This window comes from Sebastes fasciatus, chromosome 2, assembly GCF_043250625.1.
Source record: "Sebastes fasciatus isolate fSebFas1 chromosome 2, fSebFas1.pri, whole genome shotgun sequence".
NCBI classification, from domain to species: Eukaryota; Metazoa; Chordata; class Actinopteri; order Perciformes; family Sebastidae; genus Sebastes; species Sebastes fasciatus.
In genome coordinates, this window is record NC_133796.1 from 28660528 (window position 1) to 28782423 (window position 121896).

At 38.8% G+C, this 121896-nt stretch overlaps 4 protein-coding genes and 1 long non-coding RNA gene across 18 annotated transcripts; 2 read left to right on the plus strand and 3 right to left on the minus strand.

Annotated features, from left to right (window-relative positions):
- Window positions 1-19369: 19369 nt before the first annotated feature.
- On the plus strand, window positions 19370-29489 carry btbd10b (BTB (POZ) domain containing 10b). 7 transcript variants are annotated; one of them, XM_074617266.1, is made up of 9 exons: window positions 19380-19494; window positions 19884-20058; window positions 23077-23273; window positions 23780-24095; window positions 24276-24378; window positions 26482-26602; window positions 27263-27460; window positions 27557-27667; window positions 28448-29489. In XM_074617266.1, the coding sequence occupies exons 2-9, from the start codon at window positions 19931-19933 to the stop codon at window positions 28792-28794; spliced, it is 1521 nt and encodes a 506-aa protein (XP_074473367.1). In that variant the 5' UTR covers window positions 19380-19494; window positions 19884-19930; the 3' UTR covers window positions 28795-29489. The 7 variants fall into 7 exon arrangements, with proteins under 7 accessions (XP_074473409.1, XP_074473367.1, XP_074473357.1 ...); XM_074617256.1 differs by having other exon boundaries at window positions 19437-19569; XM_074617277.1 differs by having other exon boundaries at window positions 19437-19569; window positions 23080-23273.
- Window positions 29490-30815: 1326 nt separating this feature from the next.
- bmal1b (basic helix-loop-helix ARNT like 1b) lies at window positions 30816-36150 on the minus strand. Its single transcript, XM_074625297.1, is given in 10 exon segments — window positions 30816-31491; window positions 31733-31839; window positions 32030-32276; window positions 32383-32523; window positions 32777-32894; window positions 33064-33182; window positions 34549-34620; window positions 34706-34866; window positions 34947-35009; window positions 36005-36150. Coding segments are annotated over 10 exon segments (1329 nt in total). The 3' UTR covers window positions 30816-31336.
- A 20349-nt stretch (window positions 36151-56499) lies between these two features.
- rassf10b (Ras association domain family member 10b) lies at window positions 56500-59781 on the minus strand. The gene has a single exon (XM_074617332.1). It carries the CDS (start codon window positions 58093-58095, stop codon window positions 56767-56769), a length of 1329 nt encoding a protein of 442 aa, XP_074473433.1. The 5' UTR covers window positions 58096-59781; the 3' UTR covers window positions 56500-56766.
- Window positions 59782-61176: 1395 nt separating this feature from the next.
- tead1b (TEA domain family member 1b) lies at window positions 61177-119492 on the minus strand. Of its 8 annotated transcripts, XM_074617352.1 has the most exons (14): window positions 119349-119492; window positions 103713-103965; window positions 80687-80751; window positions 78423-78485; window positions 78270-78332; window positions 74944-74955; window positions 73885-74016; window positions 73548-73594; window positions 73375-73433; window positions 70825-70949; window positions 68281-68454; window positions 65705-65845; window positions 65431-65583; window positions 61177-64441 (listed from the first exon to the last, which is right to left on the minus strand). In XM_074617352.1, exons 2-14 carry the CDS (start codon window positions 103867-103869, stop codon window positions 64328-64330), a joined length of 1305 nt encoding a protein of 434 aa, XP_074473453.1. In that variant the 5' UTR covers window positions 103870-103965; window positions 119349-119492; the 3' UTR covers window positions 61177-64327. The 8 variants fall into 8 exon arrangements, with proteins under 8 accessions (XP_074473453.1, XP_074473467.1, XP_074473477.1 ...); XM_074617366.1 differs by lacking the exon at window positions 78423-78485; XM_074617376.1 differs by lacking the exon at window positions 78270-78332.
- On the plus strand, window positions 119490-121275 carry LOC141757127 (uncharacterized). Its single transcript, XR_012591596.1, has 2 exons — window positions 119490-119825; window positions 120075-121275. It is a non-coding gene; the product is annotated as an uncharacterized LOC141757127 (long non-coding RNA).
- Window positions 121276-121896: the final 621 nt, after the last annotated feature.

A 121896-nucleotide genomic window follows, 5' to 3' on the forward strand; every position in this document is an offset into this window, starting at 1 on the left:
TCAAGCATTTACAGTGCAGTAGAAGTATAAACAATACCTGAACAAGTATAAGCATCACATGGATTTACATAATTACAATACGACACGTTGATTTTCCTTTCTTTGTTTTGTACAGCGTTGCACTTTTGTGGGCAGGCTGAGTGAGCGTGGCAGTCAGTTCATAATGAAACAAACAAGGATGAAACGAGATGTATACAGACTGAAAACACTAAATGTAGCTCCTAGTTTTTAGCTTCAAGAGTAATTCACATTTGTTTTCTTTAAACTCTGAAATAAATGAGACAATAATTGCAGCCGCTTGTCTCTGGCTTAATTGATGTTAATTAAATATGTGATTCAACAGGCTCTATGCATTATGTCCTGTTTTGTTTTTCTCAATTTCATTGCTTTTGTATATTCAATCTTTTGTCCTTGAGCCTGAATTGCTTTCTCCTTTGGCTCCGATTCAGACACGGCAATCAATTGCTTGATTCGTACTTGAATTGCCTTTTTGTGTTTAATGCTTTTCAGTCTATTTTGTCCTCTCGTTACTCTCTGACACAATTTATTGACTCTGCAAAGTACTTTGCAACTTTGACACACCTTTTAAAAAGCGCTACAGAAAGAAAGCCTCTCCTTTTAAAATATAAGTAACCTATTGAGAGGTGAAAACCATTTAGTGTCACACCATTTAATGAACAGTCATTAATAGAGTGGTAGCTTCACTTTAACCTTGAACAAGATGCTTCTATCACCGTTAAATGCCATCAGTGCCTTGAAACAAATTAATGTAACAAAATTTAGGACATAGCGTACCTGTTCAATGTCTTGATCACTGATTAGATGTCAAGTGTGAAAATAAATCTGTGCTGTTCCTTTACATTTACATTCATATGTTCAATCAGGGGAAAATGCATCTGGTTTTATTACATTTCTCCCCTTGTCTCATTTTAAGGCTCATCATCTGGTGGATCAGATGGTCACCACACAGACATTATTAGGCAGGGACTCTTCAGTTCTTACGGATTAAAGTCTGTCTGGTGATAAAACAAAAAATAGATGAGCAATTATGAAATAATCCTGAGGTGCAGAAGAGTTCAGACAGCTGTGGGCATAAAGAGGGAGCACACAGTAGCAATAACCATCCACTCCTGTACATACAGGAAATGGATAAAATAACAGAAACACCTGATACAATCATATGCAGCACTGTAACTGAATTGTGTTACATTTGACAGGAGCTCCTGATGGACAAGTGAGGAGAATATTTCCCTTTCCATTAATCCAGACCCTGTTATTCCCCACCTTTCACGCCGCAAGTAGCAGTTTAAGTTATATCATCAAGTACTTTTACGTAGTTGAGTTTCCTTAGAGAATAAAGACAAGTGTGATTGGTTCTCTTCAGTTTGAAAGTTTAACCTCTCTCACTTTCTACAGGTGGCTCCACTGGGCAACTTTTGAGTCTTGAGTCGCAGTGGGGAGTGCCAGGATGTCCTTTTGGGGTCCCATTCACAATGTGGCATCCTGTCGTACCTCCAGTGAGTGTTTGAGTCTGCCTGCCGAACTGTAAGTCTGACCTTTGTCTCAGCAAAGTGCCTTTAACCTTTAACCAATCCTGTGTGTGTGAGTTCTCATCCCAATTGAGCTTTATCGGAACCTTTGAAAATAATGTGTGTTTGATGGAGCTCAACTCCCTCTCGCACACATTTTAATGCATGACAAAATAATAGGTGCTTAACTTACAGTGGCCTAATCTAGAGCAACAACATGATCTTTCAATACCGATTTTACTTCAAACTTCCCACATAAACATGCAGATGAATCTCTCCGTCTCTCTTTTTTCTCCTTGCTTTGTTATTGTCCCTTTTAGTATTCACAGGCGGATACTTTTCTTTCGCAGAAGCAACAGAAGCTCCCCTCAGACACTCTTGGTCCAACATGTCTTTGACTGGCCTGCACACTATTTTATTAAAGAAAGCTTTCTCTGCATTAAATATTCATTGGCTAGTACGGAGAAGTTCCAATTCCCATTGAAAAAGATGTGTCAGGTTTTCATTTGGCGACTTCAAGCCCCAGACTTTATACCAGTAGATTTTGCTCGGGAAGAAATTTTTATAAATTTTGCTTTTGAAAGAAGTATAAGAAGCGGAAAGAAACAGTCTGTTTCACTCTATAAGGCTGAGATAAGCAGGTGAAGTAAAAGATGGGTAATTTCTGCCTTTACCAACACAAGCTTCTGTCAGTCCGTTCTCATTTCCAGGGCGTCAAATACTGATGCTTTGTCATGGCTATCGGCGTTCGATAACGCCGCAAAAGGCACCCTTTCGGTAGGAGATGCACTGGGCTTTCCATTAACTACAATGTAAACCCATCCGTGGCAACAGTAAACGCACAGGGAAAGTGCTGTGGTAACGTGTTCGTGTCCCGTGCGTCATGTTCCAATCAGTTGTTCATTCATGTCCCGTGTTCACAACGTTCAGTCACATTTTCACTGTACAACGTAGTAGTTTTAAGCCCAACCATGTTGTTTTTTCTTAAACCTAACTAAGTGGATTTGTCACCTAATCCTAAGCAAGTGTTTTTGTTGAATTCACAACATTAAGCACGTTGTTTACTGCGACCCAAAAGTGATGCCAAGGGGTCGTTAAGCACGTATTTAGTGCGACGGAAAAAGTGATGCCGGGGGGTCTGACAAAGCATCAGTATGTGACAAGTTGGTTTTTGTATATTTCCAAAATATAAATGACCGACCGACACTGTCCACATCAACTGAACTGAAGTAGATGGTAAATGCATTATATTATGTACAGCCCTGATATCCCACCTACTAGCATAGGTTTCTTAAAGGACTAGTGTGTAACAATTAGGGGGATCTATTGGAATATATTATTAATAAGCATGTTTTCTTTAGTGTATAATCACCTGAAAATAAGAATCGTTGTGTTTTTGTTACCTTAGAATGAACCGTTTATATCTACATAGGGAGTGGGTCCTCTTCACAGAGTCCTTCATGTTACACCTCCATGTTTTTACAGAAGCCCAGAACGGACAAACCACTATGTTAACTTTTCCTGCCCGGGCCGGAGTCAATAACATTACTCGCTGCCGTCACCGCCGCTCTCTCTCTCTCTTGCTTCAACACTCACTTCCCACGTACACACATAGTCTACGCACTGGCTCTGCTCCAAATGACCTATGCTACTCTTACAACAACTGGCTCTAGATAGGGCCATTTGCATTTTTGTGTCGGCCCCCGTAGTTCTCCAACCCGTTTGGCACACAGGAGAGATACCGCCAGATCCTACACACTGTACCTTTAATATTGCTTGAGGGCTACGGACGTTTTGGATCAATATAAGACAATATGTTGACAATAAGTCAAGACAAAGCTGGGTCAAGTAGGCCTGTGTCCACAGCAGCAACTCGAGAAGATCAGTCTTTTCAATTATAAACCCATAAACATTACAGGCAAAGAACTAATATAAATCTGGGGTGGGGGTTTGGTGGTCCTCCAACCCAAAATATTTGAAGGTTTTTTAAACATTTTAAAGAGAAAACTTGCTATAGTTAAATCATTTTTTTCATTTTATAATTTACACATATCACAGCCTTCATCTGAACATTTAATTCTTCTGGAAATGTTTGCCTTGTAAAATCACATTTTCAATCAATAAAGCAGATTTAGAAAACATTAAAATAATGTTTCATTAATTATATTTATTCTAGCCTGTAGCCTAGAGTGACACAAATATTTATAAGTGAGGTGTGCTCCATGAGGCATTTGTGAAGAAGTTCAGTTTATTTAAGCTGGAAACGCACTGAGCGTATCAAATGTGTGCACTTTAGAATTCATAAATGTTCAAATGATCAAAAACTCAAATGATGAATCACACACGAGCTGCAGCTGCTCTCCGCTTTGTTCAGTGTAGGAGTGTAAACAGAGGAGATTGCCAGCCAAACATCACCAAACAACTGTATTAAATTGGAATTTAGAAATCAGATATTTTTACATGGTAGTTACTATATGAATTATCTGAATTTAAACAATGTATGCAAACTATGTACCAGCTGCATTATTTATGTTAGACAAAGTAGAGGTGTCAGGCTATCAAGGTTGTAGTGGTGATTTCTTAAAACCACTGGGAAAGTTACAGTGCTTGAGAGGATAGGAAATCAATCTCACTCTAAACGTTAAACACACCGATCGCAACTAATTATGGTCGAGAACTACCTGTATTTTTCCCAATTATTCCATTTGGACTCCCCTGAATTTCATTTTGGGCTCTGAGCAAAGCAACAATCTCTGTAAATACATTTGAGAGAAAATCAATATGTGATGCAGAACACCAGCGAAAACAGTCTGGAGGATTTTTATTTCAAACAATGCCTTACTAATCTGCTTCTGTTGTTTTTGTGTATTTCATAGTTAGACCGTGCTACTGTGATGTTGATACAGGCTTAACAACAGCACTTCAAGAAAGACTGGAGGTATGAGGATGTGTGTATTTACCACTTTGAAATATACCTCTGCATTTGAAGTCAGTAACATGCAGCCTACATAAATCCTCAAATAAACAATGCTGCCTGCTATATATTTAAACTTGAAAGTAAAAAGAAAATGCTAAGATGATCCTCTTTTACTCCACTTGTGATTCACTGTGAGACGATACTCACAACAGAGGACACACACTCAATTAGGACTTAAAGGAATAGTTTGAAATTTTGGGAAGCAAGTTTATTTACTTTCTTGCTGAGATAAGAAGATCCATACCACTCTAATGTCGCAGACACAGTTAGCGACTAGCAGCAGGTGAACATAGTATAGTAATATATTGGTTGGTTGAGACCAAAAATAGAGCTTAAAGAGAGTGAATATTGGACTTATATTCGCCAGGTGGCAAGAAACACAACTCCAGATGAATGCTAATGTTGCTATGTAACTGCTGGATGTGTAAATAAGCAACTTAAAAGGTGATGATGTGTCGATGTAGTGTTTAAGTCATTGTTTTTCAAGTCACAAGTAAGTCTTTACAGTCAAGTCCCACGTCAAGGGTGCTAGACTCCCGCATCCTAAACTTTGAGTCCTGAAAAATTCATATTGCACTCTTCACCAAATGTAATGCTATTTTAACAACAGAGTAATATTGTACTACATTTACAAAAATCGTGAATGTTTTTTTGAATTTGTATTTATTTTGTTAAAACAAGTTGTTAAAAATGTGCAACTAAACTTAATCATAAAAAAATAGTGCCGACATTGCACTTTCATAGCATCTTTGTGCTTGGGGGAAGGTAACAAGTATTTTCTAGTTAAAAAGCTCAAGACAAAGTAAAGTCACAAGTCATTGGTGTTAAAGTCCGAGAGAGTTGCAAGTCTTTTTTTATTTTGTCAAGTCGTGTCTTAAGTCATTACATTTGTGACTCGAGTCTGACTCAAGTCCAAGTCATGTGACGCGAGTCCACACCTCTGGTTCATACCTTGTTTCCGTTGCCCCCAATTGGCCAAAAAAATCGGTTAATTCAGATTTAATAATACATTTATAAATTGCAATACACAGTAAAGACTGTGTAGTGATGAGTCTTTGAAATAGCCTGGAATTCAGGAACATTTTAGTGAGTGCTAATTAGGGCTGCCTCCTAATTGGTCGTTAGTTGACGAAGATTTCTTTTGTCGATTAGTCATTTTTTATGCTTTCTCATGCTGAGTGACTTATTTCCAAGAACCTTATGTGGACATCTCTGGTACACACAAGATTTAAAGTGGTGCTTTTGTTTGACTCTTTGACGAGAAACAAATCACTTATCGATTAGTTGACAAAAATCATATGAGTGTTAGTCCACTAAGAATTTGTTTGGCTGACGACAGCCCTAGTAATAATAAAAAGAGACAAAAGTGAGAACACCAGCATAGTTGACTAATTAATTTTTATCCCGAAATATGACCTATTGATCCACTCTGCAGTTAGCAGCCGCCTCCGGTGGTTCTCCAACAGACCGGTGAGTGAGGTCGCTGCATCTCACACAGCAGGAACACTGAGTCAGTGAGCCAACTCTGGTATTGTGCTTGCACAGCAGCGGCTCAGTTTGATTCAGTATACATTATCATTAAGGTAACATTCAGACGGCACAGATCCAAACACAAATATGAAAAGCCTTTCTGGAAAAGTGGCAGCTGTCAGACCACTTTTGTCTTTATTTATTTAATCTACATGAGAAAACTAATTAGCAGGCATTTTATAATAGTAGTTGGGTGCAGTATCACTAATGAATGAAGTTTATTTATACATTACATCCATTTAATTCCAGATGAAGTGAGTCAAGAAGTTGCAAATTCCAATCCTGCAAGAAAATAAAGTAGACTTTGTAAACAGAGCATGTTTTGACAGAATACTACATCAGTTTTGTCACCTGTTACTCAATAAAGAGGCATTTTAAGTATTTCCTCATTTATACCCAGCATTTTTCTTCCAGCAATCTGGCCTTGGCAGCACAAACAGTGTTACATGTTTCTGTTATCGTCCTTTTTGTTGTTGCTCATATTTATTCCCCACAGTAGTTTGTCCTTAAGTCAGGAAAATAAACTTTAATACATTTATTTTCCATGAATGCATGCCAATGTGTGTTGAGAGTACAACAAAGCATGCCACAGTATATTACTTGAGAATCTAAAGCTTTCATCAGCACTAGAATAGTGGAGACTGCCTCAAGGTACTATATACTGTAGCATGCATCCAAAAAAGTGTAGCACACGATGTGAACAGGAAAACACTATACATTATAAAATACATGATTTGGCAATGATAGCTAAAATGCACTGTGGCTCAACGGTATCCCGATATATATATATATATATATATATATATATATATATATATATTTATACGCCTGGATACACTTCTTCTACTTTAAATTCCATTTGCTCTGAAACCTTCTTACAGCCTTTGTATTTCATTCATATCAAACCACATGGGACTTGAGGAGAGGCCCAGCAGGAGGTGTTTTTCACTTAATCTAAAAGTGGATGCCAGTACAGTACTGTGGTATTTTCTGCATTCTGTTTTTGCACTGTTTTTACCCCAGACAATACTGCTGTGACATTTTTCATTTCATCTCAAAGCAGACAATGCTTAACCCACATGACTTACTCCTACCTGCCTTATTTCACTTACCAGACCATAAAGTATAAGGGAACTGTTGAGTGAGGGTAACACTTCATTTTACAGGTCCGCAAATGTCATTGTAATTAGGTGATAATTAGCAAGTAACCTATTTGAAATTTCTTTGAATTGCTGCCAAATTATCCCAATATTCACCTCAAAATTGATCGGAAATGACTTTATTATAAACATTATTTAATAATTATATTCCACTATTTCCCAATAGCTGGTAATTTATTTAATACATTTCCAGGAAAAGAATACAAAGTTAATCTATATGCTTTATTTCCATGTCTGCTCATAAATAGATAATAATTAGCAAATAACTTATTTGAAATTTCTTAAAAAGCTCCCTGAATCATGACATTAGCTACTAGGTTACATTTGTGTTGACAATAAGTCACACAATGGTGAAATTTGTGCTGATCAGAAGTCTCTTCTATTAGTTTTGGTTTTCCACCTCCGATGAAGAGCAGCTGCTTCTCAAGCTTAAGGACCCTATTTTAACCATTATATGCTATTTCAACATATAATCATTAAATAATGTTTATAATAAAGTAATTTTCTATATATATTTTGAGGTAGATATTGGGGTAATTTGGCAGTAATCCCAAAGAAATTTCAAATAGGTTACTTGCTAATTATCACCTAATTACCATGAAATTTGCGGACCTGTAAAATGAAGTGTTACCAAAAAGAGTGTTGACTAGTTTGATTAACTCTTTTTATTTAGCATAAGTATTGGGTAAATTGTTCATTAGGTAAATACTAAGCAATCTGTCAGTTCTTCACCTCCATTGCAGAAGCTAATCACTAAATATAGTGTATGTAAATTTTCAAGCATATGTAAATCTGTCCCCATCATAATGTACGAGCCTAAACTGCCTATACTTTACCAATGGTTGCCATTGCATAAAAATCTCTTGGTAATTGGAGCATATTCTGATTCTGGTTGTGGTAACTTGTTTCTCCTTCTGATCCTTCTTGTGTTTTCTTTGAGATGAGTTGGTGCCTTCCAATGAAACTTGTGAGCTTGTGTTTACAACATGGGAAGTCGTGTACATGATGTGCTTGGCGTTCAAGTGGTTAAGTCGGGATTTGAAGGCACCAAGTATGTGCACACAAATGTTCAGAGTTCATCAGAAGACATTATATCACTGAAAGCACCAGTTAATTATCCATTCAGGCTTTCTCTTCCACGTCCGCCCTTTGCTTGGGTCTCAGTCTATGATCTTGTAGATAATTTCAGCTCTAAAATTTGAAATGTTATTGATAACAATGCCACTAAGGTAAAGGTGATCTCTGGTAAGAAAAAATTAATAAAAGAGAGTGTAGAAAAGTGAACGCAGGTAGCGAAAAACAAATCTCCCGGTTCATTATGTCATCTATTAAAGATACATTTTGCATTTTTAGGGCGGTAGTCCTTCTTTTCTGACATCATTGCCAAACCAATAATTATACGTATGCCTTATTTTCAACTGTTGACAGGCTGACAAACCCTTTTGTGTCGGTGACCCCTGCACTTGTATCTACTAAGTAATGCAATGAATTTGCCTCCTTTACTGAGAAAATTCTGAAAATTAGACAAGCTGTCTTTTCCTTCATACCAGGTATAGAGTTTGTATTGCCCTTGTGTCCAATTAAAACCAATGCCATTAGCATGGCACAAATCAGCTATAAAACATTGGAAGAAATTGTACAACATTTGAAATGCTTTGATATTCTGCCTTTTCAAAAATGTTTTTAACTGCGTAGCATCAGATCTTCTACAAATACACAACACTTGTCTACTCGCTGACTGTTTCCCACAGGCCCTGAAAACTGCAGTTATTAAGCCACTCTTAAAAAAGAATAATCTAGATACCAATTACAGGCCCATGTCAAACCTCTCTTTTTTAAGTTAAATCAAAGGGTGTTTTTTTAACAGCTTAACTCCCTCTTGGCCCTATATAATTGTTTTAATCTTTTCCAGTCAGTATTTCGAACACACCACACAGAGACTGTTGGTCTTGAAGCATTTAGGGGGATCTGTTGGCAGAAATGGAATATAATATTAATAAGTATGTTTTCTTTAGTGTATAATCACCTGAAAATAAGAGTCGTTGTGCCTTAGGATGAGCCTTTTCTATCTAGATCATGAATGTATTATTAGAATTGGATACCGGACACCAAGATGGCACCTATTCAATCCAATAAGAATTGCTTGCCTGGTGCAAACGCCAAAAAAGTTTCCTAGCTTCCAGAAATCCTGAGGTCTGCTCCAACTCTCAGTTCTTTTAAATCACAGCTTAAAACTTTTCTGTTTGCCACTGCATTTTAAGTTAAACTTGAGACTATTTATTCATATGTTTCACTACAGCCACACTGTAATTTTATCCTACTGTTTAATTTGTCTTATTCTATTTTAGCAATTTTAATATTTTTCGTTTTGTTTTTCTGTTATGTCTTTCTTTCTGTCTTATGTAAAGCACTTTGAATTGCCTTGCTGTTGAAAGGTACTATACAAATAACTTAACCTTGCCTTGCCTTCAATGTCTTTATGACTACATGCATGGCACACTAGTGAAAATCGCTGTCTATTATAAAGAACAAATTCACAAATGCATGATGACCACTGAAGGCACAACTGTTGTTGACTGGAGCTGTTTGTTCACAGTTGAAAATGGCATTAACACTAACACTTGGATTGAGAAAATAACATAATAAAGTAATTACAGCTGACTACAGTAAGATGTTTTCTCATCTCATATATTTCTTACAAACCTTCATCAAAACCTTCCAGTAGATGCCGTGATTTTAAAGACATTTTTAAAGGTCTCCACAGCTGGTGTGGGTCAAACAGCCCTTGACAGCCTGATATTAAATTCAGTGGCTGTAGATGCCCTGGTTCTCCTGGGCCAGGATGTGGAGAAAATCTCATGTCTCAACTTACAAGTTTAAATTGTCATTCTGTGTTTCTGCCCTCGGTTTGTACCGTCAGACTGTTTTCTTATTTTATCATCCCTTTCTGTGTTTTCATATTATTCTGCTTCATCACTTTTTAATCACCTGCAGATAATAAACTGTTGTTCTGTACACATTGATTAGTCTTCCCATCAAAGCAAAGAGTTTTCATAACAACCTGTTTAAAGAGGCATCACAGTGGAGTTTGGTCTTCTTAACTAAACTGTTGGATCACAGCGACCTCTTGTGGATGGAACTTAAAATGATGATGTGCAGTTGTGGGGAAATATGACAGTTGAGTTTGTTGCAGAGATAAACACACAAATGTCCGAGACAAATTCTGATGATTGTTTGACATCTCATGCTGGAGATGATTTATACTGAAGGTTAAATTACATGTACGATGCCCCAACACACTAACAATTCCCAATGTACTGCCATTGCAATGCTACTCCTCTAAAGCTGTTTCAAGAAACCAGGTCTCACTGAGCAGTTTTTCAGTAGTGAACGTCCAGCAGAGCAGAACCAGAAAAGGGCATGTGTACACGCTTAACATCACATTGATAAACGTGTTACAAAAACTATGTAGCCTACAGAGCAGAAACATTTCCTCTGATTGCTGTTTTACTCATCTCCTGTACAGATTTTCCTTTGTGTCAATATATATATACATATATATATATATATATGTATATATATATGTATATATATATATTCTATATGAATGTATTTGTTTTGCTTCTTTTTTCACAGGCTGCTATATTTTTACCAAAGGGATTGCTGTACAGTCAAGGTCAGCATTTACCCCCATGACTTACCTCACCAACTCTTGTGGTTCAGCACACAAAGCCAAACCTGCAGAACTTTATTAGAAATCCCCAAATGTCCAAAGATACCAACTATGTCAGACTGAATTTTGGGGAAATGTGTAAAAACTTTTGCACAAGACATCTAGAATATTTCTTATTCGATGAAGTGGTGCAGCATTCAGAAACTACCTAAAAAATGTTCGGTAACACTTCATTTTACAGGTCCGCAAATTTCATGGTAATTAGGTGATAATTAGCAAGTAACCTATTTGAAATTTCTTTGCAATTACTGCCAAATTACCTCAATATTTACCTCAAATATTATCAAAAAATACTTTGTTTGGCTGTCTTGATTTAGGACTTGACTCTGGACTTTTATTATTATTATTTTATATCTATTATAAACATTATTTAATAATTATGTTCTGCTATTTCCCAATAGGCAGTAATACATTGCTGGTAATTCATTTAATACATTTCCAGGAAAAGAATACAAAGTTAATTGATATGCTGATAAATAGATACTAATTAGCAAATAACTTAATTGAAATTTCTTAAAAAACTCCCTGAATCATTACATCAGCTACCAGGTTACATTTGTGTGGACAATAAGTCACACAATGGTGAGATTTGAGCCTGATCAGAAGTGTCTTCTATTAGTTTTGGTTTTCCACCTCCGATGAAGAGCAGCCACTTCTCAAGCCTGAGGGCCCTATTTTAATATTGATATGCTATTTTAGCATATCAATATTAAATCATGTTTATAATAAAGTAATATTTGAGGTAAATATTGGGGTAATTTGGCAGTAATTCCCAAAAAATTTCAAATAGGTTACTTGCTAATTATCACCTAATTACCATGAAATTTGCAGACCTGTGAAATGAAGTGTTACCAAAATATATATATATATACAGTATATATATTGCTATATAAATATTGCTATAGAACTCCGCTTCATGGAATATTCCACAGAGTTAGCATCGCACTCCTCCATCGATGCAGCAGAACCAGAGATATTGTCTTTTTATTCCATGCTGCTGCAGCTCCCTCTGGAGCCACAAAAGAAGACTTTATACAACTTTATTTACAAATGCAGTTCTACTCCCCAAGACTTGTAAACAAACTTTGACGTGTAAAATTAGTGGAGTTTCCCTTTAAAAGGAAGAAGAGAAAAAGGGGGGGTGGGGGTGGGTACATTATGTTAGAGCGTTAATTAGAGATTAATATTGTGTTGTCCTTGAGAACAATGATAGTGATGATAATGAAAAGAAACTGACCAGTTGGCTCTTTCTTTGTAGTCTGTGGACTCAATCCTTCATGTGCACAACAGTGATGAGATACTAACTACTAACTTGACACCACCACCACCTGTGCCGGGTAGTCAGATGGACATTGCAAGTGTATGTGATAGATTGATGTGAGTGTGGGTATCCACATAAGATGACACTGACAAGACTGGCACGTCCCTGCAAACCTGCTTCAAGGGAGAATAAAAGCATTTGGTTTGGCAAAGAAGCTGTTGAATAGCTCCAAGAGGACTTGGATGCACACACATCTGAAAGATTTATTGCTGCACTGGATTCTACCCCCGTCATAAGCTTGAAGCTTCATAATTATTATCCAAGCAGTGTGATTTAGATATGTATCCTATGTGTTTGTTTGGCTTCACGAGCAAAGATGGGATGATGTCGACAATCTAAATATATCCTGTTTCGTTACATGATATCTTCAAGTGAGGTGACCTCATTTCATGAAAAAAGTAAGTCCATATATAGATTTCTGGGAAAGTATTATGTGGTCCTGGTGTCCTTCAATATAAGACCTTTAAACATACAATACAGAGGCCAGAGAAATTAATCTGTCGCTCACTGGATATAAAAAAAACAAACGTGCATACATTCAGAAAACAGCTCACACACTGGATTAAAATCAATGAAACTATTCTTTATACATTTTAAAACGTATACAGAACACAATGGGTACAACCTAAATGAACAAGGTCGATATAACCATCTGAAAATCAATGAAAGAGCTGTCAAAACCCAGATACGTATATAGAGGTAGCCTATTTACAGCCAATACACTTATATATAGATCAAAGAGATGAGTCATTTTTATGTGCATTACTTTCTTTGTGACTTGGGGGTGACCCAAGTTAATGATTTGCGTGCAATTCTTCCCATCAATCCCTGTCAAGTCCTCTTGCACACCAGCTGCATACCATTGCTGAGATGGCTCACATTGTGACCGCATGAGGTAATGAGAACAACTCGCTCGAGTATACTACACATGTACGAAATATCTAGCCTAGTTGAAACCACAGGTGGTGCTGAGTGCTGTTTACGTGCACGATGGAGAGAGCTGATAAAGACACAGGTCAGCATCAGCTATATGCATCAGCTATATGCCCCTATACATGTGCTCCACCCTTTTGGGGCAGTTGTGGCTCAGAGGGTAGAGCAGGTTGTCCACTAATCGGAAGGTCGGTGGTTCGATCCCCGGCTACTCCGGGTCACATGTCGATGTGTCCTTGAGCAAAACACTTCACCCCAAATTGTTCCCGAAGGATTAGCCAACGGTGTGTGAATGAGTATTTAGATTAGATCCTGATGGGCAAAGTTGGCACCTTACCAGCCTCTGCCATCAGTGTGTGAATGGGTGAATGCTGCCATGTAGTGTAAAGTGGTCAGAAGACTAGAAAAGTGCTGTATAAATGCAAGTCCATTTTGTTTCTCCCAGAGGAGGACCTGCCTAAGCCAGGTGTACCGGCCTGTATAACAATCTTATATGGATTTGTTGTTGATATTATTTACTTAGATAGTAAGTCTGACACTAAATTAGAATATTGACAAATGGAATAATGATATATTCTAATAGATATACAGATAGATATACTTAATTGATCACAAATTGGAAAAGTATTGTGTTACAGCAGCAGGCTTTTCAGTTAATGCACCAGAACAGTAAATAAAATGTACATATCAACACCAGAGAAATATATCTGTAGAATACACAATATAAAGAATGTTAGAATACACTATGAATATACCCGACTACTACAAATAACATAAAAAATATAATGTATAAACATAGAATAACCTACCATATACATTAGCAAAGTGTGCAAGTTACAATGCTTTGATGTTACCACTTCATGCACCATAACACAGCAATCAAAGGGCCGTCAATCAATTAAAATATTTAATTGCAATTAATCACACATTTTTTAATCTGTTCAATTGTACCTTAAAGGGAGATTTGTCAAGTATTTAATACTCTTATCAACATGGGAGTGGGCCAATATGCTTTCTTTATACAAATGTATGTATATATTTATTATTGGAAATCAATTAACAACACAAAACAATGACATATATTGTCCAGAAACCCTCACAGGTACTGCATTTAGCATAAAATATATGCTCAAATCCTAACAAGGCAAACTGCAGCCCAACAGGCAACAACAGCTGTCAGTGTGTCAGTGTGCTGACTTGACTATAACTTGCCCCAAACTGCATGTGATTATCATAAAGTGGGCATGTCTGTAAAGGGGAGACTCGTGGGTACCCACAGAACCCATTTTCATTCACATATCTCGAGGTCAGAGGTCAAGGGACCCCTTTGAAAATGGCCATGACAGTTTTTCCTTGACAAAATTTAGCGTAAATTGGAGCGTTAATTAACCTCCTTTCCGACAAGCTAGTATGACCTGGTTGGTACCAATGGATTCCTTAGTTTCTGCGGTTTCATATGATACCAGTATCTTCACTCTGGTTTTAAAAGCCTGCTTCAACTTAAAAATCACAAGTTGTGTTAATGCGTTGAAGAAATTAGTGCCGTTAAAACAATTTTTTTTAAATTTGAATTCATTATTATCGCGTTAACTTTGACAGCCCTAGTAATAACACTTGAATATAAAATGAAATGGTGAACTGCTGCATTATATTAAAAAAAAAGTGTTTAATGATTTGGGAGTTAAATCATGAATTGAAATGTAAAAATAAAATGAATGCCGCTCGAAAAAAAGAGATAATATGTACTTGAAAATGTGCATAATTGCTAAAGGACACTGTAAATCCATATTGTGCAGGGGAGCTTAATGACAGAAAGATAAAGGTCCTTCTGTGGCACCTATTCCTCCAGTCATGGCATAGCCATTCCTTTGCCATATTTAGAAAATGTCTTTCATGGTTGCCTAATGCACCTTGTGACACTGTGACAAGGTTATCCACAACCCATACATCATATAGCGACAATGCTGCTTTACACATATTTTTTTCAAATGTCAAGTCAACTGTTCTTACTGATATCATGCGTGGAAATCCTCACTCATACTGAGAGTTTATACACAGTCAAACAAGTGTGCATCATACAGCTGAAGAGAAAACACGTAGAATTTCAAATTTGGTTCCAAAAATGGTTGAATGGACTTTAATTCAATGATGTTTTGTTTTAATCAAACTGTGATTAATCAGTTCTTCTTTACTTTTGCAAGAGCTAGTAATCGACAGGTTCTACTGTACAGTGGGACTTTGTCTTTGACATAAAATGTGTAAAGTGTAGGAGAACTCTGCAGAGATTCAGTCAAAGAGCAGGTGCAGTCTCCTGAACATCCTGCACTAAATAGTCAATGCTATCTCTTCTGAGATCTTCTGTGGCTGAGAGTGACTATTAATCAGCCCCGGATTGGTCTCTTTACCTCATGGCCCAGTTGCACCTCTTCACGACCTTTAGATGCTTGCATGAAGTCAACCATAAAATAAATTGCATTGCTAATAAATTAAGCTTGACAGTCACTGCCATTTCAGAGTATATGTTTTCACTGCAGTCCCACTGCATGAGACATCATCTAATTAGAGATCAATAAAGTGTGTTTCAACTGAAGCACAAAAAGTCTCATTATTTAGCACGAAGAGTGAAAATGGAACAAGTTCAAAAACAGTATGACGATGACGAGCGGGGAGCTTCGCAGAGGTGTTGAAAGATGTGTTAGTAGTGAGTGGTGGTGGAGGTGGTGTCATGCAGACGCCTGTCCCCATCGATGCATTGGCAAAGTGACATCAACATCAACAGGGAAAATGGCTCATTGATGACCAGGGGAGGGCTACGCTGTATATAAAGGAGAGAACCTTCCTCGCACTAAAGACTGATCAACAAGTTTGACTTCTTTGCTGCACTGAGAGTACAAAAAAACAACCTGCCATACTTTTCCCTGGATATAAGGACAGAAAATCTGGTAAGAACGGCATGACAGTGGATTAATAGTTGAATATATCATTGTACAATTGGATATGATAAAAAAATTTTTTTATATTGGGAGGCAATGAAATACGTTTTTTAAATAGTATTTTACTTAATTTGTTTCAGCTACCCAACATGTTTTCATTGAGGCACTTGGAAACATTAATTCTGATCCTCTTCCTCGTCAGTTTACACATAGAGGCAAAACCACTGAGGTAAATTATGTTTTTAGTTTGTCTTAAAGACATGAAATAACATTATCATCCTCATTTCTACTTTGCTGTGAAAATAACTAATTGAGAATGAATAATGATAATGAATAATTCATTGATGATGGACTTGTTCCTTGTGGTATTTTCTATCTCTACAGAAAGAGAACCATAAGTGAGGTGCAGCTTATGCACAACGTTCGGGAACACAAACAAGTGGGAGACAGGCAGGACTGGCTGCAGGAGAAGTTAAAGGACATTATCGTTGCCAGCGCCAAACCACAACAATCAGGGAATACTAAAAATATTTTCCCAAATGATGTTCTTGGCTCTAACAGGCAGAAAAGTTGAATACAACCTATTTCTTCATCTTTTATCTCACCAAAAAGAAGCCTCATGCAAAAATGTTGCTGTCATTTTTGTATGTTTGTCTTTTTTTTATTTATTTATTTATTATTTTATTAATTTTATTTGTTTTGTTATTTTCTTTTATTAATTTTTTGCTTGTTTGTAAAATATTTAAATTATATTATAAATTATGAACTATAATTTAATTAATTTGTTTACATTCTTTTACAATTATTAGAGTCAAAATGTCAGGCCATCATATGGAAGAAAAAGTCTTCATACACACATTTTTTAAGAAGTTAAATATTACTTTAAACTCTCCTATTGTGTCAAAATTACAAATTTCGAATAAATGTTGTTTACAGTGTATTATAATGTGTAAATACGGACCAACTACTGTAAACAGTCTTACATGTACTGTATGTATTGTTTCATTTGCACATTATAGGCGTCCTCTCATGTAATTATAGGAATAATTTGTTTTTATTCCAGTCTTGATTGGCACAATCTTTTTTGTTCATACTTTGCTGGAGCATGAGTCAGATTGCCGTCGTTTTCTCTGCTCCTGATATCTATTATAAGTTTCACAATATAATTTTGTACAAAATCTCCGTCTGAAGTCCCTCACCTCACTCTTTGCTGATTATCATTTTAAAAAATCTCATCGTTGTTTATCCCGAACAATGAGCTGAACTCTTTGTTTTCATGTGTCCCTTTATGAGCTGTAACCTACAAAACTCAACAGAGATGTTTATTGAGTCTAAAAATGCTGTGGTATTTCCATTACCTTGCCTTACATTACATACAAATAACTCTATAGTTTTAGCATATTACAACATTTCATGTTTGAATTAATAAATTGAAATGGCAATAATTTCCACTGTGTGTCCTTATCTGAAGTTCTCCTTCCTTCAGCTTTAGTTTAGTTATCTGTAACATTTATTACAATTTACAACACTTTTTTTCCATAATGCTAAAACAGCCAAGGTCTAATGATGTAACAGTTGAAACAAATTGATTTAATGAATATTTCTTATGGCATATGAGATGTATTTCTCTACATTTACTAAATTGTACATTATAAAGTTTGATTTATATAAACAGAAATGACCACTAACAGTTAAATTGTCCATTTGTACATGGTATTATCTGTAGTTTGGGATTTATCCTATAATTATTATTACTGTCAATGTGTACTTAATTTTTTTTTTTAATTTAAAAATCTTTTTTTCTTTTCTTTCTTTTTAAATTTAATGTAACTTTGTTTTATGTTCTTTATCCTTTTTGCATCGGCAATGGGTGAGGGTTGAGGGAGCTTTGGGGGGGGGAAAAACAAAATATAGAAGTACAGTCATCAAGTACATTCATGCTCTATTTGTATGTTTCTGTACACCTGATGTTACTCCCAATAAATTATTACTGAAATAAATAAATACGTGTTCCATCTCATATCCTATATAGGCCTACTGTATAATGATCAACTCTTGCCTTTTCTAGTTTCCAGCTTGGTTGTTATAGATTTTTCATTTAATTGTTTATCTTAATTCCTGTGTAAATTCACCCAATCATTTGATTAATGATGCTTAAATTGTAGTGTATTATTTTAATTCTCTCTGATGGTGATTCAGCTCCCCATTCAACTTTTAAAATAAAGGGACCCACATTCTGAAATTTGTCCCATTTTACCTTTTTCACCCACTACAGTCCTTTGCATGTCTTCATATCTTTACAGGCGTCTTGCCTTCCCTACAATAAAGACGAAATACACAGGTAGTAGATTTTCTCTGAAACAAACTCTCAGCTGCTATTAGGGAGGCTGGCTATTCATCATCCACCACAATACAGAACTATTGCAATTATATCCGTCTCACTAAGCTACTTTTCCTTGTAAATGGAATAATTTATCATTTGATCCAAACCTCTTTACTCTGTTTTCCACAAGGAATAAGAACATTTGAGAATAATAATAAAAATACTTTCAACTTTATCAGTTTGTAATGTGATTGTTTAATTAGTCTAATTTATAATTGTTTTCTCTTTCCTCCATAACTTAAGCATTGCTTTCCTAACTTTGTAAAACAAAATGTGATCAGTAAATACATACATTTATTTTAATGTTCTTTATTATTAAAAGAATAAATCGTACATTAGCAACTTGGTCAAAAACCTTAAAAATGAACAGGAATTACAATTCAAGTGTAAACCTTTTTAATGCATCAACATATTAGTCAAAACTTAAACAGGAATTTAAATAACAGTATATAAAGTATATAGTATATAAACATAAAATTGAATTGAATAGATCGGTCCCATTGTAACCGATATTCGATCCAGCTATTTGATTCAGAATTGGCCCGATATCCGATCCAGTATCGGTGCAGGTGCATCCCTATTACAGATCAATTAGGACAGTTTTTATGACAGTATTTGATATTTCTAATATTTGTAAATCTGATTAAGTTACTCGGAGGGTTAGGTATTTAATTCACTGGATAATCCAAAAACACAGATTCCAATTTGGTTATTTTATTTATATGTATTGTTTCAGATGAGTTCATATGAGTTCATATGAGTTTAAGGTTTTATTTCCTCATTATGTTTATGCTTTATATGCTTTTGTATGTGTTTACATTTTTTAAATAAAGTTAGCAACAAAAAAAAAAAAAAGAAACACCGCACACACAACATCTCGCGATACTTCAACACGATTCCTTTTTAGTTCAGCAGCTAGAAACAGCTATCAGTTCTAGTTTTGTCTGCGTCATTACGTCAAGCCACTAACGGTCGTCACGTCGGACGTCAGTGTGGTGAGTGTTTTGAACGGAGCTGGCTGGTTAGCGGACAGACTGGATTACATTACAGCGGAACACTTAGACAACTAGGTAGCTATTCTTCATATTCATTACCACATCTGCCTGTAATATGACAGCCTGTATGTCCGTCCTGCTGGGTTAACTTCACTAGCCTCACAGCTGTCACACAATATCACGTTAATCACGTTGTATCGCACCGCTAGCATCGACAGCTAGTGTTAGCTAGGTATGCTAGGTATGCTAACGCAGCTAACTAGGTAACCTAGCTGCTCGCAGGCTGACTCAGTCTGAGCCTGACAGCTGTAGCTCCGGGGTCTGGTTTGGTTTGTTAGAGGAGCCGATCTGGGGAACGAACTGACCTGTTGATTTTCGCCATTAACCAGATAATGAAGGGTGAAAGATCCAGAGCAGACTCCCCCCTGTATGGGTGATGGCAGAGCGTCTGCAGTCATATGACAGTAACTCCAGTGACTCCAGTAACTCCAGTAACTCCAGTGACTCCGAAAACTGGGAGCAAAACGCAACAAGCCGACCTCGCAAACTCTGCAAGCATCCGAGGTGAGCCAGCTGAAAACCTGACAGTCAGACGTCCTGGGAACAGTTTATATGGACAGCAATTTAGTGTCACACACTGTCAGGAGACAGGACATGACTGATGCTGGATTATAGGTTAATCACACAGTTGTTACTTGTAATGTGAAATGGGATAATGTGGCATTAAGGTAAAAGAATATTGCTCAGCTATCTCAAATATATCAGATGATAAAAACATACATTATCTGTATCAGATTATTTGTCTTAATGTTGTACATGACTCCTTGTCTTGTATTAAGTGAGTGGTGTAACCTTAGTATAGAGTCAAAAAACGTTTGTGAGATTTATTTCAAAGCAACCAGTAGATATGATGAGGTCTGCAGCAAGAGAATCAGAATTGTGTTTATTGCCAGGTGTATGAGGTATACACTAGGAATTTGCTTTGGTTTTGTTGGTGCAAATAATCAGTAAAATAACAAAAGAATAGATAAAAACGTTAGAATAAAATAAGAATAACAAAAATTTGAAATTCTACCAATAATAGAGTAGGGGCAATATATATGGCAATACATACACTGAGACAAAATTAATTTGAACTGTCAAAGATTTTGCCAAACAGTTTGTACCAAGGTAACTATCCCTTTGGATATCACTGGTTGTATGAGGCCATTATGGGTAATGTTACAGAAATTAGAGATGCACCGATCCAACTTTTTCAATCCCGATATCGATACCTGGGCTTTGGGTATCGTCCAACACAAAGTACCGATCCGATACGCGTGTTTAATTAATAAGCTGTATGCCTCGCTGTGTGGAAGTGACTGGGATCATTCTTTTATGTGTTAGGCAACATCAGGCTTGACTTAAGCATTGCTTTCCTAACTTTATAAAACAAAATGTGACTAGTAGATACATACATTTATTTTAATGTTCTTTATTATTAAAAGAATAAATTGTACACTAGCAACACTGGTCAAAAACCTTCAAAATGAACAGGAATTACAATTCAAGTGTAAACCTTTTTAATGCACCAACATATTAGTCAAAACTTAAACAGGAATTTAAATTACAGTATATAATGTATAATGTATATAAACATAAAATTTAATTGAATAGATCGGCCCCATTGTAACCAATATCCGATCCAGCTATTTGAGTCAGTGTCGGCCTGTAGCGGTGTAGGTGCATCCCTAATACAGATCAATTAGGACAGTTTTTATGACAGTATTTTATATTTCTAATATTTGTAAATCTGATTAAGTTACTCGGAGGGTTGGGTATTTAATTCACTGGATTAGCCAAAAACACAGATTCTAATTTGGTTATTTTATTCATATGTATTGTTTCAGATGAGTTCATATCAGGTTGACTTTATATAGACACTAGGGATGAAATAACACAGTGGCACAGAAATCCAACCGTATTCCTTTCCAAACACTTTTTGAGTGGAAAAACTAATCTTTCAATTAAGAGCTGATAATCAGGGAATTGAGACATATGGTCTCAGTAGTGTACTGTTTAGCTATAAAATGAGAAAGTTTGCTCCGGCTAGTGGGCGGTGCTTGGTATTTCCTCAACTGATCTCAACATGGCTGCCGGGTCACAAACGTTCTCATTTTACAGCTAAACAGTACACTACAATATGTTTCTGAAAACATTTGAGGCGAGAAATAGTCATTACAGTAACAGAATATTGATTCATATTTGATCAGCGCTGCCTAGTTTGACCGTTTGGTCGGAATTCATGAGTGATCGACAGTTGCTCAGAGACGTCAGGCTCCAGCTCGGCTCTGATTGCTTGTTTTCCTCTGGTCTGTGAAATCTTGCGGATGCCATTAGGAGCACCGGAGGACACCGGATGCACATCATTTTTTTTTCAGATTACCTGTTGTACCTGTGATGTTGGGCTGGGCGATATGGAGAAAATAAAATATCACAATATTATGACCAAAACCTCAATGACGATATTGTAGGGTTGGCAATTGGTGCCTTTACAAAATATTTACACAATGAGATTTTTGATAGATAATCATCAGTAATGTGGATATAGTGACTACTTGGGTAAAGGTAAATAATAGAACAGTTACAACAGTCTGGTAAGTTCAGAAAATTACATCACTTTACTGTAATGCAGCCTTTAACACCAGGAAAACACAACACTTATTCCACATTATGATATTACAATATCCAAAATCTAAGACGATATCTAGTCTCATATCACGATATCGATATGATATCGATATATTGCCCAGCCCTCTTGTAATGATTTCTTGTGGTCGGTGGGTGGGTTTGTACTGACTGCACATTATTACCCTGCAGCCCTGCCTGTCACCTCTTCCTTTTTTCTGTCAGTAAGGAGATTTGACCTGTCGGAGACGATGTAGAAATAAGGAGTTACACAGTGCACTCTCCTATGTCTTCTGGTGCTTTTACAGTCTTTCTGCACTTGACTCTATGTGCACCTCCTTCTGTAACTGTGATTTCAAGGTTTCATTACACACTTCTTGTGTGATCTAAAGCTCAGGAGGAATCTCTGATATTCGGTTTGTGTTAAATTAGACTTCAAAGGTGATGGCAACATGGCTGCATTTTTAAGTGTGTGCGTCATACTTTTATTACAAGCCTACAGAATGTGGTAGGTCTGGTTGTTACATGCTGTATGTTTTTATGGCCTCATATGTAAGCTTGTTGAGGTGAATGTACTGTATGTTAATAATAATAATGTTTTACACTCCCTTAACTGTTGAGAATAGTTGTGTGTAACTAGATGATGAAGATAAACAGAGTGGAAACAACCCTGTTAAAGTGTAAGAGAAATCCATCCCATGTTCTGGCAGATGTGTTGTTTTTTTCATACTTGGATTTTTTGTCAAAAAGTGCACAGAAGTCATGTGCACAACATCTGTAAAGCTTTTGAGTCTGTCCACCAGGAATGGGTGTGCTTGTCTGTCATAACTTTACAGCTATGAAATAAAAGCATCCTCTGGGCTAGAGAAAGAAAGAAAGAGAGAGGAATGTAAAGTATGCTTTTGTTTTGAAAAGCAGCAGTCCGGCCCGAGCATCTCGAGTGGAGGCAGAACAGAGGAAGATGAGCATGCATGGTGCCAGTGGAGGCTGTGACCGTTCACGTGACCGCCGCCGCTCCAGCGATCGCTCCAGGGACTCCTCACACGAGAGAGAAGGCCAGCTCACCCCCTGCATTCGCAACGTCACCTCACCCACCCGCCAATACAACAGTGGTGAGTGTGCAGGGAAAGAATAGAGGGCTTATATGGATATCATGTTAGAGGTCCACATCTCCTGGCAGCTACTGTTGAACAGCTGACTGCATTTATCAACTTGCAGCCCAGACATGCTTTATAATATTTCTGCCGTTTTTGGCTGTGAATGGATCAAGTCAGCAGTAATCCACCTGTTTGTGTTAGACCAAGACAGCGTGTAGTCTGATTGTCTGGATACAAGACACATGTTCTGAGTAGGGTCCTTTTCAGTCTGGTTGTTTTAGACCAGATATTACTAGCAGTGGACCACTACTGAAACAGACGCCAAAGCTAACAAATGTGGTTGCTCAAGAATTTGTCTCATAAAGACAAAAAAACTCCAAATCAAGCTGCAAAATGATAAAAAAAAAATGTATAATGTTTAATGAAATGTTTCTGATGGGATGTTTGCTCTTTGGTTTGTGTCCCAAGTTAAAATGGAAAACGGTCCTTTGTAAGTCATTGTTCTGCCCGTCTGTGTGCAGACCGTGAACGAGATGGTTGCACATCATCGAGGCCCAGTAGCCCACGGCCTCAGAGAGTCTCTCCCAGCGGCTCCAGCAGCAGCGGGGTGTTGAGCAGTCGCAACAGCAGCCTGTCGAGTACCGAAGGCACCTTCAAGAGCTTGGGAGTTGGAGAAATGGTTTTTGTCTACGAGAATCCAAAGGAGGGAGCAGCGGGTGCCACTGTGGGAAACCGAAACATCAGGACCTCAGAAAGAATCACTCTGATTGTTGACAACACACGCTTCGTAGTAGATCCTGCCATCTTCACTGCACAACCCAATACCATGTTGGGCAGGTACAATACACTTTGACCTTCATTATTATCTGTCATTACTCATTATTGCCACAATAACTGAGTATTTTACTAATCAGCAATATATAAATTCCATATAAATGTAGGTATAAAAATGCTATAGAAATTTTGGATTTCTGTTGTCGGTGATTCTGAGAATAAACCAAATTGTCTTTCTTTCAGAATGTTTGGATCTGGAAGAGAACATAACTTCACACGGCCCAACGAGAAGGGGGAGTACGAGGTGGCAGAGGGCATTAGCTCAACAGTTTTCCGTGCAATCCTGGTCAGTCTCTCTAACATTTTCTCTGTTTATATCAATGATGGTAGACTAAAAATGATAAACACTTCACAGTATAACACAATAGATAAAGATAGTGTCAACAAAAACTAAACATTATAATCTTCATGTCGGTGGGATTTATAGCAGGGCTGTTGTATGTCGCCTGTATGACATTTAGCTAGGTGCATCTAAGAAACTGGCAACTGGTTGTATATGTTAGAACTATTACTAGACTAACTGGAAAATTTGTTTTTGCTTTGTGATACAGTGAGTGAGTGATACACTAATTACTGGAAAAGATGCTGTTGGTAACTTCTCAGGAAAGATGAGGTAGATGATGATTAGATGAGATAACTCTTTATTGTCATATTCCTCTGAAATTTGTCTTGCATCACAGACCAACTCTGTTTCACATTCATAAAGGGAAAAAACTAGGGCTGTCAAAGTTAACACGATAATAAAGCGTTTTCGCAAATTTGTTTTAACGCCACTAATTTCTTTAACGCATTAACACAACTTGTGATTTTTAGGTTGTAGCAGGCTTTTAAAACCAGAGTGAAGATACTGGTATATGAAACTAGAAACCTAAGGAATCTATCGGTACCAACCATGTCATACTAGCTTGTCGCGAAGGAGGCTAAATAACGCTCCAAACTTGTGCTAAATTTTGGCGAGGAAAAACGGGCATGGCCATTTTCAAAGGGGTCCCTTGACCTTAAAATGTCTACGAGTACCCACGAGTCTCCCCTTTACAGACATGCCCACTTTATGATAATCACATGCAGGTTTGGGACAAGTCATAGTCAAGTCAGCACACTGACACACTGACAGCTGTTGTTGCCTGTTGGGCTTGAGTTTGCCATGTTATGATGTGAGCATATTGTTTTATGCTAAATGCAGTACCTGTGAGGGTTTCTGGACAATATTTGTCATTGTTTTATGTTAATTGATTTCCAATAATAAATATATACATACATTTGCATAAAGCAGCATATTGGCCCACTCCCATGTTGATAAAAGTATTAAATACTTGACAAATCTCCCTTTAAGATACATTTTGAACAGATAAAAAATGCGCGATTAATTGTGATTAAATATTTTAATCGATTGATGCCCTAGTTAGAACTATTATTAAGTGCAAAGTTGTAGCAAAGTTAGATTTACTTGTGATTCAGTGACTGAGTAATACACTTATTACTGGAAAAAAAAGATGCTGTTGATGACTTCTCAGAAAAGATGAGGTAGATGATGATTAGATGACACGTTATTGTCAGATTCCTCTGAAATGTCTTGCATCACAGACCAACTCTGTTTCACATTCATAAAGGGGGAAAAAAAAACATGAAACTACTTCACAATATGACAAATCGCTGCAGCACATTTGTTTTAATTGCTTGACATTTAGTATCACATATACATACAACAAATGAACAGTCTTAAAGCAGATAACTCATTTTCTGGCTAACTGCATGTTACCCTCGACCTTCTGAGAGCCCATCTTGTTACAGTTTGACAGATTGAGTCATGAATGAGTTCATCAACCAGTAAAGTCTAACCTGTGGTGTGGTTGCAGTTCATCTAAAATATTGAGTTGCTAGTTCTATAGAAATACAGACTGATGAATCAAATCTCTTTTCTTCATGCAGAATGGAGAGAAGCCCCGTATGGTTGTTCTCTTGACTAGACTGTCAGAGGGCTTTTTCCGTATATATATAGTATCATCGGGTAACCAAAAGAACAACAGTTGCTGACCTCATGACAAGGTTGATTCAATCAGTCGTTCACCTTAGGACTTCCTCAGTACAGCTGACTCCCCTAACTCTCATCTGACTACCTCGCAACTTAAACACAGAGAAACACATCCCCAAATGAATTCATTGATTATTAAATCTGAAATGATCATTTCCCTCAGTGGAGCTCTAAATCTTCTATTAGATGGCAGAATGCTTTGCCAAAGTGAGATACTGTTAGTTTTTTTTTATTGAAAGCTTTAAGTCTTTACGTTTCTGCACTTGATTAATTGATGTATATTTCATATTATGAGTTAATGGATTAACACAGTGTTTGAAATGACTGCCTTCTATGGGATTTCTGTCTAATTGACAGGATTACTACAAATCTGGGCTAATCCGCTGTCCTGATGGAATTTCTATCCCTGAGTTGCGAGAGGCGTGTGACTATCTATGCATCTCCTTCGACTACAGCACCATCAAATGCAGAGACCTCAGTGAGTATTTCCTCTGGGGCACCGAAGCTGTTACTGTTAACCATTAACGGTGGCAGTTTGGGTCGACGTGAATAAGAGACACGGCAAGGCTTTTTCCCCTCTACAGCCTTACACAACACAAAACATGTCAAGCAGCAAAGAAAGCACATAATCGCAAATGTAGCAACTACTATGAATTAAACAGCCGCTAAGAGGCTAAAGTAAGCTCTTTACTGCATGACGCATTCAAAGAAATCCATGTGGCCAGATGCATTTTATGGTGTTTATTAATTGAAAAGAATTACAAACATTAACTGTACTGGATTAACTAAAGTAGATGAAGTGACGGGACGTGGCGGTCAAAAGAAAATGTCCGAGCTGGCTTTCTTTTTTCTGTCTGAATCCCGCCGCCAAGTGCACAGGTAAACAAAGTGAAAAACCCCACCCCTGTGCCAATTACCGGAAATGATAGTAACCAAAAAGAATGTGAGCAGCCTAAACAAATAATAAACAATACAGGCTGAATGTACATTTTGGTTCCTAGAACAAATGTGTTCTATTGTAGGTAGAATTTTTTTAAAGGTTTTTATTTATGACCTCTAAGGCTTTACACTCATGGTAGAGAGTCCTGAGAGCCAGTATCAATCGGTTCACATCTGGTATAATCCCCTTTGTTATCAGGTGCCCTGATGCATGAGCTGTCCAACGACGGAGCTCGGCGGCAATTTGAGTTTTACCTGGAGGAAATGGTTCTGCCCTTAATGGTGGCAAGTGCCCAGAGCGGAGAGAGGGAATGTCACATTGTAGTCCTCACTGATGATGATGTGGTTGACTGGGACGAAGAATATCCACCACAAATGGGAGAAGAGTATTCACAGAGTGAGTACACACAGAATACAGACACACACAGGTCTGTGCTTATACCAAAGACAGATATGTGATGAAGAAATGTTGTGTTGCTTCTTCTCTTTGCAGTCATCTACAGCACAAAACTGTACAGATTTTTCAAGTATATTGAGAACCGAGATGTTGCCAAATCAGTTCTAAAGGAGAGAGGATTAAAGAAGATAAGACTGGGCATTGAAGGTAAGTTGAACTCTCGAATGGTAAATAGTGATGGTTTTATGATGGTGTGTGTGTTATATGAATGGACAAAATATCTAGGAAAAGGCTTTTAATCTTTGCTTATTGGATGTTGCAGTACGTTTCTGTTGCTGCTTCACCTCACCAATTTATAGTGTAAAACTGATAGGCTAACAGAAACGAGGTGAAACGCTCTCTCTCAGTCTGTGAGAGCGAGCGGGACAGATTGAGTTTGATATCGTCGAAAGCAAGGCAAGAAGTATGGCTTGCAATGCCAAGACAATGGACTTTAGTTCTCTTTACTAATTCCCTGGTGAATTGTACATGAACATCCTGTCGGTTACTGTAGGGGTTAAAGAAATAGTTGACATGACAAAAACAGAATAACATTGCACTGTTTTAGCATTGCAGCTTGAATACAATGCTGTGCATTGGACTGGGTTTGGTGTTAATTGATTTGTATGAGCTACAGTACCGAGCTACAATCTTCTGGCAATTATTTGGCATCATTATTGCATATTAGGCTCAAAGTCAGAATGTAACATACATGTTAACAGTTGGATTTTAAAACCATTTATTGTAATAATCATTTAGCCATTTGTACTCATGTGTCAATTATGATCTGAAAAATCTACTTGGAAGTCTGGAAATTTGAGTCTGGAAAAGTATGGAATTTTGAAATGTAAAATGTGTAGAGGAACCCTGCTTTTTGTATTTTCTAGATGAACAGGACTTGTTAACAAAAACGGAGCTAATGATTTGTCCACACTGTTCCTCTGGCAGGCTACCCTACATATAAAGAGAAAGTCAAAAAACGACCAGGGGGTCGTCCAGAGGTCATTTACAACTACGTCCAGAGGCCCTTCATCCGCATGTCCTGGGAAAAGGAAGAGGGTAAAAGCCGCCATGTGGACTTCCAGTGTGTCAAGTCCAAGTCCATCACTAACCTGGCGGCAGCAGCAGCAGACATCCCCCAAGACCAGCTGGTGGTGATGCACCCTGGCCCCCAAGTGGACGAACTGGACAACCTGCCTAATCACCCACCTAGTGGGAATCACTACAGCAACAACTACAGCAACGAGCCTGATCCTGATGCACCTTCACCTGCTGTACCTTCACCTGCTGTCTGAGGACACACTTGTCCTCTTTCAAATGCCTCTGCCCCTCTCCTATTTCTCTAGTCCTTCTCCCAGCATGCTGCAGCATGGAGCGCCAGGGGCACCATAACCATATTGCCTTGACACCTCCTTTGCAGCCTTAGAGCCTCAAGAACCTGGTTGACTGTAGAAACATGAGGGACAGAAGACTGGTGAAAGGAAGAATTTGCTATTATTTTCATTTTGTTTTTTACTTGACCAAAGGAATTTATTTTTCTGTTTGGGAAAAAAAAAAAAATCTGTAAAACACTTATTATTATTAACATTATTATTTACAATGTTATTGTACCTTAATTTGATGGGTTTGGCTGAGCACTCTTGTGGTGTCACTGTTTTCTCACAGAGGTTTATTTCACTGATGATTTTGATTTTGATTCTCTTGGGTGGCCTAACTACTAAATGTGCTTTGTGGAAAATATGACTTTCTGGTCATGGAGAAAATCAGTTATCACCGCATAGTGTCATGATCTCCAGTTGAACTCCTCTCAGATGTCTTGTAATTGGGTATGTAGTCATTGGCTGGATCTGATATTTGATGTTACGCTCCTCCCACAGCCGAGATATTAAGCAGAGCACAGGCTGTTGTGGTCCGAATCTTTTTGTGCAAAGCTTGAAATTGTTGTTAAAAAAATAAAACGTAAAATCATCAAATAAAGACACCAAAATAACATTTTTGTACATTCGATCCTTAAATGTTAAACCTGCTAATAGTTTCAGTAAGATCTGTCATAGGAGCTTTCACAATTTTCTTTGTACAGTGAATGAAAGATCAAGAGATACAGCATGAATATTTTAACTGGCACTTAAATAATACAAGTAGGACTGCACAATTAATCAAAATTTGATTGAAATTGCAATATGGCCTACTGCAATTATCAAATCGCAGGAGGCGCAATAAAGGAGAAACGTGTGTCAAAATACCATTTTAAATTAAATATTGGGGTGCTACAGAGATGTCCTGACCTACACATCATATTCTACAGACTAAAACATCTGTTTGATACAGATCCCTGCAAAAATCACACCATAATCATTTTAATATGGTTTTCAATGAAAATGAGAATAATGATGTAAAAATAATCATTGCAATATCAGTCAAAGTAAACACAATTAGATATTTAGATATTTATTTCACAATCTTTCAGCCCTAAATACGAGAATAAACCAGAGAGTATTTTGTCCTTACTATAGCCGTATTATAAGTTGAACAAATCAACACTGGCTACAGCTAATGACTGCACGGGAGAATGTATGGGAGAATGTACAGAGGATCCTCACATGAAGAAATATCTTTTGACATCACTCTTTTGGTGGTGAGGAAAGTCAGTGATCAGACCTGCTGTTCCAATGAAATCACTTCCCTAACCCTTTGAACCGTCACTCTTGGGCGTCCTCGTCCTCTGTTGCAGGTGTGAATGCAGGTGAGGATGGCAGACTTGCAGGCCACATGATCTAACAATCACCACATTCAAGACTTTGACCTCCTTCAGCTTGTCCTGAAGCCCAGACCCTGCCAGTACTTCAAAAACATCCTCTTCATCCTGACCTGATGTTGTGACCTCCTGCATTGTTGAGTAGTTTTGTGCTTGGTTGCTTCTTTCCTTCTTCCCGGACCTCTTCTCCCTCTTTCAACCCACAAGGTTCTCCAGAGCTGCAGACACCTCAGATGAAACTGCCTCATCAAACACCTTCTGGCCCTCTGAGATCACAGTGGATACGTCCATCCTTTGGTGCAAGTAAGCAGACAATGTTTTTTTTAGGTTTTATGTGAAGTTATATATGTATAAGTAATCAATCAATCACTTTTCATTTTTATGCACATTTAAAGGAACAGTGTGTATCATTTAGGGGGCTCTAGGAATGGAATACAATATTCATAATTATGTTTTCTTTAGTGTATAATCACCTGAAACTGAGAATCATTGTGATCATCATTATGAGCAGGCCGATGATAACCGCTCTCAGGTCTGTCAACTGAAGGACTGCTGTGTGAATACAAGAGTGAGGAAAGAGACATGACTGTGTATCATGTCATAGCTCAATGACCTACAGTAGTCACACAGTGTCTTTGCAGATATCCTGCATCTATTCTGCACTTCTCAGCCAGCAGCCACTGAAGGAAATTTTTTATTTATGTGTTGCCATGCTAGCGGTCGGTCGGTCGGTCGGTTAGTCCACATGATGTAATATGATGACTTTTGACATGCACAAACATGCACTAGCAGCATGCGCGGCCGGCCCTGCAATGTAAACAAAGCAAGGAGAAGCTCTGATTCCAACACACACAGAGAGTGACTTCATTCTCTGCTCAGGTAGACATTACTCCTCTATATCTTTACATAGCAAATAGTTGTTTGCTGCTAAATGAATGCTCCGGATATCGTATAGAGCACCTTTAATAAAAAAGATACTACATAAAATATAACATTCTGAAACAGCAAATATAGCAATAATGTCATACAATAGGACGGTACAACATGATATTATATTCTAAGCTAGAAAAGGAGAGTGTTACTTACGGGACTACAGTATTGGTAGAGACAATGTACTCCACTTCTTTGGTCCAAGGGTTCTTAAAACTGAACCAGCGGCTCCTTGGTGTGACGAATGAGCCGTCTTTTATTTTTAACTTGTAGCACTTTGTATTGATCTTCTCTCTCATCTGCAGCACTTACAGCAGACAGGGACAAGGACAGATAATGGATGAACTGTCCACAGGTAAGATGAACTACAACACTATTTTCACCCATTGCAGCAAAGCACTGTAATTCCACCAGACTGCCATACATTAATCACTGTACTTGCACTTACTGTGCATGGACAGCAGTCCTTGTCTTTGGGAGAGCCTCCTACACTGTACATATGTGCAACAACAGTTAATCAAGTGTCGTCCCTTCTATAAGATGCATACCTTGCCTGTGACACTCTGCTAAATGACCAATATCATCTTCATGGAAGTATTCGTACAATGAAGTTCCCAGCAGCTCTTGAGGTAAATAAGCCAAAATGGCAGTGGCCCTTAAAAACAAAAAGACTATTAATCCCTTTATTGTCTTCCAATATATTTTAGAGATATTGGATAATGTGTCGATCAAGAGCATTATTATCTGAAACATGATTGATAAGAGGTGTGTACACATAAACATTAAAGCAAAATGTATTCAACTGTATTGATATGAAACCAGACTTTGTGTTAAAGATGTCTCACCTTTGATCTACAAAGACAAATGTCCCATCAATAGCATGACGTGAAACAAACTCCACGGGCTTAATGTTGACGTGTTTCTGCTCCGGCTGAGTAACGGTGGGACGATGCAACCGACCAACAGCCACCAGACAGCTCAAGCTGCATCCATCATTGTCCGGCTCATTATTTTCATCCAGATCAATCTCGGTGGGGGACAAACTTTTTAAGTAACCAGCACTGTAAATGGAGCAGAAGCCTTTACGATCTGCTGTAGATAAAGGAAACGTTATTCAGGTGTATTTTAGACTCTGATTAATCAGCAAAACACAATTTGGTTCAATGGATACACAGGGCACTGAGTAAAAGGATGCCACCATTGTTTTTCAAGCAGCTGGAGGAAAATTCTTCGTCTTCCATGTTTCGGTTTCTCTTCATCCTGCAGAAAAATGATCGTCTCATCCCAGAACCAAATCTTAAAGAACTCGGATTGAAATCTGTCCTCATGAAAAGACCATCTGAAAAACAAACAATTACAAAAGAGGTAACATTAGAGATGGCAGCCTGTAAATTACAGTGTCATTTTATTGTAGCCTACTATACGACACCAAATAAGTACACACCAGTATTTACTAGTACCAAAATGTAGGTACATGCAATACTGTCATTTGAACTTATGGTAAATGACATTTAAAGTGTTATTCCGCATTTATGTTTGCATAAATGGTAACTGAAATTAATTAAGACGCTGTTACTATTATTGTGGATTACTTTTTGCATTGGTGCGTCCCTCTTGTGGTGCGGTAACTAATGAGGACAGCTGCTCCTTGACTTTGGAAATGTCTTTAGGATGTAGGTAATCAAACAGGCTTTTGCCCATCAGGTCATTCTGGAGGAAATGCGGGAGGAGGAGTGAGGGCCATATTATACAAGCCAGTATCCACAGTATGCCATTCAGGCTCAAAATCTACATTAGTAAAGTCAAATGCCTAGCACACTGAACTGATTTAATATTATATGTATGATTTAATATGACAGAAATAATAAACAGCACCTACCTTGCTATAGTTTAGGATCTTGTATACTGATTCAGAAACAAACAATATTTTCCCTCGATCACAGTCAACAACAAACAGGAAACCATCAGCTGCCTGTGGACAGGAGGTAAGGCAGAGCACTGGAGGGAAAGATCACAGTTTATAACATTTAATTTATTTAATCTGAAAACAATTAAAGGTGCAGTGCGTAGAAATGGAGCAAATATAATTAAAAAAAGTTATGTTTATAAAATGGTCATCTGAAAAAAAATCATGTGCCTCTGTGTCCTCCGGTGCTCCTAATGGCATCTGCAAGATTTCACAGACCGGAAGAAAACAACCAATCAGAGCTGATCTGGAGTCTGCCTTCCAGCTTCCGTCTATGAGAGCCATGAGTCACTCACTCGCGATCTCCGAGATTTTCTAAAGCCTGAAAACAGAGCCATGAGGAGGTGCAGAAGTCTAGTTTTCTCTCAGAACACTTGAATTACAATATGCTGAAAGGTTATTATGGAATTGTTGCCCAATGATGCAGGAAATATTTTGCCTAATGCAGGTCTAATTGTTTGGGTTGATAATTCTACGTGGGTTCATCACTATGAGCACTATTGTCATGTGATCAGTTGTTAATCAACCCAGTCTCACGTAAGGTGTATAAATAGCACGACATTATACGGATATCTTGTGTGTTTTGAGGATGCATTTTAGACTTTCCGCGTGTCATTTGGAAAAATGCAAAAAGCAAGAAAGGCGTTGTTATTGCACACTAAATGCCTTGCACATTATTGTGGCATTCATATGCCTTTTTATGCGAACAGTCTGTGCTAGTATAAAACATATTGATTACAGCTACTTTTAATGTACACTTATTAGCCTTTTTCCAGGGAGAGAACCGCATCCTCAGACCCCATCTGCTCTGCAAACCACTCCACCAGACATCTCGGTCATGGTCCAGTGATGACTCTAAATTAACCATCAAATTTCTCTGACCATGAAAAATACATTATGTATTAGCCTCATTATGCAGCTTTCATCAGCGGTTGTGGCTGTAACTGTTCTTACAGAAGGTTTGAGCAGTAGGTGAGCACTGATATTCATTATGCACTGTGAATAGAAAAGCTAAAAACCGCTCTGCTCAGATGTCTCGTGCCGTTGTAAATGTCTAAATGTCTGTACATTTGTGGGCAAAGCAATATTGAGAGAAAATCTATTGCACTAGCATATCACAACAAAAACAGGAATGGCAATCCTACAATAAGTAAGCATTATTCATCAAGCTAGGGAAATAAGGGAGTATATACGTTTTTTGTGCTATAATCTCAACTCAAATAAAACAAATTCAAATTATGAGGTGTGCTGCAAAACGTGAGCATACAATTAGCTCTTAGTTGGCAGTGAGGTGGGTGTTGGCTTCCAAAGAGCTGTTTCTAAAGGCTTCTTGTTGTACAGCTTGATTTGCATGAATTGATAAGTAAGTAAAGCAATACACACATTTTTAATTCAGACCTAAGTGTTTTAGCTCCACGTCTGATAAGAATGCAGGTTTGAGATTACCTTCTGTGTACCGGTCTGCAGCACAACCTGCTTTTCAGAGACAGAAAGTTAATCAGCTGTTTGAATATGAATCGTCTTCAGTCAAACTGTAAAAATTAAAATTCCTCCCTTCGTAACGTCCTCATGTGTTGGACTGCCATACGCAGGACTGTGAGTTTGTCCAGTTTGTGTGGTTTACCGTTGCATGTCGGCACTAATGATGCCAGCTCCTCTATGAAGCTGTTCATCTTATCTCTGCGTCTCTTCTCTATCTGACTGTGAGTCCTCCTGCAACACAAACAGTAAAGAGATCATTTTTCTTCTTTCTTTCACACTATGGTTTATTGTGAGAAGCAGCTGTGGTCACCTTTGCATTCTTATTGCAGCCTTGCTGGTCACCACAGTCCCTGTAGAAATAATAAAGCATGTTAGACCTCACAAATAAGGTTGATATTAAACCTGCAGTAGGCAGCATGCTTTTGGCATCATTGGGCAAAAATTCAATAACAACCTTTCAGCATATTGTAATTCAAGTGTTCTGAGAGAAAACTAGACTTCTGCACCTCCTCATGGCTCTGTTTTCAGGCCTTAAAAAATCTAGCCTATGACAGAAGACTTTGGCCAATCACAGGTCATTTCAGAGAGAGAGCGTTCCTATTGAACGTTCCTATTGGCTGTGCTCCGGCTGGTGGGCGGTGCTTGGTATTTCCTCAACAGATCTCAACATGGCTGCCGGGTAACAAACTTTCTCATTTTACAGCTAAACAGTACACTACAAGATGTTTCTGAAAACATTTCATGCTAGAAATAATCATTACAGTAACAAAATATTGATTCATAAAAAGCAATATTTTAATCCACAAGTGTCAGGCCTTGGTACCAAAGTCTATAACCAAAATGTAGCTTCTTCAATTCATTTTGTGCTGACCATGTGATAGTCAAAGTCATTCTTCCAGATGCATTAGATTATGTGCCATTTAGAAGAATAAAATCCTAATAGAAACATAATAGTAGTAAATATGGTATTCTGATGTTTTAGGTAACAAAATGCTTTTATTCTCTTTGTTTAAATTGATATTATCATAAAGAAGACACAGCACAATTCAACTGATCACAATGTAAAAATCATAAAAACAAATGTAAAAATAACAGAGCTGAGATTTAAAGGCCACATGCTGTAAGACCTTCCATTTATTTGTGAGGAAGTCCATTACTGTAAGGTCAATGTTAAGAAGAAAGAAGATATATACAGTAGAAGAGTTATATCTCCTCAAGAGGTTGATATTTAATTCCAAACAATTAATAAATATTCATTCAAACATGGACATTTTGACATCTGGACTAAATAGGCCAACAGAAAGGAACCAAAAGCAACACATTTTACCAGCTGCAGGTGTAACGTGCAGAAGGAGTGTGTCTGTAGTCTTACAGGTATACAGTGGAGCTTCTTTTCCTTTTGCCAGAGAAGTTCTTGCTGGTTGTGCCGGTGGAGCTGCTGATCAGGTTGGTTGATCGTGAGGACATGAGCCTGCTCATCGTAGATGAAGCATCCATACTTTAATCTGTCAGCTCCATGTGGAGACGACTTCATAGAAGTACTGAAGGTATTACATAAAACACACTCGTCAGGTCATTATTTGAGCATGAGAGTGACATTAATATATCAAACTTAAAGCAGCATGATCAACAACAGCTTTAATAGCTGGTACTTACAGTAAATGAGATCCAGAGGATTTCATAGAGCCAGGAGCTCTTGATGCAGCTCATTTATAGTCAGCACACACTCCTGAACAAGGCAGCTAAGAATCAGATATGACATATATAAGAGGAAACTGAACTTCAATCAAGATAGGTGTGATGAGCAATCTTAACTTTGGGATTAAATAGCATGATTAAAGAGGACATGTGTGCGTTTCTTAACTGAAGATCAAAATCAGCCTCGCATGAGACATGACATATTTGGTAATAAAGAGGATCTGATGTAAGTGTCCTGTGAAAGGATCCTTGTCGAAGGTGCTGTTTTGTAGCTCAAGTAACAAGTCTGCAATTGATTGTTATATAATTAGAAACTCTTCGCTCCCTTGAAGTAGAAAATCGTTCTAAAAATAAATTTTCAGATTTGTAATAGCAGAATCCAAAAATAGAGAGATGGATCAAAGTCAGCCTGAAACTGTAAGAGTTGAACCGAGTGAGCAGATGGTAGGAGTAATCACATTATCAGAGTCAGTAATATGAGCTTTGTGTTTGCTCCGGGGATTAAAGCATCATTCTGTCCTTCCAGTTTCCAACGCAACAGCCTCATATTACTAAACGTCATAATCCCCTTTTTTATATATATATATATATATATATATTTATTTTTTATTTTTATATGCATAACATTGTTATTAGCCTGTTCTGGTTCATCAGATCAAACTGAATGACTCTTTGGTATGATTACATTTTATGGTATAACATTTATGAACTTGACCCTAAATACTAAAATCCTTCCAATCAACCATTTTACTACAGTGGAAGAGAGAGCTCAAGAAGCCGTCTTGCACGTAAATAAAACACAGGCAAATTGAGAAGCACATTTACCAATTTTTAGAAGGAATGATGAAAGAAATCCTTTTTGGGAAAACTCACTGGGATACAGAAGGAACAGACACTTACTGGGGATGAGACTCATTATACCATCATCTATACAGACCCTAATGCTCCTCTACCCAGCCTCAATCCAAAATGGAAAAAAAATAATAATATATTTTTCAAATTTTATTAAAAACAGGATACTGGATCTCTCAGCTAACAGAAGTTAAACACTACTGTAATGGCAAGTAGGAAACAATTTGGGCTATACTTGTGTATAATGTGATTAAGATGCAACACATGAGGGGGCTCAGGGCTTCTCAATTATTTTCTATAAAGGTACAGTGTGTAGGATTTGGTAGCATCTATAGTGGTGTGGTTGCAGATTGCAACCAACTGAATACCCCTCCGTTCACTCCTCCCTTTCCAAGACTGCGGTAACGTGAGCCGCCGAGTGCAAAACCGTGGCAACGCCGTTCGCCTCGCTCAGAGGACATTCTTACCATAATAACAAGACTTTAGGAGCAACGGAAGTCAGACGGCAGCTGGCGGTACCACGGTTTTGCACTCTGCTGCTCACGTTCCTGCAACTACGGTGGCCTTCAGGTAATGGAAAGGCTCTCTCTAGAGCCAGTGTTTGGTTTATCCGTTCTGGGCAACTGTAGAAACATGGCAGAGCAACATGGCAGACTCCGTGAAGAGGACCTGCTCCCTATGTAGATATAAAGGGCTCATTCTAAGCTAACGGAAACACAATGATTCTTAGTTTCAGGTAATTATATACTAAAGAAAACATAGTTATGAATACTATATTCCATGTCTGCTAATAGATCCACCCCGAGATGCTACACACTGTTCCTTTAACAGTCGCCGCAAGCTCCTAGAGTTTAACATTATTCTACAGGATGAACAACAGCAATTCCAAATGGAGACAGTGATCCATGTGTATACTAAATGTGTGAAACTAGAACAATAAGGGCCCTACCCTGTACATAATGGAGGAGGTTACTGGGGTAGACAGATTTTGTACATCCACCGTTAGTGGATTCATATCTGCCTTTTGATAAGAGACACAAGGCAGGGTTTATTAAAATTGTATTGATTGATGAAAAACAAATGTCCCAGAAGAATGAACAAGCTCCCTCCGCTTTTATTTGACTCAAGGAAATTGCTTCATAAATGGCCTTTAAAAAAAAAAAAATCAATCTCAAAAGAAAGCAGTCCGTCTTTGATAAGAATCAGACCATGACCATCCGACTGTCAGATGAGTATTATTATTGTTTGTAGCAGCAGCAACTGTAGTCGTAGGAGTATAGGCCTGTTGGTGGTAGTGGTATGTTTTTCTGTTGTTGTAGTTCTGTTGCTGTGAGAAGAAAAAGAGAGGAAAGGTAGAACACATATTCAGCACCCTAATAATCAAAGTTACATAAGAAAGTAAATAAAAAAATCAAAAGTGTTGTTTTTCAAACACATGAATTGATGTCGTATGACCTCATGAAAAGAGATTGTGTATTCAGCAGGGACTTTTGGACCATCACCTCCTCTCACCACATGCCGGCAGTAGAGTGCAACAAACAGATGAAAAACCTCCACAGTCCACACTGTAAATTAAATGTATCTAACAGGTTTAAAATGTGTCTCAAAGTCTGTCTTGTCTTAAACTATCAATCAAATTATTGTTGATAAAATTGCAAATCCCCAGAAACAATACTTCACAAGTAGTATTTGAATAGGTAGGTAAGGTATTAGAAGAATGATTCATTCTCATTTGATGTGGTTTCATTGTATAATGGTGCCAGAGGGACTTCATTTGTTTTGGTATCTATTAAAGGAACGGTGTGTAGCATTTCGGAGAATCTATTAGCAGAAATGGAATTTAATATTCATAACTATGTTTCCATTAGTGTATAATCACCTGAAACTAAGAATTGTTGTGTTTTCGTTAGCCTTCATATTTACATAGGGAGCAGCTCCTCTTCAGGGAGTGTTCATGTTGCTCCGCCAAGTTTCTACAGTAGCCCAGAACGGACAAACCAAACACTAACTTTAGAGAGAGCTTTACACGTTTTTACGTTACCTGAAGGCCACCGTAGATCTCCGACACACTTGTGAAACTTCGGTAACGTGAGTCCAGAGTGGTACCAGGGTACCGCCAGCCACCATCTGACTCCCGTTGCTCCTTAAATAGTGTTATTATGGTATGGATGGCCTCTGTGTGATGCAAACAGCGTTGCCACGGTTTTGCACTCTGCGGCTCACGTTACCGCAGTCTTGGAGAGGGAGGAGTGAGCGGAGATGCTGCCAAATCCTACACACTGTTCCTTTAATATCAATATATCATATCATATCATAGAACATAAATTGATCTGTGCTGAAGAAGATGCTGGAAACATTGTTGATAAAATGTCCATGAATTAACTGTTTCCCCTCTGAGGTGTTGCCAACATGTTATTAATTCTGTCATGTCATGTAAAGTGATTTATACACATAAAACAATCCAGACTATGCAACCAGGATTTAGTTACATGTTCAGATGTGTGATGCAAATGATTAGGAGGGAACTCATTTGGAAATCAAAAGTGAAAGATTGAATCTGGTTTTAGCTGCACAGATATTGTATATCCCATTAGAGACAGCAGGGAGAAGATTTCACTACAAGTTTAAAGTGTTGTCATTGCTTATGTTGAAGTTAGTCCACTTGTGGTCTCCGTTTATTAGCAGATGTTGATGTCCTGTTTCACTGTAAATGATAGTCAGACTTCAGCCAGTCCAGGGTCCCTCCAGTTTAAACACAGAGGTCATTGAGTTCAGAAGACTCCATTTTACTGCTGGCCAAACCTCTGCAACATTACATCACATTTATTTGGCAGATGCTTTTCTGCATGCAACCGTCAGCATTACACTGTAGAGCCACTTCCTCCCTCCAGTTTAGTTTAGAAGATAACATCTCGGTTGGCTTGGCTGGGTCAGACGTTTACAAGATAAATGAATATGAACAACATGGATTTTCTACAGGGCCTTGAATTGTATCTGCAGTAAGTGACATATAACACATAACAGACATACAAAATTGAATTATTGGTGAGAGATTAAAACCTCAGTGAAAGCACAAACATCTTGTGAAGAGTCAAGAGAGTATTTATATCATCATAAAATTGGTGGTGACCAGACTTTTAGCTACAAGGCAAAAAAAAAATAAAGGTTTTGAATATAAATTCAGAAGTGACACATAAAACTAATCGTTTGGCTTTTTGGCTGTTTTCACCCTCTTTTAACAGCTGGGCGAGGACAGGCTGTGATGTCTTCTAATTTAATATAATCCAGGCAGAGAGATGTGAACATGCAACATTATACCTTGTTTAACTCCGACCCAATCCAACCATCTGCTCTTCCTGCTGGATGAATTGTCAGTATACCTCATATTGACATGTGTAAAATCAAATGAAACATGTTTGGCCCTTTTTAAATGCAGCGTTTTCTGAATGTAATCACATGAACGCTCACATGTTATTTATAGTGTTTCCCACAATAAATAACATTTAGTTTGCTTTCATTTCACGGTTTTATATTTCAGGATCTTTAACGCTATATACGACAAAATAATAATGTATACTTCTGCAGATCTAGGCTGACAATGCAAAACAAGACTCATACAGGATGAGTTAAAAATGAGTTAAATGTAGATTTGGGTCTTAGTTTGAAAAGATGATAGCCAAGCGGCTTTATCCTTGATAACCTGTTGTGTTTGAGGAGGAACCCTTTTGCACATAAAATTTGAGCACTGTGGCTGAGCCATATCCATCTGAAACAAATATGAAATAAATAATCCATTTCCATAATATCTAAAAGTATGACGTACATGAAAGGTAACTGTATTTGCTATTGTATTCTTCAAGATGTTTCACCACTGGAGGCTATCAGAGGGCTTTGTCTCTTGCCATCCAGCTGCCGGATACTTAGTACTTTAAGAGATCATGTGACCTGGATGACTGAGCATCTTCATAGACATACTGTATGTAAAAAACATGTATATATACACACACATATATATATATATATATATATATATGTGTGTATATATATATATAACTATTCAGCTTTCCTGTCAGAGTACTGTAACCTAAACATTGCAAGAAGTAATTTGTATTCTTGCTTAAAATAACAACAGCAAAAAAACATAGCAACACAATGTGAAACCAGAGACGAGGCAACAACACAAAAGGTCAAGAGTCTAAGTCAGAGAAAAGTAATCTGAGCCTAAACGTGTTAATGGGTAGACTGAGTGGACCGTATCAGAACACCCATCCACTTAAAGGCTTGGTGCTCTGCTGCTGTAGAATATAACTGTGTAGATGTGGTTATAGTATAACAGCACTGGGTGCATTTCAGCTGCATGACAAGCATGCATTTTATAAATGTTGCCTTAGGCTCACATAAAGACATTTTAGGAAATTACTGTAATGAGAAATGTAAATACTCTTGATGGAAAGCTAAGAGCGGGCAATTACGGGCTGAGCTACATAAAATGAAGAGACAGCCGACTGTATTGGTTCTATTTATAGATTTCAGTAATATTTGCTGTTGCATAAGCTTTTGTAAGTTTAATAATATCTAGTTTGAACTTATAAATCTGCTCATGTCAAATAGTCCTTTGGTGCAAACTCTGTCCAGCCTTAAAACAACTGCTTGATTATCATGAACCCTGGTGCAACCACCCCATCTGTCAGGAGTGAGTCATAAGGCACAAAATATTTGTTGGCATATCCGAGGGCATGTCAGCATGCTGGGATGTTTGAATCACATGGTTTATCTGATCAAAACCCAGTCAAAACAAAATCTTATGACTAGATGCTTTCGTCCAGTTAAATGCTTATAGTCATCTCACTATTTCCTTTTTATCATCTGACTTGACACATTTAGTTTATTCTTTCTGCTTTTGTTTGTTATAATGTGTTTCATTACTGTAAATGAATAATGTGCATTTAATGTATCATAAGCTATATAGCTTCAAAACATAGGCTCCTGAAATCGCTGGTATTCTAAAGCATGATTTCTTCAGTACTTCTCCATGAATGTCCCATCTCTCTGAGGGCTGTCCTACCTTCAGACAGAAGAGGCAGCCAGTGGCCACCTGAAGGCAATATAAATCCCAGTATCTGTATGTCTTATTCAGTGGTGGAAGCAGTATTACCTTTTACTTTAAAAAGATTAAAATTCAAATTAAGTAAAAGTAGCAATACTGCAGTGTAAAAATACTTTGTTACAAATCCTGCATTCAAAGTCTTACTTAAGTTAAATACAGAAGTATTAGCATCAAAATATACTTAAAGTTTCAATATTAAAAGTACTCATTATGCAGAATGGTCCATTTCGACCTAACATAAATTATATAATTGAATTATATTTAGTGATGCATGTGTTGATCACTTTAATGTTGCAGCTGGTAAAGGTGGAGCTAAGTTTAAGTACTTTACTGCTGGGTAACTAAACCTGTGATAATACATCACATTAGTTGATTTTTCTATTCAATTTTCTTTCTATTAAAGGGACTCTATGTAAGAATCAGAAATTGCTTGTTAACAGCGACACCTGTGGCCGTTTAGTCAACAAAAGTCAGCGTCCTGTTGCTCGCGCTTGTGCTCACTTTACATAGACATGAACGAGCATTGATGTAATTGCAAAAGAGACCTTTTCTTTATTTTATATATAATCCATCCGTAAATCATGTTAATAACAGTCTAGTTTCAAAATAAAACAATGATTTTAGACATAGCTAAGCCTAACAAACACATATAAACATCAGAAACAATAGCCTAGTAGCCTATGCCTATTGTCTCACGTAAATGTCATGCCTGGTTACATAAACTGCAAACACTTCTTTGGCCACAACTGTAATTATTCGGTTACAATAAACATTAAAGTTTCACAAAGACATACCTTTACTATTACCACGGACATAGAGTTATGTGTATTTGCTCGTTGAGACTGTTTAATCCAGATTAAAGCACCTGCAGATTTATATAAACTGGGCAATACAGCTTTAAGGGTCTGTGCGCGCTCCAGCGGACGATCGCTTTTTGGCATAACACCGGTAGCCAGGCTATCGGCAAACCAAGATTCATTCAAGATTTTCAAGTTTATTCAACATTCTCAAGACGAGATGTTCTCAAGGTTAATTCAATATTCTCAAGATGCATTTAATATTCAAGTTTCAGTCAATATTCTCAAGTTGCATTCATTATTCTCATGATGTGTTCAATATTCTCAAGACGCATCCAATATTCTCAATCTTTCATTTTTTCTTTATATTCTCTGTTGAGCTGTGCAGGCGATGTGTTGTTGTCAAAGTGACCTTTCAAGGTCAGATATCACCACTCAGCATCAAGTTGTGTCTGTCTTATTTTACTAAGTCAAATATAAATATATACTATGCAGAACCATCACCCCCTTCCTCTGTGCAGTTAAAACGACAAAAGAAATACAACATTTTTACTTTGTTTAATTTTAACTTGTTGGTCTCAGGACACCTTGTTTAATTTTAAGATACAACTTTTTTGTTAACTAAATTGTTGAAAAAAACATATGTAGTCTTGCCTCTCAGGAGTACATTTGTGCAATTTAACAAGCACACTTTGATATTTGTGTTTAACAAATCTTCTCAATGAGCAACCAGCAGATCCATCTTCCCAGCCAATTCATCCAGGAGGAGTGGGGCTCCATGATTATTATGAGGAGAGACTTAGAAAGTCCACATATGTTCATTATACCCAGTAATAAGGGACAAGAGGCCTCCAGCCTCCTAGACATGCAAAACACATGTGAGATGTGACCCCACTGCTGTTGAAGAGCTTTCAGCCTTCCTCTCCAAAGACGGAGAGTGTTTCTGTACGACTGAACTCTGTTGTGAGCTCCTGTCAGCTGTTTCTAAATGCTAATCAGCCTTTTATTCAGGTCCAAACCATCTGTGGAGCGACCCACCAATCTCAGCATAATAACTGTTGCCTCTTTACTACTTTGCTGAGGCAGTGAGCACAAAAGCAATTCAAAACAGCTCAATAAATAAGCATCAGTACAGAAATATTTACTATTTTACCATCTGTATGAGAGCTTTCACCCTCTCAACAGAGCTTAGATTTTATACGGTCACAGTTCTAGTTTTCACATCGTCACTATGATAATAATGTTGAATTTGAGCTTAAACCTGAACTTTGCAAATAGAGCAGTTGTCCTACATATATACAGTTTTCCATAGTCTCCACAAAGTTAATGGCCATTATCTTCAGAGAGATGTAATTTCATTGATTATCTATAGCGTCTGGATGAACCCTGAGTTCTGCCCCTGAGTGACGCCAAAGACAAGACTGAGCAGATAAGCTGAGCAACGACAGAGCTGACAGCGACTGAAGTGATAGACAACCTTTAAACTTTCCTTTCCTGATGATAATCATCTTTTACTCTCCCAGTAGTCTATACTGAACGAGTGTATGATCAGTCATAGAGAGTGCCCCGGTAATGGCATTAGTGTTGCATAAAACCCAAACAAATAATATGATGATAAAAAAACTTCAGATTAGAAATGATAAGTTTATAAAACGTAGTTCATTGTGATAGTGAGAGTAATAATGGTCATTGAAAACTATCTTTTAAAAACTTTGTATTGTCCTTCATGTGACACATTTTTGCAGCAAGGCACCTTATAAACTGTAAAAAAAAAAAAAATCAATAAAACAATCAGACATGTGTAATCTATACACTCAGTACAGAATATAGTAAAAGAAAATGGATATGTATGTAAGATAAACAAATTAGCTGTGTGACTGTGAGAGGCAGTTATATTTGAATTAAGTGTATACAGTATATTTTACTTGGAATAAACAAGGATGATCCAGATTGTCTAAAATGGATGTTGATTTTTATGTGATCCGTCACTTACTCAGTATCTGACAATGTAAACTGTAAAGATTAAGAGTTTCTGTTTGTGTCATGTGAGTGAACAAAATAGACTTTAAACCATTTTCCAAAGATGTGAAATAACTTTTTACTGAGCCGAGTGGTGGTGTGTGTTTAATATATATTTAGTGTGAGAGATGTCAGACAGAAACGTTCCTACACCAGCCAAGGAAAAAGCAGCATGTCACAGTGTCTATAGGCTACAGTATATTAACAACCACAAACAAAACAACACATGTATTTGGCTTTAAGGCCTTTTGGAGCAAATAAGATTTCAATGTTTTAAAGCCTTCTATGTGTTTGTACAATCTGTAACTCTCAGACATGATTCACTCTCTCCCCTTACTCACGCTCTCTCCAAACCTGTTGTCAATCGTTATTATTTACTTTTTTATAAACAACTTTCTGAAAATGAGACAGTTGAGATAAATCTGATGCTGTAAATTGAGGCCAGGGCTGTGCGTCATTCCCTTTTTCTTTCATTCACTGTTTCTAATACAATAGACACTTTTATAGTGAGATTTCAGACACCCATTAATCATCCTTTTTGTGTTGTTACTGATGGATTACTATGGATTTTTTGAAGGCACTATAAAATGGATAAATGTTACACTCAGAATTCGGACGCTCAAATAAAATGGCGACAGTCAATTTAGTGCTAAACAGTGATGAGGCAGTGAAGAGATAAAAAGGAAGGACAGGCTACACATCTGCAAAACACCAGTGTATTTTCAATTACAGATGTTGTCTGGGTCTTTTTGCTGGGAGATTTCCGTGATTCCTTAGCAGAATTAAGACTGTATAATGTTTCTTTTGCATCCTCATTGTCATCTTGCCCAAAGATACTGTATTTTAAGCTCTTTCTGTGATTTGAAACAATTTGAATAATAGTGTGCTCAAAGGCGCATTCACTCTATGTTAAAAGGTTAAATGTACCTCAGATGAAATGTGCACATTGCTCCTGTCAAAATGTTTAAATACCCCTTTCATTGAAGCTGTGCAACAAAATCAGAAACTTGCCACATCCTTGCCGTTTTGATCTCATCTCAGTCTCCACTGTACTCAATGTGTGTTTCAAAAGGAGAAATGGTGTGACCCACTAAAGTACTGCAACACAATCCATTCCCATTGTATGTGAAACCAAACTTTCCCATTAGGTGATAAGCGGGGGGGTTACAGCAATTGTTGTGGAGAAAAGATCTTGTGATTTTTGCCTAGAGCAGAATCCCGTCACTTTTATGGAGAGGAAGACAATTCAGTGAATTTCAGAAACACCCGGACATCTCCGTGAGTTTTACAGTAACTGATACACCATCACACCCATAAAATCCTCTGTTATGTACGATAAGAGAATGTCATGTGTTGTTGGTGGAGATAACTAATATACTACAGCTCTCTTTTCATCACTTATGGGTGCGGCACTTTTTGCTACAGACGACCTGAAGCCTTTGAACATGTTGAAGATGTAATGTGGTGTATCATTCCACTAAACGCTGATACACTTTAATTAACACTGAACGTTTTGCCACCAATGGAAGCCAGGCAACGAGCCATGGAGGGCTAAAAGGAGTGTAACGAGAGCTTCTATACCAAACTGTAAACCCACCGACGGGTCTTTTTGTCAAAGCTGCTTTATATTAGACATGCTACTGTAGCTACATGACTCCAGCAATGACAGTATAGGTCAGTCGGTCCACCGCTTTGGTCCAGATTATCATCTCGACAACTGTTTGATTTATTGCCAAGAAATTTTATACAGACATTCATGGTTCCTTCAGAAAGAATCTTGATGACTTTGGTGATTCCCTGACTTTTCATCTAGCGCCACCATCAGGTCACAATTTAAATCCGTCCAATATGCGAACAAACTAATGACATTTCCATCAGCCTCAGCTGTACTTTGCATTTAGTGCAAATTAGCAAACATTGGCATGTGTGGCGATGGGGCAATAAGGGGAGAATGGGAAAAAACAACAACGCCACCCAGGGAAATGTGCTCCAGGAAATACTGTCTCAAAAACCTTCAATATTGTTTTGAAGATTGATAAGGCACAGATTCATTACTGACACGGGACAGATCAGATGTTTCATAAAAAATAATCAAATAGACAGGGACTGGAGCTGCTGGGGAGAAAAAGATATTAGTAGCCAAATGGAAATTACTGAAACCAGTAAAGGGAATAAAAATTACTTTATTACAATCTCACATAAAAAGGCCTTTATACAAAATACAAAACCATAATACAACCCTTAAGCGTTTAAAACTGCCAGACCAGCATAAACTAAGCAAAACTGGGGAAATAGAGCTGAGGCCACTGGTGGAGAGGCAGACTACACTGAGGAGGGCCCAGGTGTGCTAACACTGACTCACCTCAGGTGCAACGCAGCAATACTCACAGCAAAAATGGTGCAATCTACAATCGGGTCCCAGTGCTTTCACGTGCATGCATAAAGTGTAGGGACCTCACCACAGGTGCCTAGCCTTCCAACGAGATGGCACTCTGCTGCCTCAATGAAAGATAGAGAATACAAAAAGTGTCAAAAACAAATAAACAACCCGGTTGGTTTGACAATACAGTCAAAAGAATAATAACTCAAGCAAACAATAAGGAGCAAACAGCAGTAGCAAAACAGTGGCAGGTGAACCTACAATGGGAAAACCGTGATTAACGACTCACCATGCTGCTGCATAATAAATGTAAACATTTTGATGTCGTCAACCTACTCACCACCTCTGGTTTGGGGCATTAACACATGGGATCACTCAGCAAGGTCGGCAGAACAAATATGGGGTTCCAATCCTGTTTTATATCTATGGTTCAACACACAACACGTTCAGCCAACACGTCAAATCAAAGCTAGAACAGAAGACAGTCAACTAAGTGTGCAGTGTAAAAAGGCTGACTTGTTAAGTGATTACTTTAACTACATCTGTAACACAATAAACACGACCAGCCACAACAGAGACAGGGGCCAAAAGAGTGAGCATATAGGCCACAGGTGCATTATAATCTGGCCCTGATTAGGGAATTGGTATGAAGAGGAGTCAGGCCTGGGGCTGCGTTCACCAACACTAAACATGATACTGTATACACTTGCACAAGGGGAGCATTCCCCACCACACATGCTAACACAGTAAACTACATGGTAAACATGGTAAATATTATACCCTGGACATCAGCATGTCTGCATTGTGATCATTTTAGCACGCTAAATTTAACATTTTGAGCCACTACACTAGCATGGCTGAAGCCTCATGTCATGTTAAAGATGCTTTTCTTTATGTGTCCTTTTCACCATTGCTGCCAACTGTGGTCCAAGATTGCAAATGTAATGATACACTTTTCAAACACATTCACTTAACTTTCAATGATTTCTGTTTCTCGTCAATTCTCTTCACTTTTTACACAACTGTGACATAGAAAGCATGATTTACATGCTACATAACACAACACAGGCAGTGTGACAAATGTAACGACTGTCTGCAGTCATGCCAAGGTTGAATTTGTCAAGAACTCAAGGTGTCGGCCAGGGAGAGTGTTAGGTGTGATGTGTATGAAAATGTATGGAAATGAAAGAAAATATATGGAATACAAATTTTTCTATTTGTTGTCTTGAGTGAGAACTTTTTGTTACAGTATCTTCTTTTAGACACCACTATGTTATTTGTGTTGAGTTCTGATTTGCTGTTTTTCAAACAGGAACACAGTTTTGTTGTATGTGTAGCCCATTCTCAAAACCGGATCTCTTGTTTCTAACAAAGCATCCGAACAATGGAGAAAAAGGCTAACCTAGACGTCTAGACGTCTTTTGAAAAGGAAATGCCCCACTGGACAGCTTGGATTATGTTGATCAATTTACAATGTGCTGATAAATCACAACTTTTCTGCCGTGAAAACCTGAATAATCTCCATTTGAATCCACTGTAATTGAGATGTATACAAGTTGGCCACAGATGCTGTTCTCTCAGTAAAAGTGTCTTTTTATAGTCAAGTATTTTATCCTAAAAGTATAGATTTGGGGTAAAGTATCATTTTAACCCATCAATATCTGCTCTCTCCAGGTTGTATAAAGGTTAATCAGAGGATAAACTGCACTACAGAATGTGCTGAATAATCTTAGACAACTGTCATCTTTATGCATTTGGTCCATTGAAATTATTTAACTGATGTTGTATTATTGTTTATTTTTACGCACTGCATTGTTGGCTTTATGTGATTCCATGGCATGACAAAACGGAGGTCAGAGGTCTGAGTTAATCAGGAAAAAAAGTTTGAGTCCGAGAATTATTACGCAGGTGCACAGCTACGCAGCGAGCTAAACACACTTCCAATAGAATTTGAACACTGGGGATTTTTACAGTGAAAACAGTATTAGACAATAAATTAAATGATAATGATTATGTATCTGAAAATTCCATAAACAAGAGTTAGACCAAAGATATTTTTCAAATGTACTACTGTGACAAGGAAACTTAAAGGTACAGTGTGTAGTGTGTTTTAGCGGCATCTAGTGGTGTGGTTGCAGATTGCAACCAACTGAGTACCCCTCAGCTCACTACACCCTTTCCAAGTGCAAAAAAAACGTAGTAACGCTGTTCGCCTCGCTCAGAGGCCATCCTTACCATACATAACACTACTTTAGGAGAAACAGAAGTCAGACGGCAGCTACGGTGGCCTTCCGGATGAATCATGATGACTTCTTGATTTATCTGCCTCAAGTAATGTCACAAAGGTGAATTACACCGAAAGCAGCTGATTCTTTATGAAAGACTTTGAATGGCGTATTCAGATTGCAGTTAGATATCCATGACACCAGTTTTGGTAAACAAAGACTAGCATAAGATCGCCCTACACTCTCTGTCGCTCCACTAGTTGTGATTTAGCTCCTCTGAAGACGGTTATTGGAGGGTAATGAGCCTGTTGGTGACAGATCTGGGCTGCGTCAGCTCCTACAGGAGGTGACAGGCCTTGAGATGGTCGGAAAGAGGTTGTACAGTATCCCACAGGCGAGGTCCCGGGGTCAGCACCCGGCCTGACAGGATTAACACACCTGCCACCAGCACAATGAGGTCTAATGAGCGCACACTGGCGGCCCCAGTCTGTTAGCAGCAGGACAAGTGCTCTCTGAGTTGCTCACACCTCAGCACTGGTATTGAAGTCCTGGCTCTCGAGTCAATACCTTCATTAGTGACTTCATGGCAGATCACTCTGTGAGGCCGAACAAAGGAACAACAGGAACACAGAGTGACACATTCCTGGGATTAGAGACCTCTCGTAAATTGTGCCATTAAAAGAAGTTCATTTCATTTCTTGACGTGCAAGGAATTTTTCCCGGACAATAGGGAAAAATAATACATTTCAATGTCATTAATTAGATGTAGTTTGATGTAATGTTGACATATTTCAGCATACCAGAGGCATATTTGTGCATAACACATTTGAGGCTGTCTTAAAAGTTGAAAGTTCACATAAAACCAGCAGAAACTGTAAATGTTTTTAACACAATGTGTGTGTAAATTTGCTTTGATTGGATATACTGTTGCATTTTCTCCAGAACATTATGCTTCATTCACAGCTATCTTCCCTTCAACAGGAGGGGTTTGTTCCTGTCCATCAAATTAGTCGTGTTTGCAAGTCTGACTAGTCATAAGTCAGATTTACAAATCAACATAAATTCTAGATATACAAAACAACATTACCGCATCATCTTTTGAGAATAGTTTATGCAAAAGACATGTTAACCCTAATAGATGATAATATGTATATGACTGTAAATACAAAACACCCAACATGTGACATCCAACTTTTCAAAATAGCATTCATCTTAACCTATCAAAGGGTTGATAGACTTAGTAGGCAGTGGTAGGCAAATGGTGGCTTGTGGACCAAATTTGTCCATCCAACAAAAATCCCCCCCGCCCCTCCCCCCAATGAAAGCTGAAGTTTTCGTTTGCACCATTTTCAGAAATGTACTGTAGTTAACAATGTACATAACAGGCTTGGGTAAATCCCAATAAGCATGACCTTGTAACAGCAAATATGATTTGTGTCTTAAACACAAATAGGTAGCAGCTGCTGTCTCTCTGTTAGCACTCTAAAACATTCCAAGAAAAACAGATATGACAACATGTAGGGCCAACACCTCATCCCTACACATCACATATGAGTGGGGCTTTGTCACGCCCCTTGCCGTCAGTATATTTTTGGCATCAAAACCAGTATAGTTACCCTTGGCGTCAGTTAGGTTTAGGAAAAAAACAACATGGTAGGGTTTAAAACTACTACAATTATACAGTGAAAATGAAACTGAACGTTGTGAACACGGGACACAAGTGAACAGCTGATTGTAACGTGAAAGTGATACTTAACACACAGGACACAAACAGCGGTCTCCTGGATGAAAGCCTTGTGTTGTTGGATCCATCCACCTTCCCTCCATCCATCAGTGTGTCTTTTCGCTCTTTAAACTATGTCACAACTTTCCCGGCAAACTTTCTCTGTGCGTTTACTGTTGATGCGGATGGATTTACTTTGTAGGTAATGGAAAGCCTGGTGTGTCTCATACAGGCGCCAAAGGGTGCTGTGTGTGGCGGTATCAAATACTGACGGCCGTGACAAGGCCTCTGTATTTGACGCCCTGGGAATGAGAACGGGCTGCGTTTCCACTGCCCTCTGACTCCTGCGATTCCGACCGACTTTCGCGCCATTCGGTACTCGAAACCACAACTCTTCTCTGCTAGTTCATCCAACACAACGACGTAACCGATACCAGCTAACGCTAAGCTTACAAAGCTGTACGTAAAGTAACATCTCGCTCTCTTCATGTGCTGTTAACATAACATTAGAACCGTTGAGTCTTAACCAGTAGGTCACCAGGAGGCCCTTTCAGTACATTTTACAGTTACAGTAACTTATACTTGGCACCATAGACTGTAACATGATTGCTGTTTCACCACCGCTGTTCTTCTGCCATTGTGAGCCATGCCTCTGTTTGGCATCTGGTTGCATTAAAAAACTCTGATTTCTTTGGATTCAGATTAATCTCTGTGGAGCAGTAACCCAGGTCCCTTAAAATGCTTCCTTTGATTTTGACCTGCTGCTACGATAACTCATCAGAGTATTTCCCTAATCATGTTATAATTGAATTACCAGCATTTGTGTAAACACACCACCTGCTGACATGTGAAAGGATATTCTTCAGGATGTCATTGCCTCATTTAGACAGAGTTGATGCACGGAGAGAGTCTCACAGCTCTTCATGGAGTTAGCTGAGGTGACATAATGATTTAGTGGCCGTGCAGAGACCTCTGGTCTCCTGCTGCTCTCGTACCACCACATGAAACCCTCTGCTCTGTCCGTGAAGAGCCAGCATTGGGACGTCCTGCTGCTTAAAGTGTGCTTCCTTCACCGTCTCCTACCTCCCTACTGTTCACCTTAATGACCCTCGCGGCAGAAGGAGTCAGATGGCAGCGATGCTTCAGTAACTTTAACCTCTGATAATGTGACCTGAGAACCCCGTGATGACCCCAGAACAAAGACTGTGACCTTTTCTTTGTTAGGGCCTGACATGTTTTTGTTAGCGTGCACAAGGATGTGAGTTGTACATGTTTATGCACATGCCAGCAAGTGGTAATAAAAGACAGAATTTTTGGGGGGATATACTCGTATGATAACTGACACAAAGAGGCGATCAGACAGGCTGCAGGAAGCTCCGACTGCATACCAGAAAAATGCTCAAAACTATGACTTGACATTCCTCAAAACCTTTTGTCTGTTTAATCATGCCAGCTCAGCGAAAAGCTCTAGAGAAAGACACTTCAGATTCCTGGATTTCTTCTCAAGTGGCTCCAGAGGTCTGGGGACACTCCACATAGACATTAATGCAACCCCCAGCGTTCAGCGATGTGGGAAACACTCCACACAGACTGAAACAAAAGACAAGGAATGTGCTCATGTTTTCCTCTGACAATACTGTAATGTCACATTTGTCACATGTGAGATGAAGGTTCAGGTCAGGATAATTTATGTTCCTCTGTGTAACAAAGTGGAAAATGAAAAGAGAGCCACATGAGAGAGGAGAGTGCTGATGTGTGTCAAAAGGCAGGAAGGCTGCCAGTCAGTCAAAGGGCGTGTAACACAGTACTTCCCCTTGTTTGACAATGATGCTGCCCTAAATACAAAGACACTTAAGACGGCTTGTATGTGTGTGGGTGCTCTTGTTCTTCTATATCTTTGTGAGGACCAATTTGAGTTTGAGACCTCAACAGTTTTTGGTAAACTGAGGACATTTTGGCCCCACTCCTTCCAAGAGCTCTTTACTTTACTTTAAACTTAAGGTGCATCCCTTTTAATAAACAACATTCACCTGAAATACCAGTACGAGGTTTAACTTCCCCTTACTGACTATTTCATAGTTAACTGTTCGTTGGAGACTCGGGCTGCAACTAGCGATTATTTTCATTGTTGATTAATCTGTCGATTACTTTCTCGATTAGTTGTTTGGTCTATAAAATGTCAGAAAATGATGAAAAATGTTGCCCAAGATGACGTTTTTTTAGAATATATATATATATATTTGTCTCATTGTGATACTAAACGATGCCAAACCCACATCGCTGTGTAACACGGTACACTGGGAACATAGATTTTACAAATGATCCTCCAATATTCACACAGATCTGAGAGTTATGTAACAGTTTCTTTACTCAGTCACTGTATATGCTGAGAAACATCTTTTATTCTTCCTGTATAATTCAATACACCTATTAAGTAGGTAGGGAGGGAGTAACGTACACTTTAGAGTTGTCTTGTGTATCACTGTGTATTCAGGTATAAAGCAGCACATGGGCGTTTTTATCAAAGGTGGAAACTCAATACTCTTTCTAATGCTGTTTTAATGTTTGTTATTCTTTAGCGCCGAGCCTAGAAACTTTTTTTCTGACAGTAGATGAATTCAGGAATGACCAGTAGTGTCATATTTTCTGTTTGAACTCCAGATGGAAGGTGTTTTTCTGCAGCAGGGAGGTCACACGCTGTATACTGAATATAAACAGAGCATTTTTGGTCATGTAAACAGGCCTTGGACGATGTTTCAGGGCTACAAATCAAACTCAGAACTTTGTCATCTGGAGGCCACAGTGTTGGTATGTGTGCAGTTCAGCCAATTATAGCAGTATAATACAAGAAAAGCAAGTCTACCACATTTCATGATACAAAGCTGAAATCACACTGAATAACTTATGGAGGGCTCTGATTACCTGATTTAGAAATTAACCAGTTTCTGTAAAACTTAGGAGCACATTTTTGGAACACAACAACACTAGAACGTGAAGTATGTGTAGGCTAATGAATATCATACAGTATGAAAACAATACTGTCTGCCAGACATCTTTGACAGACTGCATTAGACTGTAAACTATGTATGCAGCAATAATTACAAACGCATGGCCAGGATTTTAAGTTATTAAAGGGACAGTGTGTAGGATTTGGTGGCATCTATTGATGTGCTTGAAGATTGTAACCAACTGAGTACCCTTCCGTTCACTCCTCCCTTTCCATGACTGTGGAAATGTGAGCCAACCGTGTGCAAACCTCTGGTAACGTTGGTCACCTCGCTCAGTGGCCATCCTTACAATAATAACACTACTTTAGGAGCAACGGACGTCAGACGGCGGCTGGCAGTACAACGGTTTTGTACAAGCCTGTCGGAGAACTACGGTGGCCTTCAGGTCACGTAAAAACGTGAAAGATTCTCTCTAAAGCCAGTGTTTGGTTTGTCCATTCTGGGCTACTGTGGAAACATTGCGGAGCAACATGGCGGACTCCGTGAAGAGGACCCTATGTAGATATGAAGGGCTCATTCTAAACTAATGAAAACACAACCATTCTTAATTTCAGGTGATTATACACTGATGAAAACATAGTTATGAATGTTATATTCCATTTCGACTAATAGATCCCTCAAAATGTTACACTGCTCCTTTAATAGGGAAGCACCGATCCAAAATGTTCTCTCCTGATACAATAGCCGACATTAACTAAGAGCAGCTGCTGAGTACTGGTCCTATAGCATGGCTCTCTTTTTCCCACATTTAAAATCTGTACACTGTGTGGAACACATTGGAATCATTTTTATGTAAAGTAACATGAAGCCAGGGAGGCTGTGGTACTAGAAATTTAGTTGGAGGTCTGCTGTGACTGAATGAATGTAATAGTGAAAATAGTTATTTCTATAAATGACATTGACAAAGAAACTGTATTTAATGTGGATCTGTCTCATCATGGCCAATGGCTGATCTGCTATCAGCGCCAATACCGATCTGACATCCTTGGTTACCGGTGTCCTTGGAGGTCAATGATATTCACTGTCTGGGCCACAATATAATCTCCATAATGACTACTGAAGAAGCCTTTCAGTTAACTACCAGTACATGAAGGCTGGTTTGTTGATACAGACAGCAATGTCTTTTTATTCTTGGCTGTAAAACTGAATCATTCGTCTTCTAGAAATGTTTCAAAAAACGAACGGATGTCAGGAATAAGAGGGAGTGAAGGGAAAGAAGAATCAAAAGACCTCACAAAACGTATTATCAAATATAACATATTCTTTCGGCAAATCGATTGTAAAGTAACAAAGTGGTCTGAACAAAACCTCCAAACACATAATTGCTAAGCTGACGTAAATGTTTTTTTCGGATTAATTTTGGATTTGAAGAGTTTGTTTTCACCCCACCAGCACAGCTGCCCCTTCCTGTTGCCAGTGTGTCAAACTTAGGAAAAGGCAGGCGGACTGTGCAGTGGATTCATACGACATCACAGACCTAAACCATTATATTCTGTTATTATTCAGGGAAATGAAGGGTGAAGGGTGAAGCCTCTTCTTTTTTTAGCAGCTGGCAGATAAAATGTGTCCCAAACAAAAAGAACAAGAGGTTCAGCTGTGAGATGATTTTCTCTAGATATAGTTCAACAGTAATCATTCTGCATTAAGACACATAACCATCTGGGGAATAAAGCTCTCGTAGTGTGTCTCTATCAGACAGTCTGTCTCATCTGTCTGAGGTCAGTTCTGCTTGAAAGCCTCTGTTTTGACTTCAGCTATTATTGACTTTATGATTCACAGCAAAGATGTTTCCTTTATCACTCAGTGTTTGGGTCACAGTGAAGGCTGAGATGTTGCTCACAATCTGCAGAATAATCCTCTGACTTTGTGTTTTGGCTACTGTCGCTGAGCTGTGTGTGTTAACATGGCAGATGTTGTGGAAATTATCTGCTTTTACCAAAGAGTGATTTGGGCATATTTCATACTTTCATCTTGTGTCATTTCTTAACTTTGTACCCTGCGGATTTGCAGTTTTCGGGGTCATTGCAACGAGAAAAGAGGAACAAAATTAACTCAAGCTTCCAAAACTGCATTTATTTTTACGTCAAAACAACTTTCTTGATGAGATTAACAGTTATTAGCCCAACAAATAAGGACTGTAGTTGTTCTTAAACCAGTTTAAGAAGGATGTTATAAAAATATAGGAATATGTGAGGATTATGATGCCATACAAAGATTATTTATAAAAAAAAACACAAGTCCATGTTTACGCCAGAGTAACTATGATCCCTGAGGCAGTGGAAGTTCCCTCTTTTTGTAGTTGATGAACAGTAAGATGATCAAATGCTAAACCAGAGACTCCCACACAGGCTGGCTGATGTCTGAGTCCTGACTGTGCAGAGAACTTAAGCCAGTGTCTGAGTCGTCGTCGTCGTTCACACTGTGAGCTTTGGACAGACCCCTGGCCTGCTCCACCCACTCACTCTTCCTCTCCAAAGTGCTCGTCATCATCCCCATCATCTTATCACATCTCTCTGTCCCTTCCTGTATGTCCAAAGTGTTCACTTTCTCCAGCAAATCCCTCATCTCCTTCTCCCTCTCCGCGCAAATCTCCTGGCTCAGCTCTAAATCGCTCCTAATAGCCTCTAAATCCGTGTTGAGGCGCAGACCGATGTACAAACTCGCATCTAGCTGTGTCCTGATCCTCTCTTCTTCTTCTTCCAAACGCTTTTGGTTTTCTGACTCTGACGCTGCCTCCTCTGTGCCACATGGGAGGGATGGTGAGCTGGAGATGGAGAGCTCCTCTCTCCTCCTCCTCTGCATCCAGCGGTGGTTCAGCTCCTCCTGCATCTGCACCGTGAAGATCTCCATAAGAGCCTCCTGCTCCCATAGCTCCTCTTGTAGTCTCACCACCTCCTCACACCGCAGGACGTACTCCTCAAAGTTAACAAGAGTCTCAACTGAACACACTTCTTCGTCTCCATCTCGTTCAGTCTCCACTAAATACGTGTCCTGCACATAATTCACCCCGTGTGTTTTCATCCTGTCATGATGCATCTTCACCTCGCAGCTGTCGATGTCTGCGTCCAGCTCTGTGATCCTCTGGAGCTGCTGGCGGATTGTATGATCCTGAGAAATCACAACATGGACCAAAGTTTCCATCTTCTCCGCAGCAGAGGAGGAGGACGCGTCTCTCTGTTGATGCGCTCTCTTCTTCTTTTTGTTGATCTTCTCCAACTTTCTGAAGGCTTTCCGGACGACCCGTCGCTGTTTCTCAGGTGGGATGCCTCCCATGGCAACGGGAGACAGTGGGGTCGCCTTGGTGACGCAGTGTTTGTTGCTAAGGACCACCCGAGCCTCTGCGCTCCTGGCTCCGTGGTTCACCGCTAAAGACGCGTCGCTTTTCACCAACACGAACTTCACGTTGCTCTGCTCGTCTCCCCACGCCACCCAGAGGCGTAAAAGCTTGGTTTTGTTGGGTAAAATCCTCTCGAAGCCTCTCCATTTCTCCACGATGAAGTAAGAAGCTGTGGAGAGTCCGTGGTGCTGCTGTGCGTCCTGGTCCTCCAGAAGCACCTTGACAACATCAGAGCAGGCTGTGCGCTTCGACAAGCCGAAGACGAGCTTCTCCTCTCGGCACACCCACACTGAGATCTTACTCTCCTCTGACTCCATCACGAATAAGCAGAAATAAGAAAAAAAGTTGTTCTTAAAATAGATTTAAATCCTCATCTGTGTCCATACTCCATATCTCCTCTGTGTGTGCCAGACGCATGTGAGAAGTTCCAGATGGAGCTGAAGGTCTGCAGCTCCATGAAGAGTTGTTGGTCCTTCTGCTGCGCACTATGAGGCCAAGTGAAGGAAACTCTTCTGGTGCGTAAAGCTGAGTCCTCACCAGACTGCCTCTGCTCTGCTGTGGTCACATGACCTCCACTACCAGCTAGAGTAACATGATGCTGTTCTCTGTGTGGCATGTTGGCGGTTTAGGATGGTTTATTGGATCCACAAAAGGGTTATGTATAGGCTTAAATGTCTTATATGGTCACCGCACTGTTTAAACCTCAGTGTTAAAACATCATCAAAATAGTTATGGTCCAAAAATGATTTATTGGGGTTAATTTATTCAGATTTAACTGAGTGGACAAAACAACACTTGATGTTGTCCGGTCAGCTGAGTCTGTACCACATTTAAAAAAAATAATATATATATATAATATATAATTTGTTTATACAATTATTTATTGGATTTTGTACAGAATACCAATAAAAAGACTTTGAGCAAAAAAAAGAAACATTTTTATGGGCTGGCGTCTTTAAAAGTTTGTTGCTTGCAAATCATTTGATTTTTTTGGGTTTGATTTGTCTTTTAATTAGTTTTTTTTATTATATTGCTTTTATTGATAAGTATTTGATCCCATTTTATAAATTGTGTACTGTGTTATTATTATACACTAAAAAATAAAGGAACATAACAATTCAATAAGGTAGAAAAGGTAGCTTTCTACTAAAGCTGCATATTATTGCCTCAAGTGGCAGTCGAGATAATTTAGATTATAGAAAATATTTTTTTTTAAGCTGCGTTAAAGTGATATTTTTTAGTTCCTGTGAAAAGGGCCTATCGCCTTATCATAATAAACTTTATATAGCACCTTTTAAAACAATTTTATAAAGTGCTTTATGACAGAAAAACTAAATTAAAACGAATCAGCACCACAGGCAGCAAGTTAGGGAAGAGAGGAGAATGAATCAAATATCATACTCAATAAGAAAAACAGTCAATTAAATAAATTAAATACATAAAACAAAGTGGAAGTGGAAAAATAAAATATGGGCACCTAAAATTAAAGCTAGGGTTGGTAATCTTAAGAAACTAGCAAGAGTAGCCCTACATTAGAGTTGAAAAATTATCCATTTGAAAAACCCAGCCCAGTGTTGACAACTCTTTTCCAATGAAAGTAGCAGCATTAGCTCTAAAAGTCGCTAAATCTAGCGAGAAAGTCGCCACTGACTGTTGTTTCAGGCCTCCCTCAAAAGACACTCCCCCACTATCATCATAATGAACGTAAACAACGAACATGGCTATTGTTGATACTCACAACTGTCAACCTAGCAGCTTGTTCAAGACTCCGATAATGCCCAATGAGTGCACGGGCAAAGTGCACACAGACAGGTAGATAGGCAGGTAACCTATAACAAAAAATGTTTTTGAAGAAGATAACCGACTCAAGATACATTGATGACATTTGGGAAAATACTTTATATTCTGGGTCTATTATGGCTTCATACGAGGATAATGTTAAAAAAAAATCCAATCAAGTCAGACTCATGACCTCTGAGTTATGGCCATAGACTTTATATAAAGTTGAACAACACCTCTCCACTTCCTCCCGCTGTACAGAAGTGAAGCCAAAATATCACGGATACAGGAGCTGCCCTCTTGAAATTTTTATGTCATTTGGAGCCAGAGTCTGCGCAATAGTGATCGGGCAGTGGAGCCGCAGTATTGAGGTCACCCGCCCGGACCAATCGCACCTTTTTATAGCATCAAATAACGAATTAAAACCAAACTTATCACAAAAATGAACACTTGAACTTACATCAGCGTGATAAGAACTACCTAAAATGACTTTTTAATGTGGCCCATGTCCCACCCGCATGGAGGGGTGATATTTGTGACCTATACTGCAGCCAGCCACCAGGGGGCGATCCAGATGTGTTGGCTTCACTTGTTATAGTGCCACTTAAGGGTAAAATGCCATAAAAATGCGTCAGATCACTCAGTTTAGCACACGTATGTGCACATAAGACGACCTTGAACTACAGAATCCAGAATAAATAATTTTGTTTGTGTTCAGGAGTTTTTACTCAAAGTGTGAAGTGTGTTATAAATGACCACATGGTGGTGCTATGCTCTCCAAAAGCTATTCAGTTTTCTCTTAGTCCATGGGCTACACTTATTATTTAACTCTGTCAAGTATTTCTTCAAATACCCTGCAGAAAGACTTTCGGTTTTGAGCCAGTTCACCTGACTCTGGACCAGAAGTAATGATCACATTTGTCAGTGTAAATGTTGCCTGTGTGAACTCCATTACGGACAGAGTCTTTACTTCAAAACCACAGGAACAAGATCATACAATTCCCCAATTATCTTGACAGTTGTTTTAAAACAGGGGCTTTAAATTGACAACAACCAAATCTAAGTTACTGATGTTGTTGGTTTGTTTTCATCAATAATGTTTGTAACCAGAAACAGGAAAACAGGCTAATATTTATAATTTCCTCTGATACCTGTAGTTCAAAGGGTTGGAATAGTTATTGGTTGAGCCTTTTAGTATTTGATCTCTTAACTATTTCTGCTTTCAGTATATTTTGATTACAGTGACAAAGGTTCGCTTTCAAGTCGGCACTTTAATTACACAATATATAGTATTTATAATATTTACTGGTGCCTTAACATGAACTAAAAAGGAAGGAGACCATAATGAGTTTGCTTTTTTAAAACAATGTCTCCCTCTGGTGCTGGTTTTTGTTACTACAGCGGTGTACATTAAAATCTGTTGTCTTACATGTGAAACAGGGACATGGACAGTTAAACATAAAGCAAGTGAAAGGCTCCATCTACTGTTGATCGGAGGTTTCTGCAGCTAAAGAGTTAAATGGTGCCTCAGTGCACACAAAATCATGTAACACTAGTAAATACTTCAACATGATAATTCTGTTAAATATTTAACTAAAAGTGACAACAAAAGAAGGCAATATCTTTTCAGATTTATTTAACTTCAATATTGCATACATACAAAGTATCTAGAAAGCTACAAAATATCTACTATTATCAAGAAGGCATCATAATTGTTACGGAGCAAAGACAAGACCATAATGCAGAACACAGAGACATAGCAGAGCTTCTTTTCTCTCCTTTGCTCCAACACTTGGATACGAAAAGATATCACACATCATCTGTACCAAGAAAAGCTAAGATATATATCATTTTGTACAAAGCACCTTTTTACAAAAAAACAAGTCTGCACACAAAACCCAAATGTGTGTATGACAACTACATGTGAGCTAAATGTGAAAAATCACTTTAAAGCCACCACCTGAAAATGGTCATAAAACAAAAAGGTACCAGTACCTACTCTTTCGACAGAATTACAAATAACAAGAGCTAAACTGCTGATATGTTTGTAGCATGATTCCTCGACTTTATTTAATTTTTTTTTTTTTTTTTTTTTAAATGTGTCCATTTTCTCTTCAAACATTCGTGCCATCGAAGGCATCAGTCCTGCTGTTTTAGTGTTGAAACGACATGTCAAAATGTACCAGCAGTGCAGCAGCAACATCATTACCATCTTATTGGGCTTGCACTATACAGACGATGTCATCACAAAACCAAGTACAACTGTATACAAGTACAATAAGAAAACATCTCACTAAGTAATCAATAAATGTGAACGGATACACAGGGTAAACATAAGGAAACAAAAAAGCCTATTAAAACTCCACAGTGTCCACAGGACTGTGGCAAAATACTGAATGATTGATTGAACTTTATCTGCATCCACCAGAGACATTGTCTGCAATTATTTAGAGCTTCTTCCATTAAAATACTTTAGATGATTATATGCTTTTGTAAGAAACAGTGAGTAGCTATGGTCCTTACGGTGAAAAGTATTAACCTCGACGGCCTCGTCCACACAGTTGTGAAAAATTAGTTTCTGAAACAGCATCTCAAACATGTTTTTTTTAACCGCATTAAAACGGTTATTTTAGAATTTGTAGCGTAGAATTACTATTAAATAAACGTTCCCTTTTCGTTCTGAAAGATAAATTACGAGTTTGTGTCGTCGACATCACAGCTGTGTCTGCTGCATCATCAAAGGTCACATTGTGATGCTTTCACATCGGGAGAGAGGAAACCATGTTTCCAAAAACCTTCTTTTTTTTTAACACTTGAACCTGCAAGTGTGCACGAAGCAAACCGCTGCAGTGTTCATACCGATGAGTTGACATCCTGCATGCAGTCAGAGGCTGTACTTATCAGCAGGTCTTTGACCTCAAGCAAAGAAATAGGTTTTATTCAAATACGTCAGTTGTGAAATCAATTTACAATGTGATAAAAATGAATATACTGTATCATTTATTTGTTTATGTTACCGGTTACCAGCTTTCCTCCTGCTGCCATTACAATCCTTTAAAAAGGCAATGTGGTGATTGGTTTCACTTATGTCTAATTTTTTTGGTCTAGCAACATTTAATTTTTAATTTCTGTTTGATCTTTTTGAAGCTGGGAGTTTTAAACCAAAGGCACTTCCTTGCTACCATGCAGGACAGGACAGATGATTGACTGTATCTCATTATTTTTGGTCTTTTTACGACAGGAAAGGCAGTCAGTCTGTGATTATAGTACACTCTTAGAAAAATGGCTGATATTTTAGGAACATATTACAGCATTAGAGAAAAATATAACCTGTGTTATAACTGTTTAAATTTGCAAACTTAATTTAACATAAGTGCCTTTTCATGACAACAAAAACTGTATTTCTAGGAGTGTACCAATTATAAGAAACATAATTTCTCAGGTGTGAAGATGTACCAAGTAATATAGCGGTGAGTTATTTTTGCCTGTTTGATCCACAAAACTGATTTTAAAGCAAAGGGTAATGTTAGAGTGTATTCTAAGGCACTGTACATCTACACTTTGGCAGATAGGATTGTGAATTTCTTACACAATGCAAACATATAAAGAGTCTTCCCGTGTAGAGAGATCACAGTTTAAGTGGCATCTTTTGGAGTTCTCACAGCTATAACATGTTTAAGGCTCGGGATCGGCGTAGGCCACAGAAACATGTGAACATAGTGTGAACGTGAAGGCAGCACCACTCTGGAGTTTTTACACCGCGATCCCAGAGGGGAACGATAATCTGAGAGTCTTTCAGGGGGGGCAAAGTCACAGCATACTGAACAAGGCCTGCTGTCTACATGTGATTTATAGTGTTGTGATTATTTAAAGTGTTGCTCTAAAACCACAGATCTAACAGAAAAAAAGTAAGCATCACTAAGGCAAGTCCAGGAAGGGGAGCAAAGTGCTTTTGGACAAGATGAGAGTCTGTTTTGAGTAATTTTTCGCAGAACTTTCACCTGTCTAAAACCTAAAATTTCTCCTATCAGTTGTCACAGAGAAAGCACAGAAATGCTGAGCAGGTGGTAAAACTTCCCACGTTTATGGAGCAGATGCAGGCAAAATGTTTGCAGTATTTTCACAGTGCATTCATTCTGTTGTTAGTGTCTAAGACTTGGGAGTGCTTCAACAGGGATAAATATACGACTGAAAGCTGAGTTTTCCTTAAAGTAATAGCAGTAATTCTGCAATATTCATAACCGCTTGCTTCCATTGTCTATGTAGTGTTGTGTTAGTTTAGTTTCTTTGGAAAGTCTATTGGCTGTGGGTGCATGTCTGTATATCTACAGTATGTACGCTCACAAATTATGAATTACAGACACACGAAACACACTCAAACATATTACACAGACCACGTCAGGCCGCTGAAAGAAAAGGTCAGCATCCTTTTTTTTTTTTTTCTTAGTCTACATAACAAAGCAGAAGAAGACGACACATATTTCCATTTACCAAATTAATCTAGTAAATTCTTTAAAAACGGCCACATTTATACCCAACGGAGACCAACTCAACATATTTTAAACGAGAATTCCCGTATTTAAACATAAAACAACTGTACCGCAATTCACAGCTGCAGTCAAATAACAAACACTTTATATTAAAACAAATTTTATAACAACTGACTTCACCCGATACCATGACCAAAAAGCATTGTAGGTGTGACTTTCAGGTAGAGGCACTGCCACTTGTCTTGAGGTTGGTAAGTCCATGAAAAGAGGGGGGGACTATTCATTCTTTTACCAGTCTGTAGATATGATGCTGGGCGCCGTGCTCACTGTTTGAAACCTCAAACACACACGCCATACATAGCAGCGTCTCCTGGGTGTCCCTATTCGTCACCACCTGCAACAGAACAGAAAGTCACTTTATAGTACTGAAGTAGACGTATTGAAAGAGTTGCCATATTTTCAAAACAGCAAAGAAAGGTGTAGAAAAGCTCAGGGTCCTTTCTCCCGATAACAACTAGTCTTAGATGTTTGCAGCATTTTTTTAAGCGCTTTTCTTCAAACGTAAAAAGAATTTCCAATTTCCCAAAGCAGAGACGTTATAGCTGGTCCTAACAAAAACAAACTAAAACTTAATATATGAAAACTTTTCTGAAAAACTGAAACTAACAAACAAACAAAAACAGTAAAGATAAGTTTCACTTTCAGTTCCCTGTCAGAAAATATTTTAAATATAGCGTACACTTAAACGGATATCAATTGTTTTTAGGTGAGCCTTTCTTTTAGGTGGCTAAAATACATTTTGCTGCCGGCCTCGTCCACAGCAGTACATTGCATTGCTTCCGTGCGGTAACTCCTGTCTGTTTCTCCAAACTGGGGGCATGCCGACAGTCTTCCACTGTAGGTAATACACCGACTATGGATAAGTACCTCAAACAATCCCACTTCAAAACACCCAAACTATCCCTTTAAGGTTAGGATCATTATAAATCTTACGAACATCTTTAAGCTCAAGATGCTTTTGGGTCCTGGTTGTTATTTTGTGTGCACACCCCCCACGTAAAGATCCATGCCTGTCTTTTTATGTATTTTTTTGCTCTCTACGTAGCGCTGAATGACTCTTTAAGACCCCATGTGATGGCTAATAACAGGGGTTCCTGCCCCCTCTTATCCTCCCTTTTCCCCTGCAGATAATGAGGCTCCGCACGCTGTGTTTCATCCCCTGTGGAATGAGAGCAATGTAAGAACAACGAGAGGAACTCATCTCAAAGCCCAGTCAACCCCCCCTCAGCCCACCAAGACACCCCGACAGCAAAGAGACGAAGAAGAAGAGGAATGAGAGTCCTGGAGAGGGATCTCGCCCTCTCAGGTCAGTGTGGTGATTACCAATAAGATAGTGAAGTTCTCCAGCACGCTGTTCATCATATATTTCTCTGGCAGATGTTTTAGTTTATGGATGAAGTTGATCATGTATTCACACATGGGAGACCGGCTTATCCGGTAGACAAAGCGCCCATTCTCAAACCGTGCATATTCAGTCTGAGGAAAAAGAGAAAAAAAATGTATTAATTAAAGTAGCATGTAACCTAAATATACAGTACAAAGGTATAGTCTAGTGTATATAGTGTGCTCTAATTCACCGGATGAAAAGAGTTCATACCTCAACTTTCTCGACCACCTGCTTGCCGAAGGAGCAGACCTTTGTTGAACACGTAATGGTCATGTTCTCCGAGCTCTCGTACTGACTCGTGACTCCGTAGAAAGATCCAGTATCATCTTGAATATTGCAGTTCAAGTCCGCCTGGAGCCAGAGAAAAAATATAGATTATTCAGGGGCAATTCATATTTGTATTTACTCAATTTATAGGAATAAACAACACATGCAACCACGGTAAGAGAGGTAAATAAAATGGTGAAATAAAATACTATTAGTGACAACGGTAAGTGACTAATATTTTTGTAAGTTTTGTACACCTGTATACAGTATATATATATATATATATATATATATACAGACAGGTGTACAGGAGAGGCAACACTTAAAATACAACTAAACTAATTATGTTTTGCTACAGCAACCTTTGTTGGGTATTTCATATAACAAGTAACAACAAGTCTGTGTGTATATAGCAACCAATTCAAAACAATTAATTATCCAAAGGATTAAAGAGAACAAATATATTTACGGCCCATTCATGTGAATTATCTGTAACATAACACAATCAATGAAACTTGTAAAATAAGTGTCGATGTCAATTAACCCCAAAACAAGAACAAAATCTGATCCATAGTAGTTGTTTTTGTTGAGAAATAAGCTTGTCAGCGCTCTCTGGTGGACAAACTGTCATGGAGACATGGTCTCCTAGTTATTGGCATTTCTGTTCTGCAGCTTCTTGTTTTTTCGGCTGACATACAGTATATACCAACATATCTGCAATAAGACAATTTAAGGCTGTTTTTTTTTTTTACTCCTAACAAAATGAAGTATATTAAGAGTCCTCTAAACCCCTGATTTTTGAATGTGCCATTGATGCACACTATTGTCCCACAATGCATGAACACAGGAGATAGAGGAGCTGCTTACTACTTTAAAAAATGATGGTGAAACAACTCACGGAATATTCCAGAAAACAAAAATCTATCTCAATGTTTTGAAGAAGATAAATGCTCTTTTTGTTAATCAATAACTGTTTTTTTTCACCACTTGGGGGCAGAAACAACAACATTCATACGTCATCACCTTAGAGATTGATATAGTGTTATACTGGAAACACACCAGCTCGCCACAATAATTACATTTGTCTGCGGCCAGGAGGTGTGTTGATGTGTTTCCGGTGGGAAGAAATTATTTGTAAAACAGGTCAACACGTCACAGGAGTCACAGGATGTGTTTACGGATTGGCTGCGGGTATTCTCTGGCCACAATTTGCCGCCTAAACTATTTCCAACATTTGCAGATCGCTGAGCTCGGAGCGGTCGCCGTAGCTTTCCATAGACACTGCATGGTAGCTCACCCCATGCCGCACTTTGACGCTGCTCTAATGTGTTTTTGGCGTTTGATTCTGCGGCAAAGTGCGGCCAAACTAAAAGCTGGGAATAGTTTATCTTTTGGCAGTGAATTACGGTCAGAGAGGACCCACAGCCAATCAGTTAACAGAGTCCTGTGACTCCTGTGACATGATGACCTATGTTACAAAGAATTTCTTCCCGCCTGAAAGACGTGAACACACCTCCGGGCCGCAGAAACTTCACCGCTGCTTGGTGCGTTTCTGGCGTTCGTGTTAACAGGAGAAAACAGTTTGATAAATATAAGTCCAATATTAACTCTCTTTTAGTTTTTGGTTTCTACCAACTCCTATTTCTTGAATACAAACTAAAAAGACAACACACTATAAAGATTAGTATAGTACATACTGTATGCAGTTAGTATGTAGTATGAAATTGAAATATCTGTACTAGAGGAAGTCAGAATTTGGAACTGGATTAAATGTGGTATCTAAAAATGTTAATATTCTTTGTCATCGTCTAATTAAAAGCTGTCGAGATTATACTTGTATATCCCATATCGGATTAGAAGATCTCGGCCACATCTGAATGAGAATGTAAATGTGTCCATATTGGAAGCGAGACTCTAAAGAGGATTAAATGAAGTTACGTTAAAAGACTGATTTACAAGGTTGAACTGGTCTGCTCCCGAAGGGCAGCCTTTCTATGCCCCGAACATCCTGTTCATTACGGACACAAAAAGAGGAGACATCCTCCTACAACATTCTCCTCCTTCATTAAGCAAAGCAGTTATACATTCATTATTGTGCAGATTCTGTCTTTCATTTGAAATTTAGATTGGTCGGTCACTTCAAAAGGAATTTGAGGGGACTTGGTCCAAGAGCACACGGTCCTACTTTGTTGGCTGCCGCTAGTTAGCATTTTGCATCAGGGAGGAAATACATGCAATGTTTAAACAGCCATTAGGAGTGCAACCAGGTCACTCCTTTGTTTGGAGATATTACATTGAATTAGTGAGTGCTTTGATCAAATGCTCTCCTGCTATGCAAGTCCAAATATAGCAGAGTACATTCTGCAAACATTAAGAGAGCAATCTTCTCTGTGTAGACTGATTACACCCAATCACTACAGACCAACCTGAGCAGACTGTCACTGATTCTGCCATCAAACATTTCACTATGATATTAATACATAATCCAGCTGTAACATTGTATATGATACAACACTCACCCAGAATTTTATAAGGAAGAAGGAGTTCTGGGGACCTTTTCCATACAGCTCCTTCAGTCCTCCTTTCTTTTCTGGGAATTTGTCGTAAATTTGACGAATGTCCACAGACTCCAGCAGGGCGTCACTGTAGGAATGATTCGTCTGTCCGATATGTACAAATAGGTGCTTGTTGTACTGAAAGAGTAAATAAATAGTATTAGAAACACTTTAAAATATGATGCTCTATTTCAGGTTGTATCTAAAATGATCTGTAAGCAGGCTTGGGGAGTAACGGATTACATGAAACAGAGTTACGTAATTAGGATACACAAAAAGGTAACTGTATTCCTTCACAGTTACAGAAACAAAAGATGTAATCAGATTACAGATACATTTGGTCAAAATGGGGATTAATAGCAGGATTACAATTTTAAACTACATTTAAAATAAAGAAAGATATACTATGCAGATGTGCAGACATTACAAGACTTCAGCACATGAGATCAGTGAGGGAGCCGTCAGGTGGAGGTAGGCAGTGTGGATCCCGTTAATGGAAAAAAATGCTTTCGCGGGGTGTAAATTTCACCATTACTTTGTATGTAAAGCAGAAAAGGAGAACAACATCATAGTACAGCGCAAGTTATCACAAAGCAGAATGTTTTTTGCGCACTTTCCAGTTCATCAAGATTATTTGTTTTTGTTGAGAGGCATCCCAGCGTGAAAAGACGGTTCGTAGGGAATGAGTGAACCGTTCCACATTTCTGGTCCGGCAAATATAAAACTGGACAAACCGGGAAATTTGTAGGGCTGCACCGAGCAACACAGCGATCAGTCGTCTCTGCATTTGACTCAGTCCAAAAGTAAAAAATTAAGCAGCTATAGCAGCAATCTAACAGCACCATAAATTACATTTATATAACACAATAACACACGGTAAAGCCTTAGAAATTTGCATGTAGGTTAATTTCATTTAATTTCATTGATATGGGTGCTGCTGCTGCTCCAAGTTAAAATCCGGTAACTAATGTGCCAAATGTTTTGAGTCCTTGGATGATGATGACAGCATTTTCACAGCTGGAAGGCAGAACTTGCACTGTACTGGGATGTTGTTCCTCTTTTCTGCTTTACATACAAAAATATGGTGAAACTCCAGCATTTTTCTTTTCTTATGTCTTTCTTTGCATATCTGGTATTGAGGAAATCCAAAAGTAATGTAAAGTAGTTAGATTACATTACTTTTATATTGTGATACTTGGATTCGGTTATTTATTAGATATTTTTAACAGGTAACTAGTAACGTGTCAGATAACACCTTTAAAGTAGCCCTTCCAACCCGGTCTATAACGTATCAAAATAGAGAGCCATCAACACAGAAAGGTTGACTGAAACAAAATAAGTCAATTCTGACAAAATAACCACCATAATAAACAAGCCGTAGCGAGAATTAGATCGGAAACAATACACTCTCATGATGATAACCACATGCAACATTGCTTTTTATCTGGCTGTCTGTGTGGTTTTATGATGTACAAATTAGGAAATATCATTCTGCTCCACTAGAACCAAACACAAACTGATCCTCTCATTTGTATTAAACCAAGTCGGGAATGCCAGACTGCTTCACCCAAATACTATGAGCTTATAAATTGTGACTTTATTACAGGAAAGAAAGCCGAGAAACCACAAATCTCAGTCTATCTGACCCACATAGATCTTTCCTATGTGATAAATGAGGCAGACCCATACAGTAAAATAATGAATTTACTCAAAAGCTAACAGTAGATGAGCGTAGTTCAGCCTTCACTCACATGAAAAGCAATATTTCTGCATCAAAGGCAACTAAAATCAAACTAAATTGACAATATTGAATGAAAGGTGAGTGATTTATTAAAAAAAACATGTTTACTCTATTCCTTCAACTTTTCATCTGAGAATATTTGGATTATACAAATTGGATAAAATTTGTGGTCCGTTAAACCGCAAACCCACGATGCATAGCAAAAAGCAGAAAGAGAAGCGAATCAGAGAGGAACATTTGATTTTCAGAGGTTCGTTGCTCTCGTCGTTCACTTCAGTTTAAAAGCTCACAGAGCAGCTTCTCCTAGCCTTCAGGGCAAATGCAACAATTTCAAGCATCAAGCTGAACATAAGATTAATGGCTGTTGTCATGCAGTAGTGATACCAAAACAAAAGGAAAAATGTGGACAAACGTTAAAAAATTGCTAAAACAAACAAGAAATGTGAGACTTGGAGCCGCTGATTTGTCGACTCACACTCGGTGAGTCTGTGGATCGTCTTGCTGAGCTGAAGTCTGCAGCGTAAATATAGTTTTGGCATGCCTTTTAAGGAACTGATTATTTCATTATATCTGCAGGTTTTCATGCTGTGTGTCCCTACAGGCCAGGCTTCGCCCCTCTCAGCTTGTTTTGGCCTCCCTTCAGCTGACTCCCTGCCTGGGAAAATGTCCCAGTGTATTCACAGAGGAAAGGACTGGATGATAAGAGGTGGGAATGAACACCATGAGATAGTGATGTATTTCATGCTTTAGTATGACGCTCCACTCACTGAGTCTGGGTCTCTCTGTTGCTCTAGGAAGGCGGAGAACTCCACCAGTCGGAGTTTAGATGTACCGATGGAGCGGCCCTGCCATGCTGGTGCCGTGGGACCTGGAGCTGCTGTGGTCTCGTAACCTGCAGTTACAGCAGAATAATCAAAGATTCGTTCCGTCTGTGGGTTGTCTTACAGTACAGCAAGAATATGCTCATTTTAAGACACTGTAACAAATACGACTATGTCATATTAGAGGTACTGGGCCTCATGCAGGAAGTGATATATAATATATTCACCAAGGTGTATTGGTGTATTGTGGTATGTGTATTTTATTGTATTTCCATATTTGTAGTGTATTGTGATTTTACCATACAGAAAGCTGCATATTTTAATGACACTGTACATGTAAAAGTCCAACTAGGTACAAGAGTTGAAAATGATCAATAGCTATAAACTCTCTGTGCAGCATCAGTTTCATGCCCTGTATTGGAACTATGTTCAATTGTATCGTCCCTACTAAATAAAAATCAGAAACAGATTTGCTCTTATTACTGTTTGTTGTTTGTTCATGTTTTGTTAATACCCATTGATTTCTGGGATTCAACAATGTTTTCTTATTTTTGCTCTTCTCTAATGGATGGACCACACTAAAACATTTTTCAAATCTTAACAGATGCTGAAAATGTGAGAGACCCCACACATAACGACATGTTATGTTCAATTCAACAGGTTTGTTCCTATAGTGTGTGGTGAGCAACGATTTGGCCAAAACAGCAGAACACACACTAACAGATTCATTCATGAACAACAAGAGTCCCGACTAAAGAAAACGGAAATCTCGCAATCAAACGTGACTTTAGTGTAAACAAACATGGCGGACGACGGGCAGGAAGAATTAGCGATGTTGAACTGCCTGAAAATTCACAAACGTTTTTACTACTTTATGCGTTGCATTTTGCATTAGCCGCGGCCACCAGGACGGCGGTGGTTGCTATTCCGCTTCACTCAGCATGGTTCTCAATTGGCTGTCGTTCTTTCCCATGGGGACCGCGTCATCGGCTGTCCTCGGGGTTCCACACACACACAACAGGATATGCAATCGTAAATATCGAACGTTGTTACGTTCCCCCGTTTACCATCCATGGGATGGAAGGAGTAACAATAAAATTTAAACCCAGAACGGGCAACGGATGTGTGCAAACAAAAAGTAACATTTTTGCGATTTGAAATCGGTGCAGCCAGGATGGACTTCCGAGCCGATCGGGGATGTAAAAAACACTCTTAACATACCTCACACCACAAGAATATCTGGAGGGATAATCTTTAGAACCATCAAAAAATCGGGGCTTTCCTGACCATCGTCAGGCTGGAGGAATCAAGCCCAAAATCGGCTTGATTCTCGTGTAGTGTGTGCCCGGCATTAGGTAAGAGAAAATCTTTTGTTTTTTGTTTTCACAGTCCCCAAGTTGTTTGTCCAATGGAAGAAAAAAATTATTAAAATTTTTTGTGTTTACATTTTGTCAAAATACCATTTTGAATTAAATATTTTCTTATTCTACAAACTTAAGAAAACATCTTTGTTTGGTACAGATTCACTGAGCTACACTGTAGATAAGGTGGATAATCTGGATAGGTGGGTTCAAAGTATCAAAACCTGCTTTTATTGTTGCTACTATCTCCCTTTCTCTATCAACACATTTGTTTTACAGTGGCAATATTAAAAAGTCAAATTGGTGTGCTGTCCTAGTCTTTCCTTTTATCCTTCAAAGTGTAATCGTGAGTTGAGCGCGTTGTCCTAATTTTTACAGCCAGACAATCTGCCAATTCTCACAATAAAATTAAAAGATCACATTTAACAGTGAAGGAGTTTTTTAAATGCTTTGTACCGACGGTTTGTTCTACAGAACCATCCGAGAAGCCGTCCTTGGAAACTGTTTGGAAAAGAGCAGACACTACAAAATACATGGCAAGTTATTGGATGAAACATGTGTCAAATCAAATCAAACTAACAATAGAGAAACTAACTGAAGGCCACAAACATAGCCTTCAGTGACATTTTTTGCTTTTCTTTCAATGAAGAAATACTCTCTAGTTCTGATATAACCGATGCTACGCTAACGTCTTCAGGAGCCGCCATCGTTGTTTAGAACGAACCCTCGCCTATGGTCTCACCGGGTCTCACACACCTAAGTCATGTCAGTAGCTCCTCACAGGACGCTGATTGGTCCGTGTTCTGGCGAGCCGGACACAAACGCAATATTTGAAGCCTGACAAGATGGATTTTGTTATGACATTCGATACCGCGATTCTTGCGTGATCTTGTGACATTGCGATAATCCAGCTGCTGTGCGAGGTTAATGTGGAGATGAAGCAAGCTTGAATACAGTAAATAGTCTGCACATTTTACTATGATGTGCACGTTATTGGACTTTTGTCCAATGGACTTTTGGACTTTTGTCCAGTAACCAATTTCAAACTTTTCAAATTTAGCGATTGTATAAAGTGTGATGTACGTTTTGGGTCATTTTCCCTTGATAGTTATTTAATCATAAGGTGAATTCTTACTTGAAATGGATGTTGTGACTGGCTGGATGGGATAGGCTTGCTGGGTGAAAGGCTTAATACTGGAACAGAGAATGACAGACCCATTAAAAAACATTACTATAACATGCTATACTGAATCTATTGCTTAAAGAGAGGGTTTTTGTGGATTTAAGTGCTCTTTTTCTGATACTTACTCTTGTGAGGATCCTGGCTGACCAGCAGTTATCATACCCTGCCATAACTGGAGAATTACATGTATTAATGGACAACAAAAAAACAAACAAAAGCAAGCATAGAATTGTGAGCAGCTGTTAGCAACAAGATCAAAATGGATCTTAGCTCAGTGTTCAGTGGATGTAGTTATCTTGACTACCACTCCTTTTGATCATGTGCTTATCTGATAGGGGCAGTTGTGCAAAGCTGTAGTGTGTAATGTGATTTGGCCCGGGCGTCAGCGCGGTTGGCCCCATGGCTGCCCTGGGTGAAGCTGGACAGGATGGATCAATAGTGGGGTGCCGACAAGGCTCTTACCCCTGCTCCAGGGAAGGCTGGACGCGGGATGCCTGGCAGGCCCAGCTTGTTGTGAATAGCCGTGGCAGAGACGATCTGAGCCGAGGACATGGAGGCCATGCTCTGGAGGGCTTTGTCCTTCACGGCTTGGTCCTTTAACAGCAATCACAAAAGGCTTAGCACTTGCACGGAGGGGGGAGGTGGGGCATGATGCAGAGGTGACAACAAACAGACTCCAAACAACACACTAAAAGCACCACCGACCTCTTTCACAACCGTAAACTGCAAGCAGGTTAAAAGAAGATGCATGTGCATCACTATTTAAGTGTTTTTACAGGAATGTGCCGAACAATGAGAATTGAATTCCAATATACAATGCAATAGCTGTGGTATGCACTTAAACGAAAAAGTTTGCTTGTTGACTAATCCACCAATAAAAAACTCATTCAGCAGCACTTCTATCAAGGCTGGATTTGTCTACATGTCAAAACATCTAAACATTGTAAAGAATGTCTCAAGTAAAAACTGAAGGACACCAATCCCACTTGGTTAAGAGACTTGCAAAGCTCCAGTTAGTTCCCTTTTCTTGAATTTTTGGACAAGATGTTTTTTAAATTATCAGGATCTATCCAATTATAAATGGTAAATGGTCATGCTTAATTAATGGAATAGTTACACAGAGAGCCGAAAAAAAAGCCTGCAGAAGTGCACCGCACATTGCATTTTGGACATAGTCATTTGTTACTGTGCATTCACAAAGATATTTAAAGTCACACTGAACCTGGTAAATTCAGTGTAAATACTGCAGCAGAGTGCACACTGGGGCAACCCATACACACTAGCAAACCCATGCAGACTCACTGGTGGCAGAAGCTAAAGGTAGGCATGCTGGCAACAGATGCCTGGTGGAGCAGAGTCAAGCTACAGTATGATAATAGCATGATGACACAAAGAGACACCACTAAACAGGGAAAACACTGGGCAGCAGCTACTGGGTCACTATGGCAGGAGCACAAATGCAAAACTAGCAGCTGAAGGATGAGACAGGCTCTAATAAAAGAAGAAGAAATAAGTACTTACCATGCTCGTAACCTAAATGCGAAAACAAACAGGGTTGTATTGTAAATGAATTTATTGTGAGTAATTCATCGTTTTTAAACTGTTAATTAAGTCTGCATGAAAAAGTCTCAAACATCAGTAAAAACACACTTTAATTTGAGAGATGTCCAGCCTTCTTCACACAGTACAACACAACACAAATGTGCAACAAACACTTAATAACAAAGGATTATGAAAGTTGTATTTACAAATTATCCTTGGTCTCTGTGGCGAATGTCTTGCTCTCTATAATTTTCACAATCTGATCAGTAGTCATCACTCGAGACAAAACAACAGAGCAGTAACGTAATGACCGTAATTTCACTAAAATGCCACAGACGAGACCAGAAACAGCAGGTTTTCATTGATGCCCTCAGAAATGAAGGGCACACTTGTATTTCTCTTTGCCCCTATACTCTAATTTGCTTTAAATGAGAAAAGACAGGGATTCATACAAAAGCTGTCTGTTTTTCTTCAGACAGCCGTCTGTGCCCTTGAAAGACCAGTCAAAGCTGCCTGCCTCTCAACACACACACACACACACACACACACACACATACTAAAACACACACACACACACACACACTAAAACACACACACACACACACTAAAACACACACACACACAGAGATTAATGAGGGGTCATTAATTCGTGTTGGAGCAAAGTGTGAAAGTCAAAACGTATAGTCGGCTCCCCAAGAAAAGAAGAAAATGGCACATGGGTGAGAGCGTCCTTTGATATACAAGCATTACATCACAAAATACCTTAAATTACAGGTCAATATTATTCAAGATTACTTCTTTCACAATGCTTTCCTCCCATTTTAATCCGCCATTGTGAAAAGCTTTCCACAGTGATTTTAACAGAATTCACTATTGCTGAAATAAGTGACAAGAAGGCTCTGAAATGACGACATCTGAACTGGGAGGAAGGAAAGCGGCTGACAGCCACGGCATTGTGAGCATCTGGAGTTATCAACAGATTGAAGGGGGAACAAGAAAGCAGAGAGCATCTCAGAAAGAGTCAGCCGTCAGAGCGATGTCCTCGGACCTTCAGCTCTCAGCCACTCACCAACAGCCAAGGCCAGCATGCTTCCCAACATTTGTACACTTTGAATGTGGTTTTACTAAATTATTACAAATATGCAGAGAGTAAAAATTTGAGCCTGACCATTAAATAAACCAGGCCGATATATTGGGAGACGCAAAAAATATATATTTTTGACATTTATTAGAAACAGTGTCATGATAACAGTGTGTAGGGCTGTGTATTGGAAAGAATCTATAGATATGATACATATCATTATACAGAGGTTATGATTCAATATATTGCGATACTTTAAGCAAGGCGATATATTGCATTTTCCTAAATCTAATTTTAGGGAAACTGTCATAGTATGAAGAACTGGGGCTGCCAAAGATAACACGATAATAACTAGTTAACGCAAATTCATTTTAACGCCATTAATTTCTTTGACGCATTAACACAATACATTTTTCAGAGGTTGTAGCGGGCTCAGTTTTAAAACCTAATGAATCCATTGGTACCAACCATGTCATACTAGCTTGTTGCCAAGGAGGCTAAATAACGCTCCAAACTTGGTGAGGAAAAAACTGACATGGCCATTTTCAAAGGGGTCCCTTGACCTCTGACCTCCAGATATGTGAATGAAAATGGTTTCTATGGGTACCAACAAGTCTCCCCTTTACAGACGTGCCCACTTCATGATAATCACATGCAGTTTGAGGCAAGTCAGCACACTGACACACTGACAGCTGTTGTTGCCTGTTGGGCTGCAGTTTGTCATATTATGATTTGAGCATATTTTTATGTTAAATGCAGTACCTGTGAGGGTTTCTGGACAATATGTGTCATTGTTTTGTTGTTACATAAAGCAATTATATTTGCCCAGTCCCATCTTGATAAGAGTATTAAATACTTGACAAATCTCTCTTTAAGGTATATTTTGAACAGATAAAAAAAATGTGTGATTAATTTGCGATTAATCGAAATTAAAAATATTTTAATCGAATGACAGTCCTAATAACCCTATGTTTTATTTTTACTTTATTTGTAGGAATTTCAAGGAATCACATCATCATGTCTGTCGGCCCATCAATCGGTCCACCTCTTTGGTCCAAACTGAAATATCTCAACACATTTTAGATGGATTGCCATGAAATATGGTAAAAAAAACATTCATGGATGAATCCTCAGAATGAGACTTTTCTTCTGGCGCTAGCGCATGAGGATGACATTTGTGGTTTGAGTGAAATGTCTCAACAACTGTTGGATGTAATGACTTTGGTGATTCCCCGACTTTTCATTTAGCACCATCATCAGATAAAGTTGTCAATAGTAAACACTATACCTGCTAAACATCAGCAAGTTAGCATTCAGTTCAGTTTAGTAAGAAGTACTGCACACTTAAACATGATTTTTGAACTATAAACTAAATGATATGACTGTACTGTGATGTACTGGTGTTAATATGGACATTTCTTACCAAATTTATAAGACTAAAATAAATAAAAAAGTGTAAATTCAAATTTAAGCACTACTATTACGGTATTTATGCTTCTATTACTGTTTTTGTCACTGCTTTTATTTATTTATACTTAACTACAACGAAGGAAGCCTGTGAAATGTCATTGCACCGGAGTATAATGACAATAAAGATCATTCTGATTCTTCTGATACTGAATTGGCATTTCATGAGTTAAAAATGGCTCAACACGCCATCTACGGTTTTAAATCAGCCCTGAACCTCACAAGGCCAATGCTGACATAGAGTCAACAGGTTGGGACTTATCTATGTCATGAAGTTTATCTAAAAAAAAAAAATGTTTACGCCATCTAATCAGAGGCCGGGGGATCACTGAGCAACTCCTGCACCCCAGTTATCCAATTTATTTATCAGCCTCAAAATCAGGCATTGATTAGGCTCTTAAACTACCAGAACCATTCCCAAGAGTGCTGGATATTAATCCATTTTATTATTTTTATAAAAACAAATTCACTATTTTTATACTACGTCATGAATATGATGAGCAAAAGCCCGTAAAGAAAAGAGAATAAATGTAGATGAGACCAAGTGGACAGGACAGTGACAGCATGTCATAGTGAGGGTTAAGAGAGATGGACTGAGAAGGTGGAGGGGGATTAGAAGACGTGATTACAGATTACAGTCAGCAGAAAATTTGGGTTAGCGGGAAATCAGAGCACAAGGCATTCACTCTGTCACCACAGGAAACAGGAAGTTAAGTCGCACAGCAACCAACAAGCCCAAAAGCAGAAAAGCGCATACCTTTAGCTTGGAATGAAACTCACGAGATTTCCTTCTGGCAAGAACCTGAATGTGACTAGACACCTGCGGGGTAGGGGAGGGGAGGAAAACAAAGGAAGAGCCTGTAACCATGGCAATGAAAAGCCCCCTGCAACTGGGCAAAGCCAGACGTACCTTAATGGCAGCTTGGATTTCTCGAACTTTCTTTCTTGCTAAGACCTGTATGTGACTAGACACCTCCATTAAAAAAAAAGAGAGAAAACGGAAAATAAAAAAACAAGAAAAAACAAAAAAGAGTACAAAGTGGATTATACATTTCTTTGTTTAACAGACACTTGAGGGAGAAATGGTGCATAACAGAAGCATCTCTGAACCACACACCAAGCTAACAGCCAATAAAGCGTTATGCTGTGTGTTGTCGTCACTTAAGTGAACTGATTAAGGAGGATGCAGACCCCTTTAGCACACATTAAGAGCACCCAGATGTGATCCGCTGTGTGCTGAATGAGAATCGGCTAGTCTAGTATTCTTACGGGAGCTTGGCGAGGCATTTCACCGGCCAAGTTTACCCTCCAACGCTAACATGGTGCAAAATTATTTAATATTCTCACATAAAACATTCAGCAGTGCAAGTAGCAGTTAGAAAGAGGAGTAATGTGTGTTGATGACACGATTCACCCAAATCACACCAAAGGTGAGTTTTCTAGCAGGTGCGAGGCGATTTAACAAGTTAATTCATATTTATATTATTCATAACATATTTTCTTGCTATTCAGGTTGAAACATGAACTTGAGTTGAAACTATTAGTCAATTAATAATCAACAGAAAATAAATCAGCAACTATTTTCATCAGTTTTCAAGTAAAACTGTCAAATAATGTGAGGATTTTCTGTGTTTATACCATTATAAATTCAACATCTTTGAGGTTTGGACTGTTGGTCGGACAGATCAAAACATTTAAAGACACACGTTGGGCCCTGGAAAATTATACTAGCCATTTTTCACTATTTTCTATTTTTCTATTTTCATAGACAAAACAATCAAGAATATAATCAGCAGATTAACTGATAATGAAGATTAGGGCTGCCGCTAATGACTATTTTCATTTATGATTAAACTGACAATTACGTTTTCAATTCATTGAAAGAGAAAACTGAAAATACCCAAATAAAATGTTTCCTAAAGCCCAGGTTGAGATATTCACACAGCTTGTTTTGTCCAAAATCCAAAAGTTTTGAGTTTACTATCATGGAAGTCTCAGAAAAGCTGTAAATAGTGAATCGTTGTTGTTGTTTTTAAGCTAATTTGTCAAACGATTATTAGATTATCAACATTGTTGCTGATTAATTTGATCTTGATTGACTTGCCATTTCAGCTCTAATGAAAATACTCGTTAGTTGCAGCCTTAAACAGCACAGCGATTACACACACACACACACACACACACACACACACACATACACATCATGCATGTAAACTAACAATAGAAACAGATGTGCGTTTCTTGGTGCCGCTGTAAACAATTCTCTTTCTCATTCTGATTCTGTGTCGCGGAGAAGAGAAACCAAACGGCCTCTCTGCTCCAGACTGATCAATTCACACACAGTGATCAAATGTCACTGTAGACGCTGGCTTGTTTATCATTGTCATTCAAGTAAGTGGTCATACGGGGGATTTCCTGTTTAGTCAGTGGGTTTCATACTGCTACTGAAGCTCACTATCAGCTAATTTGAATACAAGAATCAACTTTATTCTTTGACTTATTTTAGCACTATAATTCTTATGAGATCTTCATATAAGAGAACGATTAAGAGCCCTGAATTCTATGTTATTTATATTACATTTACATGACATATTACAGCACAGACTAATACATTTATCACAGCTTTATTCAGAAATCTGAGCTGAACTCCGTGTGCACTGCAGACTCAACTCTTAGCACGGTGTGTTGCAGAAGACGAGATGCACTCTCACCGAATACTCTCTTTGATCAGAGATCTATTAAGGCTTCCACCTTCCTATTAATACAGGCTTCCACTCCAACCAAGTGCACGACCTCCATGATTTAGTCATGAGGAGGAATACTTGCACTGTAAGCTAGTGTGGCTACTCTTTTGAAATGCTCTCATATGAATTGTACGTAGCTGCTTTACTGAATAAAATGAAAGGCTACATTTTAAGTAGATGTTAGCTTTTAAATCTACAGTTCTTATACAGTTTGTGTACTTATGAGAGACAATTTTGGGAATGTCATAATCCAGGGACATCTGTTCATGCAACACAGCAGTGACGGGGGACTTGTCAGCCTCAGAAGTCCCCTCGACAGCTAAGCATTGTGTTATTCTCTGTCTGGAAACAAAGGCAGCAGTCTGCACGCATTCAGATTTGACAGCCCTCTGACACTCATGCAACAGAGACGTCGCTTCTCTCGTCTTACCTGCTTCCGAGTCCTCGTCTTCCCGGTCCGCAGCTTGATGTATCTGGCTATCAGCTCATTTCGACCTGCGTGAAGATAAAAATTTGAACTGTGTTGAATGTTTTAAAAGAAAAAGACGAAACATCTACAACAAACAACGTGAAACATTTAGAGATATAAATAATATATTAAATATCAAGTTAGGAGTGGAAATATTTTGCAAGAAAGACGCACAGAAAAAACACATCATGGCCATGACCACCTGTTGTTGTAACGTAGACTCATATAGGCTGTAATGGTTTACATGCTGAGCAACACATCTGAGTTTAGGTTTGACAGCAAACACAAAAATGAAACTAGAGCTGCAACGATTTATCAATTTGATTAATTGTCAACTATTAAATTAATCACCAACTATTTTGATCATTGATTAATCTGTTTGAGTAATTTTGGGCTTTGGGAAATATTTTCACCATTTTCAGAACATTTTATAGACCAAACAACTTATCAATTAATCGAGAAAATAATCAACAGATTAATCAACAATGAAAATAATCAATGAAACATCAATCATGAACACAAAAAAATGCAGATTAGGGCTGCAACTTATGATTATTTTCATTGTTGATTAATCTGTTGAATATTTTCTTGATTAATCAATTAGTTGTTTGGTCTATAAAATGTCAAAAAATGGTGAAAATGTTGATCAGTGTTTTCCAAAGCACAAGATGACATCCTCAAATGTCTTGTTTTGTCCATAACTCAAAGATATTCAGTTTACTATTATAGAGGAGTAAAGAAACCAGAAAATATTCACATTTAAGAAGCTGGAATCAAAAAAATTTTGACCTTTTTTTCCTTAAAAAATTACACAAACTGATTAATCAATTATAAAATAGTTGGTGACTGACTTAATTAATCAATGAATTAATCGTTGCAGCTCTAACGTAGACTCATGTAGGCTGTATGCTCATGGTTTTAGTTTATCTACAACAAACAACGTGAAACATTTAGAGATAAGCTAAATATTAAATATCAAGTGAGGAGTGGAAATACTTTTGCATGAAAGACAGAGGAAAAACCACATCATGGCCATGACCACCTGTTGTTGTTACATAGACTCATGGTTTTAGTTTTTTAACACTCAAACACAAGCGCACATGCTGAGCAACACATCTGAGTTTAGGTTTGACAGCAAACACAAAAATGAAACATCAACCACGACCAAAAAAAACTGTAGATTATGTGCTACAGTTAAAGAAACATAATAATGAAGTCATTTTTAACCAAGTCAATAATTTCCTTTGAACCTCTGAACTAGGGGTATAAGACAATATCGAGGATTGCGATATTGTGCTTTGTGATACTGAATTGATTCTCAAAAACACTGTCGATTTTTGATTAATAGTTTACATCCAAAGATTAACTCAGTCAATACTTTATTTCATTTGCAAAGATATGCTCCCTCTCAAAGTAGAGCTATGATTTGGGGTGTTACAGGGACTGTTATAAATGCAAATGCAGATCCCACTGTTCTGATTGCATAAAAAAGTAACTTTTTTACTATTTAATAATTTAATAAAAATTGATTAAATAATTTAATATTTGATGCATATGGCGGTGTGTTCTTTAAAGTATGAACGTTTTCCTAATTAGGTTTAGGTTTTAAAAAAAAATTCCAATGTCACCTTGATTACAGTATCACATTATATCGCAATATACTGAATCATAACCGGATTCTTGCCCATACACAGCCCTCTGAACATATAAATTGTGAGTAATAAATATTTAAAGCTGGCTGACTATGAGTGGCTTTAGTCATAATATGAGTCACATATTCATTCACAAAGCTACAACTTTTCTAGGAAGTGTTCATAGAATCATACATGAAGCTATATAGCAAACAATAAGGTCTATAACCATATTTCAGGTGCATGCAAATTAGATGTGCATCTCCTAAACAAACCAGATCCGGTTTCCATGTGAGAACCATGTTGGGTGAAAAAAACTCGCAGCAGCACAGCCTTTCAAATTAATCTAATTCAATCTCATTCTCTTCAAAGCCCGACGCTTTGAAAGGAAACAGACCTAGCTGTTCATACTATTACAGAAAATAATGGCAACTGAATATATTGGGTTTAAAACAGTGCAGCTCTGACTAAATTATAATTAAAGCATAGCTTTGTAGAGATTTCCAATTAACAACGGCTCCAAACATTCTTCTGCCCTCAGCTCTGCTCTAATTGCTGTAGCAATGCACATGACCCCTGCTTAGCCCTTTCATATGGTAATAACATGCCGCCAACCAAAACTATTACACAAATTATAGGTAAGGAGGCACTCTAATTATGTGTCCAGCTGTAGCCAACCAATGCCATGGATCTGCTCTTCTCCTCTATGAAATGCACCCATCCCTCAATATAATGAAACATTTTTCTACATTCACATCATTATCAATTAAAAGGCCTTACTTTTGTTGTGACACAATGGGACCACAACGTACCGCACGTGTGCTAATAAGCCGTATCTTAGGTAATCAGAAGAAAAGGCATTTCTCATGAATGGCAGCACATCACGGATCACAAGAGTGCACCTCAAAGGTAGACAAGAGCAGAATGTAGGAGACATGCTGCATAAATAGACAAGAAAACACTATTAGATGTTTCCATCTGCTCGCTGTTTGTATAATGGAAACAAAAGGAGGCGAGAATGAAGCATCGTCTTGTGATGTTCAGGGCTCTTGTGTTAAATGAAAGACATGACTGATCTGGGTAAAGCAGCTTGAATTACAACCCCCAAAAATCTCATTATGTTCATATAGTAAAGCTGCAACCAACAAATAATCTACTTTAATTGTTTGGTCCGTAAATGTCAGCAAATACTGAAAAATGACAACTTCTCAGAGTCCGTGATGACTTCAAACCTGACACTCAAAAACCCTCAAAAGATCTTCTTTCTGTCAAGATTTCTGTCATAGAAGAAAACAAGAAAATATTTACATTTGAGAGTCTGGAATCTGTGAATTTATGCCACTTTTGCCTAAAATTCGATGATAATTAATTCGATTATCAAAGTTTGTTTTCTTTAGAGCTGCTACAATTAATCGATTAGCTGTCAACTATTTAATTAATCGCTAACTATATCAATATATATACATATATATAAAATCAATTAATCGGCTTGAGTAATTTTTTAAGAAAAAATAAGTCAAAATTCTGATTCCAGTTTCTTAAATGTGAATATTCTCCGGTTTCTTTACTCCTCTATGACAGTAAACTGAATATCTTGTGGATAACACAAGACATTTGAGGACGTCGTCTTGGGCTTTAGCTTTCATTTTCTTCGTTGTTCATTTTTTCTTTATCAAATAATCCCTTTATCAACTAAATGTTTCAGCTCAAGCAACAGGTGTCCTTCACTCTCTCTTTATTTAAGCTAAAGCTCGATGGATGCACGAAAAGTTTACAAATGAATTTGTATTTTATAGATGTATAATAATGGCTATGCATATAGCTGGAAATATCCATTCATTTTGTTGCTCTATAACTTCACTTGAAACTGTTATATTCATTTTGCAGTAAAGTTCTTAATTAAAAGAGAAAATACTCAATCGACCAGCCCTATTCTTGACCAGTAAAAGGTACAATCTGAGTTTAATTAAAAACACAGCGTATAAACTCCTCAACAACATGAGATCTTTGATACCTGCAGCACCTGGCTGCGTGCCACACCTCCATATTATGTTGCTCCACTGAATGAAGAGGGGGGAGGGGTGGGCTTTAACGTCGAGCTGCAGTTTGTTAAAGGTTGACCCCAAAGCTGTTTTCACACTGAATATTTAGGCGAGGCCAGCCTGAGTGAACCCGGCCATGTGACCTCACAGGACAAATAAACAACATCTGGGGATTTACGATGCCAGCCTGCCTGTCCACAGCGCCTGCAGTGTAAACTCTACCAGATGACGCGAGGGCCTGCACTATTTTCAATCATTCACACACTGTGAAAACATAAGATGACAATACAGGCATTCATGCAAACTCCTGATTCCTAGATCAAAGCACACAAATGGCCAGCTGAAAGCTTGCTTACTGTTGAATAATTCATTCTTTTCACCAGGCTGGAAAAAAAAAAAAGCTCAGTGGGTCCTGGCTGGCTTGCATTTCTTTTTTTCTTGCCTGTGTTTGCACTGCAAAACAACAATTGCTGAAAAAATGTGACCGTCCACATTCGGGACTGAAAATGCTTCAGACCCAACTCTGCTTTTTCCACCTGATGTTCAGAAGGTGCAACATTTTCCCACAAACTAATAAAGAAATTTAAAGAAATTTAAACGTCGATATATTGATTTTATCATTTACCACATTAACTTTAAATCTGCTTTCCAAAACTTGTAATCAAAACCTGATCAGGAACAATGTTAACAATTTTATTCTTACACGTTTGTCATTTATGCTTGTTTCAAACAAACATTTCAGATTCTGCCATATTTTTTATCTCATTCCTCATTTCGTGTGAAGTGAGTTCACATGAAATAAGGAAAGTTCGTGCACTCGTCATTTTATCAAATCCACTGAGAGTGATTCTGCAGCACCAGCAGCACATACAGTAGCTGTGAACATCTCTTCATGAAAATACTGTTGATGAGTGTCACCAACACTGCTGACACTGGAACTCATTTAACATCTTACAGTATGTTTGTTGGCTGTTTCTTAGCTGACAAACTAACAGAAATCCAGATTGTTGTACCAGAGCGGATCCTGGACCTGCAGTCACTAATGTGATTAAAAAAAATAGCACTTTAGTGTAACCAAGATATAAGCCTCAGATATTTAATCAAAAACAGAAAAAGTTCCAGATCTTTTTAGTGTCTCCACAAATACATACATTAAAGAATACAGTGAAACTGTAATAATAATAATAATAATAATAACAAAAATGTGTGCATTTACAGGTTTAAAAAAATGCTGCTTTTGAATATTTTGGGATATTTTCGTATCTCAGTTGATCCTAACGTGAGATCTATAAGCTTCTGCACATCATAAAAGAGATTTAAATCCATCTGCAATGCGTATAAAAGACACATTACTTAAAGTTGTTGACATCTGAACACAGCAATAGATTATTGTTTATTTAATATCAGATTAAAAAAAGACAAAGTGGTTTATTTGATTCTTAATGTGAAATAGATGGACAGATTAACACACTAAAATTATCGGTGAGTGGAATTAAATGGTAAGGTAAAATAAATATGAAATATGACATACAAATTGACAAACAATCTAAGAAAGCATTAGTTGCAGTAAGAGATATTTAATAAGAACGTTTCGGTACACAAATAAAGATTAGGTATTTAAGAGGGCAGTGTGCGGGAGTGTTTTGTTCTGTAGTGTCGACCCATGGTCTTCTCTTACGCCATCCGATCTACCGGTGTGCATAAACTCTGCTCTCTGAAGAAAGCATTAATACGATTTAGTTTCATTCTATAACATTTCCATTGACTAAAACTAGATTAAATTATCTGTAGGTTAGTCAACTAAACCTCGACTGAAGCCGACATTAAGTGACTAAACTAATATTTACCCTTTACATATTCGCTTAAAGATTATACATGAATACATTTGAAACAACTGAAATGCAGTATATTGTATTATTGGTATGATTTCAAGAGGGTTTTTAGAAAAAGCTGAAGATCTAAAGTTTGAATTTGAAGAGTTATCTTATGGTCGATCCCATCTACTTTTTGCCTTGATGGCTTTTCTCGCATTAGTTTTGAACACGACTACAACCGAGTCTGTTTCTGAATGTTAAGTAAAGCCAGGCCTGGAAAGGGCTGAGAAAATTAACTCTTTATGGGATGTTCCTGTCACTCAAAACAGCAGGAAAAGGATTGAATATTTATATATTGTGACCCCTGAGCAGATTTGTGCTGTTAAGCAGCTGGAGGAACCCTCCACCTGGCCAGACTGAACTCTCCTCTGAATCTCAATGACTCTGGAGGATCTGCGACATGTGAAAGGCACTCCAGCAGCAGCCCCGCAAAGAGATGCTGGCTCAACTTTCTCTAGACTGTCCCCAAGTAGCCGATTCCTCACTCAGTCAGAAATCCAATTTGGCCCTCAGCATCCTTCCTCCAAGGAACCTGGGACAGGCTCCCTCTGTTGTGAATAACAATGGAGTGTATTGTCACAGTCCACTGTGGACCAACCTCAGAGATACAACCACACCCAGAAATAGCTTCCCATGCAGTCCCTTAAGACCTCCAGTGTCTAAATCAACTTTTTATGAACTCTACAACCATGACAACACATACAGCAAGGAGTTTTTCTATTATTCTGCCACACTTCATCCATTTCAATTTAAACATTAGTTTGCAGTAGTCTCTCACAAGTTGATCAGACTGGAAGAAACATCTGACCTCTCTCTACTTAATAGTAACTGAGCAGCTACGTAAGCCAATAAACAGGTTGCCACATATGACCAATATTTATCATTTGTGTATTACTTCACTCAGGCTGTGTACACACACTTAGTCGTGTCTAAGAGGCCCTCTCAGATGACTAGTTCACGCTAAATGACTTTAACCCTGATTTTCCACTCGCCAACAGTTTTTGGAGCTTCCCGACAAAAGCTCCAGATCAGAGGCAAATTGTCGTCGGCTCGGTGCTCGCTGTTCAAAGACGTGAGCTGAGAGGCTCGCTGATAAGTCACCTAGCAGGCTAAATGTCTGACCTGTCGAGGAGCTAACGCCAATGAAAGCGCAAGACACGGGTTGAGGGGAGACCTGGGAGAGGGGTCACCAGAGGAATTCAACACTAACAGCTAAATTTAGAGCACTTTATTTTACAAAAGAATATAATGGTTTTTTTTCTAACTGTATAAAAGCACTTATTGAAATTTTTTTACAATGTTGTGTTACATCAGATCATTGATATTTATTAAATTTGAATTTTTTGAATTGTATTCATTCACCACATGATTAGAATCTTTTTCTGATGATAAAATGTGTTTCAATCCTAAAACACAGAATTCAGAAAAAATAAAACAGAAAACAAATAATTTGGGAAAAAATAAAACTGAATCTGAATAAAAAAATAAAATGGATTTCATAGGGCCCTATATGAGGATACGTTGCTTCACTTCATACACAGCAATCCCATTCAGACTGTCTTGCTACAATTTGGCTGCATTTTATGTCAATTATCATTCACAATTGTGGGCCACTCAAATAAATTGGCAAAATCCAGGTAATGACACCACGTTTGGACATTTATTGAGTTGGTCCCGAATGAAGACAGCCATCAGAAACACAACAGAATTAGGTTCTCGTCCTTGACTTCTTTCCTTCTTTACTTCCAACTGCAGTTGGAAAAAAGATGCAATCATCTTCTCTACTGATAAATGTGCGATTCAGTGAAGCTATTTGTAAAATGCATTTATACCCTCAAATTCTGGAGCAACTATGTTCAAGCATTAGTCATTTCAACTGTAAAAGCTATTAGAGCCACTATAGGGCTGTTACATTATTTTATTCTCTCTCTCCGTCTTCCTGTGAATGTGAGGACCCTCGCAGCAGAACAGAAATGTACAAGAAAATATGGATTTTTCCAATAAAGGAAAAGTGTGAGCCACGCCGTTTACTCTAAAGACAACATATGTTTGGTTTACATTGCATTCTGGTTTATTGAGGCTTCTCCCAGTGAAGAAATTGGTTTATAGTGACATTCCTACAATGGATTACAACCTGTATGAAGCCTTTGCTCCTCAGTTCTGAGGGACTGATACCAAAACGTGACCTTTAATGTTAACTGATAAACGCTCGGTTATCAAGCTCTATTGTTGCTGCGCGTCTCAATCAGCCTCTTATTATTAGCGATGTGGTAATTTACATGAACACACAATTTTTTTTGTCAGATTTGTAAGAATTTTGGTTTCACATGACATAATTCTGCATTTGTGTTTTTGTCTGATGTCACTTATGTGCACTAATAAAAGGATTTAGCAACATTTTAAGTTTCTGAGTGGTAAACTCAAAACGATAATAATAAATGATCCCAAGGGACGGGTCTTTTTTTCAATTTAATTGTTTGTTGTTCATTTGGCCATTAATATTTAATGTTGTAGAGCAATACTTAAGATTTTAAGGCAGGTTGTCAGAGGCTTTAACATGGTGTAAAAATACACCCCCAGACAATAACATGTACTCAGTAATACAAAGCATTAGAGCTCCAACCAACGGTTATTTTCATAATCCATTCATCTGGTGATTATGTCCTTGATTACTCTGTTAGTGGTCTGGTTGATTTATTATCAGAAAATTGTGGAAATTAGATATACTGTATTTTAATGTCTTGTTTTATTTGACCAACAGTCCAACACCAAACGATGTTCAGTTTACCATGATATACGACAAAGAACATCAATTAATAAAAAATAGTTGCAGATTAATTTTCTGTTGCTTAATCATTTCAGCTCTACAAAGGATTTTTGCAAAGCTTTTACAAATCATGTTGAAAGATTTTGTGATTAATATTCCTGTAATTTAAGTGACAAACATTTCTGAAACGCCTCTTTGCTTTTAGACATCTTAAATGTGCTAAAATGAATAATAAAGATCATCTTAAACCATCAGATACAGAATAAGAAAAAAATAATCCATCTTCTACCAATGTAGAATAAAATAAAAGAGAAGAGCCAGGCAAATCCATACCACAGATGAATTGCAAATGTCTTGTTTTTTTCATCTGACTAAATTTCCATGATAACAGTAAAGCAGCATCGAATCAAACACAAAGCCGTGTCATTGAATTCACCAGCGAAGCCTCAATGCACCTGTGCAACATAAACACTGAGGCTAATTTAAGTAATGGCATATTAAACAATTTAACTGGCTTGGTTTCGTCCTCTGAGCAGCAAGAACAATACTTTACTGCTCCAGTTTATTTTTACTTTTCCTCTTTTTAAAAGCATCCATTTCCTGTAACAGCACTTTTTTTCTAATGCAGGCACAACCACAGTCACATCTGGCCCAGCACTCTGCCATGAGACGGCGCTGGGCCTGGCCGAGAATCAGTCGGCAGATTGCCTACATGTGTGTGGCTGTCTCTCTCTCTCTCTGCAGGGCCGGAGAGGGCGGCCTCACAGAACAGAGAGTACGCATGTGACGCTGCCCGCACTGTAAGGACACATCTATCATTAACCCTTCATGCAATTCTTCATTTTCTAATCAACACGTATTACAATACAGTTGATGATGTCAACTTGGGCTTTAGGAATTATATAGACATTTTATAGACAAAATTATTTTGGCAGGACAAACAATTATGAAAATAGTCATTAGTTGCAGCCCCGACCTACAATACGTCACTAAATCCTGAACAATATTAATTTCTACAGTGAGCAAATATTTAATATGCCACTGAAACGATAACTCGATTACTTGTCAACTATTAAATTAATCAACAACTATTTTGATAATCAATTAATCGGTTTCAGTAACTTTTAAGGGAAAAAAAGTAAAAATTCTCTGATTCCAGCTTCTTATATATGAATATCTTCTGGTTTCTTTACTCCTCTATGACAGTAAACTGAATATCTTTGAGTTGTGGACAAAACAAGACATTTGAGGACGTCATCTTGGGCTCTGGGAAACACTGATCGACATTTTTCACCATTGTCTGATATGTTATAGACCAAACAACTAATCGATTAATTGAGAAAATAATCAAGATTAATCAACAATGAAAATACATTTTTAGTTGCAACCCTACATACCATAATCATTTAGTCAATTGACAGAAAATTGTCAACAACTTTGAAAGTAAAATGTCAAATATTTTCTGGTTCAAGCCTCTCAAACATGAGTTTTTAGATAAATAATAATAATAATAAACAATCAATTGATCCAAAAAAATATCAATAGTTAGTTGCAGCCCAATCAAATCACTTCAAACAGTTCAAAATAACCCAAGGAATCTTTCTGCAGGATCACTTTTTAATAAAAAACATTTGTGTGGTTTCTTCCACTTTAAAGTTATATAGACCAAAGCCCAGTGTGTGTGTGTGTGTGTGTGTGTTGTGGGCCAACACAATGGCCCCAGCTTTCCTGTCATCCGTGATAGATGACTCAAGGGTCTCAGGCAGACATTAGCATCACAATAGACTAAACCAACAATATGAAGGCATTCGTCCCAGGTTTTGGGAATAGCAGGCAGGGGCAGGAAGCCTTTCACTTGCAACATCAATAGGAAACCACCGCTTGCCAAGTGGAGGAGAACCTGTGACTTGTGGCTTGAAAGAAAATTGACAGTGCCCTGTTTTGGAGGGAAAACCCCACGCTATCAGTTTAGCATTGTGTTAGCCCTGGCTGAGAGGCCAAAGGCTACGCTGGCGACCAGGTTCCCGTGTGAGGAATGATTTCACGAGAATGAATCAAGCATAACGGGGGCGATGAGAACACAACATGTCAGTTATGTAAGCTTAAACAATTACAACTAAACATCAAAAGGTCACCCAGACCCTGCAGGTGTTTCCTGAAATGTGGCGCCAATGTTTGTTTTTAGTGTGTTTACAAGTACTTTCTCGCCGTTTGGTGATAATGCGGGTCAGAGCTCCTTCAGCAGTAAACTATCTTGTGGAAGTCAGAAGATAATGTCTGTTGATCGTAACATCTGACTCCGGTCCACCAGCTGTTTATAATAAAAGTGCTTTAACTTCCCGTATGGTTGGACCCTCGCACCGGAAGCTTGGGTTCCATAAGAAAGACTTCAAGGCCAGACGTTGCATGCGTGACGCCACAATGATCACAAACACTAAACCTATTCTCTGAGACACAATAGAAATCCCGCCTCCTCCTCCTCCTCCTTCTTCACACACACACACACACACACACACACACACACACACACACACACACACACACGCACACTATGCCAATGCCTGCGGGCTAAAACGGAAAAGTTGAAGCCCATATATCTTCTCATTAAACTGGCTCTGCATTTATGTATCACGTATTTGATTCAGTCACCAATTACTGTATGTAACTATAATAACCAGGAAGTATGATGTACACATATAAATATAACTTTTCATTGTAGTATGTTTTTGGCTTTTAACTCGAGATTTCACTTTTTTGGATTCAGTGGTAGGGTGGTTATTATGGTTATCTTTTTTAACGTTCTCTAATTTACACATAAACCATGTTTTCATAAAATTCTCACAGGCTCTTTCAGTTCTGGTCTGACATGTACATGGGTGTTCCTCCCATATCCACAGGAAACAAGTCTATTCAGTCCTCATTTAGACAAGAAAAGCAGGGACATAAAAACAAGAGAGCCTACAATTAAGAGTAGTTTATTTCCGAGCCTGAGAGTTTCTGAACAGAGGACGAACAGAGCCAAGACAGCGAGTGGGGTTTTCTGCTTTGTGTGTGAATCTATTTTTTGACGATACATTTTCCATACACTGTGATTTTAAACCCGGTCTCTATTTTATGACCACGGAAGCACTGCCTAGGGCTTTTATTCTTTGTCATATGTACTTTTATTTGCACAGAAGGCCTTTTGGTCTAATAAAACATCTTTCTGGTGAGCAGAGAGCTGATGTCATCACAGCACTATAGAGCACAAATGTGCAAACTCATTCACCAGGTCATATTGCTTCACTGACCAAGTTTCCTTCGGAATTCAGCACAAAATGTTAAACAAATTTCCAATAAATCAGCAAAGGAAAATGCATATTGAATGCGTCATTTCCATCCACCACTGTTGTGAATATTAGGAGTTGGAGGAATTGTAGTCTTGCATAGCTAGAGACCTCCACAGCGCTGTGTCAGCACTAAAGAAAGGTCACACATCATTCTGGTGTAGGGGAAAAAACATTCTGTTTTTTTGTATTTCTTTAAATCATTCACAATCGTCTTGGGCTGCTGCGACAGTGCCCTTGCAAAATAGTTGGGCTTACTTTTTTGGGCATCGAAGCTTTTGTGAAAAATATTCTAAGGTATTCAAAGGTATGCAGCGCTCGGGACAGTGCCGCTGCCGCACTACTGTACACACACAGGCACTTCTACACACAAGAAACAGCGATATCCGTCAAAGTATAACAATAATAATTCATGTTAAATATGAATAATGAATAATGTTGTGGGATTATTCCTTATTTCATGGGCTATTTTTGGGATTTATACTTCGAATACTGATTTGGAGATTATTTACCATGGCAACGGTCGAAGTTTCAAAGCATTTGGGTCAGCCCTACAAAATACATAGAGCAGATAGCGGAAGAGGAGGAGAATGCCGCGTGAGATACGCTGCCAATGGTAGACTTATACCCACAGTCTACATCCGATGAATCAAACTAGTGGGGCTTTTCCATTGGCACTTTTGGCCATGCCGAATCAAACCGGGGCATTGCGCCTAGCTGCACCTGAGGTGGACTATCTCTGCAGTCGGGCCAAAGTGCGCCCGACAACCCCAAGCGGGTTGCGGTGACGCCACGCCGACCTCGGCCAACCCGTGACCCGCATGTGTTGCGAGACTCAACTTATGTATGTGCAGGAGACGAGAGAGAACGACGCTGTGTGTTCAGCTCTCAGAACTTTTGTAGCTTCTAACTGAATCTCTGTTTGAAGTTTAGTTTCTCTCCGTCATCCCTCTTTGTACTTTCAGCTTTATTTTACGGTGTGAGAGTCGTATTAAGTTGCTGCTGATGAAAACCCAACATTTCCTGATATTGCTGCTTCATAATAAAAGTTTTTAAATAGCAAAATAACTTTTATAGGAAATGAGATGTATTTATCACATTAACGGAATTAGCGGAGCTGTGTTAGCAGCTATTCTTCAACAAAAACTAATACTACAGGGAGGAAGAGTAGCAGCAAAAATAATGGTGGACTTTTATTGTGAAGAATATAGGAAATGAAATGTGCTTATGCACCATTTTACAGACACTCCTTTGACAACTAGTCACAGCCGTGGTTACACACCTTCAAGCGGTAGCCCTGTTGTGATGGAGATGCAAATCCCCTGCCGTGCTGGGCCAAGTCAAACCGAGTCAAGTCAAGCCAGCATGTGTGTATGGAACAGGGGCTTTGGTGAATTGAGATAAACAGTTGGTTGTCGGGTGTCATTAAACAACGGCGGAAGAAGACGGCGCAACGAGATGACGTAATTAAAGTAGTGCCAGTCAAACCTAAAATTATATATTTGTGTTTGTTTTACGTATTGATTTAAGGAACATTACGGTCTTAGACTTAAAGTTAGTAAGTATCACTCAGGGTTTAAAAATCCAGCCACGGCACATTTAGGTTCTCTACATAATGCAGTGTGCAACTGTAATTAACAGCTCTTTAAAAATCCATTTTTTCTCTGGACACCAAAAGAAATCAATACTTAACTTCAAATGACCTTATTGAGCTGGATAAAAGGCTTTATTGCAGGGGCTGGGTCAGGAGCGGTTGAGCTAATGTGTTAGTTGAACAGTGGGGGATTAAAGGTGAGGTGTTCTCTCAAAATCTTACAAGACATCACAAAGCAGCAGGTCACTAACCTGAGCCTTCCTGGAGACACTGAGAGGATTACAGCAGCCAACCTCTGCTGAACTGTGCCTGTGTTCATACGGAGCTGAGGAGGCAAAGACAGCCTCTTTATCACTCAGCAGGTCCAGCCCATTCTATTTCCTCTCGAGGCTGAAACCCGCTAGTCCCAACTCTGTGCAATATACTCACAGGGGACCAATTTGCACAGGCAGCCCTTGTCTGAATCACTCTATCAATTAGGAGCCACTGTGTTTATCATCACATACATTATTGTAGAGGCTGGTCTGGCCATTGTGTTGAGGTGTGCCTCTCAGGAGAGGGAAAAGGGATGAAATAAACGACCGGGGAGTGAAGCCACAGTTGGACAGGCGGCTGGACTAATCTGAAAGGACGGCTGTAATTATGAGTCTCCTGAGGAACTGGCTGTGTGGCGAGTCCCAATGTGTGAACATGGCGCTAACAGTCAGGAAGGTGCACTGCCCCCCTTCTCCACAACAAAGTAAGACACTGAGTCAAATCAATATTTTCAATCTCTCAGGATCAATTCAGCATCTGAGCACAAAGGAAGACACGTTGGCTGTGACCAATATGGGTAAATGAAAAGTCAAACTTTGTGGTCATGATGGGCTCTTCTGTCTCACGTTCTTTTGTAATCATGAGCACAAGCTGAGGGAGTCTGGGCTGAAAGTTGTAATTGAATCCAAGTTTGGAAAGAGAAATACCCCCGATAGTCACGACATAATAAACATGCACTTACTGTTACATTACAAAGGTAATAATATGATTGGTCACATATTATATTGGGGGTCAGACCATAGCACAGCATATGATAATTTTATGGCTATGGTTACAGTCTTCCTTTGTTTCCAGGGATGCTGTTCAGTGTCGAGAGACCTTTCTCTATTCCACAAATAGCAGAGAAAGAGATGATGATGTCTCTGTTAGCGGTGGAGTGTAGTCAATGTGCACTGGATGAGAGAATAACACTGGCATTCAGATTCCATTCATATGTTGATTACACAAAATGGTCCCATCAGTGTGAGATGATCTCATCAGAATAAAAGTGTTTCATCAATGGAATATGATGTAATCAGCACGAAACAGATGATTTCTTGAAGAGAGCACGAAAGTGACACTGCATCTTTAAGAAGCCCGGAGTCTCGCTGTGTTTTAGTCAAACAAAAGCAGCCAATTGGGAACGTGCAACCTGAAACCAGAAGCCCGACTCAAAGGGCCTCACACACAGACCTCAGAGCAGGGACACACCCCGTGTTCTCCTGATTCAGGCAGGCAGAGAGCCACGGCCTGCTATACAATCATTCAGTGCAAACACTTCCACATAGACGGTCAGAAAATCACAAACACAGACGCACTGGTTATTTTGTGTGGCTTGTTTCCAGCAAGGCAGTTCTAGAAATACATGCTGTAAAAAAAAAATACTGGGGCTTCATTTCTAAAATATTGAAACATAACCAAATCTGTTAATTTGGGCAACACATTTGCATTCAGCAACATTTTTAAGGCCCTGAAACACGCCTTGTTTTTTCGGTGTCCTGCCCGTAGTCTGCCCGTGTCGGAGGTTTTTCGGCCGAGTCAGTATGTTGAATCGCCGGCGGAGCATGTCGTGAGAGAAATCACTCCGATTGGCTGTTAAGCTTAAACGAATCAGTGCACAAGAAGAGAAACTGAAGTGAGGAAAGCAAGAAAACGAGTAAAGTCGAGCGGGCACATACAGAAGGCTCTTCTCATTTTTCATCATCTCATCTGATCATTCCAATACACGGATATTTTCACAACGACACGGCCATCTGGAATGAAGCTAAGTGTTGAGTGAGAGTGGTGTGAAAATCGTCGGCAAACGCCGCTTAGTTTCATATACGTATCATAACAACGGTTTGTATATCCGCCGTCCTCGCTCTTCCAGTTTCCATTTTTGAATGAGGAATACAGACTACCGCTACCTGCTGGAAGAGAGAGAGTTATTTCCTCCCATGCAGAACGTACATGCTAACTGGTCGTCGGCTGTAGTCTTTGCAGTGTGTTCAAATTAAACGTGTCGGCCTTCATCGTCACTAGTTCTTTGATGTCGGTTTGGTGTGTCTGGATGATCTGAGGTGCGGTGTCAACTCTAAGTCTATAAACTTGCTACTTCAGATTCGTTGCACTGCAATTTTGTCAATCTAACTCTAAAGCGAGAAATCTCTGTCCGTCTTTCCGCATATCTTGAGGACCGCTTATTCGATCTACTGCACACTTGTTTTTTTGCTGGGGACCCAAGGTAGATCTTTGTCAAATGTGGTGCAATTTGGCCTGATAGTGGCGCTATAACAATGAACCATTTAAAATTTTGGCCAAATTAGTTTTTTCGGTAATCCTCCTAAACATTTTGAGCAATCGTCACCAAATTTGGCACAGAATATCTCGGGACCAAGCCGGAAAAGGTTACTTTTTTGTATTTTTGCTCTTCCATACAGTTTTTACATTCAATATTAATAAACTTTGAATAAAAGCGCTCTGTGCAGCAGCGGGGGGCGGGGCTTCAGAGCTCTGAGGACGAGTCGAACATGTCCTCCTCAGTGAGACTTTACAGGCCGCGGCTCATTGCTTACAGTACACTTTTGCTGCTGGTTGCTGGATGTGCCAACAGTACAACTTCACTTCCCTGGAGTCAACGAGCGATGAGCAGTACCAGGGGCCGAGCAATTGGCGCGCTACGAACGGCCACGCCGTAGTGTGATAAATATGACTACAACATATCCACTATGCAAGACAAAATACAGAATCTCTTCCTCTGAAAGTCATCTTTTTTTATTGTACAATCAAATCCTTTCCCAGTAACATCTCATCAAAGACTGGTCAGCAGCATCACTGCTCACACCTTGAGCCCCTCCGTCACCACTGTTCATGGTGCGCAGCCCTGTGAGGCATGAAACCCCCGACAACATGAGGCTGTGGGCAGGATCTCACATGAGCCACAACATGTTATGCTTGGTCACCACAACATGGACATGAGTTAGAGCTGAAATCTGCTCCCCTGAACAGACCGCCATCAAATAATATGCACTTCAAAATCAATTCTGCTGCTCAGCAACGGAGGAGCTTCTAAACGTAGATCCATTTTGGGGCTGAGTCTCATTAATTGCACGTTCTCAGAGCCACAGAAACACACATGGGTCATAAGCTAAAGATATGTAGGAATCAAACAACACAAGCACGGTGAAATCCACTAGAACTCACATCATCTATTGCCCCAGATGTTTCCGTCAGCTGTTGTCCAAACAGCCTGACTAGTGTCCACTGGGCATTTCAGACCCATGTGTGCAACTCATTTGCAGTGCAAAACAACAGGTGCAGGAAGACTGTCAGCAAAAGGTTTGTTTAAAGAGAAAAGATCACATAAAAACATACAATATTTGAATGGCACAGGTCAGCTGCTGTTCCTGAATAATGCATCAGTCTAAATTAAAGCGTGTTTCATACCACTGGAGAGACAGGAAGACAAACTGATAGACCTTTCATACTTTGCGTATGACGCTCTCTAGTGAACATGCTTTCAAATGACGTGGACTATTCACATGAGACCGCTGTCACTGGTTAATCTCTGGAGGTCTGCGGCTGTAGTTTCCATACACATTGCTGCTGAATGGAAGAATTACATAAAAACAGACCAACCTAAATTGAGTCTGTTTAGTTTGTATCTCTCACATGCTCTCTCGCAGTCTCTTGGTCTCTCTCTTCTCATTAACAACACATCAATAACGTCAAACAAAATTCCTACCCGAAATAGAAACCTGTTGAGTAGAGATTAATAAATGTGTTCCACTCTGTTCAGGAGAAGAGTCACAAAACCAGGTCGACTCGTACTTGTTGACCCATTTGCATGTTCGAGCCCTGTGTCAGGTTGAAAAGACATCTCCATAGCGACCCACGATAAATACATAACCAGCATGTCACAACCCAACTCTAAAATCCTAATTCAAAAAGACCTCTTCCCTCCCTCATCATACCTGCATCAATACTATTTACACTTTCGACAGTTACTCCTTTACAGGAAGACATAAAATAATTGGACTCTTTTTCACTACCATGTGTGTGAAAACACGGTAGTCTTACACTGACAATGGCAGGGGAACAAATGAGGGATTATTCTGGAGGTGTGTGATGCCTCTCCTGCAATGAAGTTCCTCACACTCCATTCTGCGTGAATGTAGGTGACTCGGAGAGCCTGAGCTGATCCCAGAATTCCTCATTATCCGCCCAGCAGGGAGGATCAGGTCCGCTCGCTCTGTCTCGGAGCATGCTCGGCCCGGTGAGACGAGCCCCGGAGGAGCACAGCGCTGGGCCATCGGGGGCAAGCCAGGTCTGCTCATTATATCTAACTCATCCTTGGCATCTCTGCAAACCAAGTGCCACTTAGTTCCCACAGGAGGGGTCTGGGCTGGATCACTGATGAGATGGCAGAGCAAACAGCAGAGTGGTAATAGGAAAAGCTTTAAATCAAAAGACACATGCGGACAGACGCATAGTGTCCAGCAGTCCACCTACGAGGGGAATATTACAACATATAGGGATATCTCACATTGGTGACGGCAGTCCATATTTTCAGGATGAATATGCATTTAACAGTATGATTGCTGCTACTGTTAATCAGAAGCAGATTCATAACAGATATAATGACACAAGCATAAAAAGTACCTTAATATTCCCATGAACAGCGACTATGTCTCCACCATAAGCGTTCATAAGCATCAAATACAACTGGTGTACTCGTCTATTCAGCAGCAAAAACAAGAAAAACCCTACACGGGTGTGGAATAGCCTACAAATAGAGTATGTATTTACATATTTATTTGTCAGTAGATGGAATAAAAATCAGTTCTTCCCTTTTTTATCCAACAGTAAGTGAGAAAAATTCACCAATGTCATTTAGCTTGCGGGGCAAGTGCAAATACATAACTCAATGAATAAACATACAATTTGAGTGAAGCGTGTTGTTTCATTTATCAACTCTATTTCTGGGATAAATGAATGCAGCCTTGCACAGCAGGTGAATTATGCAAGTAGGGAGTCTTAGGCCTTTGGCTAGCAGCCAAGGCCCTCTATTTCCTTCTACTTTTTAAAATATTCTCCCAAGTTAACTCTGGGGTCGGGGCAAGTGCCGGCTGATGCGGTCTATGCAGATGTGGTGTCTTCCAATGCAGTCACAATTAGCCTCAGAGAATGGGCACAGCGCCAGCCAACACTGGTCTCAGCACATCTGAAACACTTCAGGTAAACACCACAATAAGCTAAGAAGCAGAAATTAGAAATTGTTTTGTACCGCAACACAGTTGCTATAGAGACTGTTGCTAATTAACTGCACTCTACCCCAGGATAACAAAGGGCTTAAGGGCACTCAGGGCAGCTCCTCTTGTGATGAGCTCTGTGTATGGAACACTATGCCATCCCCAGGGTCTCTCAAATACAAAATACCGGTCTCCTTATAGCCAACTTTCATCTCAGATGCCATGAGAGGTTTTGTGTGGTGTCGGTCTGTGGCTGTTTTAAACCCTACAGACCTGGATTACAGCCCCATATCAGCCTCACCATGATTAGCTGAACACCTTCTCTCTTAAAAGACAAATCACTGGATGTTTTAGGCAAATAAATCCCTTGTAGCAGCATGGAGGACCACTCATTGGTTACTTATCTCTGATGGCAAATCCAAAGAAGTTCACTGTTAGCAAGGAGCACTGCACAAATGGAAATCCTACAAAACACACACATTCACGTGGCAAACAGAGCATCTTTGTTTCTACATGGGGCATGCAGCCAGGGTTTGGATTTCATTTAATAGTTTCCAGTTGCATTCTCTAAATAGTAAAGCTGCCTTTATACATTTGACTGTATACATTATTTTATCATGATATCAACAACACATCATACTCCTCTGTCACATTGTTATCCTATTTCACAAATGTCTTACACAACTAAATTTTAGGGGTGGGGGAAAAAATTCGATACGGCATAGTACTGCCATATTTTGTGTGGCAATATTGTATCAATAAACGGACGACAAATATCAATATTATATAAACTATTAACCTCTTAAAGGCCACTATTCTGTCTTTCGGAGGTTGTAGCGGGCTCAGTCATTCATGTGAAAGTAGAAAACCTAAAACATTTATTGGAATGTCATGTTAGCGTGTCGGCAAGGAGGCTAAATAACGCTCCAAAGTTACACTAAACCTCTGACCTCAAGACCTGTGAATGAAAACTCTGAGATGAACAGATGTTGACAAACTGCATAATTTGCAGTTGAAAAAAGGTAATAAATCACAATTTATCGCAATATATCTTATATCACAAAACACAAGCATATCGCAAAATGTTTAAGATCGTATCGTGACTTAAGTATCGTGATAATGTCGTATCCTGGGGCCTCTGGCGATTCCCACCCCTACAAAATGTATTTTGCAATTAAATACTTAATACTGATTCTTATTTTTACAATATATTCCCACACATCTGATCAATCATCTAATGCAATGAGAGTGGAGAAGACCTTTTTCATCCTTACAGGGAGATACTTTTTGGGTTAAATAGGAAAAATGAAACCATTTGTATTGAACAAAACATGTTCACATAACATTTGTTTGCTTATATTTTGACATAAAGAGGAATAAGGAAATGGACAGCTGAGTCAAAAGCAACACCAGTAGGCATTTCGTAAGATTTGCTCATAAAAAAACTATACGGATAAGTCCCGAGGAAAAGAGGAATTGAGTCACATTCCAAGCATTCCTCGAAAGATTCATTTTTAACACAGAGGTAATCCACACAGCTGGCCACTCCCTACAGCTAAGGCCCTTTTGTCTATGATTGATGGGATATGGCTACAACACTTAAGAGTGAATGTAGCAATCAACACTCAATAATGATTGTCCTGATGCCTCCAAATGTCACCATTTATAGCAGGCTATTTAAGACCATAACACCATCCAAAATACATTGTTCTGTTTCTGCTCTACTTTTATAATGTGCTCTAATAATAAACTGAATCAATCTATTCAAAATAAAATGTGGTTGCTTTTTTTTTTTCAATAAAAAACCCATGGCACCTTAACACCCTTCCTAGCTTTGGGGGATTGTCACAGTTCATGGCATGATGGGATTGGCACTGGGATGCAGCAACAGTTGCAGGGCTGAACAATGAGCTTTGTCCCCAGAAAAAGGCCCCATATATCAGACTGATACCAATCTGTCTTTTGTAACAACAAACTCTGATACGCTAAAAAAGAGGACTGCATCCATAATTCTGCCTTTAATCTAAAAAAACATTAAAAAAAAATGTAGCTCTTGTTTTTCCACAGACAACAGCTGAACACCAGCAGTCAGCAGTATTGTCATCATTTTGCAACATGAAACCACGCATTACGTTTCCCTCTTCAGTTTGCACACTTGAAGATGTAAGAAAATCATTTTATTCTTGTGTCATACAGTTTGGACTCAGTAATGTCAGGAAATACAGCCCAGTGTTTCTGCTACTGGTGAGACAATGTGTAACCAGATGCAGAGCACATCTGGCAGGACCAAACTCTGTTCAACACTACAGTTGTCTCTTCAGCAGATTTTAAGGTGGATTCAACACCACAAAAACTAAACAGTTCTTCACGTTTTGTTATTGGGGTTTTTAATCTATCAGAAGCAACGATCTTTGTCCAGAGAAAGAAAACTTGTTTCAGTTCGTGGATTATATCTTTTTGTCTATATGCCATTTTCACAAGGTAGATTTCCGTATGATGTCTTTTGCCTCAGTTTACGTTAAATCAATACCAGTTAGAATAATTATCATTTTATCTACCTAATTGATTGCAGGATTTAAAAAAGAAGCACCTACAACCTACATTTAAAGGGGCTCTGTGTAAGAATCAGAAATTGCTTGTTAATAGTAACACCTGTGGCTGTAAAAGTCAACGGCAGTTGCTCGTGCTCTCACTACGTGGACGCGAGCGAGCATCGGTCAAAACAGTAAGGCAACACACACGAGACTGGGGCTGGTCATTTGTTGGCGTTAGCAGTTAGTTGCACACTGTTAGCCCTGTAGCGGAGCGCGCATGACCCGGAAAAAACAGCATGCATTCTTCACATTAAAAGCAGTCTACAGGCTGATAGAGGAAACCCAGAGAGGCGCAGAAGGTCTAATTTTTTAGGTTGGGTTACGACCTGTCACACATTGGCAATAAAAAACGATTTAAAAACGTTTATATGTGTAAAAACTTACATGCAGTCCCTTTAAGGTCTTGCGTTTTGGTATTTGATGCAGTAAATGTATAACACTGAGTTTCTACTTGATCCATAACTTGTCAAAAAGAATAGATTTAGAAGAACATTTAACACTTTTAATGTCCCAGTCAACCAGAAAGCTGAACCTTAATATCATATTGAGGATGTCCGCTGAGTAACAGCGAGGCCTGCACTTAGCACTGCTCATTTATAAGTCTAAAAAAAAAAAAAGCCAAACTGTCGTGCTTTAATCCACAGCAGAGGGACAGCTTCTCTGGCAGCCTCGCTCTGTGTGGGGACGAGGGAATTGGGGGAAGAGACGGTGGGGAGGGTCCTGTTGTCTGAGCCCACATCTTTGTAGTGGCAGCTGAGGGGTTTCACTGCAACTCCTAGAATTTACATTTCGTTTGGCCGGAGCGGGTCACATGACAGCTGCAAGCGAATGCTCTGAGGGGCTTTCTGCTTTCACTTGACACTGACTGACTGGCTGTGAGACGGTCCAACACCACAGAGAGAAAATATTCCCTCTTTCTATGACATCACCCAGCCAGGAATGGGGGGAAACAGAGGGAGGAGAGGGGGCACAGCTGGTGGAAGCCGCAGTACCATCTGCTACTGACTAATAGTTCATGCTGCTTTACTTATAAACTTGCACTTCTGTGAACCAGAATAGTGGCTGTATGGTCACCATCACATCCATTTGACAGCCTTCTAATATTACATTACTGAGCACAGCCGTCTATTGATTTTTCTTTTTAAAGGAATAGTTTGGAAAACATGTTTATTCACTTTTTGCCACGATTTAAACGAGAAGATCGATACCACACTCTCGTCTTTCTGTTAAATATGAAACTACAGCCCGCAGAAAACACAGTCCCACGACAACCACCTGTAAAACCGCAGCTTGTCATTTTTACACTTTATTTTTTTGTATGGATTAAACAAACGAGACACAACATGTTAACTAGTGAGCTTTAGGGGTGCTGGTAGGCAGATTTTATTACCTTTGAACAATGCCAGGCTAGCTGTTTCCCCCTGTTTCCAGTCTTTATGCTAAGCTAAGCTAACCTACTGCTGGCCGTGACATGAGAGGTATTGATCTTTTCATCTCCTTCTCAGCAAGAAATCAATTTAGTGTATTCCCCAAAATATCAAACTATTCCTTTAAGGTCCCTCAGTTTTCACCTTAGAAAAACTACACAGATCACGCTTGGGTTAAAACTCACACATCCACCCGTCTGTACTCACCATACATCTTTCCCTCATCAGAGAGGATGATCTTCCTGCGTCCACACGGAGGATAGATGGCCAGGGCCTCCTGGAAGCTCTGTTCAATATCAGGGCTCCACACCCCCTCGGCATCGTTGTCCATGGGCTTGTCTGCCGAGTCGCTCATCCTCTCCATGTCCTCGGCAGGGCTCTCGCTGCCGCTCCAGCTGCTGGGATCAATCGTGGCGGTTGGGCTCTCCAAGCTGACGCCTGGAGCAGACTAGGGAGAGACCTGGAATTCCCAAATAAACAAACACAACCAAACGGTCACTCTCCACAACAGAACAACGGACATCTGCTTCCAAAAAAAAAACCACAGTACACACTGTTAGTTGAGAGCACAATATGGAGAAGAAGCAGCCAAACAAGCTTGGACATCGCCAAGAATGTTGTTGACTTGATTCACAATGGATGTTATGGGTTTAAACAATTGAACATTTTCTCTCATTGATGTGTTGCATTTCCTTTTTATGAAATGACAGGACACAGTGCAAATGGTTGCATTTAAAACTAGTTTAGAGAGCACATACATGCTTCAGACTATGATGAGAAATGCAACCCATGCCTGAAAGATGAGGCGTATAGCCACAAAACACTACACAGTTTTAAAAAGTCATGGAGCGATTGAAATTCATCCTTATCCTGCATCTGTGCAGTTGCTTTTAAATTTGTATATCTTAACAAGCTGTAACAAGCTGTGCCCCATCAGAATTAATTAGTCACCCTAAAGTTGATTCCTGGAGCAATAAATCTGGGTGGGGAAATGAGAAAGCAGCATTTGACACTCGCCCAACAGGTGAGACCGTGGTGGTAGCTGGCAGCTTCCAGGTGTAAATGTGTGCAACTCTGTGATTGTGAAGAAAGATATTTCTTCAAAAAACATTCATGTTCAGCAAGACGATGCTGTAAAAATGAAAGTAGAAAAAGAAAAAAAAAATTGTGGCTCACGTCACCAGTCGGCCACAGCCGTCACACCATGACGGCATATAAAAATTAGACACTCGAGCCACACAGAGAAGCCATAGGAGGTTGTATAAGAAAAAAGAGGAGACCCGCAGGCATCACAAGAAAACTACTGTTTACAGATTGTGGCTCAATCCAAGAACCAGCCCCCTTTGTGCATTTTACCAAGCTGCTCACACAGCTGGAGAAAGTCTCATCTCACCGGCGGCTATTGACAAGACCAACAAGCTCCTGGGTGAATCTGCAGCTAATAAGCTGAGGACTGCATCATTATGCAGTGACAAGCTTCTGGGGCAGAACACGTTGCATGTCCAGAAACATAAAACAGCAGACTATCCCACATTTTATGGGAAATGACGATTACACACTAAAGCTTCATGAATGCTGGACTCCAGAGAAGCATGTGTGTGGTAAAATGAGATTCAGCAGTGTTGCGGTCAGTGTAAACTGTGTGGCCTTCATGAATGGAGAGCATTCTGCACAAAGTGGCTTTAGCAGCCGCAGGGAGTCCGACCCAGGACTTCAAGAGACTTTGACAGAGTTTATTAAGGTGGTTAAATCACATAAGAAAGAAAACATCAGAATGGATTTAAAATGTTCCGTGTTGAGTGTGTAGGGAGAAAATAGCTCAGTTGTCATGTAGAGGTTGAATTTATACTTGTATGTGACTTGCATGGCAGAAGTGTGCTGGATAAAACCCCAAAAACGGACACAGCAGACACACAGTTCTGTTTATAGTTCATTGGGCATGTAAAGCCCGCATATACAGTCTGCATGGTCGTATATTTCGGGAGGCACGCCAACGCTCTGCATGGACCCTTATGGGCAGATCACAACATTTATGTGACGCAGTTTCAGGGTTCAATGTTAATGGTTTTTTCACTTGCCCGGTCGGGCAGAAATCTACTTGCCCAAAGTCAATTTTAACTTGCCCCTATACAATTAGTTTTATTTCTTAGCAGTTATCAATTAACAACAAAGACTATAGTTAATTGTCATGTTTGATCTTTTTTTTTAAGTAAATTAATCTGGAGTTTCACACGACCTCTAACGCCACCCAACTAAACTCCTGTTTCCAGGATAATTAAAGTGCTCACTTGCACTTCAGCTCATAAGCTTTGTATTTACCCGCCGCCATTTTCTCAATCGTGCCCGATCGGTATTATGCATGGGAAACTCTCAACAGAGATGAGAAGGAAGCGAGATGGCTCACTCCTTCGCTACTTCCATCAACAGCTCCGGAAAAAAACAATGCGTTTAATTATTTTTTACTACTTGCCCGATCGGGTAAGTGAGTTCCTAGATTTACTAGCCCGACTTGGCATTTTTTGGTAATCTCTATTGTTGAGGGCTTTGCGGCCATACATAAAACTATACTTTTGACTTTACGAGGGAATAAGTGCCATCATACTATAAAAAGTTCAAAAGAACATAAAAATTTTCTCAGATTTTTTGTTTTTGTCAGATTATCCTGCAAATGCTGATTAGAGAGCAGATTAGCATCTTGAATGTGTCCATGCAAGGAAAAAGAAAAAAGAAAACAAACTAGTAAACTCAAAGCATGTGAGACAAAACTGTCTTAATATGGGTAAATAAATAACGTATGCAGGGGACTGAATGTTTGAAAAAGCTTGTGGCAAGCAAGTTCTGTCGTCTCTCAGAGGGAAGAAAGCAAAGCAACAAGTGGATCAACAATCTATGAGTAAACAAAAGAGGAAATTCTCTTAACAGGCTGTATACACAAGGCTTGTTTCAGCTCTGTTTTTCATTGTCCAATGCAGCGGTCTATACTGTAACTGCTCCTGCGTCCCTCACACTGTGCAACCTGAAGTGTTATTTTAGGCTTCACATCTATTTTTTCACATAAATACATGATTGTATATCGGGGCTGTGAACTCTCTGATTGCTCGACATGCAGCACTGTGACTGAACGGATCCAGTGTACACCGTGTGACGTGTTGAGGAGCTCAACACGTCTTGTAAAATGAAGCGACACTGTGCTCCGTTTTGCTTACATGCAAATCAAAGTCACTCTAACATTCAGTAACATGTCGACGTATGTTAAAGCGACTTTTTTATCTACAGTGTAGCTCAAGACAAACACAGAAACAGATTGGACTTTCAATGTAAATAAATCTCAGAGTTTGTGTAGACTGTCAAACTGTTACTGCCTTAATTCACGATCCAAAATGCTTTTATGTTTCACTTCCTTTACAAACAATTCACTGAGGTTTCTCTCTTTTCTTAATCTCTCCCCTCTTTCCAGACAACTGCTTCCTCCCTGAGCAAGATCCCATTCAAGCAGCACAAGCTGTCAGGAAGTGGGAATAGTAGCATATGTTTCTTCCAGCATGTCAGTTCATGAGGGGGAAAGGGGGGATGGGAGCAAGCTGTTGGGGGAAAAAAACTCCCAGAGAGCGGAGAGAGCCTTTACTGAATTCCGTTTTTGTGTGCTGACTGCTGACACAGCAGAACTAACTCACAAACTGATGAGGGAGGGGGGAAAAAATCCCATTTCAACCACTAACAGGCTGGGACTCTTTCTAGATGTGCTGCTCCTCTCATCCCAAATGATGAACTGTGCTCATAATCACTTCCAGCTTACATTTTCACAGCAAGATGAGGTTCTGAAGAAAATATTTGTTTCTATCCTCATCAAGTCCAAACATTAAATTACAGTGGTATTTGTAAAAGCAACTTTGCATAGATATCTGTTTCTGTAGAGTTGCTGCCAGTATGTTTCAATAAAGCTTTAATTCCTCGCAAACACATTTCAACAGCTTTACCAAAACAACCCAAGGAAAAAGAGAAATATTACAGCTAAACTATAAGTCTACTTTTATCCATAAGTTATAGGGGTGGGGGAAAAATTGATAAAGCATAGTATCGCTATATTATGCGTGGCAATATTGTATCGATACACGGACATCGAGTACTGATCTATTATTATATAAACTACTAACCTCTTAATAATCCGCTGGCCCGCCGACGGCTAGTCTGTCTTTCAGTAGTTGTAGCGGGCTCCCTCTTAAAGGTAGTGTGAAGATACTGGTATCATATGAAACTAGAAAACCCTGGGTTTGTCACGTTAGCTTGTCGGGAAGAATGCTAAAAATCAAAGTCGTGCTAAATTTTGGCAAGGAAAAATTGGCATGACCATTTTCAAAGGAGTCCCTTGACCTCTGACCTCAAGATATGTGAATGAAAACTCTGAGATGAACAGAGTGAAAACGGTATCTTATTAAATAAAACAGATGTTGACAAACTGCATAATTTGAAGTTGAAAAAAGGTAATATATCGCAATATATCTTATCGCAATACTCATCATATCGCAAAATGTTTAAAATTGCAATAAGATCGTATCATGACTTAAGTATTGTGATAATATCGTATCTCGGGGCCTCTGATGATTCCCACCCCTAATAAGATCACAAACATTTTTGTATATCCTTCTAAATCTCTTATTATTAAATATATATAATTTTTTTATGAGCACTGGTTCTGTTTTATTGTTACAGTAAATGCATTGTATTATTAAACCTCAACTCCACCTACTATCCAATCAATAAAGGCTATATCTAGAAAGGCTATGCAACACCTCAATATAATCATTTTGCCAAAACCAAAATCGGTTTCAGAGAGCATCAAGAGAGGGAAAAAAAAGTCAAGACAGCAACAGATAAACATTAATACTTCTCTTCTACAAAAATTACCCCATAAACTCTGTTTCTCCAGAGGGCTTTTCTCTAATATGAGATCAAATATGTCTTCAGGATGCTGATCATTATCGGAGGGAAAATGAAACAGCACACAAAGTCAAACAGCACAAATAACACAACAAACCTGACAACATTGGATAGACCTTCAACTTCCACCCCACTGTATTCAAAACTACAACTGTTAAATTTGTGTTTTGTCATAACTTCCCAATGTGTAATTATAAACTCTGACAAGGTTGGGGCAGTGGTTTAAGTGCACCTGATAGGGCATCAATGAAAGGCCATCCTGAGGACCCCGGGGGATTGAAGCTTTCAAGATAACTTTGAAGTGAAGTAATAAAGGTTTTAACTACAAGCCTCACTTTTACATTGTAGCGAAAATCCACCCTGCTGTGCGTCGCACATAACCTTGCATCTATGTCCTTCAGGTCATCCAGAACTCCTGGCATACAGTAGGCTTCACATTTCCAACTCGATTGATTTCCTACAATTTCAAAAGGTTTCTGAAATATATTTGCAAACTAGTACTTTTTTATCCAAGCAGCACAAAGCCTCAAAATATGTCAAAAGTTTGCTTTTGGTTACTTTTTTCCTAACAAATTGGTTGATTTGACCTTTTTCTATCTGCTTCTTTGTCATCTTAGTAATGTTTCATGACTTGAATTCAAATATGGTGGACTTTTAAATAATAAAAAAAAACATTCATTCAACTTTAACTTGGTGGCTGCAAACAACAGATGTTTGGAGAATGTGCAAACTAATCATTTATATGACCATGAATAAAATATGGGTGCAGACTAATGCAACAATTAAGCATCCATAAATAATTTATTGAAGGACTTAAGCATTACTTGTTAACTTATATTATAACAAATATAAATTGTTAGCAACATGATTCCTACAAAAGGTGATGTAAAGCTACATTTGTTAACATTAGATGATGTTCAAATTAATGCTGTTCCTTCATTATGAATTGACAATTGACCCACTATACTTTGTACTGCAGAACCAGTTCTTATTTGGCGTTCGTGGCGGAATATATTATATTGTTTGGATGATCTGTGGAATTACTATTCCACCCTTCATTGATGCTGCGCTGTCAAAACTTCAATTTCGTTAATAAAATGTTAAATTATTACCAATATATTATGGGATGTGGTGGAATAATGAAGGACGAAAGGGATGTGGGGTTATTTAGGTGTGCAAAAGGTGTCCTTTTTTATTGATCTATTAAACTGGTAACCCTGTTATCTATATCTTCTCGTGTCAAATGAAGAAGGGGTTTGTTGACTTTTCCTCATACAAACACTGAAAAAATACAGGATAAAAGTCATCCCCATCTTCAATAAATTTCTTTCTTAGCATCCTGTGACATCAATTGGATGCTTTTGCCATGTGCAACATGTGAATAACGGCAGAGTTGTCAATGAAGACGGTCTCTTAGCGCCTCAGAATCTGTGGACTAATTATGTCCGTCAAAAGAAGGTATGAATGTCACCCATAGAAACACTTGTGGCTTACAGATAATTGCATACTTCTGTTTTTGTAGGGTGTTCACCATAGAAATGGTCTTATTTGTGAGATGCGGGGTGGAGATGGCCTGCCATGCAATAAGTGAATGTGGTAGCTAAGCAGAGTAGTAGCTGTGACATGGCATTATGGGAAATTACACTTACCGTGAGATTACATAAACCACTCACCAAGCTGGAATCCAGCTCCTTAAATTAAGAGAACCCATTTCACCCATCAGACAGAGCAAGGTAATGAAATAGCAGATGAGAGGTCTCAAATGTAATTTTCCATGTGGAGTTCTTTTGTGCCGTTATCTCAGAGGGTGCAATAATGATTCTGTGAATGACTTTTGTGCACCCCATAATGGCCCACAGTAGTTAAGGCCACAGTGTGTAAAACTATAATTACCATGTGATTTCCAAACTCAACATTTTCAGCTTGTTGTAAAGACATATCCTGGCCTTTGCATAATTACAACAGCAATGTCAAAAATATTCCATTTGGAGCAACACGTAACCAACTATGAACATTTACAAAGACTGAAATTTCATTTAGTGTCTGTTATTAAAATAAATTAATTACCTCGGGAAAGGCATCTTTATGGAATGAAGTCTTTGACAGCAGGTCTTTGAGGACCTTGAAATGCGGTTATAGGGCAAAATAAATTAATCAAAAATCTATGGAAATACTCTTTGAATTTAGTTTATTTAGAAAGATTTACTACACAAGGCTAAGTTAATTAATAGATTAAAAGTTAAGAAAAAAAATGTAGCACTTTTAACCTACTGCAATTTCATTGCAGAATAAAAATGGGATGGATGGCAGGGACATTTTTAATTACCGCAGTCATGTCAAAAACATTTCCAAACAGACTAGAATATGTCACCAAACGACGCAAGAATGTCAGGACAAAACTATTGATTCTGTATTGGATTTTCTTTTAGGTTTCATGAATAAATCTACGGGTTTGGAGTACAGATGAATAAACAAGGTTTTCAATACCAATTTCCGTAGGTCCACTGGAGAGGCTAAAAAGCTTACTTATGCCGCCTCTGTTATTGGCAGTAGCCTAGTGTTTATTTCATGCCTCTTTGAACCTGCAGGCTGAGATGCCGTGAATCTGTCTGATATCATCCCACTCAAATGTGAGGCCTGGATCCCAACGCCCAGCAACCATCAGGCCACTGTGGGATCAATCTTTGTTTGCCAGAGAATAGGATTGATTTACAGGTTCTGTCAAAGCAGCCCTCTCTACCTGCCTCAGACGGAGAAACAGGTAGCAACAACATGACCTGGACAACATCAGATATGTCGGCTAAAGGTCTGAACAACAGAGGCAAAATTTACTGTAAATCTAAGACACAAAAATGTCTTCTGCGGATACTCTGTCCTGCCAGTAATACCAAAACATATAAAAATACAATTGACCATTCAAACATGAAATGTAATGAAAGCTCAGAAGACATTTGCCTATCAAAAATTTGCAGTGCATTCCAGACAGCGTACGCCCATGTCACCGCGGTGTGGAGTGCGAGCGGAACACATAAAGCTCAGGAAATTAAAGCTGTAAATAAAGGTCCGTCAGATAAAGGATCTCCTGACAGTTATGAGAGCAAAGGAGGCCGAGAGCTGGCCGCTGGCTCATTCAGGACGCGTGCGAAGGGGCATGAAAAAACAAATCACAGTGATGAGCATGAAGGCCACCATTTGCATTTAGCTCTGCCAATTCACACCGACTTTCATCTCTTTTCTTCTTCTCTAGCGATCATTTATCCCCTTATATAATTCTTTCTTTCCTGTCTCTTCGCATCCATCTTTTCCTCTCCTCTCTTTTTTTCTCTTTTCAACTCCTGCATATCACACTAGACTGATCTGTCGTAAAACAGCCTCCTAATAAGAGGTGCTGTGCAGCCAGGAGAAAATGACAAAACCTTTACCAATTATGTATAATGTTACTTAGTTTTGGGGATGACTGAGAATATATTTACACTAGGACTGTCAAAGTTAACGAGATAATAACGCATTAACGCAAATTTGTTTTAACGCCACTAATTCCTTTAACACATTGACACAGCATGCGATTTTTAGGTTGTAGCGGGCTCAATTTTAAAGGTAGAGTGAAGATAAGTTTGGTTTTAATTAGTTATTCGATGCTATAAAAAGGGGGCGTGACATCATGATTGACAGCTGCTCTGAGTGAAAACATCGAGAGGAGATGTAACTTTGACTTTAACTCACTGTGCATACTTTGGCCCCAAATGACATCAGCAGCGCAAGATGGCAGCGCCCGTATCCGGGTTATTTTGGCTTTATATTTGTAGTGTGAGGAAGTAAAGATGCGTCATTCATCTTTATATACAGTCTAGTTATGTACAAAAACTATTAAAAACACATAAATAAGCCTCGCCGATGCACTGGGTGCCATGTTCCTTTAAACGTGGGCACTCTCATTTGGAGTCAATCTCACATACACCATCCTGCTGACTTAAAGGTACAGTGTGTAGGATTTGGCGATATCTAGTGGTGTGGTTGCAGATTGCAACCAACTGAGTACCCCTCCGCTCACTCCTCCCTTTCCAAGATTGCGGTAACGTGAACCGCCGAGTGCAAAACCGTGGCAACGCTGTTCGCCTTGGTCAGAGGCCATCCTTACCGTAATAAAACACTACTATAGGAGGCTGGCGATGCCTCGGTTTTGCACTCTGCGGTTCACCTTATCACAATTTAACAAGCGTGTCGGAGAACTACAGTGGCCTTCAGGTAATGTAAAAATGCAATAGGCTCTCGCTAGAGCCAGTGTTTGGATTGAGCAACATGACTCCGTGAAGACGACCCGCTCCCTATGTAGATATGAAGGGCTCATTCTAAGCTAACGAAAACACAAATATTCTTAGCTTCAGGTGATTATACACTAATGAAACCAAGTCGATGTACCAAGTCATCAAAATTCTGAAAAAATAACGGTATTTATTTTTCTACAGTACCGCAGGAATCGTAGGTGACTAGCAGCAGCACAGTTTTGCACAAAGCTAACCATTAACAGGAGGTGCCATTGATTTACATTATGATGCGTTCAGGCTCTATTCAGTAAGAAATTGTATCGAGATTAGCGGCATTTCACTGGTGTTGGTATCGACAACTAAATTGCTGGTATGGTGACATCCCTAGTTTTAGAAAACTATTTAGCCTTTTAAAAAATGAAAACATACATAATTGTGACCTGAAGCTTTACGTCTTTAGCAGGAACAAACGATTGTGTGCCACAGAGAGACTGAAGCACGGTTACGTTCTCTTCATGCTTTTTGTTGACATACATAGAATTTTGAACATGGAATATCGGCAAATTATCTTCCAATCTGATAAAATACACTGTAAATTGGGATAATGAAAGATGTATTGTTTGTTGACAGCACAGCTAACCTTTGTTGATGGTGTAATTATAAATCAACGAGACTCCTTGTTGAAAATGTCTACTATTTGGGTCTATTAAACAGACAAAAAAGTTTGGACAATACAGCTCCCCACTGCTGTGTCCCGGCTCGGATTCCAAACTAATTTACTGGGCACAGCCTGCATATTAATGTTGGGAGCTTACCCTCCAGTCTATCTGTGCCACCACTGAATCCAGGGCACCTTCAGGGCAGAGAGAGAGCCTGCCTGATCTGCGTCAGCCATGATAACAATACAGCGGCCATTGATGAAAGGTCTTGTGGAAATTTATTACAAGCAACGACTGGGGAATACGGTGCCAGAGAGACTGAATAACCCACATTTGAATACAAGCCACAAATTATAGCTACACAGTTTCAGTAAATGAAGTGACTGTGTGCCTTTGTTCCATGGGTTTCCTTTCACTCGTGGAAAGCTGAACACCACTACCGCTACTATGGCCAGCACTGAGAGAGGAAGTTGTTGAAGCCGAGATTTCCTGCTTTCATTGTGGTTAAGAACTCAAAATGTTTATAGTGGTTTCAGAAACTGACTCATCTAATGATTCATGGAGAACATATTGCTTTTCATCTGTGTGTGTGATCATGAGGCAGCTCATTTATTTGTCTTTTTATACCAAATAGGAATAGGTAGAAAAATACACGTCCCAGCGACTTAATAACTTCTGAGGAACTATACATCAATTATGAGTGGTTAAGACATTACGCTGTCCAAATGCCTCTTTCCAAAAATGAAGGAGACGGCCATATGGTAAAAATTACGAGTCTGTAATATTAAAGTGGTGAGCCTTCAAAGGGTCAGAGAAGCTCAATCATTTGATGCTTTATGTGAAACTAGAAAGGCTCAAACATGACTTTTTTCTTTTGAATGAAAAGGCAAAGTCCGCTACAACTAAAGCAAAATGGGAGTAGACTTAAACACAGTCTTCCATAAGTATGCACAAGGAGGAAAAAAAAACCTGTGTTGCACTTACTAAGGTGGTTGACAGGGCCAAAGTGCATTCAGTAGCTGGCAGTCATTTTATGGCTGCAGTACTGAAGCAGATTTACTTAGATGACGTCAGTGGCTTTGAGCCAGCTTTTCCTTTTTGGTGGCACTCTCCGCTGGCCTCAGTGGGCCCTGCTCAAACTGCTGAGCAGCAGCACATACTCTAAAATTCCCTTTCTAGACCAGGGTTTACCTCAGGGCACACACAGCCTGGAAGCCTGCAGGAGTGTCCTCTTTGTAAAGCATGCTTTGACCGCGGACAACACTGATGTTTTGATGTGATTCTGCCACACATCACATCTAATTACACAATTAATGACTCTGTGTCCAGATTCAATTATCACAGATCTTTTTCTAGCCAGGAATTTTCACAACAAAAAAAAATAGCCTAATAATATTGTGTATTATCATTTCAATTAAAATGTGGGATGCATAATGTGCTCACATTCCCAAGAGGAATTTCACAAGCCCCTTACTACAAATAGAAAACATGCCTAGTTGCACGTACGTTTCTATTTTCAGTCAGGTGAAGCCTTTATTTTAGAGCTGCAACGATTTATCAATTAGCTGTCAACTATTAAATGAATCGCCAACTATTTTGGTAATTGATTAATCGTTTTGAGTAATTTCTTAAGAATATTTTCTGGTTTCTTTACTCCTCTATGACAGTAAACTGAATATCTTTGAGTTGTGGACAAAACAAGACATTTGAGGACGTCATCTTGGGGTTTGGGAAGCACTGATCTACATTTTTCACCATTTTCTGACATTGTATAGACCAAACAACTTTTTTTTTTAATGGAAAAAATAATCGACAGATTAATCGACAAGGAAAATAATTGATGCATCAGAACTCCAGTCCAAAAATAATCTATCTTAAACTAACACTAGAGGAAGCAAATGCTATTTTTTAAACGAGATGCCATCCTGAGAAAATAAATACATGACTGCTGTAAAGCACCTGTTGCATGCAGCACGGACTACACAGGTGCTTCTCTCCAGCAGTCAAACTCTCACTCACAGACTGTATCTCTTCATGTGCTATAATTAAAAACAGTCAGGAACCATTTGTGGTTATTCTAAAATAATTTTAAAGGGGACAGTTCAGGATTCTTTCTTTGATGTCATTCTGCGTATCAGCGTTTTTTTGTCAGTCCAGCGATGGATATACGTTCCAAACGGACATAGGATTCAGGCTTCATCCCTACACTATGCTAAGTATATCTCTAAGAGTCATAAATAAACACTGTCATATTCTGTCATTACTGTATGCAAAGACTGCACAAAATGATATATCATTTCACAAACATGGAATGAAAATGCATTAGGTAAAGAGACGTGATGTGCGTACGTGCATGATGCCGGGCTCACATGACAAACAAAAGCAAGAATTGATATGTGCCACGTTTCCTCGTAAAGCATAAAACAGCAAAGACAAAATGTTTGGCCAAAATATGGTTTTCTGAAACTCTCAAACAAACAGTATGGACAACCAAAGAAAAGAAGAGTCTCACTCTCACTCCGAGAAGGGACACAGTCCATTCGTTGCCTCACAAAAGCACATTATTCTGTCCACACTTCACAACCGATAGACTAGACTCTCTGTGGTTTTGTCCTCAGAACTCAACAAGGCAGAAAAACCTGAACAAACAATGTATTAAAGTTACACGTCGCCAATATATCCACAATCAGCATCTGCTTATATTTCACTTGTGTTCATAATAATACAAGGACATTATCACAAGTCAAGTGTAATTTTTTGCTCATGCCTAATTCCTAAGTATTTAAAAGTTTAGACTGTTCCTAATATACAGAAAAGACACAGGCTCATCATAGCAGTGAACATATCTGTGCACTGTGTTATGCTCAGTGGTGCCCCCAGACATTTTTCATATAGGGGTGGCCAGATGGGGCCACTGAAAATCTTGGGGTTGCACACCAAAACCAAAAGTCAAGCTGCATTTCATGAATTCTATTATGCTGTTGTATATAGGCTAGTTGAAAACTATGTCAATGTGAAAGTTAAAGGTGCTAAATAAAGGATTGGGAGCATTTCTATCGCCTCAACGGCTCTCACATGGTGACGGCTAAACCAGCGGCTCGCAGCTAACGGTGCTAACAGTGCTAAATACGGCGAAAAATACTGACAGAGATAACAGTGGTTATCATCTGTAACCACCGTATGAGAGCAGTGCAGAGCAGCAGCTGTGAGCTAGCCAGTGGGGCACGCTCACATGCACTAACATGCACTAAAAGCATGCGCGGCCAGCCCCGCTACGTCAACAAAGCAACAAGAAGCTCAGATTACAAGACACATTTTTGCTCAGGTAGACATTACTTCTCTATATCTTTACATAGCAAATAGTTGTTTGCGGCTATATTATTATTAATGCTCTGGATGTCCAATTTAGAACCTTTAAGGAATTGCATCACTGATATACTTTGATTTCTTATTTTACAGTTAATGTTACTAAATATCCGATGCGCATAGACCGATACCGGTACAGTTAACATTTTGAGTTCCACAACAACCTGTTTTAAGTGTTATGCATCTGTATCTACATGTGTTAAGCAATTCATTGTTCTTCAAATAGGCTTGCTCTTTAATAAGACAAATATACAGCTTTATTTTATTTGAAGGAATACATTTATTGTAAGGAAAATAAACATTTACTGGGCAATCTCTGCACCCATCGGCTGACAACGGATAAGCCTCTGGGGGCAAGGGGCTATAATTCTGGTGTTCCGGTTTAGTCATCGGATATCCGGGCCAAGACTTCCTTTTCCGTGCGCTGCTCATTGTTTACAGTCCGATTAGTTAGTTGAGATGCGACACTGGAGTTGGAGTCGACAGACGATGTGTACGACCGGATTGTTTCACAAGTAGCCGGTTTACAAGCTAATTTTAAACAAATAAAAAGCTAAATCATTTCGGCCAATTCGTTCCTCCAGTTTTGCTCTCCACACGGACTGTTTACCTGCATTCAACCAAAGCCTGCTCGAACGTGATTGGTCAATACTACTTGGACTACAAAACGGAAACCAGAACGCTTCCGGTACCAAAATCTTGTCTCGTTGCCTCCAGATTCTACATACAGTATGAATGCAGAATATGTTTCTAGAGATTATTTACTAGGAACAAGCCTACTTACGTTTAAAAACACCACACAGAAACCTCCCATACTATATGCATATGTGACTCAAGAGAGGTTGTATGAGGGTTACCGTGCCCCCCCCCCCCACCCCCGGGGTCGCCACTGCTCCATCAAAAAGCAGAGGGAGTTTAGTAACTCCTAGTTTCGGAGGTAAAGTCTTTTTCAGTCAAACAAAGACAACATCCGATTCTTGCACAAATGTTATGCAGGCTTCCGTCCAACAGGTCCACTGGTTGCATAAGCTGAAAACAAAGCATCTATTTCTACCCCGTATTTTTTTTTTTTTCTTCCGAGCAAGCAGATTTACACTGTGACATGTCTGGGGTTACGCCTGACTGCATTCAGACTGCTTCCTGGAAATGATAACAAGCCCTTTCACGTTAATTAAATAAAAAATGTTTCATCTTTTTGTCTCATGAGTTACATAAAATGATTAACAGCAGTTACATTATAAAAGCAGAGAACTTGTGCACTCGCCATAACCAGCTGCTTTCACATTAAGAAACAAAACGAGGTGGGAGGCTGTAGGAGCTGCCGCCAAAAACTTGTAGTAGTAGTAGTAGTAGTAGTAGTAGTAATAGTAGTAGTAGTAGTAGGGACTGAAAGTGGATTTTGTTCAAGCTTGTGCATGTCTTTTTTCCCTCCATGTGCCACATCTTTTGCCAAGTTTACAATGATACAAAACAGTAACTTTCACAATCTTATTTTTTTTAGAGAGGCGATTTCATGAAACACAACTGAAGCCATGAGAAGTCAGGATCAGTATGACTAAATAGACAGCGATAGACTGAGATGTTGAAAAAGCACAACTGGAGAGCTCACAAGAGAATGAATGAGGTTATTTCATAATTCTCGGCTTAATTAATGAAGTATAAATACACCTTCACTGAATCACATATCTCAGCTGTGTAAACTGAGTCCTGATGACCTGACTGGCCTGTTTGTTCAAACCAAATCTGACCATTTGAAGCAGCACATATCCAGTACCAGTGCCAGGGGGGTAAAAAAAACAAGTTGAGACCAACCAAAGTCTGGCACAAAGAGGAGATCCTTCAGTGTTTGGTGCAAAAAGGATCTACACACACTTTTTTAAGCCAACTTTACTAGATAGTTTACTAGATAGTTTCTCTTTTAATGCAAATTTTAGTTCTTTTAGTGTTTAGTGTGAATTGTATTTTATCTCTATTTGTGTCTGTGTGTCTGCAACTTCGTGTTCTTGCTGCTGGCCGTCTTGACCAGGTCTCCCCTTGGAAAAGAGGTTCTTAATCTCAACAATGGGACTAACCTGGTTAAATAAAGGTTAAATAAAAAATAAAAAAAATACTGTACTGTTGCTAATGAAAACTCTTGGCCTTGTTCTCATCCTTCCTCTTTGCATGTGTGTAATGTTCCCACTAAAAGTCACAGGGATGAAATCATTGTAAGGAGTAAAAACTTTGTGACACACACAGCTGGCATATATAGCTGGAGGGGAGTTTTAGCTGAGCAGGCATTTCCCAAAGTAGAGGAAGCAAAAGGAAAACAATGAAGGAAAAAAACCTAATAAAAGCTGCATTACCATACATTTAAGCTCATTTTCATCCTCAACAATAAGCTTAAAAGGGGGCATTAATATTACCCTATTTAAAACCACCAAAGTATGCAAAAACTTGTAAAAAAATGCAATTAACTCACTTGTTTTCATACTAGTTTTGTGGACATAAGTTACTATAAGGGAGGAACACACAAGAGGAGCTTTAAACAATAAGAGGTTAAGCTGTTTACAGTAATGGAGCACAAACACACACACTGCTAGAGAGACAAACAAGCATTATAATAATGTACTTACACAAAACTTCGATGGCGATTTAAAAAAAAGGGAAAAAGCCCGTCAAAACGTGTTGAAGCAACAAGTCTCTCCACCGTGTTTTCTTCTTCTTCTTCTTCTTCTTCTTCGAGGTGGTCCGATATAATGCTCCTCCGGTGAAACAACTCCTCGTCTGAGCCAAACTACGGAGAGAAAACACCACCACCACCAGCGTTTATCAGCCGTCATCTTGTCCAAAACATGAGATATTCGTGCGGTTCTATTTGTTGTTTAGTTCGTTCATCCTGAAACCCCCCGCTGGGACTTCAGTGGAGGATCTGACACCGGACAACACGGCCTCTCTGAGGCTCTTTATAGAGCATAGAGAGGGCGTAGGATACAAAAAATGTGAAAAATGTCAAAGATTTTCGCCGCTATGTCAAAGCCACACAGGCTGAGTGTTCAAAGTGAAGCACCCAGCGACCATCTATCACGGAAACACACGATGGGAGAGAAATAGTAAGTAAATAAAACGACATTTATAATAGAATTGTTAAATATTTCCTAAAAGAACGTCAACTAACAAGCTCACGAAGTCTAGAACCAGTTTGGATGCCTAGCAACTAACCATGGAAACTTACCTCGTTATTGATATCTCATATAAGAAATGTCCCTTGTTTGTTTGTAGTAAAATGGGATGTTGTTTCGGGGTTGTTGTTATTATTTTTTTAATACTATGTCAAGTTATTCTGGTGTTTTCTGGGCCAGCCAGGAAGAAAGGTGTAGTAGGTGACTGACAAGAAGAGATGCGAAGAATGCTCGGAATGAGACGAGGAATGAAATGAACGCAAGAGAGCGAGTTGGCTGCTCCGGGGCGGAGCGACGAGAGGTGGCGTCATCATCCCGACTCCTAGCCCGGCAGCCAGCAGCCAGCAGACAGGCCTGGGCAGCGGGCAGCAGAGAGCAGAGAGACAGGAGGGACAACCAGGAGGAGGAGGGACAACTACATCCCGGGAAACGACGCCTTCAGGGACAGCTCAGACATTACAGCTCCACAAGCACCTGAAGCACACTTGTAGCAGCATCGATCCAGCTATAGTTATCAGTTACAGTCATCAATACAGAGCAAAGTCCCTCTCAGACAGTGGTGGAAGAAGTATTCACATATTCCACTGAGATTTTGAGATCTGGGGCTATTTTGCTTTCAGACTAGTGGAAAGAAAACATCCAAAATACACATTTAGGTGTTTATTTTACAACACTTTGTATTTACGTTTGTAGATTTCAAGTGTCAAGTTTCAAGTTTATTTGTCATATGCATTTAAAAGTACAGTGTACAGTGAAATGCAATGAAATGCATTTTACCCTGGCTCTCTCTCAGCCCTTAAAATCTATAAATAGTACACTAGATAAAAACTACAATAAATAAGACAATACCTGAGAACACAATTATTATTAACATTACATAAGGCTACATTTACACATATTTAAACTTAACATTTCAGAAAACTTGTAATACAAAAAATAAATTGTCTTCAAGCAGCAGTAGGTAGAAGTGGGGCTATTTTTAATTGCACTGAGCTGGAGAAGCCTTCCAAATTTCGTTGTACCATGTACAATGACAATAAAGATTTCTATTCTATTTTATTCTATTCTAAATATGATTTTATTTTATTTTTGAATTCAGATATTTCACTGGTCAATTTTGGGCTATTTTGCTTTCATAACATGTCTGCAATATCATTTTCCACTTGTGCAATTCGGTTAATAGTCTGTTTATTGTCAATACTGTATTTACTGCTCCTATTTTTATACTTCCTTCTATTTAAATGGTTCATATTTTGTTACACTTTGTTTAGCTCTTTTTTACTGTGTTAGCTGAATCAGCTTGTTTTTTGCACTATCCCCTTTGCTGCTGCACACTGCACATTTCACCACTGCGGGACTAATAAAGGAATATCTTATCTTATTTTCTTTCAGACAAGTGGAAAGAAAACATCCATAATACACATTTAGGTGTATATTTTACTACACTTTGTGTTTATGTTTGTAGATTTCTCCTAAATTCACCAAAATTAGCATTACATAATGCCACATTTACACATATTTAAACTTAACATTTCAGAAAACTTGTAATACATAAAAAAAAAATTGTCTTTAAGCAACAGTAGGTAGAATAGGAGCAAATATTATTCATATTTTATTTTTTTATTTTAATTTGATAAAAACTGTCAGTTTTGGGAGAAGTCTACCTTTGATATTTTAATGTCCCATGAAGCAGGATGGGCAGGGTTAGAGGAGAAGTCAGGTTAGCTGTGCAGCCCCCCCAAAAGTATTCCGCTATTATTGTCACTCCCTGCCCCAGGGCCTCAGCTGGTAGTGTGACTGTGGTCATAGAGAGCTTTAGCCAGGGACAATACACCAACGCAATTCAAAAGTCAGTCACTATGACCATTAAAGCTGCAGTGGGAAGAAATGGAGCAAATATGATTAAAAAAGTTATTTTTATAAAACCGTCACTATATCCTGACAGTAGTGCATGAGACAGGTCATCTGAAAGAAAAAAAAAATCATGTGCCTCTGTGTCCTC

Excerpts from the sequence above, each read along its gene's own strand:
- btbd10b (XM_074617266.1), top strand. The coding sequence starts at position 19,931 with ATGGCAGAGCGTCTGCAGTCATATGACAGTAACTCCAGTGACTCCAGT. Across the intron at positions 20,059-23,076 it reads AAACTCTGCAAGCATCCGAG|CAGCAGTCCGGCCCGAGCAT; the intron begins GTGAGCCAGCTG and ends TGTTTTGAAAAG. Across the intron at positions 26,603-27,262 it reads CATCAAATGCAGAGACCTCA|GTGCCCTGATGCATGAGCTG; the intron begins GTGAGTATTTCC and ends CTTTGTTATCAG.
- rassf10b (XM_074617332.1), bottom strand. The coding sequence starts at position 58,095 with ATGGAGTCAGAGGAGAGTAAGATCTCAGTGTGGGTGTGCCGAGAGGAG.
- tead1b (XM_074617344.1), bottom strand. The coding sequence starts at position 103,869 with ATGGAGAGGATGAGCGACTCGGCAGACAAGCCCATGGACAACGATGCC. Across the intron at positions 80,752-103,712 it reads TGATGAGGGAAAGATGTATG|GTCGAAATGAGCTGATAGCC; the intron begins GTGAGTACAGAC and ends ATCTTCACGCAG. Across the intron at positions 70,950-73,374 it reads AGTCACAACATCCATTTCAA|GTTACGAGACCACAGCAGCT; the intron begins GTAAGAATTCAC and ends CTGTAACTGCAG.